The 144179-nt window shown below is 40.9% G+C and overlaps 3 protein-coding genes across 8 annotated transcripts; 2 read left to right on the forward strand and 1 right to left on the reverse strand.

The window, feature by feature from the left end:
• The first annotated feature begins 224 nt into the window (after positions 1–224).
• On the forward strand, positions 225–63412 carry LOC140188277 (uncharacterized). 3 transcript variants are annotated; one of them, XM_072244375.1, is made up of 4 exons: positions 225–306; positions 24425–25347; positions 57178–57391; positions 60305–63412. In XM_072244375.1, exons 2-4 carry the CDS (start codon positions 24441–24443, stop codon positions 60510–60512), a joined length of 1329 nt encoding a protein of 442 aa, XP_072100476.1. In that variant the 5' UTR covers positions 225–306; positions 24425–24440; the 3' UTR covers positions 60513–63412. The 3 variants fall into 3 exon arrangements, with proteins under 3 accessions (XP_072100476.1, XP_072100478.1, XP_072100477.1); XM_072244377.1 differs by lacking the exon at positions 225–306 and adding an exon at positions 2276–2299; XM_072244376.1 differs by lacking the exon at positions 225–306 and adding an exon at positions 23768–23843.
• A 7477-nt stretch (positions 63413–70889) lies between these two features.
• LOC140188097 (proprotein convertase subtilisin/kexin type 4-like) lies at positions 70890–105369 on the reverse strand. Of its 4 annotated transcripts, none has more exons than XM_072244049.1 (15): positions 104822–105369; positions 103167–103271; positions 100163–100255; positions 96166–96294; positions 95420–95496; positions 93803–93888; positions 91161–91333; positions 90187–90399; positions 82944–83044; positions 79762–79865; positions 77078–77195; positions 75245–75424; positions 74583–74707; positions 72841–72960; positions 70890–71443 (listed from the first exon to the last, which is right to left on the reverse strand). In XM_072244049.1, exons 1-15 carry the CDS (start codon positions 104984–104986, stop codon positions 70899–70901), a joined length of 2334 nt encoding a protein of 777 aa, XP_072100150.1. In that variant the 5' UTR covers positions 104987–105369; the 3' UTR covers positions 70890–70898. The 4 variants fall into 4 exon arrangements, with proteins under 4 accessions (XP_072100150.1, XP_072100153.1, XP_072100154.1 ...); XM_072244052.1 differs by lacking the exon at positions 104822–105369 and adding an exon at positions 104743–104811; XM_072244053.1 differs by lacking the exon at positions 104822–105369 and adding an exon at positions 104743–104809 and having other exon boundaries at positions 103167–103261.
• Positions 105370–107370: 2001 nt separating this feature from the next.
• Positions 107371–142840, forward strand: LOC140188098 (receptor expression-enhancing protein 6-like). The gene is made up of 5 exons (XM_072244054.1): positions 107371–107662; positions 119276–119369; positions 125679–125817; positions 126065–126233; positions 140379–142840. The coding sequence occupies exons 1-5, from the start codon at positions 107548–107550 to the stop codon at positions 140399–140401; spliced, it is 540 nt and encodes a 179-aa protein (XP_072100155.1). The 5' UTR covers positions 107371–107547; the 3' UTR covers positions 140402–142840.
• The last annotated feature ends 1339 nt before the right edge of the window (positions 142841–144179 follow it).

A 144179-nucleotide genomic window follows, 5' to 3' on the forward strand; every position in this document is an offset into this window, starting at 1 on the left:
TGAATCAGTGTACTGTCCTCACTTTCAGGTTTCTAAAGGAGTCTGAAGTTTGTGCGAGGGTTTGGTTTGTGTCAATTGGCTGCTTAATGCCTTTATGTGAGAGAAAGGGCTGGCTGCTGATTGGTGAGCTCAGGGAGAATGTGATTGGACCTCAGCCGGTGAGGGGGTTGAGTTGTAACTGCAGACTCGTCATGCCTGAGACTTTCCTCACATTTTCTTGTTACAAGCCAGTACTGTGTGTCACTGTTAACCTCCAGGAGCTGATGGAGACTCACTGAAAGCGTGTGGCAGTTTCCTTTCTATCCGGTAAGTCGGTCTCGATTTCTTTACACTAGTTCAATCTAAGCTTAGTTATTGATTCTACTTGTTAAACAGAGCATGCTGCTTTCTTGGAATAGCACACAAGTAATCATCATGATAAAAGTGTGTTAAACTACTGAGTGCATATTTCAGCAAGTATTGAACTATTCAATGCATGTTAAACTTCAATGTACAAAACACCACTAAAACATGCCATATTTAACAGCTATGCATATAACATACAATTACTCTATGTGGAGATTTTTAGGACCTTGTACAGAAAATATGAATTATTCCTCTCTGCTGGTTCTCCTATTTATGGGTCAGAAGGATGTGGATTTGGACCCCACGTACACTGAGCATTTAATGTAGTCTAACAATCCGATTGGAACTAAGAGAGTACGGCATCAATAGAGGCACAATCTATTGAGGGCAGCGCAGTCGCATAACGTTAGCAATCCCAGTTCAATTCCCACCACTGTCTGTGAAGAGTTTGTACATCCTCCCCATGACCACTTAGATTTCATCCAGGTGCCCCAGTTTCCTCCCACAGTCCAAAGCCAGGCGGGCTAGGAGGCTAATTGATCACACGGATGTAATTGGGTGTTGTGGGTTCGTCAGGCCAGAATGGCCTGTACTGTGCCATATTTCTAAATAAGAATAAATAAACTGTTCAGATGACGCTGACTGAGCTCTGCGTGCGGCTCAAGGCGATGTGAAGGAATATAAAGTTCCCGTTGTGCCTTCAGACAATGATGCTCCCTCAGCCAAGACCAACAAAAGCTGGATCTGCTGACTTAGGTCAACGCTTTCCACTGGGCTGACATATTTACCTACATTATCCAATACACAAACAAGTTGTCAGTGTCCTCCTTCTCAAAGATGGGCAAGAACTGGCTATCTGGTGTGAAATTTTCCCAGTGTTAAAGAGTAGCTTTATTTGTAATGTAGATATTGAACCATTGAAACATACAGTGAAATGTGTCACTTGCATCAGAGTGTGAAGTAATTTTCAATATTTTAAGGATACTGTACTGGTATGGTGGGTGGTGGGGTGGAGATATGTCTCTACCAAAGGAGATGGCAGATACTCCTTCCCTCCTCTGGCCTGCAGGTCACTCTCTAACAAGGTGTAGCACCCGCTTAACCCCCCAGTCAGGGTCACATGAAGGCATGGGAACAGGTGATAGATGGTTGTATGAGCAGCTGGTGCATGTCACCAAGTCCTGGTTATGCGACCACTGACACCAGCAAACAATCTCTGAAGAGTATTGATAATGGCTGGGGTCACCCATATTGTCAAGATACTGCTCAGAAGAAGGCAATGGCAAACCACTTTTGTGGAAAAAATTTGCCAAGAACAGTCATAGTCAAGGACCAGGATTGCCCTCGTCATACAACACGGCACATAATAATGTACTGTTATGAAGAGGTTTGCAAATACAGTATAACCATGCCCAGTAATATGATCCTCTATGAAAAACTCCCCACTAATAACAGTTAATGAGAGCCTTGGAAACTTTAGTGCAACTTGTATTCCACTTTGGCAATAACAACTTTACTAGCTAATGGTTACTAACTGGTTTACTAGCTAAGGAAACCAGTCGATAGCACCGAGGACACAATTGACAAACTATAAACAAGATTAGAGCTCAGAAATCACAGATTTCCATGGGTTAGGGGCATAGTCCTGCCTTCCTTCCCTCTGTGGAATATACCTTTGTTGGCAGGGCTGGTTTATTATTTCACACTCCTGACCTCCCCTGTGAGGGTGGCATTGAAATTCTTGCGTAGCAATTGTCTGTGTTCTGAAGGTCATCTAAGAATGCTTTTGGGTAGGAATGTGCAGGAGTTTAACCCAATAACAATGAAAGAACAGAATACTTCCAGATCATGATGGTGGGAAAACTTACAAGTGGCTGTGTTAATTTGCCTGTTGCCCTTTTCCTAACGGCAGAGGTCATGAATTAGGAAATGCTGTTGAAGAAATAACTGTAAGGTACAGTATATTGTAACTTCTGAAGCTCAAGGTATATCAGTCAGGGAGGGTGAATGTTTTGTGCATTGGCTGGGGTTTTGCTGCCTTATCCTAAATGTTGTTGAGCTGTTTGAGTGTTGAATTCATCCAGGCAGGTGATGCATGTTTGGTCACAAGCCTGACTTGCAATATGCCTTGTAGATGTTGGAGCTGAGTCATTTGCCACAGGATACACAGTCATTGAACTGTTGAGAAGACAGATGTAGAAGTGTCAAAGCATAGACTGACTCTTTCTCAAAAGGGTGCATGAAAGGGAAGTTTACCCCCCCCCCCCGGTTGGTTTAAACTTCTACGACTATAAGTGGTAGAGCAGCTTCCTCACAGGGTTCAATCTTGTCTGTGTCGAGTTTGCATATTTCCCCCAATGGGTGCATGGATTTCCTTCAGATGCAGATGCTCCATATTCCTCGCAGATGTCAAGGACACGTACAGAGGCAGGTTAATTGACTGTTCTAAATTGCCCCTAGTGTGTAGGTGAGTGGTAGAGTTTGGGGAGAATTATTAACAATTTGTGGAGTATGAGCTAATTATTGAAGGAGTGGGATTGCTCTGTGAACAGACCAAACTTGATGGGCCACATGGCCTCCTATGTCATAATGAAACCTGGAAACTTTAAACATTCACATACAGAAACTTATACAAGACTTTATATTTGTCAACTTTGGAAGGGAATCAAAATCAGAATCAGGTTTAACATCACCAGCATATGTCATGAAATTTGTTGTCTTTGCAGCAGCAGAACAATGCAATACATGATAATAGAAAAAAAACCGTGAATTACAGTAGGTATATATAGTAAAATATATAAATAGTATAAATATAAATATATAAAAGCATAAGTAGTTAGATTAAATAAGTAGTGCAAAAATAGAAATCAAAAAGTAGTGAGGTAGTGTTCGTGGGTTCAATGTCCATTCACAGGGATGGCCATAATTTTACATAATACTATACATTTTATTTAAATAATTATTGGCTCAAAGAGGGCACTGCGTGGTCATAGTGCCCGAGTTTCTCTCCCCTAAAACACACTCAACTTCTGACATAAGAGATGACACATAGAGTGAACTAAATTGGAGACAGAATCAAGTTTACTATCACTGGCATATGTTGTGAATTTTTTTGTTTAGCACAGTAGTACAGAACAAGATATGGAAATTACTATAAGTCACAAAAATAAGTAAATAATGCAAAAGAGGAATAATGAGGTAGTGTTCATGGACCGTTCAGAAGTCTGATGTCGGAGGGGAAGAAGCTGTTCCTGAAATGTTGAATGTGGATTTTCAGGCGCCTGTACCTCATTCCTGGTGGTAGGACTGAGAAGAGCTTGTATGATTGTGCAGTGCAGTGAATTCCCTTCTTGTCCGTGCATACGAGCTGTAGCTGGCACACTGAACAAGATTTAGCCATCTGTGCTGGACGACAGTCGCTTGTATTGATTCTGCTGGGAAAAGGTATAATGACTCTAATATTGGTGTGGTGGCATCAGCACTGGACTTCGAGACGACTGGTCCTGGGTTCGAATCCGGATGGCTCCTTGCACACTTCTCATCAGTGCTGGGCTGAGTGTTGAGCTAGCAACTCGGCCTCATAAAAAAACAGACGAATGCTAAAGAAATGGCAAGGTAGCCACCCGATATGCCACAAGGTGTGGAGAGGAACAACAGCATTGCACTAACAGTACTCTCAGAGAACCTGAAGGGGAAGTGGCGTGACTGAAGAATCGTCACTGGGCCTAATGATGGCTTTGTACTCCAGACTTCAAAACCAGAACTGTGTATTTGTATCAGACACAAAATGCTGCAGGAGCTTAGCAGTCAGCATCAGGTCTCAACCCAAAACACAGGCTGCTTATTCATTTCCACAGATGCTGCCTGAACTGCTGAGTTCCTCCAGCATTTTGTGTGTGTGTTGCTTTGGATTTCCAGCATCTGCAGAATCTCACGATTGTGTATATTTGTGTGATCAAGTTCACGTGAAGCAGCCCAAGGGTGTTTGTGCACTCAGACACAACTTTGCACCTTGGCAAAGGATGAAGTATTAGGCCAGACTACTTTAACTCTATCAGAGCGTTCGACTTTTAAAGAATGCGTCAAAGGCAGGGCAAGTGTATTGCAGAGATTAAGCTCTGGATGGTTGGAGGCAGGGCTGATCATGGGGTGACAATTTATTTTATTTAGTGATACATCAAGGAGTAGGCCCTTCCAGTCCTTCAAGACCCGTTGCCCCAGCAACCCTAGAGCCCCAATTAACCCTGACCTAATCACGGGGTGATTTACAATGACCAATTAACTTACCCAGTCTTTGGTTTGTGGGAGGAAACCGGAGCACCCAGAAGAAATCACTCATTCCACAAGATGATTTACAGAGACTCCTAACAGAACAGCTCTGCATTTGAACCCCAAACTCCGGAATGCCCCGAGCTGTAACAGTGCCGCGCTGACCTCTATGCCACCATGGTACCCAGTTATGTTCCATTTAGGCACACTTAACTATTGAAATTTAAATTCTCCAGCTGCTGTGGTGAGTTTCAAGTTCACTTCAAAAATCTAGGTCTTTGCTTACTGACTTAGTAAATTAATGACCATGTCACCATGCCCAGCAAAGGCAATGTCTTAGGCTGAAACAGGCCTTCAGCTCAACCTGTCCATGCTGTGAAAGATGCCCATGTAAGCTAGACCCTTTTTGTAATATAATTTTTATTGAGTTTTCAAAAAGAATACATGAAAAGATAAAGATAAAATCTACCCTCCCCCCCCCATATATAGTCCTACCTAAAAAGAAAGAAGAAAAGAAAAAAAAAGAGAGAGCCGCCTGGGTGTTGGAAGGTTTCCACATGCTCCATGGGATTCAAAATAAATTTGGTATAATTATTCGTTACTTTCCCCAAGGGACCAAGATCTTTATCGGAGCACTTAAATATGCCATCCTATCTTTTGTAAATAAGGGCGCCAAATATTCAAAAATGTTACATGTTTATCTCTTAAATTATAAGTAATTTTTTCGAGTGGAATAGAACTAGCCATTTCATTATTCCAACGATCCATACTTAAATACGAATCAGATTTCCAAGTAACTGCTATAGTCCTCTTAGCTACTGCTAATGCAATTTTTATAAATTCTTTCTGATATTTATTCAATTTAAGTTTGGGTTTTATCCCTTCAAAGCTAGACCGTTATAAGCATTTTGTCCATATCCATCTGAACCTTTCCTATCCATGTATAGAAACATTTTATAGAAATGGAAACAGTTGTCTGCAAAAACTAGCCAATCTGACTCTAAATCGTGTTTCACACATCAAAGTTGCTGGTGAACGCAGCAGGCCAGGCAGCATCTCTAGGAAGAGGTACAGTCGACGTTTCGGGCAGAGACCCTTCGTCAGGACTAACTGAAGGAAGAGTTAGTAAGAGATTTGAAAGTGGGAGGGGGAGGGGGAGATCCAAAATGATAGGAGAAGACAGGAGGGGGAGGGATGGAGCCAAGAGCTGGACAGGTGATTGGCAAAGGGGATATGAGAGGATCATGGGACAGGAGGCCCAGGGAGAAGGAAAAGGGGGAGGGGGGGGAAAACCCAGAGAATGGGCAAGGGGTATAGTCAGAGGGACAGAGGGAAAAAAAGGAGAGAGAGAGAAAGAATGTGTGTATATAAATAAATAACAGATGGGGTACGAAGGGGGAGGTGGGGCATTAGCAGAAGTTAGAGAAGTCAATGTTCATGCCATCAGGTTGGAGGCTACCCAGATGGAATATAAGGTGTTGTTCCTCCAACCTGAGTGTGGCTTCATCTTTACAGTAGAGGAGGCCGTGGTTAGACATATCAGAATGGGAATGGGATGTGGAATTAAAATGTGTGGCCACTAGCTCTTCCTTCAGTTAGACCTGACGAAGGGTCTCGACCCAAAACGTCAACTGTACCTCTTCCTAGAGATACTGCCTGGTCTGCTGTGTTCACCAGCAACTTTGATGTGTGTTGCTTGAATTTCCAGCATCTGCAGAATTCCTCGTGTTTACATTACTAAATCATGTTTGTTTCCCTGTTCAAGACTCACTCAGGAATAAGATTCTGAAAGGTTCAAAGAAAACATATAACCTGTTGTAAACACAAGAGTTGCTGGAAGTCCAGAGGAGCAAACACAAAATGCTGGAGGAACTCAGCAGGCCAGGCAGCATCTATGAAGAGGAATAAAGAATCGATGCATAAAGGGCTGGGATCCTTCATCAGGACTGGAAAGGAAGGGGGAAGAAGGCAGAATAAGAAGGTTGGGGGGGGCAAGTACTGCTGGCAGATGATAGATGAAATCAGATGAGTGGGAAGGTGGGTGGGATGTATTGAGAATCTGGGTGGTCATAGGTGGAAGAGGTAAGGGGCTGAAGAAGATGGAATTAGATAGGAGAGGAGAGTGTGGACCATGGGAGAAAGGATAGGCGAAGAGGCATCGGAGGGAACATATCAAGGAGGGGAAATAGGCAGCTGGGTGCTGAGAACACAGAAAACAAAATCACATTCATATCTTACTAGACTCAGAAATCCTGCAAAGATGGCATCTTCCAGTCAGGAGCTCAGCTGAAATAACACCTTGTTTCTAGTTCATTCAATGGAAGAGTTAACTTCTGCTCAGCAGCTAAAGTAGGTCAGCAACAGAAATGACTAAATTCAGCAGTGAATTCACTTCTTTGTCTTCTTCTTCCTTGGGACTGAGGTCAACTTGCTTCCGTTCTGATTTTTGTCTTTCTGAGTCGGTGGAAGAGGCCACCGCAGACACTGCAGCCTCTTCCACATATGAGGCAAGGGATAGTTATTGGCACAGGCAACCGGGCAGGTTATGAGGTGATGTATTCCTTTTTCCGCCTACACTGGGTGTCCATGCGCTCGCAGTGCATGGGCCCGTAAGTTCTCAATACCAGGCCCAACATTTCCTCTTTACTCTGAGCAGTTGTGGGCCAGATACTCCCAGCAGTCTGCTGAGATGGTTCTAGGCACATCCTTGAGTATTTTTCTCTGTCTGCCTGGCAATCTCTTCCCACAAAAGAGCTCAGAATAGATTGTCTATTTCAGGACTCTGATGACGAGCATTCCATATGAAGCTGACTAAGAGTCACTGGAGCCCTAATGGTAGAGAAGCAGAGCTGGTGACTTCATGTAAGGAATCCATCGGATAAACAACTGGCTTCTGTTTTTGCTGGGCGAGTTGGTTAACATACCAGAAAGGTGTACATTAATTGATCTGACAGATGATATTTGATGTGTTAAATAATGTGGAGTCTGGTAGATTCGCACTAAGTGTGCACAGGTTTTACGGTGCCAGATATTCACTGCTACATGGTACAAAGAACAGCAAGCTGCTGCCACACACTTAGTGAAACCCGTCTCCTTCGGTTCTGATTAAGCAGAGCAGTCGCTTTTTAACAGATCTACTAGCAAAGCTCCAATTTACATTGCAGTTTTACTCCCACGCCTAAGTTATACTTAGAAAAGGGTCTTCCCTTTTATTCTCTGTGCTCCCCTTATCCCATTTTCCCCTTAAACAATTACACTCAATGGCCACTTTATTAAGTCCACCTGCTTATTGATGCAAATATCTAATCAGCCAATCATGTGGCAGCAACACAGTGTATAAAAGCATGCAGATGTGGTCAAGAGGCTCAGTTCATTCTGAGTTCCATAGGTTCTGTCGTCATTATGAAACAGTTGAACATATACTACTACAGTGTTAAGGTTGAAAGAAATCAAATGCAGGCTTCATTACAATCTTTGAGGGTTGGTAGCTTTATAAAAAGCATGGTTAAGTTATGGGAGTAACTTTATTTTAATTCACAGTATTATCTTTTACTACTTACAATTGATAGGGCTTTTTGGGGTAATTTACCTTTCATTTGATTAAATAAGTAGTAATGGTTGTTCTTTCCCCAATTCTTTACACCATACTCCAATCTAGTTGGTGGCAGTAATGCACCTTTAAGTTGGGTTGTCAACCGCCATTGAATGTCAAAAGAAGAAGAAAAGGTTCAGACCAAACACCTGAATGGGGAAGAAATATGTTTGAAGTGACCTTGACCATAAAGTTGGTGCCAGATGGGGTGGTTTGAGTATCTCAGGAACTGCTAAGCTCCAGGGATTTTCATGCACAACAATCTCTAAAGTTTAGAGTATGGTGCAAAATACAAAAAAAAACATCCAGTGAGTATCAGTTCTGTGGGTGAAAATGTCTTATTAATGAGAGAGGTCAGGGAAGAATAGCCAGGCTCGTTCAAGCTGATAGGAAGGTGACAATAACTCAAGTAACTATACAATACAACAGTGGTGTGCAGAACACACATGTTGAACCTTGAGATGGATAAGCTACGGCAGCAGAACACTCGATGGCAAATTAATAGATGCAAGACGTACCTAATAAAGTGGCCAGTGAGTGTATAAATTTCTATTTTTTCCAGTTCTATCAAAAAGCCATCAACCTAAAACATTGATTCTGTTTCTCTGTCTGCAGATGCTGCCTGACCTTCTTGCTCTCAGCATTTTCTGTTTTTATTTTGGACTTGGCTTTAGCATTTCCGACACCCACCACCCCGACCCCCGCCGCCCCATCTTTCAGGCCAGGTTTGACCCACAGTCCTCAGCCAGCACCCACACATGTGTTTCCTTGCTGTACTTTATGTGCAGCAATCAGGAGCAAAAACACCAAATTGGAAAGTTCCCCTCTCTCTCTTTACATTTATAGAAGCCCAGTCTTTGTTCCTGCCAAGTTCAACTGACTTAAGGCAGGATCTGCAGGCTGCTTGCTCTCAGTAGTCCTCTGCCACACAAATCTCAGGGTAATTTGCCAGGACAAATAGTTTCAGCAGAAGGGAAAGTTCCTGTCATGCATGGTGAATTCATTGAGTTCATGTTTTCTAGCAGGGAGTCTTCCGTTGAAGATGGCACGGCTCCAAAAATTCAGCAGCACGCTGCAATTTCACTCTAATTTTCCCCTGTTTCCTTTGAGCAGGATTCCTTAATGAGGCCGTGGAATTGGAGAATTTGCTTGTTTTGTGCAACATGCACTCATTCTAATCGGATGAGCACACATTCTGTCCACTCCTGTTACTTTAGTGTCATCGCTTATCATGTGCAAGGTTGTCAGGTTTAGAATGATGTTCCTCATTATTGGTCTGAAGATCCAGGGCAGCACAGTAGCATAACAGTTAGCACAATCACTTTACAGCACCTATGAAGACCAATCAGGGTTCGATTCCCACCACTGTCTGAAAGCAGTTTCTACGTTTTCCCCACGACAGTGTAGTTTTGCTTTCCTCCCACTTTCCAAGGACATAACCTACACTTAGGGATAGTAAGTTATGGGCAAAGGCGTGGTGATACCTGTGAATTGCCCCCCGCACAATTCTTGGTGATCTGATTTAATGTAAGCTCCGCATTTCACTGTATGTTTCAATGTGCAGTATTAGGCAAATGTAAAAAGAAATTCTGTAAAGCAAAGATACTTTAAAAAAATGAAATAAAGTTTCTAAGTATTAAAAACATTACTTTAAAGAGCAGTAAACAGTAAAAAAAAACATCAAATCAATACTTGGTGTGACTACGCTTTGCCTTTAAAACTGGATCAGTTATCTTGGGTACACTGTTGTGCAGTTTTATAAGAAAATCATCTGGTAGGTTGTTCCAAGCATTTTGGAGAATTTGCCACAGTTCTCCTGCAGACTTGGGCTGTCTCGTTTGCTTCTGTCTCTCTAGGCAATCCCAGACAGCCTTGATGATGTTGAGATGAGGGATCAGTGGAGGCTATACCATCTTTTGCAGAACTCCTTGTTCTTTGGCAGATAGTTCTTTACGATCTTGCCTGTGTGTTTAGGGTATTTGTCCTGCAACAGAATGAAGGTGGCACTGATTAGGCACCTCCCCGATGGTATTACGTGATGGTTGAGAATCTACTTGAACCTCTCAGCATTGAGGATTCCATTAATTCTGACCAGATCACCAACTCCATTTGTGGAAATGCAGCTCCAAACCTACAGGGAACCTCAGCCATGCTTCACTATTGACTACAGGCGCTCATCCAGTTAGTGTTTTCCAGCTCTTCTACTGACAAACTACCTCCTGTTTGAGACAAACATTTCAAATCTTGACTCATTAGTCCAGAGCACTTGCTGCCATTGTTCAGCAGCCCAATCCTTGTGTTTTTGTGCATAGGTGTGTCTCTTGGCTTTATTTCCACTTTGGAGGAATTGCTTTTTGGCAGCAACTCTTCCATCAAGACTACTTCTGACAAGACTTCTTACTGTAGAGGGGTGTACTTGGGTTCCAGTGGTTTCTGTAAGCTCAGAGCTGATAGCAATGCTGGACTTCTTCCAATTTAGAAGGGACGTCGGTTTGATGTATCTTCATCTGCTGCACTGAATTTCTGCGGCCAACCACTGTGTCCCTGGTTCTCAACCTTGTCTGTTTCTTTGTGCATCTTCAGAAGAGCTTGGACTGCACATCTTGAAAGTCCTGTCTGCTGTGAGATTTCTGCTTGGGAGTGGCCTTGCTGATGCAGGATGACCACGTTGTGTCCTGTTGCTGTGCTCACTCTTGCCATGGTGAAAGACCTGATGATTTGAAGATTAAACTGCCACATCTGTCACACCCTCACCTTTTAATTTGGTTTTCCTTCACCCTATTTGATTCCTTCTTCACACATTTCTGTTTCAGTTTAGTTCATTCAACTCATTATGTCATTAGTCATTAGCATCCTGTTTGTTATCTTTGTTTAATCAGGCACTGGACTATAGACCTACACAGTAACTGAGTTTTTATTTAAATAGTCTGTTACTTAATATGTTACTTTCTTTAACAAGATAAAAAAATCTCTATAACAGGAGGAATTCTGCAGATGCTGGAAATTCAAGCAACACACATCAAAGTTGCTGGTGAACACAGCAGGCCCGGCAGCATCTCTAGGAAGAGGTTCAGTCGGTATTTCAGGCCGAGACCCTTCGTCAGGACTAACTGAAGGAAGAGCTAGTAAGAAATTTGAAAATGGGAGGGGGAGGGGGAGATCCAAAATGATAGGAGAAGACAGGAGGGGGAGGGATGGAGCCAAGAGCTGGACAGTTGATTGGCAAAAGGGATATGAGAGGATCATGGGACAGGAGGCCCAGGGAGAAGGAAAAGGGGGAGGGATGGGAGAAAAAACAGAGGATGGGCAAGGGGTATAGTTCAATTCCCACTGCTGCCTGTAAGGAGTTTGTACGTTCCTCCTGTGACTGTGTGGATTTCCTCGGGTGCTCCAGTTTCCTCCCACAGTCCAAAGACGTACCAGTTGGTAGTTTAATTGGTCATTGTATATTGTCTCATGATTAGGCTCGGGTTATATCAGGGGATTGCTGGGCAGTGCGGCTCAAAAGGCCAGAAGGGACTACTCCATTCTGTATCTCAATAAGTAAATAAATAGACATTAATAAACCAACATAGCTTCTACATACATCTGATAATTTCACAATGACTGTTACTTTCTGATCCAAGATTTACTGCATAACTTTAAATCTCATGGCACAGATAGTGGAATTTAAACTTGTGTCTCGGGATCAATAATTTGCATTATTAAATTATTTTCTAGGGAATTAACTACAGTACTATTATGCTCTCTGTCTTTTCCAGTGGGTATGTTATTGGTCTCTCCTTTTTTTGATTGTTGATATCAACCCTAACATATCACCAACTCCAAAGCTCTCCAATCTGGATGTTTCTGTGTGTCGTGGCCAGACAAATTATTCTATTAACTCTTAGTCCAAGCACTTAACAAGAGGATTTTGTTGGCTTTGAAACCTGCTGGTAATTTCCTCGTGTTGAATTTTAGCCTGCTTGTGATAATAGTGTTTGACATAGAGTAGGATAATCTTATACAGCACTCAATGTCTGCATCAGGATATTCTGGGTTAATATTAGGCTTGGACCAAGCACCGCAGAAGTGAATGGGAAGTGGGTTAGGTGCTGGAATTCTCTGTGTGGTTACGGAACATGTTCGGGTCAGACTGCTGTTGATTTGGAGTTGACTGTGCGGACTGTTGTGAATTAATCATTGAAATGCATACAGAATGGTATATGAACCAGCCCATTGACTGCAGCAAGCATTGCACATAAGAACATTGTTTCAGCCACCCTGGTATATCTAGATTGTAACTGTGAATCCCAGAATAGAAGGTAACACTGATGCATCACAAGATTCACAAGCACTCTCTGAGCAACCTCAGTCTAAATAGCTAATGCCAGCAAAGGTGTTAACCCCCCCTCCCCCTCTTCAATAAACCTTCTGAAGTGGGACTGTATGTATTTCTTTGGAGATTCTCCAGCAATCATATAGATAAATCGTTGGCATTTTTTCAATGCACACTTGCCTCTGATGTGGGTTTGAACCCCATGTTGTGCTAGTTCATGCTGACAAACTTCTGCATTGGGACAGGCGTTTCTCAGCTGATTTTCAGTGATTATGGTGTGAGTACGTTGCTGAAGGTGGACCCACGGGAAGATAGAGTCATAAAGGGAGCTTTGGCACATTGGCCTGCATAAATCAAAGTATTGAGTACATAAATCAAAACTGAGATGTTATGCTGAAGTTGCATAAGATGTTGCTGAGGCCTAAATTGGAAATTCGTACGCAGTTCAGGTCTGGTCGCCTAACTCCAAGAAATATATCAATAACATTTTAAAAAACAACATTAAAGGAGTGCAGGAAAATTTACAAGGATTTTGCTGGGTCTTTGAGGTCCTGAGTTATAGGCTGAAGAGTTTAGGACCTTATTCCTTGGAGCATAGAAGAATGAGGGGAGATTTGGTAGAGGTTATATAAATTATGAGGGGTATAGAGAAGGTAAATGAAAGTAGGCATTTTTTCCACTGAGGTTGGGTGAGACTACAACTTGAGGTCAGGGGTTAAGGGTAAAAGGTAAAATATTTAAGGGAAATCTGAAGGAGAGCTTCTTCACTCGGAGGGTGGTGAGAACGTGGAGCAAGCTGCCTACGGAAATGGTGGATGTGGATTTGATTTCAAGATTTAAGAGAAATTTGGATTAGTACATGGAGGGGAGGGATATGGTCCAGATGCTGGTCAGTGAAAGATTAACAGTTTGGCCAGACTAGATGGGCTGAAGGGCCTGTTTCTGTGCTGTAGTGTTCTATGACTCTATGAAGACGAGTTTCTTTGCATCAGTTACATTCCAATCGATGGAAAAAGGGTGACATTCCTCAGTCATTTACTTTTACTTCTTGGTCTGGCTTTTGATGCAACTGACACTTCATTCATCAGTCTCTGACTTGCCCAAGCCTCTGGTCTGGATACTACAATGGGCTTGTGTATCCAAGAGCTGGACTGGACATAAATCCAGTGTATCCCTGAACCACAAGGGAGGCTGGCTAAATTCCAGGAATTTGGTGCATTAAGTTTGCTTAACCAAGTTCCATAATTGACCTCCGTTTCATGGAACAGCAGAGATGAAGTCCTTCAGCCTTCCTGTTCTGACCGCTGGAAACTAAGATGTACCTCACTGTCTTCCCCAAAGCCAATGTCTGGGCACCGACAAGGAGAATAGTTTCCTGGATGAGTGACTGACAGCAGGTCAAGATGGAGACAGCCTGAATGGCTCTCTTTCTTCTACAGTTCATTCAAAATAAATTAAAATCATATGACTAATTATGGTCTCCTTCCTTTACTTTCTGTCTGCAAGTCACAGTGCAAGATCTGAATTCGTTATCTCAGAATCCAGCTCAGTGTAATGTTAATGGAGGTGTTAGAAGTGCAGCTATAGAGTCATAGAGTACTTTAGCACAGAAACAGGCCCATTGGCCCATCTAGTCTGTGCCTAGTCCCATCAACCCGCACCCAATTTTTTTAGAAAATTTGTAATTGTTTATAACAGGAATGCTAGTCTGATATGAAAATAAAAAGTGCTATTCAGGTTATTAAAGCATTCAATAAGATCATGCATCATTTTCTATCCTTATTCCACCTCATGCACATCTTGATTTTCTGAATACTTAACAAACTTTCACGCTGTTTCGGATATACTGGAAAAAGGGCTATCAATTGTCCTTTGGGCACTTAATTGAAGGAAAGGACTACCACTGGCTCTCAGCAGGTCAGAATTATTTTGAGTAAGTAATGTTTGATGCCCAAACTTCCTTGCAGTCCTTACTTTCTTTGGGGGTAGTGAGCTATTAGATAATTCCATCAAGTAGCATGAGATGGAGTGCATTTTGGAGTAGATGACCACACAAAGTTTAGTCCTTTGAAGATTAAAAGTCATGGCAAAAAGATTGCAACTAGATGAACTACAGAAGTACAATGAATTGAAAGATTGAGCGAGCTAGGGCTTTACTCTTTGGAGCAAAAGAGGATGACAGGTGACTGATAGAGACGGATAAGATCATAAGAGGCATAGATTGAGTGGACAGATAGAGACCATTTTCCCAGGGCAGAAATGGCTAATACAAGGGGGCATAACTTTATGGTGATGGAAGGAAAGTATCGGGGGGGGGGGATGTCAAAGGTAGGTTTTCAACAGAGAGTACTGGATATCTGGCGCACACTGCCAGGGTGATTGTAGAGGCAGATACGTTAGGGAGATTTTAGACCTTCTTAGGCACATGGATGAAAGAAGAATGGAGGGCTATATGGAAGAGGAAGGTTAGATTGATCTTGGAGTAGGTTAAAAGATTTGTGCTGTGCAGTGCGATTGATTTAGTGACTAAAGTGCATGGGTCTTGAAGTAATCTGAGAACAAAGGTCAGATTTTTAATACAACATTATTGCATCACATGGAGCTGGTGTAGATCAGTGGACACCCCAATACTGGTCAATTGGACACTGTAAGCAGATGTTCAATGACCTCAAGGTACAGAAGGAAGGATTGGAGAGGCCATTCTGGAGGGCACAGAGTATTTTTAAAGGGTAAACGTAATATTTATTGGTGTCTGAGTTAAATGCACGCTGGTGCATGATGCTCAATGTAATTGGAGCCATTTTGAACTTCTAGTCAGGTTTGAACAGGGTGAGGTTTGTATGACTGCCTATTGTAGAGTACTCATGGAAGACAAATTTAGTAATTGTGCATAATGAGCAGCAAGTTTCATATTAGCATTGTTACTCTGTTGCCTAAACAGTTTATACCACATAAGCATTGGTTCAAGTTTGGAATATTCTCTATTTATCCCAGATGGACTGTGGAAATTGTCAATATGTGCCTGCAAGGGTGGAAGAGCAGAATACACTGGCATTACACAACTGTGTGTTGGCACAAAGCCAGAGGCTACATATCAGACACATTATGTGAACAAGTCTCCTTTCATGCCTCAAAGCTGTCTACCAACAGACTGAGTCCAATCTCCACCACGTGTGTGGGCAAGGGTTCAGCAGTCAATTTCCACCAGCCTATTCTACTTTTCTGTTGCAGTTATTCTTCACAGCGTTGTTTGCACTGAATAAACAGCTAACAAAGAAAGGGTTCTGTGTAAAAGGGCAAACCATTTCATTATGTAGAGAAACCTGTTTTTCTTTCAACTTTGGAAACTGGTTCTCTGCCAGCAATATCTTAGACCATTATGGTGCACAGTCCTTACACAACAACCTTCCCACAATGAAACTTCACACACACACACACACACACACACACACACACACACACACATAACACACAAGTGTAGCACAGTGTCTAGAGTAGCTGAAGCTTTCAATGTGTATCAAATGAGTTTGCTGTTCACCTTTTCAAATACCGTCTGGATTTTCCAGTTGTTACTCTCTGAATCAACATTGTCCCTTCTTAGCTTGGAGCATTGTGTTCAGTTCTGGTTGCCACATTATAGGAATGACGTGGAAACTTCAGAGCGGGCGCAGAGGAAATTTACCAGGATGTTGCCTGGATGAGAGAGGATACGTTGAGTGGGCTTGGGTTTTTTGCTTTGGAATGAAGGAGGGTGAGAGGTAACTTGTTAGAGGTGTACAAGATGATAAGGAGCATAGTCTGACTGGATAGCCAGAGACTTTTTTGCATGGCTAATACAAAGGGTGGCTTTCGGGGTGGAGATACGTCTCTACCAAAGGAGGTGTAAGGTATTCCTTCCCTCAGCCTGCAGGTCACTCCTGGGCAAGGCGTAGCACCTGCTTAGCCCCTAGTCAGGATCACGTGAAGTCATGGGAGCAGGTGGTGGATGGTCGTACGAGTAGCTGATGCATATCACAAGTCCTCATTACGCAGCCACTGATCCATGCAGACAATCTCTGAAGAGTATTGATAATGGCTGAGGTCAGCCATCTTGTAAAGACACAGCCCAGACCACTTCTGTAGAAAGATTCACCAAGTACAATCATGGTCATAGACAATGATCGCCTGTGTCATACAACACGGCACATGATGAGGGGGCAAAGTTTTATGGTGATTGGAGAAAAGCATAGCAGGGGTGTCAGAGGGTTTCTTTTTTACACAGAGAGTGGCGGGTGGTGGCCGAGACAGATTCAGAAACTCTTAAGAGAGGCAAGTAGATTTCACCTACAATCAACGCAGTAGATCTACCAAAAGCTACTTCAGTATGAAAAGGGACAAGATATCCTGGACATCCTTAACAACAATCATCTAGCCTTGTGAGTTTCAGAATTAGAATCAGGTTTATTATCATTGACATTTGCCACAAAATTTGTAGTTTTTGTGGCAACAGTACAGCGCAATACATAAAATCACTATAAATTACATTAAGAATATATATTGAAAATACATAGTGCAAAAAGAGAGCAAATTAGCGTCGTACCGTTTGTGGGTTCATGGACCGTTCAGAACTCTGATGGCAGAGAGGAAGAAGCTTCAATATATCTAGCCTGATGCAAATTTTGTGCACAGATTTTCCACTGTAAATACTGAGGTGTTCTAGCTCCACAACTCAATTCTGTTTTCTGTATTTATTTCACCAGAACAGATTAATTGTCTGTGGAATCTTGTTGTGCATGAGTTAGCTGCATCATTTCCTACGTTCCAACAACAGCTTTGGAATGTCTTGAAATGCAGAGGAATTGTGCCATTTTCTGTAAATGCAAAACATGTATGTGACTTAGTGGGTTCTCTCCCTGGATCTTAGCGCCCAGACTGTTTTTGTGCTTTCGCAATAAAATCGGCTGTTGAGTTAAACGAGCTTCATGGACCCAATGCTCGCCGTATTACCTTTGCTGAAATCAGTCTGGCCATTCTCCTCTGACCTCCCTCACTAACGAGGCTTTTTTGCCCGCAAAACTGCTGCTTACTGGATGCTGTTTTATTTTCTTTCTATACTCTGTAAACTCTAGGGACAATTGTGCATGAAAATCCCAGGAGATCAGCAGTTTCTGAGATACTCAAGCCACACTGTTTGGCACCAGTAATAATTCTACGGCTAAAGTCACTTAGATTGCATTTCTTTCCCATTCTGATGTTTGGTCTGAACAACACATGATCTTCTTGACCATGCCTGCATGCTTTTGTGCCTTGAATTACTGCCACATTACCGGCTGATGAGATATTTGCATTAATAAGCAGATGTACTAAATAAAGTTGCCACTGAATGTACAATTTCACATCCTGACTAGCATCCCTCTGCCCATATGCTCTGCCAGGTTCCAAGGATCCCAACCTAAACAAAAAACAAAATGATATATTGCTCTCTGACAAATGCCACACCTACAGGAACCTATTCTGGGACATGGTGAATATCCTGAAATTTAATACTGGATCCTGAAAGAAAGGGAATGCTTATGGGGAAAGAGGAGAAGGTAGAATTAAAATGGGAAAGCTTCTCAAAAGAATTGGCACAAGCTCAACTGCTGAATGGACCAGCTCTTGTGTTGTAAGATACTATGATACTCGAACATGATATTACAGTGCAAATTTAGAAATGGCCCTAATCCAAGGAAGCACATTGCTAACGTCAGGCAAGAAGCATAGGGTAGAACTTCATTGTTTGTTATATGTGCTAAACTCATGATGTCAAGTATTTATACTGAATTCTTTTGTTTCTGAGATATGCTGTCCTAGGTATGAGTGCAATCAAATATCAGAAGTAGAACTCAATGCAGGAGAATGGGGTTGAGAAGAAAAATAAAGCAGGCATGACTGAGTGGCAGACCAAACTCGATGAGCCAAATAGCCTAATTCTATTCCTATTTCTTGTCATCTTGTTACCACATCATGTGGTAAGGGCACGCTGCAGGGGGAGATTCCTGCCACCGCCTGTAAGGAGTGTGTACGTTCTCCCCGTGACCGCGTGGGTTTCCTTCGGGTGCTCCGGTTTCCTCCCACAGTCCAAAGGCGCACCGGTTGGTAGGTTCATTGGCCATTGTAAATTGTTCCACGATTCGGCTGGCCTTGAACTGGGCAGTGCAGCTCAACGGGCTGAAAGCGCTTATTCCACACGCTATCTCAATAAATAAATAAATATTTCTCCCTAAATTCCTTTTTCAGTTCAAAAAAATCAATTTAGTTTCAGTATAAGGAGGTTTAAAAATTAAGGGCGCACACGATTTCTTGGGCTTTGAGAACTCATAGTGATTGTTGGGAAAGCTCTTGTTGGAACCAACACTCTTCAGTAAAGGTGTTGTGAAACAACTTTATTTTTGGGACAAACATTCGGCTGTGATGTTTAGGGTTTCAGGACTACCAGAAGACAGGGTCCGTATTTAACTCTCAGTTGATGCTGACTGTTGGCTATCTATGCAGACTGTTGAACAAGAGCAAAGCAACATCCCACAGCATGTTATGCAAAGAACTCTCTCAGTTAGTCAGCTCTGGAATAGCAGCTGGTTCCTACATTAGTGGATGTACAAAAATATAGAAGGTTATCCCTCTTCCCTCTTGGAAACTCACAGAAGTCTCTTTGTTTTCTTTGACCTCAGCAGCCGCATCACAGCCTTTCAAAATCTGATTCAGAAAGCTGAACATCCATTAGGGGAATTGTAAACATTTTGACCAGACCACTTCGAGGGGTCACAACTTCCCAACCATCCATCTTCTCTCACCAGCAGGAAAATTATGGTTTAGGGAGCAGGAAGAAAAAATAAATTAGTCAATTTCAAACAAACAGAAGATCCACTGACACTGTACTATCCCCATCGCTCACTGTGAAACTACGCTCCGGTTCAACCTATGGCCCTACATAAAGTTTGAAGTACATGTATTATATAGGTACGTATACTATGTATAACATTTAGATTCATCTCCTTACAGACAACCACAATTTATATAATGCATGATAACGATATCTTAATATTGGGCATTGTAACAGCCCTTAAATATCGTAGCATAGTAGTCATATTATTGAATGGATTATCTAGAATGAGCGGGGATCATCAATTAGTGAATGTAAGTTCAGTTAAAATATTTTTTTTTGAAAAGTTAGCATTAGTAGCCATTGGATTGTTATAAAATCCTCCTGCTTCTAATTTTTCTGAAATTGTGAATCTTACTTCGTCTGGCATGCGTGTAACTCTTGATCTGCTGACTGCACAGTGTTTAAGTTCAATTGCAATCAAGGAATTTTTAAAAATGTTTATTAAGCAAAAAATGAAATTGTTTTTGGATTTCTGATGCAGGAAAGGACTTTTTCTCTCTATAGCAGCCTCATCCCTTCACACATTGGTTTCCCCCTCTTGCCCTCCACTTTCCATCTGGTTCTTTCATTCAACTTTCGCTTCTCCTCTGATCGTTCCCATTCTCATTTCCCTCCAGCAGCTCTCTCCCATCATCACAGTCCCCCTTCTCCCAACTTTTCCCCATCTGTTTTTTCTTCTTTTTTCTCTTTTTGTCTGCCTCCATCTATCATTCATCTGTCGCACTCTTCCAACTCCACCCTTGCTCATGTCCCCTACCTGGCTTGACCTGTCCATCACCTTACACCCCTCCTTAGTCCACTGATTGCCTCAGGAGTCCTTCCGTGACGCACCCTTTCTCTCTATGGTGGCCATCTCACTTTTCCACGCTCAGTCTTGACCCAGGGTTTTGGCCTGAAATGTCAAGAATTTCTAACTTCCCACTGATGCTGCTGGACACTGTAAGGTCTTCCAGTAGATTGTGTGTTACTCTGTGCCAACTCCATCGATCTCTCCCTTCTACAGGCAATCTTTCCCACATTAAGACCATAAGATCATAAGATATAGGAACAGAAGTAGGCCATTCAGCCCATTGAGTCTGCTCCACCATTCAATCATGGGCTGATCCAATTCTTCCAGTCATCCCCACTCCTCTGCCTTCTCCCCATACCCTTTGATGCCCTGGCTAATTAAGAACCTGTCTATCTCTGCCTTAAATACACCCAATGACCTGGCCTCCACAGCCACTCGTGGCAACAAATTCTGCAGATTTACCACCCTCTGACTAAAGCAATTTCTCCGCATCTCTGTTCTAAATGGACGTCCTTCAATCCTGAAGTCGTGCCCTCTTGTCCCGGACTCCCCTACTGTGGAAATAACTTTGCCATATCTAATCTGTCCAGGCCTCATTACTGAGGCCAGCTCACATTCAAGATTCAAGATTCGAAATTCAAGATCATTTCTTGTCATTCGTTGGTGCACAACTGTAAACAAGAAAAAATGACTGTTACTCCAAATCTGATGCAGCATAAACACAAAAAAAACACTATTTATGTATTCATTGAATACAGTGCAGAATAGGCCACCCAGCAGTCCCCAGATTTAATCCTAGCCTAATCATGGGACAATTTACAATGACCAATTAACCTACCAACCAATACATCTTTGGACTGTGGGAGGGAATCCACACAGTCGCTGGGAGAACGTACAAACTCCTTGCAGGCAGTCGCCAGAATTGAACCCAGGTTGCTGCAACTGTAAAGCACTGTGCTAACCACTACGCTACCTTGCCAAAAAGAAAACACAATCAATATAAGATTAGCTTCTATACATAGACTGATTGTAGATACATAGGTAGTGCTAGGTAAAGGAGTATCCGTACATAAGGTGACTCTGATAGGAAATGATAAAGAAATGGTGGGGGATGTGAGTGGAGGTGTTGACGAGCCTGACAGCTTGAGAGAAGTAACTTTTTATTGAGCCTAGTGGTCCAAGCATGGTTACTGCGTAGCCTCTACCGTGATGGGAGTAGGATAAACAAGACATGAGCAAGGTGGGTGGGATCCTTCATGATATTTCTGGCCTTTTTCCAGCATCTTTCTTTATACAGGTCCTTGATGGCAGGTCAGCTGCTGCCGGCGATGTGTTGAGTGGTTTTAATTCCCCATTACGGAGCATCAAAAATAACTTCAGTGTTGTCGGATTGTTCCATTGCTTCAGAACTTGGCGTTACACAGCTGTTATATCTGAGGTGTGGGAGCATAGTGGTTAATTGTTGTACTGGTATCTCAAAGCACAGTCTATTAATATGGAGACAAGCACTTCAATCCCACTACAGCAGCCGCGAAGTTTAAATTCAAGCAATCAAGCAAATTTGTAACAAGAGGTCAGTATTAGTGATGGTGGTCATTAACCCACTGGACTGTCATTTTAACAAGCCATCTGGCTCACTAATGTGCATTAGAGAAGGGAAATTTATCATTCTTACCTGGACTATTGATCTGGGGAAATAAGTTCAAATCTCACCATAGCAGCTAATGTTTTAATTTCAAGTAATTAAATAAATTTGGAATTAAATGCTAAGAGTTAGTTTTTTTTAAAAGAAAACACATCTATATTCCTAATGCCCTCAAGGGGAGGAAGTCTGCCCTTCATGCGACTCCAGACGCAACATTGTGATTAGCTTTTAACTTCCCCCTGGAATAGTTCAGCAAGCCGATCTGTTTGAGGTCATTTAGGGTTTTGGCATTAATGCTAGAATTGCACATTCCACATGCGAAGAAGAAGAAGCCCACAATCTCCTGATGTTAAAATGTCTGGGCAGTGGTTCTGAATATAGCCACGTTCTCTTTCCTGCTGAGCAAAGTTTAGGTTTCAGATTGCGGCGTAACGCAGATCTCTCTGGCTGTGCGTTGTCGTGCCACTGCAAACTCACGCAGCGAGCGGGTTTCAACCAACCCCATGCACGATAAAGTGCAAGGGGGCCCCTCTGATGCAGATTGCTTCAGGAGCTGCACAAGAACTAAATGTGCAGATGTGAAAAACTAGCAGTTACTTTTGATCATGAATCTTGCTCCTAACATTTGTCTGAAGTTGACACTTTTATTACAAGCCTCTAAGCAGCATGCTTTTCCTGCTTGGTTCAAGAACACAGTGTGGGTAGTATCAGAAAGGCACACCAGGATGTAGGAACTCAGGTCTTTATTTGAACCCTTAGCTACATGCTAGACAGCAAGTGATATCCCCATTGGAAATAGAATAATTTAAAGTAATTAAAATGTAGGAAGTCAGAACAGGAGAAAGTGGTTACATTGCAGGATCATTTGCAGTCACTTGCCTTCTCTGCTGAGAATATTCCCATTTTATTCCCAACATTGCCATGATTTAATGCTGCTGCTTCTACTTAACAAAATCCAGTCAGCTGGCATATTCCAGCTGGTGTAAATCTCAATTTCTATGGATATGTTCTAAAAGTATGCGGTGTCATCAAGACCGTTACAGAAGAGAAGCCGAAATTTGAGAGCACAAATCTGTTTCCATAACATAACATGGTCAATTTTGTTTTGAGCCCCTGCAAAACAACTAGATATATCGGACATATCTCCGTTACAAGGTAACACACAAAATGCTGCAGGATCTCAGCAGGTCAGGCGGCATCTATGGAGAAAGATAGACCATGAAGTAAGACTCACTGGTCTATAATTCCCAGGGTTATCCCTATCTCCTTGCTAGAAAAAAGGAATAACATTTACCCCCCTCTAATCATCTGGTACTGCTCCTGTGGCCTGTAAATACATAAGATCATTGCCAAGGGCACAGCAATCTTTTCTCTTGCTTTGCTTAGTAACCTGGGGTATATCTTGTCTGGCTCCAGGGACTTATCTACCATGTTGCCATCAGGTAGAAAGTACAAGAGCCTCAGGACTTGCACCACCAGGTTCAAGAACAGCTACTACCCCTCAACCATCAGGCTCTTGAACAAAAGGGGATAATTACACTCACTTGCCCCATCTTTGAAATGTTCCTCCAATTTATGATTCATTTTAAGGACTCTTTATCTCATTATCTCATGTTCTCATTATTTATTACTATTTATTTATATTTGCTTTTGCACAGTGTCTTGTGTTCTGCACTCTGGTTGACCTCTCATTGATCCTGTTATAGTTGTTATTGTCTAGATTTGCTGAGGAAAAGCACCCACAGGAAAATGAATCTCAGGTTTGTATATGGTGACATATACAGTATGTACTTTGATAATAAAATTTGCCTTGAACTTTGAACTTTAATGTTTTTCAGAAGTTCTAGCACATCCTCTTTCTTAACATCAGCATGTTCAAGCCTATTTTACAGTGTCCTCACAATCACCAAGGTCCTTCTCACTGGTGAATACTGAAGCAAAGTACTCATTAGGGACTGCCGCTATCTCTTCCAACTCCAGGTACATGTCTCCTCTACTATCACTGGTTGGTCCTATCCTGACTCTGGCCATCCTCCTGTCCTTCACATGCCTGTAGAACACCATAGGGTTTTCCTTAATCATACTCATCAAGATCTTCTCATGTCCACTTCCAGCTCTCCTAAGTCCATTCTTCAGCTACCCTGTAACTCTCTATAGGCCTTTTGATCCTTGTTTCCTAAATCTTAAGTAAACTTCTTTCTTCCTCTTGACGAAGTGTTCCACGTCTCTTGTCAACTACGGTTGTGTCTCCCTACCATCTTCACCATGCCTCAAGGTGACAGACCTATTCAGATCTCTCAGTAAGTGCTCCCTAAGCCCTCAGCGAGTGTTCCCTAGTTAAATGAACCTGGAATTTTAAAATGTCAATGTGTGGTGTGACTCAGCATAATTGTCTCCTGAAATGGCCCTGATGTAAGAGATGGGAATTAAATTATGCCTGTCTCAGCAACACCCAGAAAGTGTGAAAGACAACATAATTGGTCTGTAATATAATCACATGTATGTATAATACATTGGTAACTTTTTTCACATTGTTACTCATAACTTATGTATCTTTCCAGAGGTTAGTCCCGAACGATGACTACTCCAAGGCAACCAGCCAATAGTCATGAACTAAAGGAATTTGACAGTGTAAAGGAGTCAATCACTGACATCATTAACCAGCTTCAGGATATTGATCCCAGCCGCCTCTCCTTCTCTCCATTCCTGGACCTAGACACCCAGATTACATTGGCACCCATCTCTGATAGTCCGGAATCATCTGTCGAAGAACTTCATTCACTATCTGACGAGAACATAGATCACTTAACTGAACCGGGTCCAAAAGGCAAAAGACTTCAGTTCAATGAAGCCCACCAGAAGCTCACGAAACAGCAGAGTGCACCGAGTGATGGGCGTTTGAACATGATTAAAGCAGAACTGGTGAGAAATCACACCTTCCCGTACACTGAAAATAAACACAAGCGTCCAGACAACGTGTCAGTGGACATCAGCAGAGAAACTTCGACCTTGCCTGATGAGAAAGTGTCTTCTTCAGCATCGTCATTGCCTGGTGAAGCTGGCACCAATCCCCCACAGAACTTCAACAAGGCAGGGGCAGAGAGCACGGCAGTGCTGGAGAAGGCACACAAGTTCTCCAGCCAGGCTTCGGAAGACCAGCCATTGCTGGGCCCCTCGCCAGACACGGAGACCATTGAACTGATTTCCAGTGACTCTGAGCGCAACGCCTCTGCGGAATCTTCACAAAAGGAGGCAGCGGCTGGGGGAAGTGGAGGCCGGAAGTGCTGCCCCTTTTGCCAGTGCTGCTCTGCTTCACATCTTAAAGCAATATCATCCGTCTTTGTCGCTCTGCTTTTTATACCATGGATCCTCTATGGCCTTTACCTGTTTGTGCCCTTCGACTCCCCGCCCTGTCCAGACCTAACTAGCCGAATGACATATACGCTACGCTGCAACATAATTGCAATCATTCCAGTCCTACTCGGTAAGGACTTACTTATTATTTTAACATATTAGGTAGTTTAATTCAGTCTGCCTTTGCCTGCCTTTCTCCTTCTTCTGTTTTGGGCTGTGAGGTCTCTGGTATCACAGAGTATAGATAAGGCTGGCTCTAACTCCAGAGGGGCCTGCAGCAGAGGGTCTTGGGACAGATTGAAAAAGGTGGTTTGAGCCCTCTTCCTTGGATCCTGAAGTGCAAATCCTTCATCCTGAAAACGTCTAAGATAAAAGGAATCATTTATAACCTGTCACAGCTTGGAGAGGTAGGGAGCCTTTTCGTATTGTCTGGACCTCTTGTAACTTCGCCGCCTGCGTGGTAGCTGACCACTCCACCAGTTGGGAAGGTTGCCAAAGGCTGCGGAGGGGGAAGCTGTGATGGGCAGGGCTGGAAGGGAGCAGTTGATGTCAGGGGAGCCGATGATGAGGGAGAGGAGGCTGGACATCAGGGGGAAGGGGTGGAGGTTGGAGATCAGGGAAACTAGCGGTGAGAGGACAGAGAATGGAAATCAGAGGAACTGGTGCCAAGAGGAGATATGATGGAGATCATGACAACAGAAGGCGTCAGTGATTGAGCATTCTGTTGTGTGGAGGGATGCAATCCATTTTACGTGCAAGAATTCAATTTTATTTATTTTCTGTAGATATTATTAATATTATTGTGATCATTATGTGTCTGCATATCCTCAATTTGAGGTGATTATCAAAACACTAGAAAAATGATTGCCGACCTTTGATGTGTGCCCAGGTAGGGTGAAGCACCAGTGTGGTGGGAACACTCTAGTTTCTATGGCACACAAGCAGCAATTACAAGACCCTAAGATATAGGAGCAGAAGTAAGCCATTCGGCCCATCAAGTCTGCTCCGCCATTCAATCAAGACTGATCCAATTCTTCCAGTCATCCCCACTACCCTGCCTTCTTCCTATAACCTTTAATGCCATGGCTCATCTAGAACCAATCTAATTCTGCCTTAAATGCACCCAATAACTTGGCCTCCACAGCCGCTCGTGGCGACGAATTCCACAGATTTACCACCCTCTGACTAAAGTAATTTCTGCGCATCTCTGTTCTAAATGGACGTCCTTCAATCCTGAAGTTGTGCCCTCTTGTCCTAGACTCCCCACCATGGAAAATAACTTTGCAATATCTAATCTGTTCAGGCCTTTTAACATTCAGAATGTTTCTATGAGATCCCCCCTCATTCTCTTGAACTTCAGGGAATACAGCCCAAGAGCTTCCAGACGTTCCTCATACGGTAACCCTTTCATTCCTGGAATCATTCTCGTGAATCTTCTCTGAACCCTCTCCAATGTCAGTATATCCTTTCTAAAATAAGGAGCCCAAAACTGCGCACAATACTCCCAGTGTGGTCTCATGAGTGCCTTACAGAGCCTAAACATCACATCCCTGTTCTTGTATTCTATACCTCTAGAGATGAATGCCAACATTGCATTTGCCTTGTCATCACTGACTCAACCTGGAGGTTAACCTTTGGGGCCTCCTGCACAAGGACTCCCAAGTCCCTTTGCACCTCTGCATTTTGAATTCTCTCCCTTTCCAAATAATATTCTGCCCATTTATTTCTTCCACCAAAGTGCATGACTAGACACTTTCCAACATTGTATTTCATTTGTCACTTCTTTGCCCATTCCCCTAAAATATCTGTCTCTCTGCAGGCTGTCTGTTTCCTCAACACTACCCGCTCCTCCACCTATCTTTGTATCATTGGCAAATTTAGCCACAAATCCATTAATCCCAGAGTCCAAATCATTGATATACATTGTAAAAAGCAGCAGTCCCAACACCAACCCCTATGGAACTCCACTGGTAACCGGTAGCAAGCCAGAGTAGAATCCCTTTATTCCCACTCTCTGTTTTCTGAAAATCAGCCAATGCTTCACCCATGCTACTAACTCCCTCGTGATTCTATGGCTCTTATCCTGCTAAGCAGCCTCATGTGCAGCACCTTGTCAAAGGCCTTCTGAAAATCCAAGTACACTACATCCACTGCATCTCCTTTGTCTACCCTGCTTGTAAGTAACTCAAAAAATTGCAGTCAGGCTTGCTTTTCCTTTTATCTTGGAGAGCTGGAACTCTATTCATCATTTCTCTGTCGAGTGCTCCAAGCCCTATCAACATGTGAAAATAATTCCCTGCCAGAATCCCCCACACATTTTAGGAGCACTGCTTAAGTATATTTCCAGGCCTCCCACCTCTACACATTGACCTACTCTGCTGTTGTAATGTCACGTGGATCAGCTGGGTGACAGGGATTTCACAATTTAATCCTTTGTCTATCTTCTGTCCGTTGGAGGGAGGGTGTGAGGTGGGCGGGGAAGCTAAAGAATCACTACCTGGGTATTTGCAAGCTTTCTAACATGTGGGTGTACAGCAGCCATCAAAAAGACAAAGATACAAGGCCAATTGATGCTACCTTGTTGCATCAAATATTCCCATGTGAAGGAGCGTACAGATCTCTTGGGTCAGTAAATCATACGCACAAGATTCTGCAGATGCTGGAAATACAGAAAAACACACACAAAATGCTGGAGGAATTCAGCAGGTCAGGCAGCATTTATGGAAAGGAATAAACAGTCGATGGTCTCACCACTGAAACATCAAGTGGAACCTTCGGTACTTTGTTCTTTTCTATAGATGCCGTCTGACCTGTTGAGTTCCTCCAGCAGTTTGTGTGTGTTCCTTTTGGGTTAGCAGTCACTTTACCAAAAACAAAATTGCAGCAGCATCTTTCCATGCACAAACATATGAAAAAGGAGTCAGATGATGTCCATCTACTCTCAGTCATCCTGTCAAACACACAAGAGACCTCTGCTGTTTCTAAAATGTGGCTTAACTCAGCTGTCTAGTGTGATTTAAGCCTATATTGAGAGTCTAACTGGCCATCAAACATTCACTGTCTTGTCTTATGTCGACTGTGGCTTAGTAGATAGAGTTCTTCCTGCTAGGGTTGAAGGTTGTGGGTTCAAGACCCATTCTAGAAACTTGAGTAGACATAATCCAGCCTGACATTCCAGTACAGCTCTGGTAGTATAGTGGATGCAAATATTTGCAGGGTACTATTTGAAAAGGAGCAAGTATGGTTATCCCCGTGTCTTGGTAACATCTATCACTCAATCAACATCTCTAAAATGGATTCTGATGAAATGTATAGACCCAACATGGGCTACCCACAGAAACTACTTTATAGCAGTAGCACCAACACCACCACAGAGTTTATTAAATATTCTGGTATCATAAACAAATTAATGTTAGCATTTTCTCCCAGACGAATATCTTGGCATCAAGATGCCAATTACATTTTGTGCCTATTACAAAATTTCCAAATTAAGCATTCTAATCATATCCCTGTTGTAGCAAGAAATTACCAAGATAGTGGAAATGATTCAAAAATATTCTTAAAACTTGAAGATCAGTTTCCGTGTCATTTTCACTCATCTCGATATTCACTGCCATGAACATTTTTAAATAACCGGACACTACCAATAGTTCTTTACATATTTTATAGCCACAAATTCAGATCTATCATATCCTGTTCATTCTTCTCTGCAATCTCTTCTTTCTATCTAATCATATGGAGGCTTTACAAAGATTTCAACTTCTCTGACACTGAGTTCTCAGAATGGAAACTAGTCATCGATGTCTTTTTCCCCATCTTCGATAGCTTCCATTAACTTCCCATTAACTGATAGCTTTCAGTCTTGAACTGCTGAACTTTTTCAGAATTTGATTCCCATTTCATCCATTGCAAAACAAAAACTGCTAATGGAAAAAGTCTGGATTCCTGCACAATCCCAGATGTACTTTACTAAAGGACCCATTAACAGAGATTGAAATAATTTGTAGCAGTTACTTGAAAACAAACCAAAACCGCTCAGAGTATAAGCACGGAGGTTGACGCTTTATGAAGTACTTCAAAATAACGACGTTCTAAGTCGAAGAAAGTACATTCAATCCTTTATTGAGAAACCAACAAAAACGAACAATCTTGTAATGATTTTAAAAATCTAATGAAACTAAAACTAGCAAAATATTGAAATAAGCAGTCTCAGCATATTCAAGAATATTAGAAAAATTAACATGCTTAAGTGTTAGCGTTCTTAAGCGGTCAACAAAAAATATCATTCCACCAGCTCTAAAATCAGACTAAAATGACCCAAGAGAAGGTGTGAATACAGAACTATACTCTTTGCCTCTACCATGCCGCAACCCATGTAACGAATAACACAAAATACAATACAGACAGTCAATAGATACATGGCTCCTACATAATTAAACAAAACCTTTCTCATGTTTACAATGTGGTATAATAGTCAAGCTAAAAATAGAAAATGCATTTATAATACTTGTGTTGCTCTCCCAAGTGGTTCAAAGCCAATGAGTTATGCCCTAGGTAGATGTTTTAAAAGAAGGGCTTGTTTAGTACACCATTGTTAGTAACCTCAGGAAGTCCAAAACCATTTTATAACCAATGAATTACTCTTAAAGTAAGGTCCTGTAAGGCAAAGTTTGTAATCCGCTACACATAGCAATATGATAAAAGGCAGGTAATTTACCCTAAAAATATTGTTTGAAGGGTAAACATTTACTAAGAATTTCTTAGTGAGAATATCTCATTCTACAAGCAGTGCCATGGGATCTCTTACTGTATGTCCCCTGAGAGAGTAATTTCTCTGTTTAGCTTCCTATTCTCTCAGAATTCCTTCAATACTGCCCTGTGGTGTAAATCTCTGCTTAAGACTCTGGGTTAGAGTTTGAACCACATTCACCAGACTCTGGGCAAGAGTCAACACAGCAGAAAATTTGCACCTGGAAAGATTCTCAGAACAGAAGTTGGATCACTGATTGGCTGCTCTGTTTTAATATAACGCTATTAACCTACAAACAAGATGCCAACTTGAGCTATCTTCAAACAGTGCCTTGAGGTCTCAGCCTGAGCTAATACCCCAAGGCCAACTAAGGAGTCCTCCACTGAAATCCCAGGCAACATGATGTGCTTGTGAGCAAAGCACAAAATGCTGGAGGAACTTCATCAAGACAACTAGTGGAGCTGGAAGGAAGTGATTCAATACCCCAACCCCAGTAAAGTCCTAATGAATGGTCTTGGTTGAAAACGCTGTCTGCTTATTCCCCTTCATAGACGCCATCTGACCTGCTGAGTTCCTCCAGCATTTTGTGTGTTGCTGTGGATTTACAGCATCTGCAGCAGAATCTCTTAGGTTTATGATGTACTTTGATACCAAGTCCTCACGAATCCTCCAGGCCAAGCACTGACAAGGTAAACACCTATCTGAACTTTTAAAAGAGGACATCTAATCAGGCTCCACTGTCACAGGAGCCTATTTCAAACCCCTGATCTCTCCGTGGCTGTACCATGATCCCATCACAGGCCTTCGTTCTCTACTGTCATTCCCGCAGCAAAGGATCGCCCACAGCTAGGTGTGGAGAGGCTGCCTGGAATAGGCCAGGGCAAGTAGTGGGCTCACTCAGTGCTCAGCTGTGGGCTTCAGCTATACCCCAAATACAGCCCATTATTGAAGTCTAGTATTGGTAGTGGTAACGTACGGACCACGACAGCCAAATACTGCACAGCAGAACCCATAACCACAAATGTGACAACTCCAAGGATATCTACTTCAGCAATTTTGATGGCAAGGCATTGAGAACAGCTCCTGCTCTTCAAATGGACATCCACCTCAGGAAACAGATAGAGGCCTTTCAAAAGATAGCACATCCAGTGTTCTATTACCCAATCAGCAGAGCAGCAGTATTTTGGCTTCAAGTTTCTTTTTTCCTCTCTGAACAGAGGAACATAAGAACAGAAGTGGGAGAGCATGGTAGCATAGTGGCTACCATAATACTATTACAATGCCAGTGATCCAGGTTCAATTCCACTGACTATCAGGAGTTTATACTTTCTCCCGCTGACCATGTAGGTTTCCTCTGGGTGTTCCAGTTTCCTCCCACATTCCAAAGGTGTGTGGGTTAGTAAGTTAATTGGTCACATGGGTATAGTTGGGCGGTGCAGGTTTGCTGGGCTGGAATGAGCTGTAACCGTGCTGTATCACTAATAAATTTAAAAAAAAATTAAGATAGAAGTAGCAGTAGGTCACATGACCCCCTTGGGCCTGCTCTACCATTCAGTAAGGTCACCCATGGTTAGACGTTAGTCTGAACTCCACTTTCCTGTCTATCTCCTGTTCGTCTTGATTCCCTTATAATCCAAAGATCTGACTCCCTCAAGCTTAAATATATCAAATGCCTCTAAAGCAGTCTGGGATAAAGACAGACTGGAAGAACAACATATTATGTTACACTTGGATAGCTTACATCCCATTGCTATGAACACTGAATTCTCTCTTTTAAGCTAATCCATACCCTTGGTGTTCTCCCAAACACACTCACCCCTCCACCTAGTTCTCCCTTGGTTCACCTCCAATCTCCATTCTTGTACTCCTTCCTAGTGGTCATGCCCATCGTCCATCATCCTATCACCTACCAGCCTCTATCCCAGCCTGTCCTGTTGCTATACACTAGCAACCTTCTTAGTCCTGATGCAGATGAACCTAAACCTTTCACTTGACCCACTGAGTTCTTTCAGCGTTCTGTATTTTTTTCTCTGGTCCCTATGAAATCCAGTTCTCTGAGGGAAGAAGTTCCTCCTCTTTTCTGTCTTCAATGCCTGACCCTTATTCTGAAACTCTTGCAAGGTCACAGTCAATATGTCCACCATTCCTACTGCCATCTGTCAGCCCACAGACCTATTCACAAGTAATGATAGTCTTAAGTTCTTCTTGTTCTGCATCTGTATTTTCTTCTCTTATTGACATGCTTTAATTGTTTTTTAGTGCTGTGAAGGCATATGTTCAAAAATCTTTGCCATTATTATTTTCATTCCTTTTAGGACAATTCATCATAACTGCTCTCTGTTCCACGAAGTTATGAAAGTTCTGAATTGATTTTGTAAGTTCATCCAATCTACTCTCGATCTGTTTCCTCCTCATTTTTGTTTTAATCAAACTTTAACTTTCCAACATTTCTGGCCATCCATTAATCTTTGCAAATTATATAGCTTTTCTTTCAACTTGATACCATCTCTAACTATAAAGAGCTGCAGATTGATTTTTCTTCTTGAAGGTATATAATTGCAAAATGGAATACAATGCATTCTGATTAATTGGGGCACATAGGGACCAGTACAATTGACCCAATTAAGCATCTGCCCCAATTAGCTGAAGTTTCATGAAAATAGTTAAACTAGTGTGTCACTGAGTAACGAATTTTGTACAGTGCCTATAAAAAGTATTCACCCCCCCCCCCGGAAGTTTTCATGTTTTATTGTTTTACAACATTGAATCACAGTGGATTTAATTTGGCATTTTTTGACACTGATCAACAGAAATAATTCCCTTTCATGTCAAAGTGAAAACAAATCTCTACAAAGTGATCTAAACTAGTTACAAATATAAAACACAAAATAATTGATTGCATAAGTATTTGCCCCATTTAGTATGACACACCAAATCATCACTGATGCAGCCAGTTGGTTTTAGAAGTCACATAATTAGTTAAATGGAGATCTGTTTTTGGAGTCTTCTCTACAGTCATGGTGTTTCAATTGATTTAAGTTAAATTATAACCTGTATCTGGAAAGTCCAACTGCTGGTGAGTCAGTATCCTGGCAAAAACTACATCTTGAAGACAACTCTATGAAAGGTTATTGAAAAGCAAAAGTTTGGAGATGGATATAAGAAAATTTCCAAGTCACTGAATATCCTTTGGAGTACAGTCAAGTAAATATTCAAGAAATGGGAAGAATATGGCACAACTGTAAATCTGCCTAGAGCATGCAATCCTCAAAAACTGAGTGACCGTGCAAGAAGAGGACTAGTGAGGGAGACCACCGAGAGATCTATGACAACTCTGGAGGAGAAACAAGCTTCAGTGGCTGAGACGGGAGAGACTGCATATACAACAACTGTTGCCCAGGTGCTTCACCAGTCACAGCTTTATGGGTAAGTGGCAAAAGAAAAGCCACTGTTGAAAAAAACTCACATGAAATCTTGGCTAGAGTTTGCCAGAGGCATGTGGGAGACTCTGAAGTCAGCTGGAAGAAGGTTCTATGGTCTGATGAAGGCAAACACTGTACATCATCAAAAACACACCATCACTACCATGAAGCATAGTGGTGGCTGCATCATGCTGTGGGATGCTTCACTGCAGCAGGTCCTGGAAGGCTTGTGAAGGTAGAGGGTAAAATGAATGTAGCAAAATACAGGGAAATCCTGGAGGAAAACCTGATGCAGTGAACTGTGATCTGGGAGAAGATTTGTTTTCCAGCAAGACAATGACCCCAAGCGTAAAGCCAAAACTACACAAGAATCACTTAAAAACAGCTAAGTTAATATCCTGGAGTGGCCAAGTCAGAGTCCAGCCCTCAATCCAATTGAGAATTTGTGACTGGACTTGAAAAAAGCTGTTCACATACAATCTGACAGAGTTTGAGCAGTTTTGTAAAGAAGAAATGAGAATAATTTCAGTGTCCAGACGTACAAAGCTGATATAGACCTATCCACATAGACTCAAGGCTGTAATTGCTACTAAAAGTGCATCTATTAAATGCTGACTTAAGACGGGTAAATACTTATTTTGTGTTTAATAATTATAATAAATTTAGATCACTTTGTAGAGATTTGTTTTCACTTTGACATAAAAGAGTCTATTTCTGTTGATGAGAGTCCAAAAAAAAGCCAAATTAAATCCACTGTGATTCAACGTTGTAAAACAATAAAACATAAAAACCTCCAAGGGGGATAAATATTTTTTATAGGCACTCTACCTAAATGAAAAACAGAACAAATTAAAACACTACCAATACTAGGTCAGATAGCGTCTATGGAAATGAACGAACAGTTGACATCTCAGTCCAAAATCCTTCTTCAGGACACTATTTAAAATCTATTCTCTCTAAGCACAGTGTAGTGTCTAATGGCTGCACAAGTGTACGTGACTGACTCTAGTTAGAGACAGTTCAGTAATAGTGTGCTGTCCCAATTAAGTGGCACAGTATCCCTAAAAACAAAGGGAATCCTGGCTATGTTCTTGATTACTTTTAATTCTTCAGGAGTTTTGTACCAAATATGTAGCTGCCCGATTAACCAACTGCCCAATTAAATGGAATCCATTGTGCATCTTTATTGGGAATACATAATATAACCTGACTGAGTTAAGCGGCTGACAGAACACCACAGTTAGCAAATCACAGTGGTTCCTATTGTTACACTGAAAGTGATTGTTGTCTATCCTTTGGTACTGAGCTGACTGAGATAAAAATGTTAGGTGTTGCCATGATTTGCAATTTACAATATCTCAGTGTCTTCATATTTCTCCATCAATACATTAGACAGACGTTGGCAGTGCTGGACGAGGTGGCTTGTCTGAAGTAGAGGCGGATGAGGGCAGGATTAAGGGAAATGTATAAAAAATATGACCAAGGTCAATAACTGGAGGACTTTGATTTAAGATACTTGGTAGAGGTATTGCGCAAGCCGATTTTTAGGGAGAGGGAATAGAGATCTGGAACTCATTCTCTGAAGGGCAGTGGAGGCAAAAGGTTTTAGACACAAAAATCTGCAGGTGCCGGAATCTGAAGCAAGAAACAATCTACTGGCAAAGCTCATTAAGTCCAGCAGCATCTGTGAGTAGAAAGGTATTGTCCTGATGCAGGGTTGTGACTCAAAATATTGACAATTACCTTTACTCTCCAAAGATGCTCCTCAGCCCACTGATTCCCTCCAGCAAATTGGTTAGAGCAGGGGTTCCCAACCTTTTTTATGCCATGGATCCCTACCATTAACCAAGGTGTCCATGAACCCCAGGTTGAGAATCAGTGGTTTAGAACAGGGGTCCCCAAACTTTTCTGCACTACGGACCGGATTCATGTTGACAATATTCTTGCAGACTGGCCGACGGGAGGCCGGGGGGGGAATGGTTGCCAATGGACAACAGTAGCAGTCAAATACGTTGTGTTTACCCAGAGAAAGACTACAATGACCATGAAGCCTTGTGCGGGCACCAGTGCACATGTGTGACTTGCGCATGCGTGCATGTGCCGATTTTTTTTCTACAAAATCGTTTTTGGCGATTCTGTTTGGGGGGAGGGGGAACGGGGGGAGGAGGGAGAGTTAATCATGACCAGAATATCGGTGATAAGTGGCTAATACACTCAATTTCATTTCTAAAAGGGTTTATCTAACGAATTTAATATTAAACACACAGTGCTAATTTTCCTCGCATGAATATAGTGATAAGTCAATTATCAGGGGAGGACAGGGGAGCTTGAAGTAAGTGTTGAATGAACTTCCAGTAGAAGTGGCAGAAGCAGATTCGATATTATCATTTAAAGAAAATTGGATAGGTATATGGACAGGAAAGGAATGGAGCGTTATGGGCTGAGCGCAGGTCGGTGGGACGAGGTGAGAGTAGCGTTCAGCACGGACTAGAAAGGCAGAGATGGCCTGATTCCGTGCTGTAATTGTTATATGGTTATATAAGTCAATAGCATCATAACATTTTAAGTAACATTTGGATATTAAACACACAGCGCATATTTTCCCCGTATGAACATATAAAATCATTGCAACGTACCAATATCGCTGAATCAGTGGGAGCCCTGGGCTTGTTTTCCTGCAGCAACAGGGTCCTATCGAGGGGTGATGGGAGACAGCGATACTCGAAGGGGGTTCCTTATGTCCAGTCTATTCCGCAATTTAATTTTCATTGTATTCATTGCAGAGATATGTTGGAAATAGAAGCAACGTTTTCAGTGCTTCCATAGCTATCTCAGGATATTCAGCTTTGACTTTGATCCAGAATACCGGCAGAGATGTTATGTCAAACATACTTTTCAGCCCGCCGTCATTTGAATGTACTTAATTCTTTCACTTCCATGAGAACATCTTGAGTAAATTATAAACCAGTAGGTAGGGTATTCAAAGACTAAGATAGGTTTAGTGTTTCCATTTAATATCAGAGAACGTATACAATATACAATCTGAAATTCTTACTTTCCTCAGCCATCATTGAAACTGAAGGAAACCGGCAAAGAACGAATGACAGAAAGAAACGTAAGAACCCCAACTCCCCCGCCCCCTCCCATGCACAAGCAGCAGCAAAACATCAACCCTCACCCCACTAGTTCCAGTAGAAAGCATCAGCATTCCCACCACCCACCATGCAAGCAACAGCAAAGCCCCAAAGAGAAACCATTGTCTACAGTCCATCAAAATTACTGTTCATCCCAATAGTTTGACATCCCACAGGCATTCCCTCTCTCTCTCTCTCACTAACAAGGGAAAGAGAGATAACAGGGCAGTTTAGACACTAAAGGGTCAGCTACAGTGAAACAAATATTTTCACCCTTTTCTTTTATATTCTGTTTTACGTCTCCTGGGTCTGATTATAACTCTCATTCCTTCACCTCCATACAACCAAAACATTATTGCTTTAGAGAAGCATAAATCTCAATGACCAATTAATTTCAGTGTGCTATAAATTGTAAAATGGGAAAGAAAATGCTTAAAAAATCCATTAAACTAATCAGTATTTCACACTTTGTTGAGTAGGTTTTCAATATCTTGCTCTCAATGATTGGCAGATTTTATGGTATGGATTTTTCTTCATGCCATTCTGACTGACAGCTGCCTGTGACACTTGAGTCGCATTTAACATAAAGAACAGTGTTCGTTCTTCTCCCATCCTTTGTCCTGCTCTGCTGCCTCTGCACCATCAAGTAGAATTAATAAATCCCATTGCTCATTTCAGCTTTCAGCCCCCATTCCTTCCACCACTTAAGGCCAAACGGAACAATGTCCTGGGTTCTCTGATGTCCCGTATCTTGATTCTATCAGAGATGACTGACATTGAACTTTTACAGTTAATGAGTCATTAAAACTTTTTAAGTAATTCCAATCCTAGTTCTTCAAACAACAGAGTGATAAACTGGGTTTTGTGGCCACTCTCAAGATGGAGGAGCAATACCTCATAATCCGTCTGGGTAGCTTCCGAGCTGATGGCATAACCATCAATTTCTCTAAATTCTGGTCATTTCTTCCCCCTCCCCTTCTTTCCATTCGCCATTCTGACTCCCTTCTTACTCTTTCTCGTCACCTGCCCATCAGCTTCCTCAGAGTGCCTTTCTCCAATGGTTCGCTGTTCTCTCCTATCAGATTCCTTATTCAGCCCTTTGCGTCTTCCACCTATCACCTCCCAGCTTATAATTTCATCCCCCACTTTCCCCACCCATCCACCTTACCCTTCCCCTATCACCTTCCTCCTCCTCCTTATTCTGGCTTCTACCATCTTCCTTTCCAGTCCTGATGAAGAGTCTCGGCCTGAAATATTAACTGTTTATTCCCTTCCATAGATGCTGCCTGACCTGATGATCTCCTCCAGTACTTTGTGTGTGTGTGTAACTGTCAGTTGCTTTCCATGTAGAAATCAGTGAACTTTTGAGGATGTGTGAACCAGTGGAGAAGATCCAAACATCATTGACTCTCTGGTCACAGTCCTCCATCTGACCGCTCACGGAGATCACCAATGGAGGACCTCTATAGATTTAGGTACAGCACTGAGTTCCTCATTAATTGTAGTGAAGGGGAATGGTTACAAGGCTTCATGCTGTCAAGATTTCAAAGTTTTAAATTGTTTTTAATAAACTTAAGCATAAAACAAGCCAGTACAGCACAGGAATAGAGCCTTAAGATGGTGCTGGTGATGCCCAGCGACTACTTATCAGCAGCAAAAATCAAAACGAAGAAAAATACTAAATACCTTATCAATAATACTTTATTAATAACAGTCAACGCTAACAATGGAAAGGCAAGTGGTGGTGAAGGTGAATGTGGAGGCGGGAAATGGTCGAGGAAAGTGGAGGCGCGTGGTGGCGGAGGCAGAGATGCAGGGAAGGCATGGTCGAGGCAAACGAAGGCAGTGACGGGGTCGAAGCAGAGTCGAGGCAAGGTTGTGGCACCCCCACAAGTGAGGGAAGTCCTAATGTCTGATCGATTTAAGCTCCAGGCTGAATTGGAAAAGTTGGATATGGGCTGGGTTGTGCTGGCAATGTTCAGGTCTCAGAGCAGTCCAAGAGCGAAGAACAACCCAATGTTTGGACAATTTAAGCACCGGGCCTGATTGAAAAGGGTGAGGGGACCAGAGGCGAGGCGAGGGCCAGTTCCACTCACTGCTTGCAATGTTTACTCAGCTCCGCGCTGAACAGAGGCTGTAGTTCTGAAGCTATTTTCTTACTTTTATTGTTTGCACGATATGTTTCCTTTTCTCTGTGCGTTGGTTGTTTGATGGACTTATTTCTTTTAATGGGCTCCTTTGAGGTTTCTTTGTTTTGTGAATGGCCGTAAGGAGTTTAATCTCAAGGTTGTATAGTGTATACATACTTTGATAATAAATGTACTTTGAACTTTGAACATGATGCTGAATTAAAGTAAGTCTCTTCTGCCTGCACATAACCCATATCCTCCACCCTACATATGCATGTTCCAATCTAGTAGCCTCTTAAATACTGTTTCAACCACTACCAATAGATGCCCAGGCACCTGAAACTCTCCACGAGCCCCGTTCATCTTTACGCTTTCTCACTCTCAGCTTAAATTCATGTCCTCTAATATTTCTCCCCTATATATTTTCATTTTTTCTTAAATATTAAAAATAATTTATTTTTAAAAAATATTTTGACATAATTTTGGGCATTCTTAACATTCAGAGTCTGGACAGTTTTGACTGGGTACTCAGCTTGGACACCAGTTGAAAGATTTTCAGCAATAAACACTGGACTGGATCTGGTCTGACTCGTCCACCCATGTGATACCACTTATAGACAGCAGCCCCAGCCATGCGGGAGGACCTCACAGGTGAAATCAGAGGTAGCTTTGTACAGCAAATTCCAAACAGGGTATTTTAAGGAATGCAATAACTTAATTCAGATATCAACTGTGAGCAGGGGCAGCTTACCACTGACCTCAGAATTCAAGTTAATATTTTCCCTTAGTCTAGATCTGAAAAAGACACTCAACTTTAAACCTGGGAAAGGAAATTTTACAAGTCTACCCAGCTCAACTCAGCAAAGAAATTTAACTGATCATTCTGAGCTATGCTTGTACTCAAAAGCAAATTGAAGATTGTGCATTCAAAGGGAGCAGGTTGCAATCTAAGCTGCTTCTTTTGCAAGCAAATGAATTAATGACTTTCAATAATGCTTCCCTTAAAGGTGGAATCCAGGGTAACAAAAAAGGATAGGTGACTGGTTGAATATTAATAAATTATAATTTGAATGCTAGTTTAATTGATTTGGTACAACACTGTGTGCCAAAAGGCCTGTTCCCGTGCTGTGCTGTGTTGTTTTATGTTCCGATATGCCTGTGTTTCAGATGTGGTAATCTTTCCCCCAGCTATAAAATGGCAGTGTTATTTAATAACAGTTATATCCCAAATTTTATGGGACATTTGAAAAGTTTGCCTCCTCAGTTGTGCTGTGATCACCCTTGACATGATCCTGATTTGTAACCCTCATCATTATGGGCTGTGTCATATGACATGGATGATCATGGTCCTTTAACCGTGAATGTTCTTGGCAAATTTTTCGACAGAAGTGGTTTGCCATTGCCGCCTTCTGGGCAGTGCCTTTACAAGATGGTTGACCCAAGCTGTTATCAATGCTGTTCAGAGATTGCCTGCCTGGCGTCAGTGGTCACATAACCAGGACTTGTGATATGCACCAGCTGCTCATACGACCATCCACCACCCGGTCCCATGGCTCAACGTGACCCTGATCGGGGGGCTAAGCAGGTACTACACCTTGCCCAAGGGTGAACTGCAGGCTCGTGTAGGGAAGGTGCATCTTACACCTCCTTAGGTAGAGACGTACCTCCACCCTGCCACCCAGATTAGTAATAAATTACTGACATGATGATGCCAGCTCCCACTTTACCTCCCCAGATACATATTAAAATTATACTGAAATTAAGTGCTTTCATCTCAGCAATGTCAACAATGAGTGGGAGACATGGGATGATCAAAATTAAGTTCACTAAATTCATTAAAACGTCAGGACAAATAAAGTCTCAGTCCAGCTGGTATCTTGTATGCCAATTATGAGTAATAACCAAACTAAATTTAAGAGGTCTTAAGATGCTCTTTTATTTAGTTGTATTGAATATAAACACTTATTTAAAATATTCAGGAACTGCTGAGCAGATGTTATAACATCTCTTTTATTCAATTTGAGTCCAAAAACTCAAATAGAGCAAAAATATTTTGTCAGAATCTTTTTGAGGAACTCCAGACATCTGTGCTCTTGTTCCTATTTACCTGCTGCCAGAAAATTAGGAACGTCAGGAAAGGGCACAATACCTGCCTGTGGGAAGTGGGAAAAGGGAAGCGGGTCCATCAAACGTCCCCTATGCTAGGATTGTGAAGGCATTGTGATTCACTGCTCTGTCCTTCTTCCTCACGTCCTAAGCCCCAGCACACACAAAACAGGGAAATGTTGCACTTACAAACACAATAAACTCTGCACTTGATTGGCCACGTCAGCACTCATTTTCGGAATCTAAGGTACCTGATTCAGCTAGCTTGTAACCAGTAGCAGGATCCGGGGTTTGGAAAGCCACAGGAATAGCTTGCCATGGGAAGCGGAGTCACTTCTTGTTCAGATACGTCCCGAGCTGACCATATGGAACCTGAATGGTGGTGGTGGTGGTGGTATCAGTGAGGCTTTGGTGTAGATTCCCAAAATTACACTTATTAGAGTTGGTTCATTCAGTGTTGCCATTTCCTAGACCTATTACAAGCAAGCCTAACAGAGGGTCTTTGTCCACTTTTGGCTCTTGTCAATAGTTCATCACCCAGCATGATTTTATTTACTTTGGAAAGAAACATGAGAGGACAGAGTTATGGCTTTAACTTGATTCTCAGGAGGGAGTTGTTTGGTGCAGAGCCCGGTTGCTCGGCCCAAGTCCCACTGGGCTGACTATATGTGTGGGTGCAGGTCTGATAAAATGATTGGATTCAAGTTGGGTCAGGCTCTGCTGTGGCAGACTGGCTCGGTCTAAGCTAGGAAAGCTCTTCTAAGTGTGAAAGTTACTTTCACGAAGTTAGAGTATCAGATAAAGTACAGTACATTTTATTTATGAATTCACACTCAATCAGGCTGACAAGCAACACACACAAAATGCTGGAGGAACTCTACAGGCCTCTATGGAAAAGAGTAAACGGTCGACGTTTCAGGCTGGGACCCTTCATGAGTCGACAAAAAAAATAAAATTGCTTGGAGTTTAGATTTGTCATGTTTTAGCACAGCTTTTAATTTTATACGCTAGCAGATTTGTAGTCAAGAGCAGAAGCTACCTGTACTGTTGCTCGATCTCATTGTCCATCTGAAGAATGTCTCAAAGTACAGAGGGAAACAGAGCTATTGCACAGCTGGGTAGCCACTTCCTCTCAAGTCTCAGGCAGGCTACTCTATACAATGTGTTGTTTGTATTTCAATCCACATCAATAACTCAGACTTGTTCTGGACAAAGGCAGCAGTACATGTTCACTTGTTCTGAGGAATGCAGACAGATGGACTGCAGGGCAGTTGTTTCTTCTCTCTCCTTTGACTGTGGGTCACTGGGGAGTGACACTCACAAAAGGGAGGAAAATAAGGACAGTTGTCAGTGCCAAACCCTCACAGAAACAGAGGAACGGACATCCCCCTTGAACACTCTCCACCATTCGATGACATCATAGTATCTGGTCATGATCTTGGTCATAGCTGGGTTAGATCATTATGAAGGGGCAAAGGTGCTGCCAAGAGACTTCAGTCTCCTTATTCAGGCAGCTGATCTACATTCCAAGCTCTACTGTAACGTCTGCACAGAATCCACATTCTGCTAGACATCAAATGCTACCAGTAATGCTCAATGCTGTAGGATTTGGACATGTGAGGTGGTGTCATCACATCATTCAACTGTTGCTTTTAGCCCAACTATTGCAATCAGAATAGTAAGGGTATCGAAGGTTATAGGGAGAAGGCAGGAAAATGGAGTTGAGAGGGAAAATAAATCATAGAAACATAGAAAACCTACAGCACAAAACATACAGCCCCTTCGATCTACAAAGCTGTGCCAAACATGTCCTTACCTTAGAAATTACTTAGGGTCACCTATAGCCCTCAACTTTTCTAAGCTCCATGTACCTCTCCAGGAGTCTCTTAAAAGACCCTATCGTATCCGCCTCCACCACCATCGCCGGCAGCCCATTCCACACACTCACCACTCTTTGCATAAAAATCTTACCCCTGACATCTCCTCTGTACCTGCTTCCAAGCACCTTAAAACTATGCCCTCTCGTGCTAGCCATTTCAGCCCTGGGAAAAAGCCTCTGACTATCCACACGATCAATGCCTCAGATCAGCCATAATTGATTTGTGCAGCAGACTCAATGGGTTGAATATTTTTGGTAGTTTCTCCCTCTTTTTATCTTTTTCCATTCCCCATTCTGGCTCCCCTCTTACTTCTTCTCTTCACCTTACCTGCCCATCACCTACTTCTGGTGCCCCTTCCTTACTGTTCTTCCATGGTCTACTCTCCTCTCCCATCAGATTCCTATTTCTTCAGCCCATTACCTCTTCCACCTATCACCTCCCAACTTGTTACTTCATACCCCCTCCCACACCTACCCACCTTCTCCCTCACCTGGTTTCACCTATCACCTGCCAGCTTGTTATCCTTTCCTTCCCCACCTTTTTATTCCGGCATCTTCATCAGGACTGAAAAGTAAGGGTGTCAGGTCTTGGACTGAAACATCAACTGTTTATTCTTCTCCATAGATGCTTCCTGACCTCCTGAGTTCCTCCAGCACTTTATGTGTATTCCTCAAGATTGGGGTGGCACGGTAGCACAGTGGTTAGCACAACGCTTTACGGTACCAGCAACCCAGGTTCAATTCCCACCACTGCCTGTAAGGAGTTTATGCATTCTCCCCGTGATCGCATGGGATTCGTCCGTGTGCTCTGGTTTCCTCCCACATTCCAAAGACGTAGTGGTTGGTAGGTTACTTGGTTGTTGGAAATTGTCACATGATTAGGCTAGGATTAAATCAGGGGATCCCTGGCTGGCGCAGCATGAAGAGTCAGTCGGGCCTTCTCTGCGCTGTATTCCAATAAATAAATATTTCCAGCATCTTGGATGTGGACTTGGCCTATAAACTTTTTTTTCAGTCTTATAGCTTTTATGTCCTGTGTTTTTCGTCCGATCTTTCTCGTATTTTTGTGTGTGGGGGGGGGGGCGGGTAGATTTGGAGGCCGATGTTCCTGTTCCATTTTTGTTTGTATTTTGTGCAGGAGGAGGGATTTGGGGTTGATTATCATGCTGCCATTCTTTTTCTTTCTTGGTTTCATGGCTATCCGGAGAAGAAGAATTTCAGAGTTGTGCACTTTAATAATAAATCAATCTTTGAATCTTTGATTTATAGAATCTCTTGTATTTCTAATTCTGCTCCTATGTATATCATATGCTCTTATGGATGACACCTACAAGTTTCTTCATAATAGATTGGAAAAACTGGATAGACACGTAAATTCACCCACCAGTAGCCCCAATGTTAATTAGACCTCTCCTTTACTGCTCAACTCCAGAGAAATAAAGAAGCACATTTACTGGAATGTTGATAGTGGCCCCTTATTTCTCTCCTTACAGATAGCAGCTGAACACTTCTCATTATTTTCTGTTTTCTTTACTGATTTTAAAGCCATCACAGTTTTAAAAAGAAACATTTGGCAGTAAGTGGAATGTGTGAAATTCTTCATCGTTAATAAGTTCTGCACAGGTTGTGTGGTCTGAGTAGCCACCATTATGATGTTTGGACAAGGGAATCTGCTGACTTTGGCTCGTTAATTAGGGGAGTTTTTGAGATGATTAGCATTGGGATGCAGGGAGGTGCTTTGACCAGCTCACTGCAACTAAAAACGTTGTGAGTAACTGAATTAAACATTGAGTAAGCTGGCCGGTGACAGGCAAGACAAGGTGAGGGGGAAGGTAAGGGGCTGGGGGCACCACCTTTCCCCTTACCTGGTCTCACTTATCCCCTGCTAGATTACTCCCCATCCTCTCTCCCCACCATCTTATTCTAGCTTCTGCCCTCCTTTCCAGTCCTGATGAAGGATCTCGGCCCAAAATTTCGGCGGTTTCGTCCTCCCCCCTAGAAGCTGCCTGACTTGCTGAGTTCCTCCACCACTTTGTGTTTGTTGCCCAAGATCCCCACCATCTGTAGAATCTCTTGGGCTTGTGAGTAAATGAAGACTGTACTGAGCATTCAGACACTTTCAAGCAAACAAGTTCATCCCATCATCAGTGACCATGTACCCTGACCATTTGAACAAAGTACAAAACTTTAAAACAATTTTGGGCAGCCAGCAATGTTCCCTCTAATTCGTAATGACCAGTGTGCGCAAAAATCTTGTGCTGTGCAATTTTTTGCCCAGTGACAACAACATGTGCGCATTGAATATTTAAGCGGGAGTAAACCTGAAGGACAATAAACTACTAAGTCCAGGTTTTTGTTCATTGTTTAGAAGAAATAAAATAATACACATCAACGAGTCACTGCTGATGTCACACAAATATGCAAATAGTTGACTATTTATTGCACAAGTTCCAGTGGTGCCACCAGCAAACTGAATGAGCTCAAACTTGTAGATAAGTACATGCGTCACTGTTAGCGATCAGAAGTTTGGTTACCCAGAATATGTATTTGGTGGTTTCATCCTGCCTTCTCAACTTTTATATAGTGAAACACAATGTTTTATTTTGATAAATATTCATCAAAAGGAATATATCTAACTTGTCAACGAGGTAAAGGGTGACAACATTTTGTGCGCAGTTTAAATTCCTAGGTGCGCTGGTAGCAAAAGATGTGGGCACGTGCACACACATGCTCAACTCAGAGGGAACGTTGGCAGCGAGAGCCTGCAAGAGGAAAGAAATGTTAACATCTTGCAGTCTAGTGGACTTCCCTATCCTGAAAGAAGTTTGTCCACAATCTAGAGAATTTATCTCATTGATTCATATAAAATTCTTAGTGGGTTTGATGCTGAAGTGCCATTTCATTTGAGTGGAGAATCTTGAACAAGGACATACTCAGGTCTACCATTTAGAACTGAGTTGGCAGGAAATTTCTTCATTCATTTTATTAGAAATTGAAGATCTCAGCTCCAGAGAGCCGCACAGACTAAGTTGCTGAGCGTACTCAAAATTAACTTGGTAGGATTTTGGATATTAGGGGCCCAAGGCCCTAGGGAATAAGGCACAAGACTAAACTGGAGATAAGCAATCAGCTGTGTCGTCACTGAAAGACAGAGCAGGATTGAGGGTTTGAAAGGCCAACTCTTCCCCCTTCCTTCACAGACACACTCTAATCCTGCACTGGTCATTTTCCATCTTTTATTGCTGCTGTTTCACATATTTATATAACTGCTTGCTTTTTTATAACAGCGCCTGTAACTTTATACTGTCTTACAGCACTGCGCAAAAGTCCTTGGCACATATATATAACTAGGGTGTCTAAGTCTTTTGCACAGTACTGTAGTTGTCAACGTGGAGCAGAGAGCGAGGTTGTAAATCTGGATGTTGGGAATGGTGAGGTGGAGTGCACGGGAGGAGTGTGGGACAAATGGCAGAGAAGGAGTGCCAGGTGCGGGGAGGTGGCACGGGTGCAGACACCCCCCAGCCCTGAAGCAACAGGCAAGGTCATTTGATTCCAAAGAATCAGTTTATTGATCATTACAGAATGTTTCTCTGGTGCTTCCTGCTCTCTCCCCTCTCCCTTTCCCTTCTCCCAACCATGATTCCCCTCTCCCTGCCCCCTTCCCACAGTCAGTCCACAGTAGAGACCCGTATCAGAATCAGGCTTATTTATCATCACTCCCATATGCCACGAAATTTGATTATTTTTGTGGCAGCAGTACAGTGCAAACATCTCAGGTACCTTAGTTATATGTATGTGCCTTAGACTTTTGCACAGTACTGTAAATAAACATGCACCTCACACTTTATGTCAACCTGTCAACCTTCAGGCCATGTCACTCAGAGGCTTGAGCTAATATTATTTTGTGATTGTATGTGCTGGATTGTAAATACATGTACTGTGTGTGACTCTATGTACTGTATTTTTTTCCTTGGCTCCAGAGGAACGATGTTTCGTTTAGCTGTATATATGTGTATGATTGAATGACAATAAACTTGAACAAAATGGTGCAAATAATGGAAATCTAAAGTCAAAGGGGTAGAATTATGCAGAAGTGATTCAGCAGGTCAAGCAGCACCTGTGGAGAGCGAAGCAAAATTTTCTGATTTTGTTTTTATGTCTACGTCTTACTTTTTAATCCTACTTTTACTTTCAGATGCCAACCAATCCACGTTCTGGTCAGAGCATTTTTAGTTTTTTTTCATACTTTAAATTACAATCTGAATTGGGAAGACAATGCTGGAGCAGGGTGAATGTGAATTAATCCAGTGGTCCCCAACCACCGGGCCGCGGACCTATACCGGGCCGCAAAGCATGCGCTACCGGGCTGCAAGGAAACGATATGATTTGGCGATAGGAGTCATCTGCACCTTTGCTCATTCCCTGTCACACCCACTGTTGAGCCATTACGCACGCGAGGTCATTACCCGCGCGTCATCCATTTCAGCGCAGGAAGAAGATCAACTCCTCAAGCTTGCAAATGACGGCGGGCTGAAAAGTATGTTTGACATAACATCTCTGCCGGCATTCCGGATCAAAGTCAAGGCTGAGTATCCTGAGATAGCCACGGAAGCACTGAAAACGTTGCTTCCATTTCTAACGTACCGCTGCAATGAATGCAACGAAAACTAAATTGCGGAATAGACTGGACATTAGGAACCCCGTTCGAGTATTGCTGTCTCTCGTCACCCCTCGATGGGACCGTCTTGTTGCAGGAAAGCAATCCCAGGGCTCCCACTGTTTCAGCGATATTGGTGTGTTGCAATGATTTTATATGTTCATACGGGGAAAATATGTGCTGTGTGTTTAATATCCAAACAATACTTAAAATGTTATGATGCTATTGACTTATATAACTATATAACAATTACAGCACGGAAACAGGCCACCTCTGCCCTTCTAGTCCGTGCTGAACACTACTCTCACCTAGTCCCACCGACCTGCACTCAGCCCATAACCCTCCATTCCTTTCCTGTCCATATACCTACGAAATTTTTCTTTAAATGATAATATTGAACCTGCCTCGACCACTTCTACTGGAAGTTCGTTCAACATTTACTGCAAGCTCCCCTGTCCTCCCCTGATATTTGACTTATCACTATATTCATGCGAGGAAAATATGCGCTGTGTGTTTAATATTAAATTCGTTAGATAAACCCTTTTAGAAACAAAATTGAGTGTATTAGCTAATTATCATCTGTATTCCGGTCGTGATTAACACCCCCCCCCCCACCGAAAAGAATTACCAAAAACGATTTGTGGAAAAAAATCGTACACGCATGCGCAAGGTACGCATGTGCACTGGTGCCCGTGCAAGGCTTCATGGTCATTGTAGTCTTTCTCGTGGTCAACCCAGCGTATTTGACTGTTACTCTTGTCCGTTGGCAACACTGCCCCCCCCCACCCCCGGTCAGCCGGTCCGCAAGAATATTGTCAATATGAAACCGGTCCGCAGTGCGAAAAAGGTTGGGGACCCTGAATTAATCTATCCAGTGGCTCCCTTTCCACAACACCTCCATTGCCCTGCTCGCCACCGCAATTCCCTGTCCATCCTGCCCCACATTAACCCAACAATCCCCACCCTCAATGGGCTGCTTCTTTGCCCTCTAATCGGTAAATGGTTTTTTATTGTCACGAGTTTGGTGAAAAGATTTTATGTGCCATCCAGCTAAATCATTCCATACATCAAAGTAGTGTCAAAAGTAAAATAAAACAGCTGGCATGAACATCGATTTCTCGAACTTCCAGTAATACCCCCCTTTCAATATTTCCCATCCCCTTTTCCCTCTCTCACCTTATCCCCTTGTCCATCCATCGCCTCCCTCTGGTATTCCTCCCTCCTTTTCTTTCTTTCATTACCTTCTGTCTCCTTCACCAATCAACTTCCCAGCTCTTTACTTCATCCTTCCCCTCCAAGTTTCACCTATCACCTGGCATTTCTCTCTTCCCTCCCCCCACCTATTACATCTACTCCTCAAATTTTTCTCCAGTCCTGCCGAAGGGTCTCAGCCCGAAATGTCGACTGTACTCTTTTCCATAGATCCTGCCTGGCAAACTAAGGAACGAGCTGTTCATCCATCATGGAACACTGGACATATACATATGATGGCAAGTCCTAGAATAAAGGGATACAACAAAGAATTTCACAGAGGCTTCCTGGGATTCACTTTAAACTGAAAGGGAACAAGCCTTATCGAATGTTCGTGCTATTATTTAGCAAGAAGGATTCCAGTTGTAAGGAGAACCACAGGGAACAGTTTAACAAAAGAGGCTGGGCTCTGAAACACTGCCTGAAGCTGTCTTTAAACAGGAAGTAATAAGGCAGGGGTATGGTCTGACTATGCTATTAAAGACAGAATAGAATACATTTAATAAGAGGCTACACTTGTTTCTGACACTAAATGGAAGGCCAGCAAATACAGTATTTCCTCTTCCCTGTGGGAGACTAGTTCTCTGGTGTAATCAGTTAATTGTTTAGGAATTTCAAGGAGAGAGTCAAAGCCATTATTTTTGTTCCATGACATCACAGATCCTTGCACAAACTATTCAAATGCTCTAAGAATGTGGTTTTTAAAATATCCTAAACCTTATTGTTCCTTTTATCCAGTATTGTGCTAAAGTCTAGACACTCCAGCTACACACACACACACACACACACACACACACACACACACACACACACACACACACACACACAGTATATGCCTAAGCCTTTTGCACAGTACGGCATATTTTCTAGGTAAGAACTTGTCATAGAGCACTACAGCACAGAAACAAGCCCTTCAGCCCATCTAATCCAAGCCAAACTGTTATTCTGCCTAGTCCCATCAATCTGCACCTGGACCGTAGATCTCCATACCCCTGCCATCCATGTTCTTATCTAAACTTTGCTTAAATTTTGCAATCAAACTTGCATCCATCATCTCAGCTGACAACTCGTTCCACACATGCACCACCCCCAAAGAGAAGAAGTTCCCACTTGGGTTCTGTTATGCTTTGTTACTTCAAAATATTAAACTAACTTAAAGGAACACACAGGAATTAGAAATGTGATCCTAACTTCGAGTTTACTTTAAGCGAGGCGCACACGTGCCACGTGGTAGCGTGATGACGTATGCAATTCATATAACATGTAATGAAATATTCAAACAAACAAGAATGCTTAATCAACCAATATATATGTAAGATTACTGAAATATTAAATACACCACAGGTTCACTTTAAATATATCACCTCTTACCCAAATACCTATGGCCTTTAGTTCTATTCTCACCCAACGTCAGTGGAAAAAATCCTGCTTGCATTTCCCCTGCCCCTCGTAATATTGTATGCCTCTATCAAATCTGCCTTCATTCTCGTATACTGTGGGGGGATAAAGTCCTAACTTATTCAACCTTTCCCTATAATTCAGGTCCTCGAGGCCCGATAACATCCTTAAAAATTTTCTCTGTCCTCCGAGAGTCATCATGATCACTTTTTGTTTGAGGTTCTTATTTCCTTCATCTGACAGAGACTAACAGATGATTTTCAGATTCAGAGAAAGAATTCACACAACTTTACCATTGCGTTTTTCCTCCTTATCCTTGCAGCAGTCTTACAGACCCATACGACAAGGAAGGACTGTACTCAGAGGAGAAATTAAGAAAGATTTTCCTAAATATTCATCGGAGTTTAGAAGAAAATGAGGTGATCTAATTGAAACTAATACTATTGGAAGGAGGATTTACAGTTCTGGTCACAGAATTATAGGAAAGATGTCAACAAAATAGAGAGAGTACAGAGAAGATTTACTAGAATGTTATCTGGGTTTCATATCCTAAGTTACAGAGAAAGGTTGAACAAGTTGAGTCTTTATTCTTTGGAATGTAGGAGGTTGAGGGGGGACTTGATAGAGGTATTTAAAATTATGAGGAGGATAGATAGAGTTGACATGGATAGGCTTTTTCCATTGAGAGTAGGGGAGATTCAAACAAGAGGACATGAGTTGAGAGCTAAAGGGCAAAAGTTTAGGGGTAACATGAAGGGGAACTTCTTTACTCAGAGAGTGGTAGCTGTGTGGAACGAGCTTCCAGCAGAAGTTGTTGAGGCAGATTCAATGTTGTCCTTTAAAGTTAAATTGGATAGACATATGGACAGGAAAGGAATGGAGGGTTATGGGCTGAGTGCAGGTCGGTGGGACTAGGTGAGAGTAAGCATTCGGCACAGACTAGAAGGGCCGAAATGGCCTATTTATATGCTGTAATTGCTGTATGGTTATATGATTGATAGTGTTGCTTGCAAGAGGCTGGAACTTGAGGTATTGCACCAGAATATAGGGTTCACTGTTCATGGTTGGCATTTCTTCTCTCAGTCGCCCGCAAATATGTGAAGTGCTCTCCTGCAAGGGGTGATGCCAAGTTTGAGTAATTGCAAGATTGAGATTGATAAATTTTGAAAACAGTAATGAAATAGGAAGACATATAGATTACATGAGAAAGTGAATGTGCATTAAAGGATTGGCCATGGTCTCGTTGATTGGCAGAATAGGCTTGAAGGACTTTATGTGCTGCTCTTGCTTCATGTCAGAATCAGAACCAGAATCAGGTTTAACATCATCGACAGGTGTCATGAAACTTGTTAAATTAGCAGCAGCAGTGCAATGCAATACATGATAAATATAGGGAAAAAAGAATCACAATAATTATATATGTACTGTATATTAAATAGTTAAATTAAAAACAGTAGTGCAAAAACAAAAATAATTTTTAAAAATGTGAGTAACACACATCAAAGTTGCTGGTGAATGCAGCAGGCCAGGCAGCATCTCTAGGAAGAGGTACAGTCGACGTTTCAGGCCGAGACCCTTCGTCAGGACTAACTGAAGGAAGAGTGAGTAAGAGATTTGAAAGTTGGAGGGAGAGGGGGAGATCCAAAATGATAGGAGAAGACAGGAGGGGGAGGGATGGAGCCAAGAGCTGGACAGGTGATTGGCAAAGGGGATACGGGACGATCATGTGTTGCTTGAATTTCCAGCATCTGCAGAATTCCTGTTGTTTGCGTTTTTAAAAATTTGAGTTAGTGTTCAAGGGTTCGATGTCCATTTAGAAATCAAATGGCAGAGGGGAAGAAGAAGAAGCTATTCCTGAATTTGGTATGGGTATTGGTTTATCATTGTTACATGTACCAAGAGACAATAAAAAGCTTTGGTCTGCATGTCATCAGACAGATACGTGGGCCTTCCATATGTCGGCACATTGAGCTAGTAAAAGGAAATCAAAATGTGGACTAGAGTGTTGCAGTTGCAAAGAAAGAGCAATGCAAGTAGATACTTTGAAGATACATCTCTGAGATGTGAAAGCTCCATTCGATAAGTAAAAATCAAGTAATGAACAAGCAGGGATTGCAACAACATCCTGAATTTGAACAGCACCTACAATTTACTAAATATCACAAGGGGCCTCATGGGAGAATATTCAAATATATTTTGACAGATATTAGGGTGCTTGGTCGAGGGAGGAGCTATTAGAGGTGGTCTGAGAGGTAGGAAGGCAAGAAGGGAATGCCAGAGACAAGAGGTTTGGCAGCTGAAATCAGGACAACTATTGATGGGGAAAGGAGAAAGAAGCCACGACCAATATACCACCACCAGCACTATGGGAAATCTTTAAGAGGGAGAATGACTTGTCACAGTAACTGCCGCTGAAAGAAAATTCCAAAAACACATTGCAGACTGAAAGTGTATTTTAATCGTTCCATCAGTAACCCTTTAGGAAGCCATGGGGTTTAAATTACAATCTGCAATAACGTTTAAAGTACTTGTATCAAGTTGCTCTGTCTACAGATTTAAAGGAAGCACTCAGTCATTTTTTAGGTTAAAATACCCCAGATTCTGCATCTCATCTGACAACGCTGAAGACACTCACTTAGAAACAAGCATAAGATTTATGTGGCTCCAGTGTTAATTTTGGTATTTCTGTTTGGAAAGAGAAACCAACTACAATTACTGCAATTCATAATCATTTTGCCAATGGTAATCAATAGGACATTCTAAAAGGTGGTGTATGTTCTTTCATTGAATTTACCCTTTGTGCAAGATGATCCAAATTTTAGCCTTGTGACTAAATAATTACTTTTGAAGAGCAACATTGTTGAAAGGCAATTGCTATTAATGACAATTGTTAATAAAGGAAACAATCTGATTCATTGAGGTTTTACATTACTTCTCATAAATGAACAAAAGCCTTTACATATATTCTTGTCTTTATTAGAATCATTGAAAATATAGCACTGGTAAGGTCATTGGACCCATTGTGCATTTGCTCTCTCAGCTTTTTGATCAGTGTTATGTCCACTAATCCATTCCCTCAAAAGGTAATTCTTTATAATGTTTACTTTCATGATGAGGATTGCTTACAACATCAATGATGGATTAGGAAACTCTACTTGCATTACATGGGCCATGTTCATTACAGTGCAATGGCAATTAGGAAAAACTGTTTAAATCATTACCTTTAAGGCAACCAAAGCCTGATCTGCTCTCATGTAACTTTATATAACATAAGGTTTCTTAGGAATGCAGCTACCATTTTACAGCAAAACTACCTGTATTATTTCTTCCAGGTTGAGTCTGTATTTCTGTGTATAGTGTCACAGTAGCGTAGCAGCTTTTCAGCACCAATGACCAGGGTTCAATTCCCGTTGCTGTTTGTAAGGAGTTTGTACGTTCTCCATGTTACTGTGTGGGTTTCCTCTGGGTGCTCCGGTTTCCTCCCACATTCTAAGTATGGATTAGCACATTGTGGGCATGCTATGTTGGCACCACAAACATGGCCACTCTTGTGGGCTGTCCCCAGCACATCCTTGGACTGTGTTGGTCATTGACACAAATAGTGCATTTCAATGTGCATGTGGCAAATAAAGCTGATCGCATCTTTAATCTTAATGAGTCATAGAACACAACAGTGCAGAAACAGGCCCTTCGGCCCTTCTAGTCACTCCCAACCCATTAATTTGCCTAGTACCACTGACCTGCACCCAGACCAGAGTCCTCCATTCCCCTCCCATCACATCCTATCCAAATTTCTGTTAAATGTTGAAATCGACCCCACATCCAAAGTTTGCACTGGCTGCTAGTTTCACACCCTCACCACTCTCTGAGTGACGAAGCTCCCGTTCATCTTCCCCTTAAACATTTTACCTTCCACCCTTAACCCATGACCTCGAGTTGTAGTCTCACTGAATCTCAGTGGTAAAAGCCTGTTTACATTTACACTATCTATACCCCTCATAATTTTGTATACCTCTGTCAAATCTCCCTGCAGTTCTAACCCATTCATCCTTTCCCTATAACTCGGTCCTCAAGTACCAGCAACGTCCTTGTAAATTTTCTCTGCACTCTTTCAATCTTATTTACATCTTTCCTGCAGGTAGGTGGCCAAAACTTGACACAATGCTCCAAATTAGGAACAATCCCACTGGCTCAATGTAGGAATTTATTTGTTGAATATAAAAGTATGTATTTTAATTAAAGATTAATTTCAATAGTTACAAAAGAACATGGAAATGGAACCTGTTCCCATGAACAGAATAAAGTTTTAAGTGACTGAGTTAGAACTCAATCTTTCCAAAGAAATTGCACGTTTCCAAAGCATTACCTAGAGTTTACAACTAAAATATAGCAGAAAAGCACTTTATTCATTCCACCCAGACTGTGACAATGTTTATTAATTCATTTGAGCCCCCCATCTTACTTTATCTCTAAAACCTTCTCTTTCTTTTCCATGTGTTCAACTCCCTTCATTTTAATGTTATCCCTATGTATCCTGTTCCACTTTGCTCCCACTTTCAACGAATGATCACTCATTTTTCCATTTAAGTACTTGAGCAGAAATTGTAGATAGTAATATAAATATTTTATACATACATATAATGATTGCTACTTTAAAGCATGTATTAATCTGCATATGTCTAACTAATTCTTCCAATAAATCACTGTGTAATGCCATTTCAGCCTACTACATTCCTCTCTTCATAGAATTTAAATTCTGTTTTACTCCTACTCCGTGATCTTTTATTTTGCATTTTGCCTTTTACTGCCTTTCATTCTGTACATATCTTTTACCCTTGCATGGAAATCCCTGTAGATCTATCTCCATCTCTTTGTCCCTCCTTCCTGAAAAGATTTCATTCCTATTGCCTCCAAGCACTTTTTTTTCCATATTTCCTACTTTATGGGAACACCTCGCAACAGTTAATTTAACATTTAAAGTTAATTGTTTAGACAACAGGACATTTTCTCCATTTCCTGATTTCCTAGCTCCAATGTATGATCAGGTAACTTATCTTTCATTAATTCCTATGAAGAATTTTCTACCATTGCACATACCTTCACAAATCTTGAGAATGGACTGTCTTTCCGAAGTAATCCCTTTCATACCCACTGCATCAGGTGGCACGCTAGCATAGTGCTTAGCTTAATCGCTTTACAGTACTGGTGATCACTGATTGTGGTTTGATTCCCGCCACTGCCTGTAAGGAGTTTGTACATTCTCACCGTGACCGCATGGATTTCCTCCAAGTGCTCCGTTTTCCTCCCACATTCCAAAGGCGTACGGATTAGTAAGGGTTGGTTAGTTGTGGGCATGCTATGTTGGTACAGGAAGCTGGACAACACTTGTGGGTAGCCCCCAGCACAATCCTTGCTGAAGTAATTTGACACGAAATGACAAGTTTCACTGTGTGGTTCAAAGTACATGTGACAAATAAAACTTCCTCTTCTTATCGTGTCCATGGACAGTCTAAACATGGCCGAGCCAGAACTGGACACATCTTTGCGCCTTGTTGTTGAATTTGGCAAGACCTGCAACAGTACAGGGTTCTTCTAGCAATGGTATTGCAAATAAAGCTAATCTTTAGCCAGTTTCAGACAAAATATACAATGACTTTGACTCCCTCAGTAACAGAGAACCATCTGTACATCTCCCACGGGACTTTGAGAAGACTTGAACTTCTAAATGTTTTCTCTGTTAAAACAGAAATAAATCAGAACTATTCCACAGAGACAGTAGTAGATAACCTTGGCCCTCAATGGATATTTAAGATGCCTTTCAAGAGTTCAATGTAATCCATCTGGTCCCAGGATCTTTGTTGTGCTTAATTAACTAATGTTTTAACTTCATATAAAGATTTTAGGTTGCTATATATGTCTTGGCAGTGAGGCTGGGACTGGCCAAATGAGTCACCTTTGAAATAATTATAAAATAAGATAATAATTACAAAATGACATTGCATCAGTGGACCTCCTTATCATCTAACTCAGGCAAGGTTTATAATAAAAATAGATTTTCCCAATCATGTTGCAAGTTAACTTAAGAATAACTGCTTATCTTGATACTATTTTTTCCTTCATTTCTAGGACTGAATATTTCTGTGTTTCTGTGTGCAGAATAAAAAGCACACAGCCTCTACTATTTGGGACAAAGGTAGCAGTAGCAGTGGAACACAAATTCCTCTGCAAGGCGCACACATTCTGATTCTGATACAATTCACTCTTTTAGGATTACATTTTAGGCATATCCTTCCCAGCACAATTTTGGGAGTGCTTTCACTTTATGCAGTGTAATGAGTTCAGAAACAATTATTACCCTTTAACCATCAGGCTCCTGAACCAGTGTGGATAAGTTCACTTACCTTAACTCTAACCTGATTCAGCAACCTATGGACTAACTTTCAAGGACTCTACAGCTTATGATTTCAGAATTGAATTATTAATTGCTTTATTTATTTAATTTTTTATTGATTGATTGCACAATTTGTTTCCTTTATGCATTGGTTGTTTGTCAGTCTTTGTGTGTATTTTTTCATTGACTCTATTGTATTCCTTTGTTTTAGACCATAAGATATAGAAGCAGAATTTGGCCACTTAGCCCCATTGAATCTGCTGCACCATTTCAGCATGGCTCTCCAGTTCCCTCTCAGCCCCAATCTCCTGCCTTCATACCCTGCCTCATCTAGAATCTATCAATGTCTGCCTTAAATACAACCAATGACTTGGCCTCCACAGCCACCTGTGGCAACCAGTTCCATAGATTCACCACTCCCTGGCTAAAGAAATTCCTGTTAATTTACTCCAAGAAAATTAATCTCCAGGCAGTATATGGTGACACACTTACTTTGATAATAAATTTACTTTGAACTTTGTAATAAATGTCTGATCGCCACTTTCTCAATGAAACTAGCTGCCTTGCTAATAATATCCACATTAACTGAGTCAATCAAGTTTTTTCTTGGAACATGTGATCAGATTAGCTTAACCCCTTCACATTGGCACAGCATGTTGAAAAATTATCGCTCTGCCTCATCTGAATAAATTTAATCTTCAACCAATGGACACAATCAAATCGATTATTAAATGACTTCTTACATTTTATAACACGTGGTACCTTGAGTTGAAAATGTCAACTACTTTCAGGCATGCTTCTGCTGCTCCTTATCTGATTTTGATCTCATTTGATCTTTTCCAGGTGTTGTGATAGGTTCTCTGTCCCGGCTTTGCTCTACAGCCATCGATCCCTTGGACACTAATGTCCGAGCTGTTCTTATTCATCAGAGATACGTTGGCAATTCCATTGAACAGTTTGTAATCTACTTTCTCAACATGGCTGTTATGGCAACCTATCTTCATCAGGAGCACCTGAAGATCATTCCCATACTATCTGGGCTCTTTGCAGTAGCAAGGTGATGACCAATGTGAAGTAGGCACTGCTGGTGTCGTTGTGAGTTTCTCTAAGGCTAGTGGTGGCCAAGTTCTCCCGGTGGACTACCCGGTGTGAGTGAGAACACATTCCAGGATTTACTCAAGGGTTTATCTTTGCTTTGAGTCAAGTTCAACTACAGCAGCAAGACAAGTACCATCAGGTTCAAGGAATTGTGCAAATAATTTTAACCAGGTTTTAGAATCAGAATCAGGTTTAATATCACTGGCATATGTCGTGAAATTTGTTAACTTAGCAGAAGCAGTACAATGCAAATATCATAATATAGAAAAAAATTCATATCAATTACAGTATATATATATTAAAAGTTAAAAATAGTGCAAAAACAGAAATAATATATATTTAAAAAGTGAAGTAGTGTCCATGGCTTCAATGTCCATTTAGGAATCAGATGATAGAGGGGAAGAGCTGCTCCTGAACCACTGAGAGTGTGCCTTCAGGCTTCTGTACCTCCTTTCTGAGGGTAACAGTGTGAAGAGCGCGTGTCCTGTTTGATGGGGGTCCTTAGTAATGGGCGTTGCCTTTTTAAGGCATTGCTCCTTGAGGCTGTCTTGGACACTATAGAAGCTAGTACCCAAGATGGAGCTAATTTTACAACTTTCAGTAGCTTCTTTTGATCTTATGCAGTAGCCTCCCCCCACCCCCTGTCCTAATCACCATCCAGTAGGTTCTGCTGTGATGCCTTACACAATAATATTACATGAAACTTGGAATTGTGACGATGACTGATTATTTTCCCTCTCAACCTAGTTCTCAGCCTTTTCCTTGTAACCTGCGACGCCTTTATTAATCAAGAACCCAATGAATCAGCCTCCACAGCCGTCTGTGACAATGAATTCCACAGATTCACCACCCTCTGTCTAAAGACATTCCTTTCTCATTGAGATATACAAGCTTGTGACAGCTTTAATATTAGTTAAATAGAGGGGATCCATTCCAATCAGTAAAGAAGAAACTCTTCTATCAGCAGGGATGGTGCAGGGAATGATTTCGAAGTCTGAGTAAAAGATACAAATGGGGATATGAGATTTGTAATGACCTCAGACTCGTTGCCTATAAGTAAAATGGAAACAGAATTGATGCATCGTTTTAATGTATAGATGCTTGTAAGAGTTTGGAGAAGAGAGTGGGGCTGTGGAGCTAAGGGGTACGCTGGCCACTGATATGGATTCAATGGACTGAATGGATTTCTTCTGCTTCATTACAATTCTCTAGATCTATAAATAGTAGTATGGCCTTCCTCCTGTTGATCCACTCATAAAGAAGAGCCACTTTCAATTAATTAGGGATAGTGATTACAACGTCTAATTACAACTGAGCTGGTGGCACTTCCACTCACCAGCAACCCTCATTCTGTAGGTGTCATGAGTTTGGGAGGTGCTATCGAAGAAGCCTCACTTGAGTTGCTGCAGTACATATTGCAGATGGCAAACATTTCAACCATGGTGCTCTGCTCATGGAAAATTTTATCAAGGGGGGGCTAAAAGTTTGAGTTTGCATTCGGGTTCAGAAGAATGAGGGGTGAACGTATTGAGACATATTAGAACTTGGGGGGCCACAACGGTGTAGATGTTGGTATGCTTTAACAGTGGGGGAGTCTCAGATGAGGGAATATAACCACAAGGGGCTGGCCATTGAAGTACGGATATAGAATAATTTCACTCACACAGGGGGTGGATCTCTGGAATTAGGGCTGTGAAGGCTAGATCGTCAGGATTTAAGGTGGAGGTAGATAAATGTTTGTAAGATTTAATGCAATGGAAAAATAGCACAGAAGAGTAGTTGAGGCCAGCATTGATTAGCATGGATGTATTGAATGAAAGGCAGGCCATATGACCTACTCCTGCTCCTCATTTTTTTTGTGTTCTTGAATGCTCAGAACCATGGTTGGGGTGCTGATCAATTAGGCTGCTTTCCCTGGGTGGGTCTATACCAATCCAGACATGTGTTATGTATTCCATAACACTTACAATCTGCGTCATATTAGGTGGTGGAAATATTCTGGGCTGTAAGTTGATGGGAATTTGACAAGTTCTGGGTAATGTATATATTCCCATTATCATTTTCTTTAATATATTATATTACACAATTACTAGTTTACCAAGTGTTGGAAAAACTTTCTGTTTGTCACTTGGTTTTGAATATTTCTGTTTTTTCCCTCTTAATCTACCACCAGATTAAAGCAGGTTATATTCTTATAGACCCAAGAAAATCTGCAGATGCTGGAAAGCCAAAGCAACACACACAAAATGCTGGAGGAACTTAGCAGGCCAGGCAGCATCTATGGAAAAGAGCAAACAGTTGGTGTTTCTGGCTGAGACCCTTCATCGGGGGTTCTGGGTCTCGGCCCGAAACGTTGACGGTTGAGCCCTGATGAAAGGGTCTCGGCCCAAAACATCAACTCTTTTCCATAGATGCCGCCTGACCTGCTGAGTTCCTCCAGCATTTTGTGTGTGTTGCCTTATATTCGTACAGTCTTATTCCAGTCAGACTAAATTGTATTAAAGAGAGTAACAATTTTCAGAATATTCCAGGAGCAGGAATCAGCTACATAGGCCTGCCCATTATTCTTAAAAAAGTGCAGATTGACATGCATTTGCCCAGAGTACACTCATGTCCATACATACAGTACACAGACATAAGCAAATGACATATTCAAAAGGAAAATATCATAGATACTGGAAGTCTGTAATAAAAACTCAAATGCTTGAAACACTCAGTTGGTCTTGCAAGGTCTTGGGAGCAAAAGAGATAACAAGTTGGGTCAATGTCCTTGCAAGAAAACTGTACGCATGCACTGACAAACAGACCTTGTCAAGTAATTTGTCAAAATTCCTGATTGTATGTAGTTTATAACTGATGCAATTTCTTGCAGGCTGCTATACTGGATTACGGCTGGATTGAGCAGTGCCTATCGTGGATTTGGATTTGGGCTGACATTTTTCCCAACCTTAGCGATGCTGGCCTACAATTGCTACTGTTTGTATGAACTGGGATTCGATCACTACTTCATCCCACTTGAGAGAGGAGGGCCCACACGAGCTCCTGCACCAAGATTGAGGTGGTGGGGCTTCGGGGGCTGAACACGCACACCACATCATGGCGGATTAGATTAGTATATTATATGAATACAAGCCTACAGAGAGTGCTGAGAAATGATAGCACTATTAGTTTTTGTTGATTGCTCGTCGGAGTTTAAATTATGAGTATCGGATAGGTTGCAGTTTTGAGACTATCTTAACAAAAATTTAACTTACAGAAGTTTGGACTCTCAATATGTACTTTTAGTTGAGAACAGACGATTAATCTTTGTCCATACAAGTTTTGTGCCTGTCTAGACATAACATTAATGCCCTCTTTTGTATAATACATTTCGCTCGTTCAGTTTTCTTGAACATCTTTCACATCCGACAGCTGGAGCCACTTAACTGTTTAAAGATATTTCTGACTGACAAACAAACTAAGGGTTATATTCAGGGTTGCTGTCCAGATTATATTACTCCTATTGCCTTCAAGAGACAGTTCCACAAATCTTGACAGTTAGCCACACAATTCTTTTGCATCAATCCAGAATTATCAGGTTTCTCTTCAAGTTAGGGATTTGTGAACTTCTCGGTCTCTGCTCTGACAGCCTTGCTTCAGAGACTGTTTAGGAAGCTCCACAAATATATCCTCTGCAGTATTTCAGAATCAGGATCAGGTTTAATACCAGCGGCATATGTCCTGAAATTTGCTGTTGTACAGAAGCAGTACATTGCAATACACATAACAAAAAATAACTAAATTACAATAACAAGTATGTATTAAAATTAAATAAACAGTGCAAACAGAGGGTTAAAAATACTGAGAAAGCATTCATAAGTTCATTATCCATTCAGAAATCTGATGGCAGAGGGGTAGAAGTTGTTCCTGAAATGTTGAGTGTGTGTCTTCAGGCTCCCCTAATGCCTCTTTGATGGTACCAGTGAGAAGAGGATCATCACCCATGTCCTGGGTGATGAGGGTCCTTAATGATGGATGCCGGCTTTTTGAGGCATCACCTTTTGAAGGTGTCTTTGAGTTTACAATTTTCGGCAGCTTTTTCTGTTCCTGTGCAGTGACCCCTCCATACCAGATGGTGATGCACCCAATTAGAATGCTCTTCATGGTCTATCTGTAAAAACTTGCAAATATATTTGGCGACATACCAGATCTCCTCAAACTCCTAATGAAATATAGGATTTGTGAAATGGCAGTCTAAAACGTTGAGATTTAGCATTCAAGACATTGCTTATGCTTATAATGTTTTAGGTCAGGGACACTGCAATAAAAGGGAAGGCTGGAATTAAACAGAGATTACCATCAGAGATTTTCAGTATTTACTTGTGCATATATACTCAGGAAGCCCTTAACTGGATTATGATAACTCAGGGCTCTAATCGCTGTAAAATACAATGCATTGAGTGTACCACCATAAAGATTCAAGTATTAGCTGACAGGAATATAATGATTTCAATAACCTCCGGTTTAGCATGCTGGAAAGAACCACCGTGAACTGGAACCTATGCAGAATTTATGACAAGATGTTGTCTTCTAACTAAAAACATCATAACCTACTATTAAGATTTTCCAACAGCAGCAAATAATTGCCCATCATACTTGAATTAATAAAGGGAAGGTTTTTATTCTGATGAATACTGGAATACTTAGTGTAGAAAAGCACTCAATGTTCTGAACTTGGTCACATTTCTACCCTGTAGACTGATAGTGTTATAAATTTGGGGGTTTCCAAACTTTTTTATGCCATGTAACAATATCATTAAGCTAGTGGTCTGTGGGCCCCAGGTTGGGAACCCCTCCACTAACCGATTATCAGTCAGGTTACTCCTATTAAGTGTTAATCTCATGCGGTTAAACTCTGAACCTGATTAGCACAAAAACTAAAATAAAGAATAATTGATATAAATTTGGAAGATGCAAGTCCATCGCTTCTGAAGTTTTCAGCTGCTTGGCAAGGGACCCATTACCAAGGAATATTTTGACAATATGCTATTACTTCAGGGGTTTGTTTAAGTTTTTTTGTGCTGGGTGGATGCACAATTATAATGTAAACCAGGCACACGGACATCATAGCACTATTTAGCATTCATACTGGTTATAATGAGGAAAATTTCATACTGGAATTCAGAAAGAGTTTGTCATCAATATTTCCTATGTACTGTAGTACGAAGCTACCTTTTTTCCCCAGAGGATAAGCTCACTTATAGCACAAGTACTTCCAGGCAAAGTCAAACAGAGACAACCTTCTCAGAATTTGACCTTCCTGTTGCAACCCACAACCACCACATTTCATTCATTCCAAGTCCACAGACATCTACCTTCACCTTGAAACTTACACATGGAGACAAAAATAACAGCATAGGACCTCACACAATATGAAAGGGAAATGAAAAATATGAGACAGCGATTAGCGAATGCCAAACCTGAATTTTCAAAGACTGAAGGTGCTGCTGAAGGAAAGGCAGGGGAGAAATGAATGTCAAGACTTTACAAAACAATGGGTATCAAAGCAATAAATTTCAATTTTAAAGTGAGGAAGAAGGCTGTTTGCCAAAATTATTGATTTTGCATAAAATGTGCATAAAGCCAGTAGCATAATACATGTGGCTTACATTTCTTTGGAGGATTTTTGTATGTATAGAAGTGAATTGTTTGTGATTTATTATAGTTCTAGTTTTAACTTAAGAAACTTAAAATCTATACTTATAAGTATAGAATTAGCCATTTTTATATGAAGGATTTAGTTACCTTTGCCTACATGGGACTTTGATTCAGCCATAAATTGTGTAGGGAAATTAGTAATGTATCTTAAATCCAAAGCCTCCAAGACTGTAAATATCTAATAAAGTAGTTGCATTTAATCTTGTCTAAAATTACACTATGTATTTTAAATGCCATTGTGCTACATATCCGAAAAACCATTAATGTTCATTAAATCTCCCAAAGGTCCCTTGAAAAAGTAATTTGTCTCCACTCTGTTGTGTTTCTCTTTCTTGCCTCTGGCCTGGTGCTGGGATGTTTCTGAAGCCTAGACTTGTCAGAATTAGAGGAAGATAGAGAGAATACACACAGGTTCTTTGGAGAACTTAATACGAAGAGTTGCACACTACCATTTCTTCTTTGGTGCTGGGTTTGAATCTACACCAGACCAGACACAGTGCTGGAAGAATGCATTTCCTACCATTTCATGAGCTGAATTTGCACTCCCTGAATTCTGACTGTAGAATTTCAGCAGACAGAGCAAACATAAAGCAAAGACTCATTAGTTAGCATATCTTAATAATCACTGATGTCAGAAAGTTAGCATTCATTTCCAGAGGGCTAGAACATAAAAACAAGGATGTAATGTTGTGGCTTTATAAGGCATTGATCAGATCGCATTTGGAGTATAGTGTGTTGTGAGCAGATTTGGGCCCCATACCCAAGGAAGAATGTGCTGGCGTCGTACAGGGTCAAGAAGAGATTCATGAGAATTATCCCAGCAATGAAAGGGTTAATGTACGAGGAGCATTTGATGGCTCAGAATCTATATTCGCAGGAGTTTAGAAGAATGAGGGAGGGTCACATTGAAACCTATTGAATATTGAAAGGGCTGGATTGAGTGGATGTGGAAAGGATGTTTCCTATAATGGGGGATTCCAGGACCAGAGGGCACAATATCTGCATCGAGAGATATCCCTTTAGAAAAGTGATGAGCTGGAATTTCTTTAGCCAGAGGGGTTAATCTGTGGAATTCATTTTCATAGATGGCTGTGGAGGATCAGTCATTGGGTATATTTAAAGTGGAGGTTGATAGGTTCTTTACAGGTAATGTCATCAAAGGTTACAGCGAGAAGGCAGGAGGATGGGGTTGAGGGGGGAAATAAATCATCTTCCAAAACTTAAGTTAATAAGATCAGCAATTAGCTATCAGATAAGTGAGAGACTGGTAAATTCAGATGCTTTCCTGAAGTTGGAGCGTTGTGATATATTGGTTGGTTGGTTGCCTCTGGATCAGAAGGTTACATGTTCAATTCATGTTCTACAGCCTTGGAGAAAATTTAATCTGATATTCCACTGGACTGTTGAGAGAAAATTGCAGATCATCATCATGAAGAGGTGCTGCCCTGTGGATAAGAAATAAAATCAATAAAATTTACATCCTCGAGTTATGTAAAAGATTTTATACGGTAACAATGAAAGAAGGATTTTTTTTCCCCCTCAGCAAATATCACAAAACAGATTGACAGCAGTGAGCAGACAACGGGCCTAGCTGTAAAAGAGACGGCTGCCACATTTTCCACAACTATGAAGTGACATTCTTAAAAAAAACTCCTTCACTAGCTGCAAAACATTTTAGTATATGCTGGAGCTGCAAGATGCTAAGAAACACATGCCCTTCTATTCTGTAAGATTTGAGATATTTAATAATGAACATATTACTTGAGTATGTACCAATGAAATTGCACATCCAAATTTTGATGTGTACTTCCTGTATTATTTCACCACAGTATTGTTCACCAAAAGTCTATTGGTAAGACATTTTCACAGAAATGTCCTTGCTCCAAGGTTGTTACTCCAGTTGCTAGCTGCAGAAACTATGTTTAGACACAAGCAGTCCAGATTATGCCAGTCTGCAACGTGAATGTGTATCATGTGGCAAGGTATAACTTGTTATACGTATAACAATAAAGGAGGACATTTAACACATCAGATGCAGAGCCTGCAGAAGTCACAGGTAAGACCATAAGACATAGGAGCAGAATTAGGCCATCTGACCCATCAAGTCTGCTCTGCCATTCAATCATGGTGATCCTTTTTTTTTTTCCCCCCTCCTCAATCCCAGTCCTTGGCCTTCTCCCCGTATCTTTTGATGCCATGTCCAAATCAAGAACCTATCAATCTCTGCCTTAAGTACACCCAACGACCTGGCCTCCACGGCTGCATGTGGCAACAAATTTCTCCACATCTCTGTTTTAAAAGGGCACCTCTCTACCTTGAGGCTGTGCCCTCTTGTCCTAGACTCTCCCACCATGGGAAACATCCTTCCCACATCTACTCTGCCTAGGCCTTTCAATATTCAAAAGGTTTCAGAGATTCCACCCACCCATCCTTCTGAATTCCAGCGAGTACAGACCCAGAGCCAACAAACGTTCCTCATATAATAGCCCTTTCATTCCTGGAATCATCCTTGTGAACCTCCTCTGGACCCTCTCCAATGCCAGTATATCTTTTCTGTTCACAATAATCAAGGTGAGACCTCACCAGTGCCTTAATAAAGCCTCAGCTAAACAGCCCAAACTTGCCTTTGTTAAAAAATATTAAATTTGAAGGCAACCTTACAAACAGAATTCAAAGCTATTGCCATCTGCAATGCTGTTCCTCCAGAATTAACGGCTACAGTCTGTAGCCTCCAAAGTTAAAGGGATACTTTTTATACTGTCTCAGGTTGTATTAATCTTACTAATTTATCATACTCAAACAGGCCCTGACTCAATAGAAATAAATGCAAACAACAGGAATTCTGCAGATGCTGGAAATTCAAGCAACACACATCAAAGTTGCTGGTGAATGCAGCAGGCCAGGCGGCATCTCTAGGAAGAGGTGCAGTCGACGTTTCAGGCCGAGACCCTTCGTCAGGACTAACTGAAGGAAGAGTGAGTAAGGGATTTGAAAGTTGGAGGGGCTTTCAAATCCCTTACTCACTCTTCCTTCAGTTAGTCCTGACGAAGGGTCTCGGCCTAAAACGTCGACTGCACCTCTTCCTAGAAATAAATGCATCTGGTTTTGTATTTAAATACCTAAAGAAATGGAAAGAATATCCTCAGATATTCACAAGAACTGCTTGAGAGTTGCTCTCTGACTGCTGATTGGTCCTCATGCTGCCAAAGTTCACACCAGATTGACTATCAGCATATCTATGAAATTGGCAATGTCCCACTTACAGCACAAAGCCCAGTCAAATTTTACCATTTAGCACATCCTTGTCAGGAGTATGACTTAAAATTGTCCAGATGGGCTTCAATTTAATGATGAAATAACCACTTCGATCAAAGGTAAATCTGGAAAAAAAAATTTGCCATCTACCTCCTAAACATAAATCTGTCATTTCTGTCTTTTCTCTCCTCTTTCTGCATTTGCTTTTAGCTGTAAATGCAACTTTATTGCTTAATACAATGCAGATAAAAGTAGCTATAGTGATGTTAGAAGGCTCAAGAATTATTGCTATTAATTAATCTGTAATTTCCCATTTAATCCATAACTACCAATGACTGAACTGGCTTCAAAAAGTGCCACGACTTTTGCAAAGCAAGCATATTGATAAAACATAGGAAATTCAGCAGCTGCTGGAAATCCAAAGGTTGATTGCAAATAATGATGAATCAATGAGCAAGAACACTACGGATCAACTATAGTAATTCGATCACAAAGTTTTGAGTTTGAAATAAAATGAACAAGTGGGTTGCTAGCAGAGATACAGTAAGACTGAGTAGTAGTAGTCTCTGTTTAATATGAACCATCTATTGTCCTTGTAAAGTCAGTGAGGTATGCAAATATGTTTTGGCTCCTCAGGTTATAAATAACCTTGCAGTTTTTTTGTGGCTGACACTAACAACTTCTCGGGACTATTATGGCTTGCTTTTGAATGGAACAGCTGATGCATTGTTCCTAAGTGAAAGTTCGCTACAAAATATACACATTCAATAACCAAAGTACTGTCCAAGTTAATTCTGATCCAATATTAATTATTTGTGCTACCAGCAGAACAAGATGTCCATTAATCTTGTCAGTCTGTTGCAATTAACTCTTACGGGGCTGTGAGATAGAATTTATAACTTGGAACCTTTTATTCCATTCACCAATATTGCAGAGTGCCTTTGAAAATCTTCTCAATTATTTGTTACCAAAGCAGAAATGCTGCAGAGATAAAAGTCCATTTTTCCCCCATGGATTTTAATTAAGAGTGCATAATTGCAATATTTTGTCCCCTTTTTATGATAGGGTAAAGTACAGGGAAGTAGCTACTCAAAATTATGATCCTTCGAAAGTATTTCACCTGATGAATAAGGTTTCAAATTATTCATTGCATTGAAAAATGCAATATTTTAATATGGTATCTGCTAAAATGGAATTAGTGTCTCACAGAAGCACTGTTGGGGGTGGGAAAGATTCTGCTGGGGGGGGCAAACAAAAAAAAAGCTGGAAAAATGGATAATCAACATTTCAGCTCAAGACCCTTCATCTGATTTTTGCTGCTCATTTTACATTCCAGATTCCAGCATCTGCAGCTCATTTCTCTAGTTCAGTCCTGACCATGCTACCTATTTACTGATCGAGGTTTTTCATTTGTTCAGATAGCAATGTGTCTTTAAAATTATGATAAGGTATTAAGATAATCAATTCCAATACTATTTAACAATTTCAATTCAGCTTTTTTTTTAAAAAAAAGCATCAAATAAAACAGTCGTCAGGTATGGGTTCCTAAGTGGACCCGAACGACACTGGGCTCAAAACTAATCCCTGTAGCCCACTAATGGTCACAGGTCTCCAATCTAGATACTAACTCTTCAGTACCATCTCTCCACACCACCCCCCCCTTCCCCCCAACACTGTCACCTTCCACCAAGTCAATTTTGTATCCAATTGGCTAGCTTAACCTAGATCCCATGTGATCCAACATTCCAGACTAGCCTGCCATGCAGAACCTTGTCAGAGGCCTTACTACAGGTCCACTGACATGATCCACTGCCCTTTCAAACTTCTTGATTACCTCCTCAATCATATTTGAGGCACGATTTTCCATTCACAAAGCTATGTTGATATTCCTCATTGGTCCTTGCCTTTCCAAATGCTGGCAGATCTTGCTCCTTAGAATCCTACCCACTGATGTTAGTCTCACCAGTTCAGTGATCTTTTTCCCCCTGACAGTCCTTAAATAAGGGCACAACATGAACCCTTCCAGTACTTCACCCATGGCTGATTATAATGCAAATATTTCTGCCAGGAGTCTGCAATTTTTTTTCCCATAGCTGCCCATAACGTACTCTGATTTTGTGATTTTTAGCAAGAGAGTAAACAAAACACTAACAATGAGTGCAGTTAAAGGTAGGAATAAGCATAATGTAGAAGCTGCAAAATGTAGAGAACAGAACAGGAACAGGTGTTTCCACCCATGATGTCATACCAAACTAATTAAGCTACTGTCACCCAATACCCACTGTCTGTATGTGGTCCATATATCGACCTCTGCATGTTCATAAAACATATTTAAGGACCTATTTATCAAAACTGTTTCCACCACCAGCCGTGGGGAGCAGATTCCAGGCTTCCACCACTCTCTGTGTTAAAAAAAATCAACTTGTGCTGCATATTCCCTCTCTCACTTTAAATGCACGCACTCTAGTATTTATACATTTCAGCACTGGGGCAAAGATACTGGCTGTCTTTAAACATCTATCAGATCTCCCCTCAGCCTCTAACACTACAGAAAAAATAACCTTATTTTGTCCAACCTCATCAAATCTGGAAAGCATTCTGGCAAACCTCTGAGCTGTCTCCATGGCCCCCACATCCTTCTTAGAATAGGGTGACCAGAACTGAGTACGATATTCCTAACATGATATAACGAGAGTTTTATGGAGCTGGAACACAACTTCCTGACTCCTAAACTCAATGCCTCGACTAATAAAAGTAAACATGCCATATGCTTTCTTTACCAAACTTACCAACTTATGTAGCTACTTTTTAAGGAGCTATGGTTTTGTATTCCAAGATCTTTCTGTACATCAATGTGTTACGGGTGCTGTCGTCAACTGTGTACTTTCCTTTTACATTTGATCTCTCAAAATACAACAAAACACACTTGCACATATTAAACTCCAACTGTCATATCTACAATTTATATATTGAGAGGGTCGAGAGGGTGAACAACTTTAAGTTCCTCGGCATCCACATCACCGAGGACCTGACGTGGTTTGTACACATCAGCTGTACACAACAGCACCTCTTTCACCTCAGACAGTTGAGGAAGTTTGGTATGGGCCCCCAAGTTCTAAGAGCTTTCTACAGGGGCACAATTGAGAGCATCCTGACTGGCTGCATCACTGCCTGGTATGGGAACTGTACCTCCCTTAATCGCAGGATTCTGCAGAGAGTGGTGCGGACAAGCCCAGTGCATCTGTATTTGCGAATTTCCCATGATTTAGGCCATTTACAAAGACAAGTGTGAAAAAAAGGCTCCGAAGGATCTTTGGGAACCCAAGTCACCCCAACCACAATCTATTCCAGCTGCTACCATCCAGGAAACAGCACCACAGCATAAAAGCCAGGACCAACAGGCTCCGGGACAGCTTCTTCCACCAGACTATCAGATTGATTAACTCACGCTGATTTGAGTGTATTTCTATGTTACATTGACTGTTCTATTTATTATAAATTACTGTGATTGCACATTTAGACGGTGACGTAACAAAGATTTTTACTCCTCATGAATGTGAAGGATGTAAAAAAATAAAGTCAATTCATATTGTATCCTTTGGTAACTTCTACATTATCTACAAAGCCACCAATCGTGTCTTATCAGGAAATTTGTTAATCGACTCATCCGTGTTTTCATCCAAGTAATTACTATATATTAGAAACAGCAGAGGTTCCAGTAGAGATCTCCATAGAACACTGACATAAATCTCCAGCCTATAATTTGTAGGATCACCCCCATTTCCCTCCTTAAGGGAAACATTAGGCACTTGCCAGTCCATGACCTCACCTGTGGTGAAGGCTTTGCCTCTTGCCCCTCTCCATAACCTGGGGCATATTAAATTATACGGAATACTCAATCAGCAAAACTGTGCAAGCAGACAGAAACCGAGTCCATATGATCTGCAAAAGAACTGGCCAGTTCCAATAAAGCAAGATATCGACAACTGTAATATTTCATAAGAGTCTGGAAGACTGCTATTTCTCAAATTTATGGGTTAGAGTTGGGTTACAGTATCCTTTCTTAACTCTGCAGAAGGCCACAAAATGGGTAAAAGTAGAAGTGGATGGGAAATTAAAGTGGGAGGGAGTAGGTAACTAAAGTTTGTTCCTGCAGACTAAACAGATGTGTATTACAAAGCAGTCAGTTTGGTTTCTCCAATGCAGAGAAGCTTTCTAAATAATGCATTATAGTAGTACCACTGGCTTAAACAACTCAGAAGAATCCTTTGCCGCAAGGGAAAACTGCACATTAGCTAATAATTTTGCTTTTCTTCCTAGTCACTAGTTTGAAATTAAACATACTGCTGATGGAGGTGTCCAGACACAGTGTATGTATTTCTGCATTTGCATTAGAAGCTACACTTTGACCAAGCTAATTTTTGAACTGTGTATTTTACCCTGTGTGAATGGTCAGCTGTCTAATTCTGCAATTTAATGAAATAAAAACCACCAAATCAGCATGTTTATATTTTTTAATGAGTCTGATGACCCAACTGTGTAAGAAAGTAAGTAGATTCTGTCTCACTACTTCCAGTTCCCTCATCCGCAGTGTCACAATATACTTGCAGTTGCGTTGTTTCTGTGGCCCCGGTTGGTGATGTTGCTTCAAGAAATGCTTGCCCAATACGCAAATGGCATATCAACCATGACAGTGTCATTACACAACACATCACTGCAATGGGTGTACCAATGAGAACTGCAACAATCACAGTCATTTTGTAAATTCCATACTTTTGTTCTTTCCTTTCCTTCATATTAGAACGTCTTGGATAACTTGGAGGTGAACAAGAATGCTGAAGTTCATCATAATTAGAAAATGAAGGGCACGTTACACAGTCATTTAGAGAACTGCCATTGCAAGAGTAACAAGATGAATTGCAAGGGTCGCAGGCCAACACTGTAAAACTTTTGTGAACGCCATTCACTGTTTTATTTAAAGTCCTTGAAGCACTGTAATAGTGTGGTGGACAATACTTGAGGCAAAGGTGTCCAAAAATGGCAAAAGCACCATGGCATTCTGTGAAAAAAAGTAATAGAAAGTTAAATCTTCTGCATTTTCAGGAGCCTGTAAATTTTCTTTAGCAATAGATTTACTCATAAAAATATGGCTTTGCCAAGTATTAATTAAAAGCATCCACTGCTATTTTGTGAACTAGTAGGTCTTAAATCTAATAATTATGTTTTATGTTAAGAATATTCAAATAGTTTTATTCTTAATCTTGTAAGAACAGACAATGTTCTCAAGATAAATCATTTTATTTAACTGCCATCCTCATACTTGCAGATACCTTATTTCTATACTTCTAAAAGAATACTGGTTTGTGAAGCCAAAGGATGTTGTTTCATTTACATGAACATTAGACCTATTCATCACTGCAGACCTTCTGTATTTAAACCTGACTATAACCTTGTATCTGTGCATCAAACAGGACTACTTGGATTTTTTTAAAAAACAGACAAAATCTTATCTATTCTCTCTCTAGCCACAGTTCTCATGGGGAGAATGTGTGTGTCATTTAAAAAGTAAAGATAACTTAGCTCAACTTCATCTAGGATCTAGATGAAGCAATAGCTTCCTCTTATGTAACACTTCAACGTAATGTAATTCAAGTGCTTCTGTTAACGTTATTCATTGGGTTGGGATCACTCCATTTAATCCCCAGATAGCAAAGGACTTTTGCTGGGAACACTCACCCAGGAGGGAAGTGGCTGAATAAAATGGAAACAGGGTCATGATCAAGCTCTTGCTTTCCTGTCCATCTAGGTAATCAAAGGACACAAGTAGTCTGAGACTGTATTGAAAGGCCAGTAAACAGATAAGGTACTAAATCTAGGTTAAGCTTATGTTCAGAACCAAAGCAACTTCAGTAATGAGAAGAGACCATTTAATCACAAAGGGGTAGTGTGCCATTTATTTTTACAAATTTTGCATGTCAAGGAATTATACATTTGAGATTTACTACATTTTATGTTCCTTAATGGCTTACAGAAGCGATTACCTTACAGAGTTTCATTTAACCTCATTTTACTAAGGGTCATTTGACATTTTGGATAAAATAATGTGGGTTGCAAAAATGCCAGTAATCAATTCATGAGGGGATTCATTATTACAACTCTGGGGCATGCTATCAAATAACAAATTTGGACAGCAGAGCTTAATTTCCTCTTCACAAAAGGACAAATACAAGAAGTGTAAGTGTTCATCAGTGACTGCCTTTAAACAAGCTTGCAATTTAAAAATAGTCCTAACAAAGTGAAAGAGAATCAGTTGTACACAAATTGGTTGAAGAGCATCCCTAATGTGTTCGCTACTAAAAGTTAGCATAATTTTTAACCAATAATGTGCAGTGGATCTAATATCAACTGTCACATTTCTTGATCATTGCCAGGTTACTTGTAAAACATTTGGATTACCTTGACAGAGTCCATTTTCATTCCATTTCACGCACTCACTTATTACTGTGTCTTTCATTTGTCTTGCCATCATGTCTTCATCAGTACCATACAAAATCATCTTAAAATAAGACAGAAATCCTGCGGAAGATAAATTTTAAATAATCTATACTCAGCAATTATACCTTACAGTTGTGACTCACAATGCAATGTTATGCCTCCATTTAAATGAAAGATTTATAGACTAGTTTTGTCACATATACATCGAAACATCAAAAGAGTGAAATGGATTGTTTGCATCAACAACACAGCCCGAGATGTGCTGGGTGCAGCCCTATAAGTGTCACCAACACAGCATGCCCACAACTTACTAACCCTAACTCATTAGGTATGAATTTTAAAGAGTTGGGCACATTGAAATAATTGCATTACAATTTCAATCTGGGTAATAAAAATAAGGAGAAATACATGAAATACTGAAACGGCTTTGTCTGCCTCAGATAACTCTAATAACAGGACAGGTATGACAACAGCCACCCTACATGATAACATTAGTTTCAAATAATTCAAGATCCCCCTTTCAGTTACCTAACAATCTATTAATTTTCAAAATATTTTAGAATTATAGAAGGATACAGTACTGAAATAGGACCTTTTGCCCCTCACTGACCATCAGCCACCCACTTACACTAACCTTGTACTAATCTTTTTAATTTTCTCCACAATTTCTTCAATTATCCCTAGATTCTATCAAATGTTTACATGCTAGGGGCAATTGCAGTGGGTAATTAATCTACAGATCTCATCTTTGAGATGTGGAAGGAAAGCAGAATACCCAGTGGAAAGCCCACATGGTCACAGTGAGAATATGCAAACACCAGACAGCAAAGGTGAGAAGTGAACCCAAGTCTTCGAGTCTTTGGTGCTGCAAGGCAGTTACTCCACTAGGTGTTCCATTAGGTCAATAAGTCAAACGGCCAGTCAAAGTAATACCATTGCAAATCTAAGTATTTAGTAACATTTTTCATCTTCATACAGGAACCTTACAAAATTTAATACGTATTTAAATGTCAAAATGGCTAACTTACCTCATTTTCCACAGGATAGTGTATACTTAAGATAGAAAAGTTATGACTTTGCCTCCCAAGTTTCAGAGAACCAGTAACAAAGCGCACCCAGTTAGTCTGACTGTAGTATTATGCTCAACTTTTAAATCCAACATTAGTAGGATAAAGACCAACTGCATTGTCAAGAGCATATCTATGTTGTTGCACTGGTGTTGAATTGAGAATGGTGTTGCAATATTTTTCATTGCAGCCATTAAATAAAGTTCCCAAATCCCAACAGTACTGAAAAAAAGACTGCAGTGAAGTCTGTTTGGGGCAATGATATCAGAAACAGATCAGCGGTCCAATTTTCTCACTGCATTTCTGGAACAAAGCAACTGCACCACAAAGGACTCCAGGTACAGACCCAATCTGCACCACCGCACCCCCCCGCAATCAAGCAAAACAAACATTTACATAATACAAACTTCGACTTTCATTTTCAAAATGTAGTCTTACTACGCTTTTGAAATTGACTTTCTGCTTTAACCTGCACTCCCACCCCATCAAAGCTGTGATTGCTGCTAATTCAACACGAAGAATGAAAGTCAATGCACTTAGTAAATTCAAAATATGTTTCCAATCATATTGCAATATGCATGAAATATGATACTGTATATTTCAAAGAATTCAGTACAATACCAAGTTAACTATTACCAGTGTTTCTGGAATTTCCTTTGTTTTCAATCTCAAGAGTCCAAACTCCTTTAGGATTTTCATCCCAGCAGTGTGTAGTCATGAAGGACCAGTCTCTATACCCATTGGATGATGTATCATATGGTCTTAAGAGCAAAAATAAAGACTTCATTCATAAAACCAATTCAGTATGTGCCCACCTCACTTGTGGAATTCAGAGTAATACAGATCATTGCCAAAAGGTTAACCCAATTTTCTGTAACAGGTACTTAGTAAAATACAGTTATCCTTATTCTGCTGATATTTTAAACACTAATATGGCAGTTGATCTTTGGGAAAATATTTTGTCTATTTGTTTCTCTCTGTTTGCCACTTAATAAGCACATTAACAGATAACAGAAACATCTCTTCCATTACTGAACCCAAGATCATAAGGCATTTGCAGTCTGATTCCAAACGACACATTCTATTCAAGGTTAGGACCTTGCTGTGAATCCATCCTTCCCCAATGCTTAATACAGAACAAAAGTTGAAGCACAAATTTATGCAAAAAACACTTCACGAAAGGTCCAAAGGTTAACAGACAATTGCAAGTTCTCCAGAGAACTTAGTGACAAGATTATGCAATTCATTCTGGATCATCCGTTCCAATATCAAATCAACACCCACATAGACTGACATACCTTACATCAACCAGTCTGGAACATGTCCCACTAGGACTAATAAGAGAAATCCTCAGATCACCTCTCCTAGAGTAGCTCAGTGACATTTGAGCTTCCACATGCTCAAGAGATCGAATATAATTTTTAGTTCCAAAGCATGCACTGATATACTTCTTGATAACAAGCTTGCCAGAAATAACCCTGGATGGATTAAAAATGGATTATTACCATGTTACATTCTCATAAATTTTCATTTCATGGAACATACACATTTTAGTGTTTTGTCATTTATAGAGAAACAGTATAATGAGCAAATTAATTTTGTTGGACAATTACATACTAGAAATGGGAAACACATAGGGGAGAAGCATGTTATGCCCCACAAAGATTCAGAAGGGAGACACATGCATACTCACTACTACTTAAGCTACCATTCCCATTAAGAGATGGAAGCAACTTTTTAACAACATTTCTCAAATCATGGTAAGGAGATCAGGAAAACCTTCCCATTTCTACAAATATTGGATTTACTGTTAATGTACTTATGAATCTGAAGTACTTTTAGCTTAATTATACAAAGCTGAACGGGTAAATTCCAAATGGAAATCTCATGGTTATTGAGAAGGAGATACAGTAATCTGAATATTTATAAACTAAAACTAATCTTCTTTTAAAAATAACATAACAAACAATTATTCAGAACAACTTACTCATTAGCCCTTGTAAGCAGATCAACCCTTTACCCCACTATAAAATGCCACATTTGTGAGCCTGTGGAAAATTTTTTAAAATGATTTTAGAGAATTGATCTTAAGCAGGGATTCAAGTGTAATCCTGAGACACCATCACGAGGTTAGAGCTATTCCAAGATGCAAGCACTTCATTTTTCTTAATTTGAGTTGTGTATACATTATATAAAATAACAGATGGCTGAGGATGTGTTACATGCGGCAACAGAAATAATTAGAGCATTAGACTCAAGTATTACTAAAAGAGGCCACGGTAAAGCTACAAGTGGTTCATATAGCCAGGTAGATACTACTGCAGCATCATACCACTCAACCTAAAGCATAATTATTCATAATTTTTTTTCACTAATGAATCAATTTCTTTAGTCAAATTTAAGAATGTAGCTTTAGTTGGTGCAAAAAGAGAGACAAAATCAAAAAGGCAAAATGTTTCTAATAATTCAATATTGTGATCTATAAATCAAAACCTTTGAGACTGTATTACAGTTTTAAACACACTCCCAGCCAGCTACCTTTTCATATAATATATACAAAGGCTTCAACATTTTCCCCCACATTAAGTATATTTAACTTGTCATTTGTCCAATGGTTGCTTGCAAGATGATGACCTGGAATGACAGTTGAGTATCTACACAATATTAAATGCAGTACAAGAGGAAATCACTGAATGGAATGCTTCAAAAAGTTTAAAATAGAAAAACATCACATAAATGCAAGCTTTTCCCCCCTAGTGCCAGTATTATTCAAACCTTGTTTATAACGATTTAACAATTTTGGATGATCACTGGGTTTTGTGTTACTTGTCCATTATCAGTAAGGATTTTAGACTTGGGTATGTATTACTTTCAAGGACCATTAAGCACTTCTGAAAATAATTTGTTCACTCTTACAACATAGTATGTTCCTTTGTGTGAAGCCTGATGCTTTCCTATCAAGGTACAAATGTACTTAGGTATGTGTCATTTTATTCGTTTAAATTACTATTTGGCAATTTCTGGTTAATTTATGAATATCTAAGAATGAAGTAAAGCTTTGTAAGACATTCCGAGCCATCTGTAATTCTATACTATATAACAACAATTCCAATCTCATTTATCATGCTTACTGTGGGGATTTAATAATCTCTATGGAACATTCCCTCTGTGGATGAACAGTCAACCATTTTGTTGCTAAATCCACCAGAAGTCCAGCATCTAGTAGTCCATATCCATAATGGTGGCTCACTGAAAATAATTATCATAATTCAAATCATCAGACATCATTCAGTAATAAGATCATGTGATTACTTTCACTTACATTTTAAAATGTGATAAAAATGTTTTCCTCAATACAGTTAATAAACCAACATATTGTACTATATTAGAATAATATTTTTCAATAGATCACACTGACATAGTCAAAGGAAAACTCATGAGTCAAATTTTCTAAGATAAATATAATGTTTTGCAATCATTTTAGATCACTAAAGCAGAATCAACTCAAAGCTCAAGTTATCTTGAAACACAGGTTTTTTGGTCAATCTTAACATCCAAAAGCTATCTTATTCTTGACCTTGATGAGATCTTGGAATTTCAGATTGGCTAATGCCAGAATACAAGACAATTCTTCAAGTAACAAGATGCTCATGAATCCAAACTGTCTAATCATTATCATTTTTATTATATCTTTTTAAAGTTTTTGCTTTGAATGCATGTCCAGAGAATAGCAGTCCAACCAAGCAACTTGCCACCCGAGTCAATTTCCATTACTTCTAATCAAGCTAATACAAAAAATGATTGCCTATTTCTTTAAGATGGTTGGCAAGTTTGGAATTTTAGGCAACTGGACACTTAAGTGTTGCAAATGATATTGCTCTATCAGAACAGTTGAAAGGAACTTCATGGTTTTAGACCATAAGGTAGAGGAGCAGAATTAGGCCATTTGTCCTATCAAGTCAGCTCGGCCACTCCATCATGGCTAATCAATTTCCCTCTCAGCCCCAATCTCCTGCCTTCTCCCTGTATCCCCTTCATGCATTGACAAATCAAAAATCTATCAACCACTGCCTTAAATATACCCAATGACTTGGTCTCACAGCCGACTGTGGCAGTTAATTCCACATTCACCACTCTCTGGCTAAAGAAATTCCTCCTCAACCTCCTTTGAACCCTCTCCAATCTCAGGACATCCTTTCTTAGATAAGGGGCCCAAAGCTGCTCACATCCTTGCCTTTGTATTTCAGTCCTCTCGAAGTGAGTGCATTTGCATTTTTCAACACCGACTCAACCTGTAAATTAACCTTTAGGGAATCCTGCACAAGGACTCCCAAGTCCCTTTGCACCAGATTTTTAAATTCTCTCCTTTTAAAAAATAGTCTACACTATTACTTCTTCTACCAAAGTGCATGACCATACACTTTCCAACACTGTATTCCATCTACTACTTCTTTGCCCATTCTCCTGAACTGTTTAAGTCCTTCTGTGGCCTCTCTGCCCTCCACTTATCTTCATGTCATTCACAAACTTGGCTACAAAGCCATCAATTCCATCATACAAATTATTAGCATATAATGCAAAATGAAATGGTCCCTACACAGGCCCCTGTGGAACACCATTAGTCACAAGCAGTCAAGCAGGAAGGCTTTTATTCCCACTCTTTGCTTCCTGCCAAGCTGCTAATGCTCTATCCATGCTAGTATCTTTCCTGTAATATCATGGGGTCTTTTCTTGTTAACAGCCTTGTGTGTGGCACCTTCTTAAAAGCTTTCTGAAAATTGAAGTACACACCAAATCTCCTTTGTCTATCCTGCTTGTTGTTTCTTCAAAGAATTCCAATAGATTTGCCAGGCAAGATTTGCTCTTAACGAAGCCATGCTGACTTCAGCCCATTTTATCATGTGCTTCCAAGTACTCCAAAACTACATCCTTAACAATCAACTCCAACATCTTCCCAACCACTGAGGTCAGACTAACTGGCCTATAATTTAACCACAAACAAAAGAAAATCTGCAGGTGCTGGAAATCCAAGCCACGCATACAAAAATGCTGAAGGAACTCAGCAGGCCAGGCATCATCTATGGAAAAAGGTATAGTCAACGTTTCGGATCAAGACCCTTCAGTCAACTTTTCTCCCCCATAGATGCTGCCCGGCCTGAGTTCCTCCAGCATTTTGTGTGTGTTGCTTGGCCTATAATTTCTGCTTTCCTTCTACCGCCTTCTTTTTGCAATTTTCCAATCCTCTGGAACCATGAGAAATCCAAAAAAGTCTAGCCCTTTTATCATCAAAGCAATTTGTTTTATAATATTGCATCTTAAAGAAGCTTCCTTGAAGGTGAGAATCAACTTGAGCATTTTTTGCAAAAATATAATTATAAACAGGCTTCATTCTGCTTTTCAGAAACACTCCTTTGTTTTGTTTCATTCCATTTAAGGATACTATAGGAGCTATACATTCTGTGCTGTGTGTTTATTATGTGTATTATGGTAACTAGTCACATCAGTGGGGGCATGGTAAAAGCAAACGGGATAAATCGCATATTCAAGATAATTTCGCAGCAGTTTGTAACTTCGGACTGTGGAGGTCATACCTTTGCTGACCACTGAGATAACACTCAATGTTTAATTGTATGTTTTCTAATTGCTTTTAAAGGAACGGAATAGGGAATTTGACTCTGGAGCAATCACTGAAGCTGTGGATGTGTCATGCAAGTATAACAACTCCGTAGGGTCGCAGGCTGGCAGCAATTATATTATTTTCATTTTGGATCAACTTTGCCGCTACAGATACATAGCACAAGCTAATCTTTCTTACCTTTGCGCCCCACTCCATTTCTGGCCCAATCTTCTGCTTTTAAGTGAAGAGGTTTAGATGCCCTCACAACGAGATGCTGCATATCGCGCCAAGTCAATGCAGGACTACAAGTTAAAAAGAAGCAGGAACTTTATGCAAAGTTAGAACACCAAAATGTTAACAACTACTTTCATTTATTCAGGGCTTTTAAAAATTGAAAAATGAATTAAGTACTTTACACTCCAATTTTAACAAAGAAGCTCAGAATAGAAACATTAACTGTTTCTTTTCCCACTGATGCCACTTGACCTATTGAGTGTTTGCAGCTTTTTCCATTAACTGCAGCTTTTAGGATTTTTATGTGTTGTCATAAGGAAGATAGAGCACTAAATCTAGCATTACCTGCAAGAGCAAGTCTCATTTGAGTTGATGCTGATGTGAAAAAGGATTTTTTAAAAATCTTAATTTGGGTTGAAGGCAAGAATATATTTTATGGAAGTCAGCACTGGCATTGCAAAAATGGGAAGTGACGGAAAAAAATAAATCTTAAAGGACAATTCCAGCAGAGGGTCAAGATAGATTAGAATTGGAAGGATGCTAGCACTACCATTGAAAAATCGTGGCTAGGGGTTTGAAATGGCTTAAGCAAAGAGGCTCAACTCTAGATTGCGATTGGAAACTGAGAACACAAGTGGAAATGGATATGTGGCATGAATTAGATTCAGAACCAGATTATCACCAGCACGTGACATAAAATTTGTTAACTTAGCAGCAGCAGTTTAATGCAATACATAATATAGAAGAAAAGCAATAATAATAATAATAATAATAAGTAAATCAGTTACAGTATATGCATGTTAAATAGATTAAAAATCGTGCAAAAAACAGAAATAATATATATTTAAAAAGTGAGATAGTGTTCATGGGTTCAATGTCCATTTAGGAATTAGATAGCAGAGGGGCAGAAGCTGTTCCTGAATCGCTGAGTATGTGCCTTCAGGCTTCAGTACCTCCAATCTGATGGCAGCTGTGAGAAAAGGGCATGCCCTGGGTGCTAGAGGTCCTTAATAATGGATGCTGCCTTTCTGAGACACTGCTCCTTGAAGATGTCATGGGTACTTTGTAGGCTAGTACCCAAGATGGAACTGACTAAACTTATAACCCTCCGCAGCTTCTTTCAGCCTGTGCTATAGCCTCACCAACCCCCGACGCCCCCCCCCCATCCAATACCAGACAGACGTGATGCAGCCTGTCAGAATGCTCTCCAAGGTACATCTATAGAAGTTTTTGAGTATTTTTGTTGAAATACCAAATCTCTTCAAACTCCTAATGAAGTATAGTCGCTGCCTTGCCTTCTTCATAGCTGCATCGATATGTTGGGACCAGGTTAGGTAGTCAGAGATCTTGACACCCAGGAACTTGAAACTGCTCATTCTCTGATCCCTCTATGAGAATTGTTATGTGTTCCTTCGTCTTACCCTTCCTGAAGTCCACAATCAGCTCTTTCATCTTACTGACATTGAGAGCAAGCTTGTTGCTGCAACACCACTCCACTAGTTGGCGCATCTCACTCCTGTACGCCCTCTCATCACCACCTGAGATTCTACCAACAATGGTTGTATCATCAGCAAATTTACAGATGGTACTTGAGCTATGGGTATAGAGAGAGTAGAGCAGTGGGCTAAGCACACACCCTTGAGGTGCACCAGTGTTAATCACCAGTGAGGAGGAGATATTATCACCAATTCGCACAGATTGTGGTCTTCTGGTTAGGAAGTCCAGGATCCAATTGCAGAGGGAGGTACAGAGGCCCAGGTTCTACAACTTCTCATTCAGGATTATGGGAACGATGGTGTTAAATGCTGAGCTATAGTCGATGAACAGCATCCTGACATAGGTCTAAGGGCACCTGGACAATTAAAGTTCATGATATCAGTCCTCACTGTTCAGTTGCAGGATATTGCAATTTGTTTAAAACCAGAATCAACAAAAATCAACATCATACATGAAGACACTGGCCAGGTAAGTCCAGTTACAATCAAAAGGTATTTCAGAGGAGTCAGGAAAGCCATGCTTAGACAAGAATTTCTCCTCATATAAACAGGATCAATAAAAAGCTGCATCATGGGGGGGGGGGGGGAATTGGAAATGGAAATTTTCAGGAAGCATAGAGGTCAGAGGTAAACAATGTTTATCAGTGCAAAAGGAATTAAGGAAACAGTAAGCAGATAGGAGCCCAAAATTGTATGTGATAGATTTTGTTATATGCCAAAACTTAGATTCAATATATAACCTTAATTCTAATAACAGTTGTATCTAGCGTGGGAGCAGGGAATAACAGAAACAAACAAAACAGGCAATGAAAAATTTTTACTGTGAAGCTTAGAAAATCAACACAATACTGTTCTGCTGATAAACTGACCAACCATTTAGAATAGTCTATGGCAGGGTTTCCCAACCCAAGGTCCGTACTCTCTATACTTCTCACTGTCTCAGTAAAGCAGCCAACATCACTAAAGACCCAACCAACCCTGGGTATTCTCTCTTCTTACCTCTTCCACTGAGCAGAAGATTCAGGAGCCTGAAAGCACATACCACCAAGGCTTAAGGGCCACTTCTTTTCCACCATTATCTGACTCTTGGACACACAAGATGGATTCTTGACCTCACAATCTACCTGGTTATTGTTTACTTTATTGTTCACCTGCAATGCACCCTTTCAGTAGTTTTTACACTTTAATTCTGTAATGTTATTGTTTTACCTTATTCTAGCTTAATGCATTGTGCAAAGATTCATCCATAAACAATATACAAGATAAGCTTTTCTAGACAGTGAAGTCCAGTCCCCGGCTGCAGGCGTCATAAACCAAAAGCAATACCATTTGCCTGCCACAGATGCTCAAATAAGGAATATTATTCTAAATCATTTCTAGCTAACCAGATTGATACACACAACCAATGCTTCTAAAAATGTACATTTTTCAACAAATTATTTTGTTCTTACAATTGTGTGCAGGAAATGGCATTAAATAATCTTGAATTTTGAAATCGCAAATTAGTATATTGCTAAATTGTACAAACAAGTAAATTCTAATGAAGTAATTACCACCTCGATTGAAACAAAATTGCTTAAATCTATTCACACAAGATATCAGGTCTCTTAACTAAATCTGTCAATGTACTTATTCAAACAAAAACACTACTTCGCCTCCAGAGCAAGAGCTATGATCCCAGCAGCAAGTGGCGCCGACGCTGATGTCCCCGTGTGCTTTTCAGTGCATCGTAACCGCAGATCTGTTGTAACCTGTAGCCATTGAGAATTTGGCGAGGGAAGAGAGAAAAAAGGAGAACGTGTGTAAATGGGAAAAGATATTACAGATGTAGCTGCCTCACCGGCGTCGTATGCAAACCTGGCTCGTTAGCCGGCTCTGCTAACAGCCATGTGACTCAGCAGTGAGAAAGCCATCTTTCACAAACAATATATGTCTAGAGGCAGTATGATTGGAGTTCGATCAAACAGGAATGTTGTGATGTTCCAATTAAAGAAACCTCAATTTGAGCAAACTTGTGTAAATACTACCCATACACAATTATCAGTCGGCAAGAAATAACAGATCGTACAGCACATAAAATTATAAAGTATATTACTAATATCAGCTTTATTAAACTGTTATTAAAAGATCGAAAAGAAAAGAAGTAAAAGCCATTACAGTTAACCAGTCTAAATAGGCACATGGCATTGGAGCTTGTATTTTCCAAAAGCTGCGTATGACCACCACTCATGGTGCTGAATTATCATCACCGATCACCAGTAGAACTTCCCACCTTGGACTCCACCTCATGAAGCACTTCCAGCTTCTCGTTGGATCAAATTCTACAGCTACCTCTCCCAATCTTCTCTTCTCCGCATCCCCCGCCAAAAAGACCACGAACCCCACCAGAGTCCAACACAAGTCTCTCTCTGCCTAGCTCTCTCTAGAACCTTCTCCCAATTCCACCATCCTGATTGGCTGACACAACATTCCCAATGTGAACATCATAGCCCCTTATCTTTAGCTAAAACCAAAACATTCTACCAGCAAGACACACTGCTTTTACAGAAAACTACTAAATGAAATAACTCACAGAATTAGCAGTAGAAATATTAACAGGGCATTACACAGGCAACAATTCTAAAGGCTGATTTATACTTCTGCGTAGTAGCCTACGCCGTAGCCTACGCAAGTGTGAGCATTTATACTTGTGCGTTGGTGTGTCTGTGTTGCTCTGCAATTCATCGCCAAAAGGCTAGTTGGCGGTGGGGTTTCTATGCCACTGTGTTGAGTTTCTTCGTGTTGAAACTCAATACGAAGAAACTCAAACTTCAAACAATGGCAACTGAAAATGAAGGAGGGTGAATTTTCTGTGCTTGTCCGGCCACTGAGAGAAATAGACGAGGAAATGCATTTCAAATATTTCCGGATGTCAGCAGGTAGATTTGACGATTTGGTTCATCATCTCCAACCATTTATTTCCCATCAGTGTACGCACAGTATACTCAGAGACTGGCAATCACCATTCGAGTTTTAGCTTCAGGTGGAAGTCAACAGGCTGTAGCAGCTAGCTACAAACTGGCATCAAGCACAGGGTCCTCCACAATTTCGGAGGTCTGTAAAGCTTTATGGAAAGCATTGCAGCCTGAGTTCTCTCCCTGCCCTTCAGTCGCCCAATGGGAAGCTATTGCAGTGTAGGAGGAAGTGCGATGCTACCAAGTGGACCAATCACAGTTGTTGCCGTCTGCGTCACCGCGAGGCGTAGTTACATTTTTGGGGAGGTGCACGTCAGGCTACGGCATAGATTTGACGCAGAAGTATAAATTGGCCTTTAGTATATTAGCCTTTTGCTGGAAGTTTCCTAAAGGTGGAGGTCAGATACCAACGCATTCTATTGGCTAGCGCATTTAGTACATCTCGTTTGAATGTTTGCAGATTCTGAAGAAAGGACTTTGATTACCAGTGAACTACAAATGGTGCTACTACTGCTCAGTCTCTAAGTAACAATTTAACACTGCTCTGTCTCACTGAAAGACCATGGGAATGAGGTCTATAAGACACCAGACCCACAAGACTGCAAGAGTTAAGCAATGAGCAAGCACAATTTGGCCAAAATTACTTCAAAAATCATCTTGCAATATTGGGAATATTTAAATCAGGAAGTGCTTATGGAGATAAAGATGACTGACCTGTTTATTACCAACATCTGCAATATTTTGCTTTTGATTATAAATACTTTTCTATCAATTTTACAGGTTCCTCCATAGGGAAAAAATAAGCAGAACTAAAGTTTGTGGCAAGCACATGGTCCATGATGACAGACGAGAAAGTTCGTTTGAATCAACACTGCCACTTTAATTGCAACAAGCACAATAACAGACAGAGCGTCATGGCTCATGAAAACTAATTCTGTCACATACAAAAAGGGGAGCTGATTATTACACATGCCGTTTACAGTTAAGGTGGCACACAATCACACCAGCCAGCCAGGCCCAAAGCAACACGGCTGCCTTCCACCGCTCAGGCACCCACACCCGGTGTACCACATCGGAGATGCGGTCAAGCCCCTGTCCTGGCCCCTTCCACTGGTTTCCAAGCTTGGTGGATAGTCCCTTCTTCTGGGAGGGGCTGAAGACCCACATTCTGTCATCAACAGTAAAGTCCAGTCCCCGGCTGCAAGCATCATAAGCTCCTTTTTGGTGACCAGTAGCTGCACTTTGGTTCTGCAGAGCTGCATCGTGAACAGCCCACAGGCGCCCCCTGAGGTGCTGCAGGTACTTCAACCCAGCCTCCCCAGGAATCTCTGGCATGGGAGGAGGGCTAAACACCAGATCCATCGGCATGGGCAGCTCCTGCCCGAATATGAGCACAGTTGGCAATACACCTGGTGTTCTTCTGAACTGCTGTCCGGTATGCCCACAATACTACAGGTGATCCCAATTACATGGTGCTGGCTGATGAGGATGGCAAGCTGCGCAGCCAGGGTGCGGTTAAGACAATCCACTGGCCCATCACTTTGCAGCTTGGGGCGGGGGAGTCTACATTCCCACCCGCCTGTAGACCTCAAACATATGAACCACAAGGTTGCACCCCAGTCACTGTGGAGTTCCTCAGGGGAAGCAAAACGGCAGAAGAACTCCTCTGCGAGTCTCTCAGTGGAGGTGGTAGCGCTCTGGTCCAGGACCACGTAGGCTCTGGCTACTTAGTGAAGTAATCCATGGGCACGAGAACGTAGTGATTTCCAGCATCGGTGGAGGGGGGGGGTCCCTGGATGTCCACTCCTACATACTCCGTTAGGGCCTCCACCAGGTACTGCTGCATTAGTGCCCTAGACTGGCGGCTCGGCCTCTTCTGGGATGTGCAAGCATTACAGCGGTGCAGGAACAGCTCCACGTCCTGCTTGCACCCAGACCAATAGAAGTGTTCGCACAGCTTGCCCAACATCTATGTAACCCTGAAATGTCCAGCCGCCACCAGCCCGTGCACTGCCTGCAACACCATGGCGCAGAGCCCCCGGGGATCATCAGGTGCAGGAGACGTCTGTTGCCACCACCAGAACGGCAACCTGTCGCACACCTCCGATGTGCCCCACTGACAGTAGAGCACTTTGGTCTCTGGATCCAGGGTCGAGACCTCTTGCCCACACTGGCCTCTGGCTCATGTTCACCCATCCCCTCACCGAGGCCAACACGGAATCACTCTCCTGCTCACTGCGCTGGTGGTCAGTGGTGGGGAGGTCTACCTCGATGCCAGTTGCCACCGCTGCTTGCCCTTGGCCATGCCTCACAGGGTTGGTGAGAGAGGGAGTCAATATTGCTGTGGTGCCTTCTGGTGCAGTGGCCTCCAGCCACTCCTTGGGACCATGAAAGCTCAACAGCCAGGTCAGTGGACACTTGGTCCACCGGCTGAAGAGGTAGGGGCAGAAGCAGCACAGAGCCTGGACCACAACCAAGAGCTCCTGGCAGGTGACACAACAGTTACACTCAGGGTGCGGCTGAAGCACACCACAACATGCTCTCCTTGGTCCCCCTCCTGCAACAGCACTGCACCAAGCCCCCATTGCTGGCATCTGTGTCAACAATGAAAGGACATGCTAGATCGGGATATGCCAGCACCAGGGCCTGGGTGAACATAGCTCGAAGCTGGTCGAAGGCGGCAGCATAGGTGTCAGTCCAGGTGAAGGGCCTCCCCTTCTCAGTAAGCTAGTGAGGGGAACTCGCAATGGTGGCAAAGTCCTTAATAAACTGGCAGTAGTACGATGCCAACCTCAGGAAGTCATCAAGCTCAGAGACATCATGGGAGGTAGGTCATTCTCTGACCACCACCACCTTCTCAGAGTTTGTTGCCACTCCTTCTGCACCCACCACGTGCCCCAGGAACTTCATCTGGCAGCGCAGCAGGTGGCAATTTGCAGCACTGAGGCCCAGGTTTACCTGGCAGACAGCGGCAAAGACCTCTTCCAGATTCCACAGAGCATCATCAAAAACCACGGCATGCACCAAGTAGAGATCGTTGAAATAGATGACATAGCGACTCCACAGAATGTGAGCCGGCACCCTCTCCATCAGTCGCTCTCATATGGCCAGGGCATTATAGAGGCCAAGCGGCATTATTCCAGAAGTGCTACAGCACCTGACCAATGGTGAAGGTAGTCTTGGGCTAGGCCTCCGTGGCAGTTCGACCTGCCAGTAGCCACTGCAAAGATCAAGAGAGCTGAACTAGGTCAAACCTGCAGTACAGTCCATCAATCTGGGACAAAGAGTAGGAGTCCTGCTAGGTCACAGCTCTGAGACAGCGGTGGACAACGCAGAACCACCATGACCCATCTTTCTTCCTGACCAACACCACTGGGGCTGACCACAGGCTGTCGGAGGGCTCGATGATGCCAGCTACATCTATCTCTTTGATTCACTGCTCTGTTGCCTGGCATTTGGGAAGAGCCAGGTGATGGGGTCACAAGCAGAAGGGCTAATTGTCCCCAATGTTAATGTGGTGTTGAATCAGCCCGTGCATCTGCAGTTCTCGTTCCTGGCTGCAAAGAGGCCAAGGTGCTGGTCCTGAAGGTCTTCTAGCCACCGCTGCTGGTCCTGATCCAAGCCCTCACTGCTCCACTGCCATAGCTCCCACACTGCTTGGACTCTGGAGGGCACCGTTGTAGTGCTGCCGATGTCATCGCGCTGCGCTGATGCGATTGCCGATGACTGGTGCGGATCACAGGTTTCAGCCTGGCGCTGTGTTGCGTTCGGCTCATGCAGAGTGTGCTGAACAGCAGCAGGCCGCTGTGAGAACAGTGGTCGTTGCTGTGCCTGCCTGGTCTGCTATGTGGAGCTGCCTGCCAGAGAGCCACAGCTTCAGCACCAAGCTAGAACGCTGCCCCCGGCATATCCACAGGAGCCCCCCAGAGGGACAGCAGATCCAGGCCAATGATGCAAGAGTCCCAGATGTCAGCCAGCCACTCCTCGTGCTCCGCTGTTTTCCCCCACTGCAATGCACAGCCATCACCGCACAGTTGCCAGTGACCATAACCAGCTGGACTGCCGTCATTGTCAACCCAGGCAGGGATGGCTTGTCTGTGTTGGGGAGGACACCCAGACAGATGACGGTGATGGTTGACCCCATGTCTACTATCGTACAGTATCCAATGCCCACCACCACGTGTTCTACATATCGGCCTTGCTCTCTCCCTGGGGAGGTGAAAACAGAGGCATTCTCCATTGTTGTTTCAGGTCTCGGGCAGTGCTGGAACACCTAGGGGGGCTAAAATTACTTCTGCCCTCTCCACTTCTGCCAGCGATGATGGTGATGTTAAGCAAACATGCTGCTGAAGGTACAAAGGCAAAGAGAGCAAGCGCTTCCTGGGCTGCAGGAGGGAACTGGGGGTAGTCATGTCAAGTACAGTGGTGAAGATCTGCCAGGAATGCTGCCAGGCTTTCTCTCACACGGCGCCACCTGCTGTCCAGTTCTTCCCTCATTACTTCCTTCAATGGCCTCTGCTCAAAAAGCCACTCCAGTGCCGCTACGAGAGCCATGTAGTCATGCTGCTCAGCCGGCGTTAGGTCGAGGAAGGCCCACAGGGCATTCCACTCCAGTGCCAGGGCAAGGTGCACCTCCATCTCAGTGGGATTCCACCCACTGTGCCAGGCAGCAAGTTTGTCTTATGCCAGGTAAGGCCCCAGACAGCCGGAACCATTGTATCTGGGGAGCTTCAGGTGGACCTTGTGGCCTTAATTGTGGGGTCCATTGGTGGTCCTCTTTCTCTGGCAGTGCTGGTGGTGCCCGCCGTGTTCCCCCTCTTCCCATGGCTGCGATGTTTTGGGCTCCCCAGCATGGGCCACGGGGAGGTAGGTTATGCATTCCGCTGTGTACCCTATGTTGGGAAGCCTGGGTATGATCGCACCATCAGGATGCTCCGGGAAGACACCATGCTCAATTCCCAGGTTCTCTCTTCGGGTCAGCATCCCGTTCCAGGAGCCCGGCCCAGGGGTGCAGGGAAAGCATACCACGCAACTTATTTTCCAGGTCTTAATACACTTCTTCCAACGTCGTAGTTCTTCAATTTTGCCATCAATTTCTAATCTCATTCCTTACACCAACATGGCAAGCACTCAGTCCATGATGACTGACAAGAAAAGCTCATTTTTACTGCAACACGCACAATAACAGACAAGAGTGCCATGGCTCATGAGAACTAATTCAATCATATTATTACACACCCCGGTTACAGTCAAGGTGGCACACATGCATACAAGTGGAAAACTGCATAACTGGTGCTAGAATAAAAGAACTTGAACAGCCCACCATAATTCTACAGAACACGTACACCAAGAATGCATCTCTAAACAAGAACAACAAGTAGCACTGGCCACTAAGAATGCTGGGGAGAGCTGTCAACCACACCCTCGAAGCACCACAGTATATTGAATTCTAGTTATAACTTAACCCCATCCAAGAGGGAAGAATTATCATTGAGTTTGTTGAATGGAGGTGAGAATGCACAGTAAAAACACATTTCTTCAAATACAGAAAACAGTTAGTCTCATTCTTCATAATGTATAATACGAGTGCGTTTCAACATCAGATCCAAGAAAAACTCCATGAAAAACCAGGTGTAAAGAATACAATCTTCACAAGTTACCAAAAGCTAAATTTAAAATGGAAAATTTAAGTTCATGGTATGGGTGAGTACAAGACTACAAAAAAGTTGAAAAAAAAACTGGAGAAAAAGAAATCACAGCAACTTCAGCATCCTAAACCAATATCCTTCCCCCATCTCAGTACTCACCCTCCATCTACAAAACACACGACCTGACTTCCACACACACCCCCACTCCCCAGAACCAAAATATCAGTTACCATCTAGTGATCCACATCAGCAAACTTAAGAACAAGTTGGTAAATTATTTTATTTTCTTACTATTTGCTTCTCTCTTCTGGTTCCGCTGCTGTAAGTGGTAGTTAGCGTTGAAGAACAGGGCTCGCTGTACCAAGGGATATTCCCTAGTTGAGTCGTGCTGCCCACAGATAATGTGTAGATGCTGTTTGTATAGCCATCACAGTTACAGTTATCATATTGGAAACCTCCATTTCCAGAAGCCCAGACAAAGATGGAACCAAGACCACCTCGTCCCTAATATTAAATAAACAAATAGCCATAAATATTCAGCTAATCAGTCATGCAAGGTCAAAATTACTTTTTTAATGCAAAGTTAAATAATTAATACGCATAACATACTCTTGCAGTACAGTGACAAAACTATTGTACCACTAAAACATTATTGCCGGCTCACATAAGCACATTTCCAAATAAACTGTGGCCATTTTATTAAGTAAACCTAATGCAAATATCTAATCAGCCAATCGTGCAGCAGCAAATCAATGATAAAACATGCTAACGAGATCAAGAGATTCAGTTGTTTAAACCAATCATCAGAACAGGGGAGAAATGTGATCTAAGTGACCTTGACTGTGGAAAGATTATTAGTGCCATACAGGTGGTCTGAGTATCTCAGAAATTGGTCTCCTGTGATTTTCAAGCACAATGGTTTCTAGAGTTTACAGATACTGGTGCGAAAAACAAAAGAAAAATCCATGAGTGGCAGCACTGTGGGCGAAAACACCTTTTTAAATGGGGGAGGTCAGAGGGGAATGGCCAGACAGCTTCAAGCTGACAGGAAGGCAACAGTAACCTAAATAATCACTTGTTACAACATAAATGTGCAGAAGAACATCTCTGAACACACATATCAAACCTTAAAGTGGATGGGCTACAGCAGCAGAAGACCACACTGGGTTCCACTCCTGTACCTAATAAATTGACCACAGAGTGTATATCAAAACTAGTGTTGATTAAATAAATTAATGTTTTTCTTGAAAAAACATATAACATACATTTGTAATGCCCTTAAGGAATGCCCGACTTGCTAATACTGCTGGCCCTTCCACAGTCTGCCCATCATCCTCTGGGCCCCAGCTGGCACTGTAAATATGAATATGCTGAGGGCTGAGGCTAAGAGAGCGGGCTTCCACTACATCTGTGATCTCTCCATCAAGCATTCTCACTCCTGCAGGGAGAAAACAAAAAAATATAAAATGCACAAATATAAATTTGGAGAAACTAAAAGGATGTGGCACAGTGATCACATAATATGGAAATCCACACTGTCTAAAGCCAATTTAGTCTTTCCTAAATAAAAGATCAATCTATGTTTCGTGGTTATCAGATACAGTGGGATGGCAATATTGATACAAATCAAAAAGATACAAAGGGCAAGAAGAATATTAACAGAATACTACCTCTAAACTACAAAAGAAATAAGGACCACAATCAAAATATTTCCATTGTTAAAAATACAATTAACAAAAGGTTTGTGAATTTCACAATTTGCTGAACCTTTTACAAGTCTCTCCTCCTTTTTACTAAGTTAATGTGGGCTGAAAGGACCATAGAATACTGTAACAAGAGAAAATCTGCAGATGCTGGAAATCCGAGCGACACACACAAAATGCTGGAGGAACTCAGCAGGCCAGGCTGCATCTATGGAAAAAAGTACAGTCGACGTTTCAGGCCAAGACCCTTCAGCAGGACTGGAGGAAAAAAGATGTGGAGTAGATTGAAGAGGTGAAGGGAGGGGACAGAGAAAAACAAGGTGATAGGTAAAAGCAGGACGGGGAGGGATGAAGTAAAAAGCTGGTGAAAAAGATGCAGGGCTGGAGAAGGGGAAACCTACTAGGAGAAGACAGAAGGCCATAGAAGAAAGAAGGAGAGGGGGCCAAGCACCAGAGAGAGGCAATGGGCAGGGAAGAAGTTGAGAGAAGGAAAAGGAAATGGGGAATGGTAAATGGGGGGGGGGGGAGGAGAGGGGGTCACTACTGGAAGTTTGAGAAATCCATGTTCATCCCATCAGTTTGGAGACTACCCAGACGGAATATAAGGTACTGTTCCTCTAACCTGAATTGCAACAGTAGAGGAGGCCATGGATTGACATATTGGAATGGGAAGTGCAATTAAAAAGAGTGGCCACTAGAAGGTCCTGCTTCTTCTGGTGGACAAAGCATAGGTGCTTGGCGAGGCATCTCCCAATTTACTCAGGTCTCATTGATATACAGGAGGCCACACCGGATATGACCCCAACAGACTTGCAAGTGAATTGTCACCTCACCTGGAAACACTGTTTAGGGCCCTGAATGGTGGCAAGAGAAGTGCTGTAGAGGCAGGTGTAGCACTAGCTCTGCTTGCAAGGATAAGTGCCAGGAGATTAGTGAGGAAGGGTGAACGGACAAGGGAGTCGCATAAGGAGCGATCCCTGCAGGAAGCAGAAATTGGTGGGGGGAGAAAATGTGCTTGGTGGTGGGACTCACTGGAGATGGTAGAAGTTCTGGAGAATTATGTGCTGGACGTGGAGCTGGTGGAGTAGTAGGTGAGGACAAGGGGAACCCTATCCCTGGTAAGGCGGTGGGAGGATGGGGTAAGAGCAGAAATGAGGAAAATGGAAGAGATACAGTAGAGGGTGGTAGTTGAGGGTGCAGTAGTTGATGATGGAGGAAGGAAAGCCCCATTCTTTGAATAAGGAAGTCAGCTTCATTCTGGAATGAAAAGCCTCATCTTGAGAGTAGTGGGATCTCCCAGTGGCCATCCATTTTAATTCCACTTCCCATTCTGATTCCAATATGTCAATCAATGGCCTCCTCTACTGTCGCGATGAGGTCACACTCAGTTTGGAGGAACAACACCTTATATTCAGTCTGGGTAGCCTCCAACTTGATGGCATGAACATCAATTTATCAAACTTCTAGTAATGCCCCTCCTCCCCAATTCACCATCCCTTTTTCCCTCTCTCACCTTATCTCCTTACCTGCTCATCGCCTCCCTCTGGCGCACCTCCTCCCTTTTCTTTTTTTCATGGCCTTCTGTCTTCGCTTATTAGATTCCTCTTTCTCCAGCCCTGTACCTCTTTCACTAATCAACTTCGCGGCTCTTTACTTCACCCCTCCCAGCTTCATCTAATACCTCGTGTTTCTCTCTCCCCTCCCCCCACCTTTTAATCTACTCGTTTTTTTTCTCCAGTCCTACCAAAGGGTCTCGGCCCAAAAGGTTGACAGTACTTTTTTCCATAGATGCTGCCTGGCCTGCTGTGTTCCTCCAGCATTGTGTGTGTGTTCCATTGAATACTGTGTTGTTTTAGGATGTGAACATTACAGCAATTATTACCCATATGCCCCTGAGGGAAGCAGCTTCAGTTGTACATGTGACAGAGTGGTCAAGGACGGGTACCTCTATCAATGGATAAACAGGTTATTAAATAAAATTTCATGGCTACCATTACCAAATTCCAGATTCATTTAATCACTAATTTTAAAATTCCCTTATTGTCAAGACAGGATTCACGGGATCCTATGACTCAGGATTAATGGCCCAAAGCTCTCAATGGTAATCAGGAACTTTGTAAGTACACTATCATATCGCCAGGTATTCCACAAGAACACCTGAGCCAGCATAAAATGCCACGTTTTTAAATGAAAGGAAATATTACCACCAATTTTGGCATTGAATGCTACACCAACTCCACAGAGGTTATTTGCTACTGCAGCCACTTCTCCAGCACATCGAGTCCCATGACTGTTAAAGAAAATAGGATAATTACTTGTGATAGCAACATAAACCTAAACTCATAAATCTAACCTGCATAATCACTCTCAATCTGTGGCCTGTCTGCAGCTGAAATCAGCAAACTCCTGTAGTTCATATGATATTGAATCTTTTTTTTAAATAAAGTGGAAAACATGTAGGTGCAGTTCATAACTGAAGAAAGATGGTTCACAACATCAAACAAGTTGAGAATGATTGCCACGGAGCCCAGAAGTTACCCGTGGCAGCAATGTTAGGAAAATGTTCCTTGGTTCACGACTTCTCATAAAGTGCCTCATATTTTGTAAATTGAGATTGCACTTAGCTTGAAGAAAGGATGCTATCCAAAAGACATAACACAGCAATATTCTTTCCATACAACAGCAAAGTTTCTGCATTGATTATATATGTTTTAGAAAATCACTATTAATTGATCTGACTTTATGCCCAAAACATATTTTCCTCAGCCCAAAAATAAGAACTATCTTTGATTAGGGATACAACCATATTACCAGGTCCAACTTGTGAACATTACTTGTTATATATCCATAAAACAGTAATTAGGTATTGCTAACATGGATAGATGAAGCTATTGAATATTTTATACACCTCAAGGAAAGTGGACATTTTTTTGTATAATTGTGATAAATTTGTCAGCTAGTGCCATCTGCTGGATGTTGTCTGCAAAACAATTTATGATTTACAAATTATAAATTGAAACAGTACTCCACTGTGTATAGTCAATATGACATCATTGTTTCTCAGTATAGTCACTAAAATAATATTCTCAGGTATCTTCTATGATAAGCACTTCAAGTTAACACTGCCACTTTTGTTTCCTCCTACTATGCTAACTTATTCAATGGCTTTTCATTAAAAGATTTGTCACAAATAACAGCTACACCTTACGGATATTGTCTAGACCAGGGTTTCCAACCTTTTTTATGGCATGGACCAATACTGTTAAGCAAAGGGTCTATGGACCCCAAATTGGGAACCACTGTTCTAGATTAACATGCTACAGGACTTATACTACAGAGGCAGAAATGCCACCTTTTAAAGATTGATCTTTAAATTATGACAAAATTCTCATTATCAGTTCAAGTGAACATGATACATTATAACATACAATTTAAAAGCATGTTCTTTCTGCAGTTTGGCCAATTTGCTATTTAGGGCAAAGGGTATGAGATTTAGAGAGGATCCAAGGGGACCTTTCTCCACTCAGACTGAAGTGACTCTGGAATTCACTGTCGAGAATGTTGTGAAAGCACTTTAATTCATCCAGGCAAAGGCAACTTCAGGCCGAGTACTAAAAGATGTGATGAATGTCCAGTGTGATCTGACAGAACCAAATAGTGCTTTCATACTGCATGATTATGGCTGTACATTGAAAATCAATTTAATTTGTTTATTTGATGAACACCCAATCAATTAATAATATACCCAGAGCAGCTACTGGATTATATGTGAACTTACTACCATTTCAGTTAAATAAGCAAACAAATGCAAAGAACCTCACCGATTTTCATCATTATAGTTGTATCTTGGTTGAGGATCTGGGTCATTGTCATTTATATCAAAGCTTGCATTAGGATCCTGCAATCAAACCAAAGAGAATGGCAGAAAGCAACGTCAATTTTGCTTTTACTAATAAGTAAAATCCCAACTTCAAAAATATTAGAAATGGCAGGGTCACATTTCTGGAATAAAAACTGTCAAAAACTACCAAAATAGTTTCTTCCACTAAAGATATAAACTCCCTGCTAGACTACTTCACAGCCACTAGGTGCCTTATGAATTGTCACAATTTCCTCAAAGTAGTTGCCTCCACAGCCATCACAACCAAGTGTAACTAGAACCATAAACAAAGCATATACACTATGTGCAGGGATCTTTGGACAGCAAATGATCCAATTCATTTTCTCCCATTTTATTACACAGTCTTGAAAGCAACTTAAAGTGATTCCATCTGGGTATCTGAATAAATAAGCTTAGCATTGCTTAAGCACTGAAAATCAGGTAAAATTCAAAGCTATCACTAAACTGTTCACACATATGTTTCAAGACACACATAAAAGTTGCTGGTGAACACAGCAGGCCAGGCAGCATCTCTAGGAAGAGGTGTTTCAAGACGATGTTTTTCCCCCAATAGCACTGCAATTATTGTCACATACCATGAAAACAGGTGATTACTATCATTCCCCCCTTTAACAGAGGTCCAATTAATTAAAGATGGATTTGGTAAAAGTTTTTATTTGATCTTACATAATTTGCAGCCAAATCTGGGTGGTCCTTCTCTATTCCATCATCCAGAATGGTGATAACAACACCCTTGCCTGTATAGCCCTGCTTCCAGGCCGACAGAACATTTAGGTCATTAGGTATTTCATTGTTCTAAATAAGACATAAATAACTGATTACTGTAAAGCAAGATCTACGGATAATACAAACTAAGCAAAAACCAATTGTATTTGAATGTAAAGTTATTTGAATACGTATAAGATATATACAATGTTGAACCATCATAAAATTAATGGCCACTATAACATAGGCTCCATTTTCAATGTTAAGCACCTGTCACCACATAAAATGCATCAGGGATTAGAGATCAGGGGGTATGGAGAGAAGGTAGGTACAGGGTTCTGAGTTGGATGATCAGCCATGATCATACTGAATGGCAGTGCAGGCTCGAAGGGCCGAATTGCCTACCCCTGCACCTATTTTCTATGTTTCTATGCATCAATAAATACATACATTGATTAATATGGCACTTTCTTCATAAGCCTTGATCATTATCACATTCCAAACTGACAGCGCTGACACACCTAAAAGCTCCAAGGACACTTCAGAAAGGGTTTGTGTAGAAATTATATTTTCACACCTAAAATAGTGCTTTATTCTTATATCGCAAATGCTACAGACAGCAGAATCAAACGGGGTTGTATATTTTGATAGATTCATCAAATGAGACTACAGTCATTGAGGATTAAAAGCCAACACAGTACTTCTGCACAATATAGCCACCACCTTATACCCTCACTCTCGTCAATTAATTTTCAATAACAAGTCATTAAAATTTGCTAAACAGATGCTCAGCTTACAAGAATATACATTATTCATTTGTTTGAGAATGATCTTTTATCTAAAAACATGAAGATAGGGAACCATTATATCCCAACTTTGTGAACAAGCATATTGCTGGAACTATTATTTTTTTTAATCGCACCAATTTCCAAAAACCACATGTCATTTGATTTGCCCGACCTATTAATCAACTAAGCACTATGTCAAATAGCAACCACAGTCTTAAATCGCAAGAAATACATTTTCAGGTTGAGTGCAGATGTTCAACCTTGAAGCACACTTCACTCATTGTCTGCAAGGAAGGTGACAAACTATTTTTCTTCCTATGGCTTATGAAAGCAAACAGAGGTCCTGTTGTGAACTACAGTTAGTTAGGAGTTGCACCACAAGGCAAGTTTCCATTGATCGTTTTAATGATTAATGTCTTTGGTATAGTGTCACATGATATTTTAAAGCAAAAATTTCAGGGAAGAAAATAAATACAAGCCTGTCTTTGAGGTGTGGGCAGAGAAATTGATGCATAGGAAATGTTCAGTAACTCTGTTCATCTCTTATCGCCCCTGTGGAACACAAAGTGCTCCAAAACCAGGCACAGTTGTAATCAAATGTATATCAAGTGGGGTTAAAGGAACAAGTACATGCAAAAAAATCTTCTGCTCCTGTCACATATCAAGCTAAAGATGTACTGCACATTATTTAGCTTAGACATCTATCAAATTTTATGCTTAAGCAAATCAGAACAATAATTGGGCCAATGGACAATTTCTTAGCCTTTAGATTAGTTTTCATCAGAGACCGTAAAGAACAATCATCAGAGTGGATATACTGGCAGAAAATAGAAAACTCGGATAGAAATTAGTTCTTCCTACCAAGCAATAATGGAAATTTGTTTCTATTGACAACAATGGAATAGAACTTCAAAAGCAAGTTCAGTATGTATTAACGTCTGTGTGTTCAGCATACATCAAGAGAGTAGAAAATCAACTTTTTCCTTCGGGAGTCAATAGAACAAGATTCAGATATCCAATTACCATTAAATACAGAGGAAATATTCCTATAAATTCCTTGTGAAGCCAAGTTTAATCAAGCTTAAATCATAATACAAAATGCCACTACATGCATTTGCTACTCAGAAATCTTTCAAGTAACAGTTGTTGCAAATTGAAGAAATATCCCCATACCAAAATTGTCTTCAAAGTATTGCAATGATCAATGTTTGTATTAGAATTTTTGAAATTGTATTTCTCAACTTGCTTCTTCTACTCTCTCACCCTTCCTGTAAAGCTAAAATACAAAGAACAATTCAGAATTTTCCTTATGTGAGAAATTGAACTGGAAAGCACATCATGTATGCTTAATACATAAAAACATACAGTGCAACTTTCAATGCTGCAGGGTAAACTTGCATGGAACAAGGAAAAAAGACATTTGAAGCTGTTGGCCTATAATCAAAGAAAATCACAAGTCCAATTTTGAGAACTGCTCCAAAATCTGGGATCACAGACATATCATTTATCCACATACTGAAGTTGCATTTGGACACAATAACCCTTTGTACACCTAGCAATTTTAAATACAAAACCTAAATAAATAAAAACTAAAGCTCCCTCTCAACCTGAGAAACAAGGAACAGTGTTTGACTGCAACCAAGGTGAGAAGGATCCTAGCCAATGTAAACCCAAGCAAAGCTGCAGGGACCCACTGTACAGAGGTCTTAATGGAGATCTGTAACATCTCTTTGCAACAGTCCACTGTCCCCAAAGGCTTCAAGACATCCATAATTCCAGTGCCCAAGAAAGGCTCGGTAACTAGTCTAAATGGTTACACCCAATGGCACTGACCTCAACAATCATGAAGTCCTTTGAGTGGCTGGTAACGAATCATATAAAAATGCCACTTTCCAGCTACAATGGACCTTTTCCAGTTCTATTGCTCAATCCGACCCACTGATGATGCCAAAGCCTCAGCACTCCACTCCGCTCAATCCCACCTAGAAAATGATGCCTTGTATGCCAGAATGTTGTTCATCAACTAAAGCCCTATGTTTAATACGGTCATCCCTCCGAGGCTGGTGGATAAACTATTGTTATTGGGACTCAACACCACTCTCTGTAACTGGATCTTGGGCTTCTTGACAAAAAGACCCCAGTCAGTCCAGGTTGGTAGCAATATCTCGAGCTCCATCACACTGAGCACTGGTACCCCATGGGGCTGTGTGATTAGCCTGCTGCAGTTCATGCTGCTGCCAAATCCAGCTCAAACCGCATCATCACTGATGATATGACACTGGTTGACCTCATTGGCAACATCGATGATTTGGAATACAGACAAGAAGTAAAGAGACTTGTCAAATGGTGTGAGAACAACAACCCGAGCGTCATCGTGGACAAGAGAGAAGAGATGATTGTGGTCTTCAGGAAGGCACAGGTCAACCACTCTCCATTGCACATCAACAGCTTTGTCTTGGAGAGTGAAAAGCACAAAGTTTCTTGGTGTTTACATAACAAATTATCTAACCTGGACCCACAAAACTTCTTCATTAGTTAAGAGGGCATAGCAGCGTCTACACTTTCTGAGGACACTGAGGCATGCAAGGCCACTGCCCCCATTCAAGCAACTTTCTACAGGAACATCAACGAGGGGATCCTGTCTGGCTGCATCATTGTGTGGTTCAGAAGCTGCAAGGCACTGGATTTCAAAAACCTACAGAGGATAGTAAAAACTACAAGATTACTGTTGTTTCCCTTCATCTCAATTTGTGACATTTACCAGGAGCATCTTATATAAAGGGCCCAAGGCACTGAGGATCCCTACCACCCATTCCACAATCTCTTTGACTCACCACCATCAGGGAGGTGGTATAGAAGCACCAAGACTAAGACTACCAGACTGGGTAAGATCTTCTTCCCCCAAGTCTGTGAAACTAATCAATACCCTACCAAGGTCTCATCATTAGGATAGCAAGCCGTTTACAGTGCTGTTTACCTGTGGTGCACACTTCACATGTGGTCCAAAGGAACATTGTTTCATTTGGTTATATATATGTACAGTCAGGTCACAATAAACTTAAATTCTTTTATATTTATATTAATCTCAATGCATCTTGACTGGGGCAGCAATTCAGAGCACTTAAAATGTGCTTAATTTCTACACCTCCACCAAATGTACCCAAACTTACCAGGTACCACTGCTTACGATACAAAGGATCTGATGGAACAAAAAATGAGCGCTTCTGGCGTCTTTTCACCACTTGCTGTTGCAGCCACTTTACCTAAGCAGACAGTAGTAAAGGTTCTCCTGTCAGAGACTGAAGTTCTTCATACACAAAATATTTGAAAAGCAGAATTATAGCTATTAATGCTCAACTAATACGTCCTTTTCCAATAAAATAAAAATGCACATAATAAATAATGGAAGCCAGGCTATAAATTATACTTACATTGGCTAGCATAAAGACAAAAAAATGTCAAGCTTTAGCAAAGTGTGCAAATACAATGTTTCACAATACTGTACTGGATTTAAAAACACACCAGAACCCTAGGAGTACAAGTCTATACTGTAGCTCCCTGAAAGTGGTGACATAGTAGATAAGATGGTGAAGGCAGTCCCTTCAAACGACAAGGACAATGAGTACAGGACTCAGAACATCATGTTACAGCTGTACAAAACATTTTTGATAAATTGCATCATAAATGTTGTGTGCAATTTCGGTCCTGTGCTACAAGAAGGATGTGATTAAGCTGGATAGAGTGCGGAAAAGATTCATGAGGGCATAATTAAGACTGGAAGGCTTGAGCTGTAAAGGAGAGACTGAATAAGGTTGGAATGTTTTCTCTGAAGCAAAAGAGGTTAAAGGGTAACCTTGGAGGTTCATAAAATCATTAAGGACAATGATAAGACAGATTGGTAGTGTTTTCCCAGGGAGGGGTGCAACACCAGAGGGCACAGGTTTAACATGAGAAAGGAAAGAAGGTGGACCCAAGGGAACAGACTTGCTGCACAAGAGGATAGCGGGTATGTGGAGTGAGCTGCCCGAGGAAGTGGTGGTGGTGATAGTATTAAATGTGGGTACAATGACAACATTTGAATGAAATTTGGATAGGAAAGCTTGAGAGGTATGAGCAAAATCCAGGAAGATGGTATAGCTCAGGAAGTCACCTTGGTTAGCATAGGTGAGTTATGACAAAGGGCCTGTTCTTCACCATAAACTCTTACTGAAAAGTTTTCATACTTTTTCAAGAAGATTGCTTGTCTAACATGGGGCCCCAGCTGAGCTAAAGGTTTCCTTTTGTTTAAACACTGCAAAGACTGAAACAAACATCTCCTCACTGTAAGCAAACAACTCTAACCGTAGTCACTAACCCAGGATAAAATAGACTGCTCATCCTTTGTGCCACTTCTGTAATAGAGCCTGTTTTCATTTACTGTTGCTAAAGCTGTCAAATGCCTTGTTGTCATCCCTCAAATATGAAAATGCTCTTAGCTAACTTTCTATCCCTCAAAATCAAGCTAGTCCAAAAGTACAATTTACCAAAAATGATCTTCCTACTTCGAAGCTGTTGCCTCCGACTAAAAATTGTTATCCTCAGTACCCAATATTTAAAAAGACACTTTTCCCTTTGCTTTTCACAAACCTTCTCCACAGTACAACTTTCATATGGTTCTGTTTCTTAATTTCTAGTTGTATTCCTAAACTCCGGAACCTGGGCCTTAGCACTCAGATCTGCAGCTGGATCTTCAACTTCCTCACAGACAGGACCCAAGCCGTAAAAATAGGGGACAAGCTCTCCTCTACAATCACTCTGAGCACCGGTGCCCCACAAGGCTGTGTACTCAGCCCCCTGCTGTACTCACTGTACACCCATGATTGTGTAGCCAAGTTTCCATCGAACTCAATATATAAGTTTGCTGATGACACAACAATGTAGGCCGTATCTTGGGTAATGATGAGTTTGAGTACAGGGAGGAAATTAAGAACCTGGTGCCATGGTGCGAAGACAATAACCTATCCCTCAATGTCAGCAAGACAAAGGAATTGGTTGTTGACTTCAGAAGGAGTAGCAGAATGCACGACCCAATTTACATCAGTAGTGCACAAGTGGAACAGGTCAAAAGCTTTAAGTTCCTCAGGGTCAATATCACAAATGACCTGACTTGGTCCAACCAAGCAGAATCCACTGCCAAGAAAGCCCACCAGCACCTTTACTTCCTGAGAAAACTAAAGAAGTTTGGCCTGTCCCCTAAAACCCTCACTAATTTTTATAGATGCACCGTAGAAAGCATTCTTCTAGGGTGCATCACAACCTGGTATGGGAGTTGTCCTGTCCAAGACCAGAATAAGCTGCAGAAGATCGTGAACACGGCGCAGCACATCACAGAAACCAATCTTCCACCCTTGGACTCACTTTACACCGCACGCTGTCAGAGCAGTGCTGCCAGGATAATCAAGGACACGACCCACCCAGCCAACACACTTTTCCTCTCTCTGGGAGAAGGCTCAGGAGCTTGAAGACTCGTACAGCCAGATTTGGGAACAGCTTCTTTCCAACTGTGATAAGACTGCTGAACGGATCCTGACCCGGATCTGGGCCATACCCTCCAAATATCTGGACCTGCCTCTCGGTTTTTTTGCACTACCTTACTTTCCATTTTCTATTTATGATTTATAATTTAAATTTTTAATATTTACTCTCGATTTGTACTCCAGGGAGCAGGAAGCACAGAATCAAATATCGTTGTGATGATTGTACGTCCTAGTATCAATAGTTTGGTGACAATAAAGAATAAAGTATTCATCCCACACATTAGCAGACTTAGGCCCATAGCTCTGGAATTCTCTTCAGACTTCTGATTCAGATAAAAACTCAAATATCATATTTTTACATCTCTAAAAAGCATCTAGTTTGGATTCATGTCAACTTTTACTATGCTATGAAATGTTTTGAGACTGGACACCACAGGGAGTGCAAGTTCAACATTTACACGTTACTATTCTAACCCCTGAATCCTAAAGCAACATCAACATAAGAGTGATATACATAAAGTAACAAAACTAGAAAAAAATATTGCAATCTATTATTTTTCAGTGATACAAGCCTAAAACAGGGTATTTACATATTTACATATGTACATGTTTTACATATTAAAACCTATTTACATATATACACTGCAAGACAGTTTACCTTGGGCTCCATTTCTAGCCGCTTACGTCGCATTTGGTGTGGATTGAGTGATCGCTTCATCACAGCTTTGTGTTTAAAGTAGTAATAATCTTCATCTTCAAAAATCTTTAGAATCAGAGAAAGAACAACTTTGAAATGATACTTCTGACATTTACTTCCCGATCTTCCTATCACTGGTTGGGTTGAATGTTATAATTCCTGTTATTCCTATCAAATTATCCAAGACTCTTTGGAAACAGACCTACGTAATAAGACGCAAGAGCAGAATTATGCCATTCAGCCCATCAAGTCTGCTCCACCATTTCACCTTGGCTGATTTATTATTCCTCTTAACCCCATTCTCCTTCCTTCACCCAGTAACTTTTAAAGTCCTTACTAGTCAAGAACCTATCAAAGTCCTCTTTAAATATACCAGATGACTTGGCCTTTACAGCCAACTGTAGCAATAAACTTCACACTCCGGGGAAAGAAATCCCTTATCTCTGTTCTAAAGGGATGTCCTTCTATTCTGAGGCTTTGCCCTCTGGTCCCAGACTCCCCCACTACACATCATATTCACTGCTCACATTTCCACTTAATTTTATGCCACCAACGTTTCACATTACATCCAGAAATAGCATATTTTACTTTTAGCCTTCCAGCTAGCAAGGGCCTTATTTTGACCAAACTGACATGAAGAGCAACAGCGTCCCCAGGGAAAATTTAGCACAGCGTTTATTTTATCTTTGCCATTTGAAATTGCTCCTAACAACATCTCTTGTCGCAAATACCCTGAAAAAAAACTTAAAAGACTTAATTATTTTGCTGCATTTACTAGCTTTGATTTATCACCGTTGTAAAACAGAACTGCAGCAGTATTCGTTTCAGCAGTACGGTAACGGCTTTCAGATGTTAGCAGGCTAACATGGGTCAACTTCCTACCAGGCAACAATGATCGTGCATCAAAAAAAGTGTCCAAAATAACTAAACCATTTTGAAAAATATTTTTTAAAAATCTGTATGAATAATTTCCAAGTCTCTTTTCCCTAGAAAGGTTACAGTGATGTTTCGAAATTCAAATTATAGTTTAACAACGACGGAACTACTACTGGACGTAATCCAGCTTCTGAATGATAACAGCTGCAAGCAAAACAGTGGCTGGGAGCCTGTGGACTGTCTTCTGAAAGAAACATTTACAGGGGCCGATACGCTCGTAACTTTGCGAATGACAGGGATGCGAAGTTGGATGTGCGACACTATTTCTGAACAAGGGGAAATTATTTTTAGAGACCTGCTCAACATGTGTCCCTGAATCAAGATCATCAACACAGCCTTTCACACTGTTGCCGGGAGCTTTGAGTGAATTTCTTTGCTTTTAAAGTACTTTGGGGTGCAAACCTTTCTAGAGAAGTGTTTGGGGGGGGGGAAGATTCGGGGAAAAAAAAACACAAGTTGCTAGAGGAACTCAGCGAATCGGGCAGCAATCTGTGGAGGGAAATGGACAGTCACCATTCCGGGTCGAGACCCTTCATCTTGGAAACCTGGCTCTGCTGCAAACAGGCGAACCCAAACGCAAGGCGTCAAAATAAAAGGATACAGTTGCTGGGTTGGTGGAAGCGCAGGATGAGCCACTCCACCACCGGTACACTGACTATTCGGTTTAGAGAGCCATTTACCCGTCCCAGGTTAATGAAGCCGTGCCTAGAGGCAATGTTCTGGGCGTGCTCCGCTCCACCAGAGATGCGCACCGCCCAGGTGTTGGTGTAGAGCTCCCGGCCGCCGGCGCCGCCGAGGAAGTGGCTGAGGAAGGCGAGCAGCAACAGGCGGCCGACTCGGGTCATACCGGTGGGGAAGGGGTTGAAGGGGGGACGAGACTGCGAATTCCCCGCCCGCTGTGACCACTACTGCGAACTACGTCACTTTATCTTCTGCCATGTCCGGCACAAGGGAGGGAGGGGTGGAGGGACACTAACCGCCCGCCACTCATTAATACTCTGGGACATGCTCTCCCGCTCCAGGGCGAGAAGGCGGCGCGATAAAGTTTCAGGAGCAACTCCGCCCCCGGGGGCTGCGCGCCCCGCGGTTTCTCTTCGGGAAGAGCCGATGGTTCACCTGCCCTTCAGCCCAACCCCACCCGGGCCGGCTGCAACGGCCACCGAGCGAGGGCCAGCTGGGCGGTTGACGGCCGGTGACCTCACCAGCCACGGTCGGCGATGGTGACGTCTTCCAGGCAACGTCACAGCCAGGTGAATTTCAGGAAGGCAGTTGACAGTCAGTGACGTCACGGCCAGGTACACTCGAGCGAGAGTTGACATTGAGTTACGGAGTTGCAGCCAAGGGCTCCATACTAATTCCGTTTACTATCAATTGGTCCCTAGCCTTCTACATTTAAATATCTGATACGGGACTGTCAGAGGTGCGGCAACAGCGCCACAGCACTTCAATAACTTTGGTCTAACATCTTTAACACAAGAAATCTAATAATTTTACAATTGCCCTGGTTCTGACAAAGAGCCTACACCTGAAACGTTAACACTCTTTCTACAGCTGGTCAGTGTACATAGAATCTTTTGTAGCTTTTTTTCCCCCAGACTTCCAACATTTTCTGATATTTGTGGGTGAGAGGAAGGCGGTTTCAGAGTCAGAATCTGGTTTAATAACATCGTGAAATTTGTTAACAGCGGCAGCAGTACAATGCAATACGTGATCATTTTGGAAAAAAAATAAGTAAAACGATTAAAGTTTATATGTGTATGTTACATAGTTACAGTGAAAATGGTGCAAAAACTGAAATAATTTAAAAAGTGAGGTAGTGTTCATGGGTTCAATGCCCATTTAGGAGTCGGATGACAGACGGAAAAAAGCAGTTCCTGAATCGCTGAGTGTGTGCCTTCGGGCTTCTGTACCTCCTTCCTGAAGGTAACAATGAGAAAAGGGCATGTCGTGGGTATGTTCTACTTCTAACTCTATCTACTCTGCTTTCATCTGTCAAAATTGTTGTTCATTTTCTTCCATTCTCTGCATATCGATCCAAGGCCCCTTAAACATCGTACCTGCCTCCACCCTGGCAACAACCACTATGTGTGAAAACAAGTTTCACACACAAAATGCTGGAGGAGCTCAGCAGACCAGGCAGCATCTATGGAAAAGAGTAAACAGTCGACGTTTCGGGCCGAGACCCTCCATCAGGACTTGAGAAAGAAAAACATGAGTAGTCAGAGTAAGAAGGCGGGGGAGGGCAGGAAGTACAAGGTAGTAGGTGATAGCTGAAACCAGGAGAGGGCAAGGGGTGAAGTAAAGTGCTTGGAGGTCAAATGGTGAAAGAGATAAAGGGCTGGAGAAGGCGAATCTGATACGAGGACAGAAGGCCTTGAAAGAAAGGGAAAGGGGGGGTAACACCAGAGGGAGGTGATGGGCCGGTAAGGTGATAAACTAAGGGAAGGAAATGGGAATGGGGGGGATGGTCAAGGTGGGGGGGGGGCATTATCGAAAGTTCGAGAACTCGATGTTCATGCCATTCAGGTTGGGGGCTACCCAGATGGAATGCAAGGTGTTGCTCTTCCAACCTGAGTGTGGCCTCATCGCGGCAGTAGAGGAGGCCATGGGCTGACATGTCAGAATGAGAACGAGAAGTGGAACTAAAATGGGTGGTGGCCACTGAGAGATGTCGCTTTTTCAGCCGGCCGTAGGCAGGTGGTGCTTGGCGAAGCTATTTCCCCCTCTCATTTAAATACGTGTCAAACGTTTTTAACATGCAGGTTAAACATTTTGACCCTAGGAATAAAGGTACCGGCTATCTGCTCTATTCATACCTCTCACAATTTTACATAAACTCCCTGTTCTCTCGCTATTTTCTATTCTGGTTAAATTGAATTTCTGGGGACGCGGAGAAGCACTATAAATTAACCTACCTACCAATCAAGTGCCGTCATTAACTTTCCAGGGCCTCTGTAAAGTCATCTCACTAGACAAAAATATTCCGACCTGTCCAAGTGTTTCATTCCCCCCTCCCCTGCGGCAGCAACACTACATCCATTTTAATAAACAAGATATCAGACCGCTCACGGTAGCACACATGGGGGTAAATAAAAATAGGAAATGTACTTCCCATCGAGGGAGCAGTCTGTCTCGATTTCTCGGTCGCGATGGGGATAAATTTGCACACAAACAGGGGATGAGGTACGAATAGTCGCTCCAATTGGGTGTTTACAACGTCAATCAGAGGATAGAGGCGGAAGCGGATTGAACAATAGTTAAACGGATTGGAAATGAAACTAGAGTCAGCAATTATAGGATTACGAGTTTTCCCAACAGCAGGGCGGGCTGGAATTTTGTACGGAGTTGATTTCTGCTTAGAGCATAGGGTGTGCTGAAAATAAACCAAACCAATTTTTTTAAAAAAATGCCATCCTTACGTGAGCGTTTGGAAAAATTTCTGGACGAGAAGAACTTCTTCACAAACATTCTAGAGAAAATTGAGAAGAAGACGGGTTTGCGCAAATACCATCTGGCCACAGGTGGGTAACAGATGCTGGCTAATAGCCTTTGTTTCACTTCGATGCAAGAGTGTTTATAATTATGCGACTTGAGAAAAAATATTTTGTACAAAGTTATCTTCTGTTACAATGTTATAAACAATTTTGTAGACTCTGGGAGACGTGACGGTGTTATAAGAATTGATTCAGCTCGGTTCCTTTCAAACAATTTGTGTGTTGGGTCTACACGAGAGTGGTAGTTGAGTTTGAGTACTTTGCGTGGAGACCATAAACAAGATAATTTGATTCGCCTACTGATAAAGCATTTTATAATTTTCATTCAAATCACCTGGTCTTGTGGTTTCAAATGCAGTTTCAAACTAGATTGAATACTGTAGTGTTAATGGTTTAAATCTTAATTACAAAACATCATCACCTAATAATGTAAATCGGTATAAGGTGCGCGAGTACTTTTTAATGAAAGTAAAAAAAAAACGACCAATAGTGAAAGAATTGTCCCTCTTCTAAGGTTGTTAACTAGTTTGTAACAATAACTGTTTAATAAGTAGTCTCCAAATGTTATTAATTTAGGGAAAGAACAAGTTGACTCAAATTGTTCAGGATGAAACTTGAAAACTGACCTATTAGGTTGCTATTTGAAAGGGGTTCTGCTATGTTAAAACAGGCAAAAGACAGCAAAAATTCATTATTCTGGCGTGGCGCTCCGTATGGAGTACCTTGATGTGAATGATGGTTATTAGGAGGTATATGAGGAGGGGGAGTGAAAAAGTATAGTGGAAATATTGCAAAGGTTCAATAAGTAAGAATCTTTCATAATCACTATGTGTTGTGTAGTATGACATTGATGGTCATAGTCTTATGACCATGATTATATTTGGCAAGTTTTTCTACAGAAATGGTTCACCATTGCCTCCTCCTGGGCAGTGTCTTTACAAGACTGGTAACCCTGGCCGTAATCAATACTTTTCAGAAATGGCCTGATCAGTGGTCACATAACCAAGACTTGTGATATGCACCAGCTGTTCATATGACCATCTGCTCCCATGACCATCTGCTCCAATGACTTCACGTGACCCTGACTGGTGTGGGGGGAGGGTGCTAAGCAGATGCTTACCTTGTCCAAGTGTGACCTGTAGGCTAGCGGATGGAAGGAGCGCCTTACCCCTCCTTTAGTAGAGACTTATCTCTACCCCGCCCACCCATAAGAATCTTTAGAGTGACTTGATAGTTGAGATAGGGTCCTTAAAGTGGATACAAGAAATGTTTCCCTTGGTGCAAACCAAAACTGAGAGGCATAATGGAAGTTACAAAATCCATTTAGGAATTGAGGCAAAAACTACCAAAGAGAAATTAGACTGCCTAATTTGCCAACATGTATGCTGAAGAAGAGAAATGTGCGGATTTGTTTGAGAGAAAGCTAGAAGTAGAACAGCAAAATTTATTAATACCTATTGATAAGTGAAAATGGGGAAGGTTCTGTTTTGCATCCTGATGCGTTTGAGGTCCAAACGTCCTTTGGAAGTCAAGAAAGAGGCATAAAACTTGTTGCTGAGCGATTTTATTAAGTGTTACAAGAGCGAACAGTGAACAAAGAAAGAGGAGTTTGCAAAATAAAGAAAAGACAAAGGAGAGAGCAACCGAGGTGGTTTCATACTCAGACTGGAGATGATAAAAACTCATGGTAATAATTTATCCTATGAAGTAGCCAGATTCACGTAGCATGACACCTGCTACTGAAAGCTAGGAGGAAAAAATGCAGGAACAATTGTGCCATAATTACTGGAAAATTCACAATGTTAATTTTACACCCCAATTCAGTAGTTACAATGGAGTATGAAAACTGACATGGGTCATTTAGGCCAGTGAAACTATTTTGTACATTTGTTTCTTTGAGTCTATTATCACATTTGATTGTACCCTTTCTAGAAACTCAGTGGGATTTTAAAAATAAGATTGTTACAGTGCTGTTATAAAAGTCTTCACTTCAACAACGTTCAAAATCCTTGTCTATTTTTCACTAGCTTTCTCAATCTAACTACACCATAAATCCACCAATTTCTGACACCTTGACTAGAAAGTGCTCTGTTATGCCAAACTTTTTAAAAACTCTCTCAAATCCAGAGTAATCATCCTTGTAACTCAGGCTGATGCTTTAGTCCATGAATTTTCATTTGGTGCAGTGCAAGTATTTGCATATTTTTAGTCTTTAACAAGTGCAGCAATTCTGCTCTCAGAAGTTTGCAGATCTTCTGATGTTGCTTCCATGTGCAATTCCAGGTTAGGCTTGTTATTTTATGTTGATTTGAAGGTGGAAGAACAATTGTTTATTTTCTGTGTGCTCCATACTTAAATTTGGAGATGTAACCAGCTGAATTGGAAAATGGGTAACACTCTTGTAATTCTGTGAAGAAAAATCTTGCCTTAATTTGTAAGAACCAGCTGTGATGTGTTATCTATTTTGCATCAATGAAGAGGTTTGTATTTTAATGAGATCAATTAATAAATTGATGATCTACCACATGAAAAACACCCAATCTTTATTTTGATGGTGTTTCAACCATTGAGATTTATTTAACAACTCTTTTCCTGTTTTAATGTAAATTGTAAATTGGAACTTTCTTTTCACACCCAGAGATCAACTTCAAAGCTGGAACTTTATTGATTTATTGGTTGCTTTGTCTATCTCTGAACTTTAAGTTGCTGAAAGTGAAACAAGTTCTCGGCAACTGATGCGTTTGTAAAAATTAAGCAAAATAGTCATAAATAATAAATTGTACTATTGTTATAAAACACACAATGCTGGAATAACTCAGCAGGTCAAGCAACATCAATGGGGAGGGATAAACAGTCGACATTTTGGGCCGAGGCAGTTCATTAAGGCTCATTACCCTCTATAGATGCTGCATGATCTGCTGAGTTCCTCCAGCATTTTATGTGTTACTCTAGATTTCCATCATCTACTCAACCTGTGTTTAATAACATTTGCTGTTTCTAGTTAGCCTTCTAGAACGAAATGATTTGTGCTAAGTTCAAATAGATGTTTCACTTCTGGTAGCAATGGACCGTTTGGAATATTGCAAAACACGAGGAGCATTGTGTTCTGATAATAGTGAACTGCTATCAGATTGGTAGTCTGCTTATCTTTTTATTTCACAATGACTATTTTATTAGTAACAATAGTAACACAGCTAGATACTCTAGATACTGAATACTACCTCCGTTCCAGCAATCTGGGTTCAATCCTGACCTCTCTGTGATCATATGAGTTTCTTCTCATCCTCCAGAAATATGCAGGTTGGAAGATTAACTACTGTAAGTTACCCCAAGTATGTGGTTGAATGGGTGGGGGAGGGGAGTACATGGTTGATCGGAATATGGTGAGAGCAAAAATGGCACTAGTGTTAATGGGGGGATTGGAAGGACCTTTTGCCAAGCTGTATATCTCTAATATATTCAACAGTGCCTGGGGCAGTTTTTTTTTATTTCTTGAGATACAGCGCAGATTAGGCCCTTGTGTCCCTTCGAGCTGTGCCACCCAGCAACCCTGATTTAACCCTGACCTAATTGCAAGACAATTTACAGTAACCAGTTAACCTACCAACCAGAGTGTCTTTGGACTGTGGGAGGAAACCGGAGCACCTGGAGGAAACCCACGTGGTCATGAGGAGAACATATAATCTCCTTGTAGATACTGGTGGGAATTGAACTTGGGCTACTGGTGCTGTAAAGAGTTGTGCTAACCACTACACCACTGTATTTTACAGCCAATACAGCATAACAAGGGACTGCAAAATCCCCAATTCACTCAAAGGAAGAGCTACCTGCTATTAGTGTCTCAGCAAAAAAAGGCCCTTTTTACACTAGCTCTCGTGTGCTGGACAGGCCAATCCGCCTATATGACCAGCACTAGGCTCTTCAGAGGAGGAAAAGATGAAAACCTTTCAAATCTGCCTATCATCCAGTATGATTCTGGCTGAACTTTCCTGGTCTTAACCCCTTCTCTGTGCCAGATCCCCAAAAAACCCTCATTTCCTCAATGTTACAAGCAATAATCTATCCCCACCTTAAATGCATCTAATTGTCTGGTCTCTGCCACCCTCTGAGGCAGAAACATCTGAGACATCTCTATGCATCTCAGTGCAAGGTAGCCAGCCCCTTATTTTGTAAATATATGATTGTTCATAGTTCTGCCACACACGCACACAGAGGAATGGATGTGTTCAAAACCTCCCTGAGTATCTTCAATCCCAAAGATGAATATGCTCAAGTGAATTTTGCTAGTGATATAAAATGTGAAGGCTCTATGCAGAAACTGCCAAGAGCCCCGTCACCCAGGACATGGTCTCTTCTCACTTCCATCAGAGGAGGTACAGGAGACTGAGGGCATACACTCAATGTTTTGGGAATAACTTCTTCCCTTATCATTTTCCTGAACAGGCAATGAACCAACCTATGAACACTGCCTCAGAATTTTTGCTCTATTTTTGTAATTTAGTTTTTTTGTGTACAGCTGCCACAAAGCAACAAATTCCACAACGTGTCAGTGATATTAAACCTGATTCTGATTCAAGAGTCATGTCTGGTTTATCTACGTGTTCTCTCTGTGCATGATCAAGTAATGACATGAACTGTAATCCCATGAGTAGAATATGTAAATATGTTCAAATTTGTACTTTTAGTGCTTTGCAACATTTGCATGTTACTAGGGAATATCTCCGTTCAAGGTCTCGAGCACAATGTTCCCAGCTAATATCACATTGAACTTGAAACACAAATATGGAAAAGTTGGTGTTTTGCAAAAGCGGTTGCTCTTTTCTTTGACTAAATTGTTCACTTGATAACCACAATGAATGTAGTTGGATCACTACATGCACTTTGGCCCAACTGCCTCAGAGCTGATCCAATTAAGCTGTAAAAGTTTTATTTTCATTTGGGATCATGGAAGTAATTGATACAATTTGCAACTTCTATCTTCAACAAACTGCCTCTGCAACCAGAATTAAGGAAGTGTTTGAGGTTAAAGAACCTTATTTCACTTGGTTGCATTCCTTTTTAAAAAAAAAAAATTGAGTCAAGGATGATCCTGTGACCTGTAGTATTTGCTTTGCTATCAACTATAACTCTACAGCACCTGTTTGCTGTTTCAGCCATACATCCTCGCATAATGTTTAAAAATGACATGTATATTGTTTGCATTTTAAACTGTGTTTGCTGGGGCAAAAGATCTCTGTAACACAACTGAATACATTCAGCATTCATGCTAAAATAATTATTGTAGGGTATTGTTAATACTGTATTGTCAGTCATATACCTACAATATTCTGTTTTTTAGGAATTCAGGATAATACCTGTGTAGGAATTCCAAATTTGTGTGGTTTTAGCTTTTTAAGGAAATATGGGAACAGATTTTAACTCGTCAATTTTTTTTTAATGGAAAGCAAAGGACAGTTAAATCCAGAGCTCCTGAAGGTAATTGTTTTAAGCATGTTAACTTGAAGCTTGACTTGTCCTGCATCTCTGTATTTAATGGTATTATATTCCTACTTTGCCTTGTGTGGATTAAACTAAGGACTAGCATGGTTTAATGACATTTTAAGGTGAGAGGTAAAACATTTACAGGGAATCTGAGAGGAAGGCTTTTCACAGTGGATAGTTGGATATATGCAACAAGCTGCCAAAGAAATTAGCAGAGCTGGGTACAATTATATTTAAGAGATACTTGGACCTGCTCATTGATAAGGAAAGTTTGGAAGGATATGGGTCAAAAACGGGCAAATAGAACAAGCTTACAAAGTCTTCTGTTGGAGTAGACAAGCTGACAGAAAGACGAGGGCTTTGAATAGCTCAGACCCAGTGACGTAATTCCTAACTACTGCCAATTATTGATGTGTCTCTTTTTAAAGTAAATACCCCAGAAGTTTATGAAACCTAACACTTTGGTCTAATAATGAGTTATAAATCCTGTTTCTTTTACTGTTGATAGCATAATCTTCAGTTATTGCAAGCAAACATTCCCATTCTAAAATGGGGGATGTACAGCATGATGCATATCTTTATCAATTATTTAAAAATATGGAGAAAGAAAATTATTCTCTGAGCTGTTCAGAGGACTCTAATTTTAGACTTTTTGTGAGTTTCTTATAACTGTTAAGTTATTTTGTAGATATTTACACACTGCTTGTGGTCTGCATGTCTATGAAGTGGAATTGTATTGCTGTGTTTAACAGGATGTTTCTGCGGATGACTTAGTTCAGGGTTTGTCATTGCCTTTGAATTTATCATGTATGCATTCCTTGTGCTTTAGCCTTGCTCTCCCTCAACCTCCCGCCCTGCTCAGCAGGATATTTACATGTATTTAACTCAGCCTCTTCCACAATGATAATTTCTAATTTTCTCACTATGATAGGCTTCAGCCCTACCCTCAAGAATTCACTCCTAAAGCAGTTCCATATGTTTAGCTCCATATGCTTCTGCCATTTTTTGTTCCTTTTTTTTTTGAAGTTGCTTTTGATTTCTGAACAAAATTACCATTGAATAGAAATGGAACAGATTTTCTGAAGGCAAGCAGGTTTCCTGAACTCACTGGTGCCATTGTGTAGACTGCATCTAGTTCTTGCAGCATGCTTTCAGGTTTTCTCTCCCAAGGCAGGTGCTGAACCCCAGCTGATTGCGACCGTTTGCTGTTGGCCTTTTCCATCTGTAGGTGGCTGGCCCAGTCCTGAATGTCAACACCTCAGCTCCTGTTTGTTAGCCATGGTGATGTCCTGCTGTTCAGCTGAGTAGCATGTCCATCTCCGAGCAATGCTGAGGTCCCCCACACATTCCATCTAAACAATAGAGTTCAAAGTTCAATTGGGTCAGCTTATAGGTGCTTAAAGGGAAATTCTGTTTCAACTGGGAGCTTCGTTTTTCTGTTGTACCTTAAGCTGGTTGGGCTGCTAGGCATGCATTGGGAAAGCTGTAGGCCTTGCTAGGCTGTTCTTCCTTTTTGGAGAGGAGAAAGTAAACACCGGCCATTAGCAAGCTACCATTTTCCTTGTGAAGTAAATGTGGCTCTTCATATTCTTAGATTGCCTTTAGTACGAGGGTAGGTAGAGCAATGACAAGACTGGTTCCCAACCTGGAGTCCAGGGACCCCTTGCTTAATGATATTGGCCCATGGCATAAAGGGGCTGGGAATCCCTGATTTAAGAGCTGCTGGTACCAGTGGCCCAGAATCCATTATGAATTCCTTCGAAGGGTCTGCATCCTATTAAGATCAACCAGATTTCCTGGTTTATTTGCATGCTTTCCAGTAAGAAAAGCCTGTAAATAATGGTTGTCATCATAGGAATGACTATAAGCCTTTAGAAAATCCACCTATCAAGAAGTGTAATGTTAAAGTTATGGAGTTTGAGCTATACGGCATGGAGAGTGGGTCCTTCAGCCGATCTTAACCAGGTCAGCCAAGTTGCCTAATTGAGGTAGGGTTTTTTTTTGCCTGTATTTGGTCCATATCCATCTGAACCAGGAGCTCCCAAGCTTTTCTAGGCCATGGACCCCTAGCATTCACTGAGGGACCTATGGTTAGGAAGCCCTGATGTAAACCTTGCCTCCCCATTTACCATCAAAACATCTCTGATATTTCCTAATTGGACTTGCATCTACCACTGCCTGTGACAGCTGATTCAATATCTGGCCCACCCACCCTCTGTGGGGGGGGGGGTGCGGGGGGAAGGTTGCCCCTCACGTCCCTTTTGACCTGTCCTCTAGTTTTGGATACTCCTACCCTCGCAATTTTATAAACCCCTGTAAGGTCACCCCTCAGCCTCCTGTGATCAAGGGGAAAAAGTCCTAGCCTGTCTGGCCTCTCCTTGTAACTCGAGCCCTCCAGCTCTGGTTACATCCACAAAACTTTTCTGCATCCTTTCCTGTTTAATGTCCTGTGGTTTGGCAGCCAGCGCAGTGTGTAATACTCCAAATGGGGCTTAGCCAACACCTTGCACAGCTGTTGTGTCAGAGCATCTGTACACCTAACCGTTTTGTTTCCATGACACTTCAGTCCTCTTTAATGTAATGTCACCTAGACTAGTATTAACCTAAAACACAAGGGGTAGAAATGTCCTCCCTCCCCCCCCCCCCCCCCAAAGAAAATGCCTCCCATTTTTTCCCTCCTTTGCCTTGTGGTTTCAGAAAATGAGAACAGTACCCTGCAAGTTCCTCCTTTTGAAATGTGGAGTAATTCACTCGTGCCATGCAATGCTGGGCTCTTTGAATCTGGAAAGTATCAATCACTGCGTTTTTTTTTCCTTGAAATTGTAAGCTCATAAATCTCATTGGACCACCTTCCCATAATGTCACTTTACACTGATGCAGTTACTCGTGGCCAGTGTCACCAGCTTCTCTTGTGACCCACGTTATTCCTTTTCTACTGACATAATTTCCTACCACCTTTTAGAGTCATCGACTCAGAGCTCTGCAGTGCAGAAACAGGCCCTTTGGCCCATCTAGTCCATGCTGAACTGTTATTCCACCTCGTCCCATTGATCCACACCTGAACCTTAGTCCTCCATATCCCTCCCATCCATGTATTTATCCAAATTTCTTATAAATATTGCAATGAAACCCACGTTCACCAATTCTGCTGGCAGCTTGTTTCACATTCACACCACCCTTTTATAAAACCATAAGACATGGGAGCAGAATTAGGCCATTTGGCCTATCAAGTCTGCTCTGCCATCCCATCATAGCTGATTTTTATAATCCTCCTCAACCCAACTCTCCTGCCTTCTCCTCAAAACATTTGACACCTTGACTAATCAAGAACCTGTCAACCTCTGCTTTAAATATACTTGACTATTTGATCTCCACAGCCACCTGTGGCAACGAATTCCACAAATTCACTACCCTCTGGCTAAAGAAATCACTCATCATCTCATGGACATCCCTTTAGTCTCTCTAGTCTGAGGCTGTGCCCTCTGGTCCTAAGTTCACCACCTCTTTCTTTCCCCCCCCCCCCCCCCCATAGAACACATCCTCCCCACATCCACTCTATCCAGACCTTTCAATATTTTCCTCCTCATTCTTCTAAACTCCAGCGAGTACAGTTCCAGAGACATTAAATGTTCCCCAAAGGTTAACCCTTTAATTCTTGAAATCATTCTTGTGAATTTCCTCTGGACCCTGTTTAATGCCAACACATAATGTCTTAGATAAGGGGCTTAAAACTGCTCACAATACTCCAAGTGCAGTCTGACCAATACCTTAAAGCCTCAGTATTACATCCTCTCTCTTGTACTCTAGTCCTCTCAAAATAGATGCTAACATTTGCATTGCCTTCATTACCACTGACTCGACCTGCAAGTTAACCTTTTGGGAGTCCTGGCCAAGTCTCTTTACACCTCTGATTTTTTTTTAAATTTTCTCCCTATTTAGAAAATAGTCGATGCCTTTTATTTCTTCTACTAAAGTGCATGACGAGGCACTCCCCTACACAACATTCCATTTGCCACTTCTTTGCCCATTCTCACAATCTGTCTAAGTTCTTCTGCAGACTCCCTGCTTTCTCACACTACTTGCCCCTCTACCTTCGTATCATCTGCAAACTTGGCACAAAGCCATCAATTCCTTCATCCATGCCATTCTGACTGATAACATGAAAAGTATCAGTCCCAATACCGACCCTGTGGAACACCACTAGTCAGTGGCAGTCAACCAGAAAGGGCTCTATTAATTCCCTCTTTGCCTCCTGTCAGTCACCTAACCTTCTATTCATGCTAATATCTTTCCTGTAATACCATAAGATCATGTTTGTCAACAGTTGACACTATATGACCATGGTTTTTAATGCATCTTCTCAAGGTTGATGTCTTGCTTCAGTATTATGTTGCTCCTAAGTCAAATTTAAATGTCTCAGTTGCTCTTGCACCAACATCTTGGCTTAAATGCATCTGATGAGCATTTATTCCATAGAATTGGCATGAAGTCCATTGTTTCGAGCTGTCATCCTGAATCTGACCTTGTCTCTATCCCTGCACGGCTTGTGCACTATTTGTAAAGATGGTTTGCCAGTCCACATTTCCCACATCTGTATCCATAGATGGAGCACTTTTTTAACTACTTTTACAATCTTCCAACGCCTACCTTTTTAAGCAATCATGGCTTTACTTTCTCACCTGTCTCTTGCACTTTACTGCATGCACTGCCTGACAGATGTGAGGCTGTGAGCACAAGTGATGACAGCCCAGACTGTCATGAAAACCAGCCTCCTTCATTGATGTTGTATACACACCCCAATGCCTCAGGAAAGCAGCCAACATAATTAAGGACTCATCCTATCCCTGTAATTCCCTCTTCTCCCCTCCCCTCTGAGTAGAAGACAAAAAAGCTCGCATGTATGACCGGGCTCAAGGATGTCTTGCATCCCTCTGTTATAAGGCTCTCAAATGATGATTAAAAATGACCTCTTGATCTCTCAACCAACCTCATCGTGGCCCTTGCACCTTGTCTGCCTAAACTGCACTTTCTCTGTCACTATAACACTATTTTGTTTTCTATTTTTCACCTTTTTTAATTCTACCTCAATGGTTTTTTTAAATGAAATTACATAATCTGGTAAACAAATAGTGGGATTACTTACCAGAATTTTATTTTGCTTAAACATCTCGGAGCTCCTAAAGTGAAAGGAGTTCCAAATGATTCTAATGTCTCTTTTCGTCAGCAGTAAATGTGATTCAGGTTTGATTTGCACGTGATGGACAAATCAGACTTTAGAACTGCACATTTGCTGTGTAACCTTAGATGTGGACAACTACAACAGAGGTTTCCTTGTCAAGAGAAAGAAACCGGAACAGTCTTAATCATTAGGATCTTAAATACACATGAGAACTGACAATGGATTTTTTTTAAAATGCTGTGGTTAATCTTTTATTTAAACGAAACTTCAGATGGCATCCACATTAGATAGGATAGTTAAGAAGGCATCCAGTGTATTGGCCTTCGTTGACTAAGTTCAAGAGACAGGAGGTAATGTTACAGCTCTGTAAAACTCTGGTTAGACCACACACGGAAAATTATGTTCAGTTCTGGTCACCTCATTATAGGAAGGATGCAGAAGCTTTGAAGAAAGTCCTGAGGAGATCTACTAGGATGCTGCCTGGATTAGAGTACACAGCTTGTGAGGAAAGTTGAGCCAGCTAGAGTTTTGAGGGGGGATGAGAGGTGGCTTGATAGGTGTCCATAAGATTGTGAGGCATAGCAGACAGTTGGCGTCTTTTTCCTAGGGCTGTAATGGCTAATACCAGAGGACATTCTTTCAAGATGAGTGGAAGAAATTTTAGGGGAGAGGTCTGAGGTAAGTTTTTTGTGCAGAGGGGTAGTGCCTGGAATGCATTGCTGGGGTGCGGGAGGGGAGGTGGTGTTTATTGTCAGATACCTTGGGAGGCTCTTCTATAAGCACATGGATGGAAGAACAATGGAAGATTGTGAGATATGAAGCAGGGAAGTGCTAGATGACTGTGGAGTAGGTTAAATGACTGGCACAGCATTGCGGGCTGAAGCCCCTGTTCTAAATTGTCACTTTTTGTATGAGAGAAACTTAGTTGAAGGCTGCTTTTGGTAGTAATTTCACTGTTTCTATTTATGTCTCTTTTCCAGGTTCAGTATCGATCCTTGGCCTTTATCTTGTGTTTGGATATGGAGCATCTCTCTTATGTAATTTGATTGGTTTTGTGTATCCAGCTTATTTTTCGTGAGTATGAACTTAGAGGAAAATATCTGTCCCATGACATTTTGTATAACATACTGCATGCTTTGACTTCATACAAATCTATATCTTTTTATTAACTCGGGTTTGTAGTTCTTGATTCCATTCTTTCCTTCAATACAAGAATTTAAGTTGAAAGCTTCCTTTAGCAGCATTACATTATTAGTCTGCACAATAGTACCTCTTAGCTCAATTGTCAAACATTTGATAAGTTGCAAACAGAATTGTTGACTCTAATTCTGAATGCAGACAACTTGCTTGTTGGTCGCAGACAAAATTTGCAAAAATATTCAAGCTACTAACACATCAAAATCTGAGCCAGACCTTAAGCTGAATTAAACTGAAATGTCAAAAATTAATTTCTAAAACTGGGAATTGAATGTAACCTGTTCACAAGTGAACAAAATCCTTAAATTTGACTCGTACTTCAATTATCACAGAAATTGAGCATTTTTTTAAAAATACAGTATTGTAATATCCATGTCTAGTTTATATATTTAACATCGTCTCAATGACACTTCATCTCCTTAGGAGAAAGTGCATGCTGACTGCATTTTGTAACCCTAACACTGTTGTACCTTGTCTCCCTGAGTAACTAAAGCAGGTACAATGGATTCCAGTTAATTGGGACACGTCATTTTGGCCCAATTAGGCGACTGCCCCAAATAACTGAAGTATCATAGAAATAGTTAACAATTTTTTTTAAAAACAAAGGACAAACTGCCATTTAACTGAATAACTAATCTGAGAAAAGGCATTCTTGCCATAGAGGGAGTACAAAGAAGGTTCACCAGATTGATTCCTGGGATAACAGGACTTTCATATGATTAAAGAGTGGATCGACTAGGCTTATACTCTCTGGAATTTAGAAGATTGAGGGGGGGATCTGATTGAAATGTATAAAATTCTAAAGGGATTGGACAGGCTAGATGCAGGAAGATTGTTCCTGATGTTGGGGAAGTCCAGAATGAGGGGTCACAGTTTGAGGATAAAGGGGAAGCCTTTTAGGACCGAGATTAGGAAAAATTTCTTCACACAGAGAGTGGTGACTCTGTGGAATTCTCTGCCACAGGAAACAGTTGAGGCCAGTTCATTGGCTATATTTAAGAGGGAGTTAGATATGGCCCTTGTGGCTAAAGGGATCAGGGAGTATGGAGATAAGGCAGGTACAGGGTTCTGAGTTGGATGATCAGCCATGATCGTACTGAATGGCGGTGCAGGCTCGAAGGGCCGAATGGCCTACTCCTGCACCTATTTTCTATGTTTCTATGATTGTCAATATCTTCTAGATTCTTTGCAGTTCTTAACTTGTTGAAGTTGTGAAATCATTTTATTTATACTCCTAATTATTTCTGGCATCTCCAAGCCTGAATGCCTGAAACCACAGTGAGCAAAACAGTTCAGAATTGTCCTGCTGCTTATTTCTCATTAACGATTAGTGACAAAAATCACTGCTTTTTGAACACAAACACATGCAACTGACACTATTTAAAAGCTGTTCACTCTAGGCATGGTGTAGTGTCTAACGGCCACACAAGTGCACGTGGCTGATGCTAGTTGGAAGCTTCGGCAATAGTCTCCTGTCACAATTAAGCGGCATTGTGTCCCAAGTACACAAATGGAATTCCGGCTAACTTCTCCATTAGTTTTTGTTCTTCAAAAGCTGTTCCAAATAGGTGAATGCCCTGATTAATCAATGGCTCAATTAATAAGGATCCACTGTATTGGTTCTCCACTGTATAGGTTGTGGTGCCGAATGGGATAGGCTATGTCATGGAAAAATACAGCACAGAAACAAGCCATTCAGCCCATCTAGTCAATACTGAACCATTTAAACTACCTGCTCCAGGACTATAACCCTTCATACCCCTACCATCCATGTACCTATCTAATCTTCTCTTAGTTGAAATTGAGCTTGCATGCACTGATAGCTTATTAAGCACTCACTACCCTCTGAGTGAAGAAGTTTCTCCTCTTGTTGCCCTAAACTTTTCACCTTTCACCCTTAACCCATGACCTCTAGCTCTAGTCCCACCCAAACTTTGTGGACAAAGTCCTGCTTGCATTTATTCTGTCTATTACCCCTTATAATTTTGTATAACTTCAGTCACACCACACTATCATACTTCCCACCATACATCCCTATACCCTGTTCAATCCTTCATTAACAGCTCAGGTCCTCCAGCTCCAACAACATCCTGTCTTGTAAATTTCACTTTACACAAACAACTTTACATCATCCATTCATTGGCGTAAATACCAACCCACAGAACTCCATCAATTACTCCACTTCCCTGCACTCTTACTTCATTATAAACCATGTCACCTGCTCATCTTCGATTTATTAAAGCCAAAGGGTCAAAGCTTTCTTCAAACTCAAAATAACCTTCCACACCACTATACTGCCGTATTCATACCTCACCTACCACCCACTCTTCACTCTAAGACCTAACCAACCAGGTCACATCCTACCAAAGAACCTCAACACTGTCCACTATTCAACCATTTCATCTGCCATTTCTCAGCCAGTTTCCGCTGGTCTGATCCCACTGCAAGCCTCTCACCACTCCCCCCCCCAAACACACCCCCTATCTTGATCCATCCGCAAATTGCTGACCCAGTTAACCACGTGATCCAGATCACCTGATGTGAAACAAACACTAATGTATCCAGCACCGATCCCTGTGGCACTCCACTAGTCCACAGGCTTCCAGTCAAGAGTCGACCATCTACTACCACTCTCTGCTTCTCCCATAAAGCCAATATCTAATCCAATTTACTACCTCGTTTGAATGCAGAGTGACTGCCACCTTGAATCTTGACCAATCTCCCATGTGGACCTTGTCAAATGCCTTGCTAAAGTCCTTGTAGACAACATCCACTTGCCTTCAACATCCCCCCCCCCCTCCCACCACAAACCAACAACACCTAAGATTGATTAGACACAACCTACTATGCACAAACCCACCCCAACTATCCCTCCTCAGTCCTTGTCTATCCAAATATTCATATCCATCCTGTAAACCTTACAATACCTTCCACAATAACATGTCTCACTATTTTCTCACTGCATCCCGCCCCTACTAACCCACCCCCAAAAAACCCTGGTCACAGAGTTCTCTTGTGCCTTCATGTATCTTGTAGAGCCGGGCATAATCCTCTGTTTCAGTGATTGATTTGATTAGTGAATGGGGTCTTGGCACACCCAAAGTTTGAATTGGATACACTAGAAAACTATGTCCTGGAACACTGTGCTTATGACAGATACACACTCAAAATGTATTTTTAACAATTATTCATATTATGTGATATGCCTTTCGAATGTTGTCAGCTGCAAGTCATTTATGGCCATCAAAAAGGGTTTTTTTTTAAGCTACAAGTTCCATCCTGCTTTACTTAATATATAACAATGTAGTGTAGAAGCTGCACATGCCAAAATACTGTTGATGTATCTTGCTTTACTGAGTAGGTCAGCTTTAGTTTGACCACTTGGTATTATGTAAAATACATCACATAAATTGCTAGAATACGAGGAAATCTAAAACTTTAAAAAATTGCTTAACTTTGGTAGTTTTCTGTTCGTAATGTAATATGCTGCAACATTGTTTCTCAGTGTCTCTCAATTGTTATCTCAGTTTTACTTGTTATAATCTATCTTAATTTATTGCTGATGGGGAAGCAAGCTGATTATTATTGCCTTTTCCACTAGAAGCCATAGGTTAATTGGTAGAACTAGTAATTACAGCACATGAAGTGGCTGCTTGATTCGTTAAGTCTATGCAAACGGTCTAGACTAATCTTGTTGGTCTCAATTCCCCATGAACAGTTTCAACTGAATGCCACCAACTGTGACCAAATAATGGCATAGAAAAACTGGAGAGCATTTGTTCTTCCATCATAGTCAGAGTGAGGCCCTTTCAGCCCATCTAGTCCATGCAAAACTGGTATTCTACCTAATCCCATCAACCTAAACTTGGATTATAGCCCTCCATACCACTCCCATCCATACACTTATCCAAATTTCTGCTAAATGCTGAAATCAAACTGCTGGCAGCTTTTTTTTGCACACTTTGACTTTTTTTTGCACTTCTTCTGAGTGACGAAGTTTCCCCTCATGTTCCCTTTAAATATTTCACCTTCCACCCTTAACCTACAACCTCTTGTTCTTATCTCACACAATCTCAGTGGAAAGAGCATGCTAGCATTTAATCTATCTATACCCTTCATAATTTGCATACCTCTATTGAATTTCCTCCCGTATGCTCCAGGGAATAAAGTCCTAAGCTATTGAATTTTTCCCTATAACTCAGGTCTTTATGTTCTGGAAACATCTTTGGAAATTTTCTCTGTACTCTTTCAATCTTACTGAAATATTGGAGCCACCTGGTATGATGGCTCCAATGCACAGGAAGGAAAAAAGTTGTAGACTTGGTTACTCTTTCAAAGGGCACATGCTGTATCTCCCCACCATTGAGGATATCTTCAAAAGATGGTGTCTCAAGAAAGTCACTGGGGACCCTCGCTATGCAGAACATGTCTCTTCTCAGTATTGCCATCATGGAGGAGGTATAGAAGTTTGAAAACACACACTCAATGTTTTAGGAACAGTTTCTTCCCTACACCATCAGATTTCAGAATGGTCCAGGAAAACTTGCACTATTTTTTCTTTTGCACTTTCTTTAAAATATAGTGTTTTTTTGTATTGCGCTTAACTCTGCTGCAAGACAACAAATTTCATGACTTTGTTTTGTAATCACTTTAGATGTTGAATTTTACCTTGATGTGGTTGATGTGCATAACCTCCACCTGATAATGCAGGTGATTCTAGTTTCTGACATTTTAATCATCTGGCCTAATATGATTTTTGCAAATAGAAAAGTTGCATGGCGAGGCAAACTCTTAAGGTCACAAACTTTTTCTTCTTTCTAGCGGCAACTCTTCAGCAGAGAGCATGTCATTCAGTTAGTATAATAACTTGATCTTCCGTCAGATTGAGTAGACCTAACTAAATTTCATCTATGTTTCAAATTTTAACGCGTCCGTGGCTCCCATTTTTCATGTCAGGAACAGTCTGTTTTATTGGGCATTAATGACAATGGTACATCTTGAGGCTGTCACTACATGTAACTTGTAAAGAGGAGGGTCATGTTTCTGGTGAGTCAACACTGTACTATTTAAATATCAAGGGTAAATTTTATTGAATATCAGCCTTTGGCTATTTATTCAATGAAATTAATAAATTAAGTTTTGAATACCTGTACGTAGGCCAAGCTAAATTATTTTATTGCCGGTTTTAATGATGTGTCATGAATTATCTCGGAAGGTTATGGTAACATTGTGAGGTGAAACATAATTGAAAATTGAATGGATGCTCAAAATCATTGAAATTGGATAGACTAACAGATACTTCAGTTTATTTACCTTTTATAAACAATTTAGATATTGGATGTTCTAAAGAGAATTTAAAAGAATAATGCAAAATATGGAATAATGTACAGAAACTGCACTGCAGTTTCACCAGCACCAGACTACCTGCCATCAAGGATGTATTAATGGAAAGATGCCAGAAACAGGTCAGCAGCATCATGTGAGATCCCACCCACCATGCTTATGGACTGTTTGTCCCACTCCCATCAGGGAGGAGGCTACATAGCATCCACACCAGGACCACCAGACTCTGTTTCTTTCCCCAAACAGTAAGGCTGATCAACACCTCCACCCACTAACTAACCCACCCACCACACCCCCAGCACCACTACTTTATCATTTCCTGTCAGAGTCACCTTACGTACAGATACTCCTGTGCCTAGTGTCACTTAATGGACATACAATCAATCTATGTACATTAGCTATCATGTGTATTTATTTTGTGTGTTTATTATTTCATTGTTTTTTCTGTGCTGCATTGGATATGGAGTAACAATTATTTCATTCTCCTTTATACTTGTATACTGGAAATGATGAACAATCTTGAATCCATTTTGCATCTAAAGCTTGGAATTTATGATTTATTCTTCGCCATTGGCAGATGCTTTGATCATTGATACAATGCCTACTATTTTGAAAAACAAAATACACTTAGATTTTTAAATAACTTGATGGTATTAGTATAGTGATTTTAGCATAATCATTGTTTAATCTTAAACTGGAGGGGAGGAGAAGATGGTGGCGCATGTCTGTGATATCACTCTGGAGAAATATTGTATCATTTCTTAATGCATGCATTACTAAATGACAATAAAAGAGGACTGCATGTCCTCATAATCTAATCTAATCTAAATATACCTTTTTCAGAATCAAGGCTATTGAAAGTGCAGATAAAGAAGATGACACTAAGTGGTTGACGTATTGGGTTGTATATGGAATATTCAGTGTTGCAGAATTCTTCTCGGATATCTTCCTCTATTGGTTTCCTTTTTATTATGTAGGCAAGGTCTGTATATACATTTTGTAATCTTACCTTTGATTTTAATCTTCCAAGTGTTGTCAAATCTATTGCATTCTTTACTATTAAGCTAAGCATAAGGAACATCAGGAATTCATGTTTTAGCATGCTATTATTTTTGATATTCAAGATTTGTATTTTTCATAAAATATGCTCTGATTTGATGGATTTTCTGGTTCTATTACTTAGACAACTTTTGGTTAGTAACTAATGCTGGAGAATTTTTTGCCTGCAGTGTCTTTTCCTGCTGTGGTGCATGGCACCAGTCATGTGGAACGGTTCTCAGATCATCTATAAGCGAATTGTCCGCCCTCTGTTCCTGAAGCATCATGCCCAAGTGGATAGTGCTGTTAATGACCTCAGTAGCAAGGCTTTGGATGCAGCAGAATGCGTGACCAGAGAAGGTCAGTGAAGCATGACCATAAAGTGAAGATCTTTCAAATATTATGTGTAATCATGCTTGTGTATATCTAGGTAAGTTGTGTATAAGGTGACTTGGATTTAGGATGAGGCAGAGAACTTCTGTTACAAAATCCATTTTAAAAAAATATTTGTTTATCTTTAACTCCTGTGAACAATAGTTTTTGCCATTCTTAATCTCTTGAAAACATCCTTTCAAAATTTAACGGCTCATTTCCAAATAATCCTTGATTATTTTCTGATTGAAATTGGCAGATAAAATTACTTATTCCTTCACGCCCCATCTTTATCTTGGCTTGTCCTGATCGGTGACTCTTGAAAGGCAAAGTAAGTAGGATAGCCAATGAAGTTACTAAAAAGTTATACAATTCATGTCTTGGCTGATATAGAGGGGGGAAAAAAATCCAATAAGCAATTCCAATGTTTTAAATGCATGCCCTCTCCAGGTTACAGATGCATTATGTTTTTACAGACATCCATATGTTTTATGCCCATAAGTTGGAAAATATACAACTTGACAGTAATTATAGCTCAAATTATAATGGTGTTGATGCGGGTCAACTATCATGAATGTTTGTCTTCCCCTGCCTTGTTACAATGGTACAGTATCAAGATATCTCACACTCAATGGGTGGTGTTGATGCCTCGGTAGTATCGGTAGATTTTGCATTGCTTAAGGGACCATTGTTACACAATTGTTAATAGAAGTGATTGCTTGTCAGTGTCCAAAGCAGCTCTATTGAGTTGCCTCCTTCAATGAATCTGGCAACCTATGTTCTTAAGACATGATGGTGTCTGAGTACTGCAGGTAGATTATAAAACAGGTAACTTTTGCCAAGACTGGTTCGCTTTTGATGAGAAAGAACAAGCTCTGAAAGTAGAGAGTGGGAGAAAAATAGTTCTGTGGACTTTTGAATTACAGCTCTATTTTTTAAGACTTTTTCATATGTGCCAGTGTCCACATGTTGAGCGTCCATTACCAAGGGAGTACCTTTGTTCATAATTAGGTGCCTGCACTTGGCATTAATCTTTCCACTGGTCCCAGTATCCTGTGCCAGTAAATGCTTGTTCAAAGCACCAACGGAATTTGGATGCAGTTACACATATGCCAATAGCTGGTGTTCTATGTATCTTTTTTTTATTTGTGTGGCTTGGTATCAGTGGGCTATTAAATTATTTAGAACAATTGAATAAATCTTGATCCTATCTTTCCAAGGACATGTCTAAGTCTCTTCCTAATTTTCTCCTTTCAAGAATCTGGGATGGAAGGAATACTGGCATGTTATCCTGGCTTCTTCTCTCTTCTTTCCAGTCTCAGCCCGAAAGGTTGACAGGTTATTTCTCTCCACAGATGCTGCCTGACCTCTTGAGTTTTTCCAGCATTTTGTGTGTGTGTGTGTTGCTTGAGAATTGGCCAATATATTGCAAATTTGAACCTCACCCTTGACTCTTTCAATGTTTATTAAAAATTAAATCAGTAAGCTGGAATCATTTTTGAAAATTTTAACACATTGAGATTTGTTTTGGCACAGTATTGTCAGTATATTTAAAAAATCTGTCAGTGTGGATTCAGTAACAAGTTTATCACAGACACAATGCCAGTTGCAAATTAATTTAATTTATAATTTAAATTTTTAATATTTACTATTTTTAACTATTTTTAATATTTTTATTTAATATTTGTAATCCAGGGTTGTGTGAAGCGCAGAATCAAATGTCGCTGTGATGATTGTACGTTCTAGTACCAACTGTTTGGCAACAATAAAGTATAAATTGTATACAAGGCTTTGTATGCTCTGGAAGAAAATTGATGATGTGACTTTTGGAATCAAATCTGTACATCTTGCATGGATGTGCTTATTCTGATTGCATCCTTTAAGAAACAGTTGACACTCAAAGTTAGCTTTTCCAAAAAAAAACCTGCAACATAGCAGGTGAGGACATATTCATTCCTACCTAAAATAGATTACAAAATAATGTCTTCATTATTTTGGAGATATTTGGCAATGCACAGTTTGGCGTGTTCCCTTTTGTACTACCTGGAATTGCAAATTATACTGCTGTTGACTGGAATTAATTAACACACAATAGGACAAACTAGATAAAGAATGCAAATTGGGAATTGCCAGTCAAAGTAGAATAAACTATTGTATTCGAAGATACTGAATTAAAACTGAATCATTGGTTCTTTACCTATTAATTAATACTCCTAAACGAGTAGATAAACAGTTTGTTTTCCATATTAGTCTGAAGTGGGATTCCTGTTGGTTTGGTCTATTTTGTTGGTTGGTTTGGCATGCATCTTATCGCTTTGCTGCAACAACTTGCTACATACAAGGTCTTGAGTTAATGTCCATTTCAAAATGTACAATAACATTTTGCATTTAGATGTACTGAAGTACATTATATCAGTTTATGTAGTCAAATAATGGACACTGACTCAAAGTAGGTATTAGGTGCAGCTCAAAGCTTTGTTCAAAGAGATGTGGAAATGTTCTGGAGTTCCAGACCCTAGGGTATAGATGGACTGGAGTATATCTGTCAACATTTGTATATCTGCATTATGAAGTCTACTGTTTTAACAATATTTGAACCAAGTATAGATTTTTAAAATTCCATCTTGCAAGTAATGGCCAGAAACACACTTGTGCCTGTGCAGATAACACACACCAGTGCATTCTGATTAGAAGTGGCGAGAGATTACGAACTGGGGTATTTCAAAATCAGCCCCGTGATACAACACTAAGAAATAATTTGGCTGTCCTGCTTTGTCAATAGGACGACATGCTTATCGTCCTATTTTAGAACTTCATCAGTCTCTGTACCACACAACATCACTACTTGGGGTTACAGAAATGATTTGCCAATTCAAGTGAACTGTTGTATGTTCATTGGTGCCATATGTTGTCTTGTACAGAGACTGGCAGATTGGTCATCATGGCTCAAGGTTTCAAAAAGTTGGGCATTAAAGATAATACAGTAGAGTAGTGGTTAGCTCAACGCTTCACAGTACAGGTGATGCAGGTTCAATTCCAGCCACTGCCTGTAAGGAGCTTGTACGTTCACCCCGTGACTGCGTGGGTTTCCTCCCACAGTCCAAAGACATACCAGTTGGTGGGTTAATTGGTCACTGTAAATTGTTCCATGATTAGGCGAGGGTTAAATTGGGGTTGCTGGGTGGCGCAGCTCGAAGGGCAGAAAGGCCAGTTCCATGCTGTAAATAAATGGCTAGTGCTGAGCAGTTTAAGGAATTTGCATCATTGACAAATTATTCCGCATGTGCTTCAGCAAACTCCTTCAGGCAGCAGGTCAAAACTCCACATGTAATATGAATAAAATTTACCCTATCATGTGAACAGACTTTCATGCTATCAGACATCCCACCTCTCCCGGAAGTTCTGGGAGTCTCCCGCATATTAATAGCAGCTCCCTGACGCCCGCAAATTATATACAATATCCCAGAAATGAGAGGGAGAGCGGGAGCGAGAGTGAGCATCCTGATTGGTCTCTCTTTGTGCTAAACAGACATACCAATTTTCTCTGTGGGTGGACTTTACAGTCGACCTCTGTCTCTCCAGTTTTGTCCTGCACCGCCATAGCAGAGTGTTCCAAAAAAAGAAAATATAAAACTCACTTCACCCCAGACTACACTAAAGTGTACCCCTGCCTAATAGGGGTAAAAAAAATAATGACAGTGTTGCTCGCTGCACTGTTTGCAACAGTGACTTTTCTATTGCCCTTGGTGGGTTAAAATGTAAAAGACATGTTGAGGTGAGTTTAACAGGTGTCATTCGTTCATTAGCATAGCTAACATTATTTAAACTAGCTGGCTAGCTGCTAAGGAGCTACTCTATTGATGTCCTACGTGATGAGGACAAACTCCCTGTAGACGTGCTTAAAGATGCGGGGAGCGGGGGTGCTACCTCTCTGAAATGGTGGTGCTATCTCCCTGGAATGAGTTTTTGCAGGGTAGGATGTCTGTGCTATGTGAGATGCAGAGATCTAAAAACCCCTTTATATTCAAGATGCACAATCCATTAGGTTTAAGCAGCACAAAATACTAGAAGAACTCAAGTCAGGCAGCGACTATGGCAGGGAATAAACAGTTGACATTTTGGGCCACAACCCTTCATCAGGACCCTGTATCTGCAGACTCTCTTGTGTTTGTGGTGAGATTTTAGATATGTTTCAGTTTATATTAATGTTTTCTCATTTTTGTCTTGCTTTAGTTTTGCAGACTCTATGTAACAGCAAGAGCCTCGTAAGACCAGATGCACAACCTAAACAGTTAGCTGAAACGTCTGTATGTAATGAAGCAGGCCTGCTTTTTGCTAGATCAGAATCTATGGTTTATCATGATCTGTTTTTAGTAGAACTATTACACCAGAATTGGACTTTAACTTTCGCAATAAATATTGGGGTATACATTTTAATTCTTTCCCTATTCATTTTAAGGTGGCTTTAAGTGAATGAGATTCAAGATTCACAAAGCTTGAATCTTCATTTTAAGGTGACCTTAATGAGCAATTGAATTTTGTCCTTTTAAGACTTCATATATTAGTGTTTCTTCCCTTAATACAGAGGTGACTATTTATAACTATAATAACAACATAGGGATAATGTTTCTATTACAGCTCATAACTATTACACCTGGTGAAACTTGTTCATTCTTCCACTAATAAAGTGTCATGATAAACCAGTCTGTCCCTCTAGACCAAACAAGCCCTAATAGTAATTTAAATTGAATTTTCATAGCTCCTGCCCTTTAGTGTAATCACAAATGTAAACGTTTTTAAAGTGTGCTATTTCATTTAGCGCTGTATGCCATCAGTCTAGAAAGCTTTCTTTGTAATTTGTGCTCTATTTTTGTATTCCCCTTGGATAGGTAAATGTATTTCAAAGATTTTGTTTGAGAATATTGTGCAGTTTTAGAATATTGCCCTGTTCTCTATCCTTAATATATAACATGTTGATCAACTGAGTCCCACAAAGTTAGATCTCAGCAAACGAAGGAACCCAACACCACGTTGTGTACAGCTTTCTGTTAGGATCATGAAACTCCCAGATGCATAAGGTAATGTGTGTTGTGGGTCATTAGCATTTGCCTGTGGAAAGAACACTGCTCTAGTTTGAGTATCTTTTACATTTCTTGGCTTGCATTAGATGTGCCCTTTCATGTTGACTTGGGGAGTGAGTGATTTTGGCTCCTAGTTGAAAGGTAACTTCAGAGCAGTCACACTTGCCAGCAAAATTTACAAGGTTACTTGATTACCATTTTGCACTATGTGGTGTGGTGTTCTGTTTCATTTCTTTAAAACTGAGCAAGTCTGTCTTTTAAACATAATGTCACTTCAACATGCAAATATTTTTTTTAAAAAAAATAATCGAAGTTTAATTTTGAATGTTTTCTTTCAAGCTAACTTCAAAAGAAAAATTAGGTGGCGTGTAGAAGGTGTTTGGTATTGCCTGTTTTCATTACTATTGATTTTACCTGCACAGAATTACTTGAGGCTGAAGTTCAGCAATATAAAGTTACTATACAGAACAATGAGTTAAATTGTACCACAGAGGCAAAATTCAAAAGGGTGTAGAATGTGGACTGAAGGTACTTTATTTAAATGCCAGTTGCATTTGGAATAAGGTAGGCGAACTTGTGGCGCAATTGGAGATTGGTCAGTATGACATTGTAGGCATCTGAGTCATGGCTGAAAGAAGGCCATATTTGGGAGCTTAACATCAAAGGATATACTTTGTATAGAAAGGGCAGGCAAGCATAGGTGGTAGTGTGGCTCTAGTAAGAGTTGGAATTGCACCTTTAGAAAGAGGAAACATGGGGTCAGAGAATGTTGAATCTCTGTGGATGGAGTTAAAAAATTGCAAGGGTACAAAAGCCATTATGGGAATTATATATAGGCCTCCAAATAGGAGCCAAGATGTGCAGTTGAGACTGCAAAGGAAGCTGGAAGAGGCGTGTAATAAGGGTAATGACACAATTGTAATGGGGGATTTCAATATGTAAGGGGATTGGGAAAATCGGGTTGGTGTCTGACTGCAAGAGGGGAATTTGTTGAATACCTATGAGATGGCTTTTTAGAGCAGTTTGTGCTTGAGCCTTCTCGGGGAAAGGCTATGTTAGATTGGGTGTTGTGTGATAACCCAGATCTTATTAGGGAGCTTAAAGTAATGGAACACTTGGGAGGTAGTGATCATGATATGACTGAATTCACACTGTAATCTGAGAGGGAGAAACACAAGTCACATGTATCTGTATCACAATGGGTGGGGGGGAGAAAAGGGAATTAGAGGCATGAGAAAGGAGCTTGCCAAGGTGGATTGGAGGAGGATACTGGTGAGGATGTTGGCAGAACAGAGGTGGCTGAAGTGAACTATTCCCAGGAAAAAAAGCACAAGATGGGTATGTCCCACAGAGGAAGAAGTTCTCACATTGCAGGGTAAAGCTACAGTGGCTGATAAGGGAAGTTAAGGACTGGATAAAAGCCAAGGAAAGGAAATGTAAAGTAGCAAAAGCGAATGGGAAGTTGGATGGTTGGGAAGCCTTTAAAATCCAACAAAAGGCAACTAAAAAGCTATAAGAAGGGAAAAGATGAAATATGAGGGCAGACTAGCCAGTAATATAAAGCAGGCTACCAAAAGTTTTTTCAGTTATATAAAGAATAAAAGGGAGGTGAGAGTTAATATTGAACCGCTGAAAAATGATGCTGGTGAGGTAGAAATGGGGGGGGGGGGGTACAGGGAAATGGCAGATGATTTTAATGGGTACTTTGCATCTGTCTTCACTGTGGAAGACACTAGCAATGTGCTGGAGGTCCACGTGTGTTGGGGAGCAGGAGTGAGTGCCATTGCTATTACAAAGGGAAAAAGTGTCAGGCAAACTCAGAGGTCTTAAGGTGGATGTCATCTGGGCCAGATGGACTACATCTGAGTACTGAGAGGGGTTGCTGAAGAGATAACGGATGCATTGCTCATGATCTTTCAAGAATCACTTGATTCTGGCATGGTCCTGGAGGACTAGAATATTGCAAATGTCACTCCACTCTTTTAAAAAAAGGAGGAAGGCAAAAGAAAGGAAATTATAGGCCATTTAGCTTAACCTCAGTGGTTGGGAAAGTGCTGGAGTTTATTATTAAGGATGAGGTTTCAAGGTACTTGGAGACTGATGATAAAATAAGTCAAAGTCAGCATGGTTTCTGTAAAAGGAAATCTTGCCTGACAAACCTGTTGGAGTTCTTCAAGGAAGTTACAAGTAGGGTGGACAAAGGAGAGGCAGTGGATTTCATTTACTTGGATTTTTGGAAGACGCTTGATAGGTGCCACACATGAGGCTGCTTAACAAGATGAAATCCAATGGTGTTACAGGCAAGATACTGGCATGGATAGAGGAATGGCTGATGTGCAGGAGACAGTGAGTAGGAATAAAAGGGGTCTTTTCTGGTTGGCGGCTGGTGACTAGTGGCGTTCCTTGGGTCAGTATTGGGACCGCTACTTTTCACATTGTTTGTCAGTGACTTAGATAACAGAATTGATAGCTTTGTGGCAAAGTTTGCAGATGGTACGAAGATGGGAGGGGGAGGTAATGCTGAGGAAGCAATAAGATTGCAGCAGGACTTAGACAAATTGGAAGAATGGGCAAAAAAGTGACAAATGGAATAGTGTTGGGAAATGTATGATAATGTGTTTTGGTAAAAGGAACGATGGTGTGGGCTATTATCTAAATGAGGAGAGGTCTCAAACATCAGAGGGGCTTGGGAATCTTTGTGCAAGACTCCCAGAAGGTTAATTTACAGGTTGAGGCTGTGGTAAAGAAGGCAAATGCAACGTTGGCATTTATTTCAAGGGTAATAGAATATAAAATCAAGGAGACAGTGCTCAGCATTTATTAGACACTAGTCAGGCCACACTTGGAGTATTGTCAACAGTTTCAGAGCCCGTATATCAAAGGATGTGTTGCAGTGGAGAGAGTCCAGAGGAGGTTCACAAGGATGATTCGGGGAATGAAGGGGTTAACACATGAGCGTTCGGTGGTTTTGAGCCTTACTGGAATTTAGAAGAATGCATGGATATCTCTCTGAAACCTACTGAATGTTGAAAGGACTAGATAGGGTGGATGTGGAGAGGATGTTTCCTATGGTGGGGATATCCAGAACTAAAGGGCACAGCCTCAGAATTGAGGGGGCACCCTTTAGAACAGATGTTAGGAGGAATTTTTTTTTTTTTTTTTTTTTTAGCCGAAGAGTAGTAAATCTGTGGAACGCTCTGCCACAGACTGCGATGGAGGCCAAGTCCATGAGGATATTTAAAGCGGAAGTTGATCGTTTACTGATCAGTCAGGGCATGAAAGGATATGGTGAGAAAGCAGGTGTATGGGGTTGAGTGGGATCCGGGATTACCCTTGATGGAATGGCGGAGCAGATGGAATGGCCTAATTCTGCTCTTATGTCTTATGGTCTTGAGGTCTTGTACTAAATGAGTTGTGTATATGAAATACTGAGTTTCAGTGGACCCCAGTGCAGAGTGGATGGGGTTGGTGGAGGTGGAAAAGAAAGGAAAATTGCTTGAGTTTTCCTGCTTTGCACTTCCAGGGATCAAGATTTGATCCTGACAATGGAACTTTTCTGTATGAAGTTTGTAGATTGTCCTTGTATGTTCATGGGGTTTCTTTCACGTCATTTTGATTTCTCTCCCCCTTTTTCTCCCCCCCCCCCCCCCACCACCTTCCCTTGCATATCCCAAAGTTTCCTGATTGGTAGCTCATGTGACTGTTATAAATTTGCTGCTCGTTTAGGTGGGCAACAGGAGAATAAAGAAGCAATGGTACATCATAACCTTGTGCTGGCTATTGTAGCAAATGTCGCACTTCACTATGTTTCAATGTACAAGTGATGCATGGTAAATCTAAATCTGATAGGTGTGAGAGGGCAGGTCACGGAAATAACTTGAGAGCTGCCTTAGAGTTAATTGCATGGTATCTGTGCTGAGGGAAGCTTTAAATGGCAGCGATGTGAAGCGGGCAATTGGAGATCATAAGATTGTACTTCTATCACATTGTTGGATTTTGCTATTTTTTCTTTTTTTTAAAAAAAAATGAACACTGCATTTGCTGCATGATTTAAAGTTAAGTAGATTAACATCTCAGTAACTGTGTAAATTGTTAATGACCAGAAATGGCCTGTTAGTTTCAGATCTGTAATAATAAATGAAACTGTGATCTGGAGTTCGCATAAAAGTAGCTACTGTCCAAAAGAAACAGACTGAAGCCTTGGACCTGAGGAGATGGGTATAATGATATTCTATTAAGCTATTTTTGGCTACATTTGCCCTTTTCAAGTGTTTACAGCTGAAATCCTTCCCGTTTCCCGAGTGTACCAGTCCTTCAGTTGAAACTTCTATAACTTTTTAATCTCCTGACCTCTAGGAAAAGTTGCAAAGTTTTTGAATTTTCCACCGTACTCATTATTTCTGTTTTTTGAAGGAAATTGGTCATCTGAGTAGATATTACTCAGTTTCATATGATTAATCACCAACAGTTTCATTTTTTTCCTGTCTTAACTGTTCCTCTCTACTATACAAGAAGGACAAATCAGCCATGTGGCCAATGAATCTGCTATTTTATTCAATAAGATCATTGATTCAACCTTTAGCTTAAGCTTGATTTTCTTACTGACTTCCTATAATTGTCAACCTGCTTGTAATACAAATTTATTTCTGTCTTCAATATATCCAGTGGCTCAATGTTGCATCACATTCTGGGGTAGAGAGTTCCAATGCATTCATGACACTTTATTAAATTTCTCCTCACTTCTTTCTTGAAGAGTCAATTCTTCACTGAGCTCGGAGCAAAGCATTCTGTGAGGATTTCAGCCCATTCAGTATATATATTTTCTAATAAAATCCCCTCTCATTCTTGTGCATTCCACAGATTAATCTTCCCTCTTCAGATAGGCCCTCATCCCAGGAATCGACCCAATGACCCATCTCTTGAATGGTATTCAGTGAAGGTATATCCCTCATTAAACAATGCCAGAACTCTGCACAATATTTGGTGTGGTCTTTCTTACTGTAGCAGTCATGAACTATAATAGAAGCACTATCTTTATAATGTTGCTGTAGTTATAGATGGTTATCTCTGTTTTGGGGGAAGAAGCTGTCTAGTTTTTGCACTAATTTAAAAAGTGTATAGTAGTTTATAACATTTTGTGTATTATGCTGTACTACTGCTGCAAAACAAATTTCATGACATATGGTTCAGCCGCCCAGCTGAACACAAGTAGGAGCTGGAGTAAGCATGCAGACCCTCAAACCTGTCCTGCCATCCAGCATGATTGTGACTGATCAATGATGGTCTCAACTCTTCTTTTCTGTCAGTTCCCCATAACCATCAATTCCTTGATTTTTCAAATATTTATCTATCTCTACCTTTCTGTGACCATGATTTGTTCTTTTCTACAGAAGTAGTTTGCCATTGCCTTCTGGGCAGTGGCTTTACAAGATGGATGGCCCAGCCATTATCAATACTCTTCAGAGATTGTCTGCCTGGCATTAGTGGTCACATAACCAGACTTGTGGTGTGAACCAGCTGCTCGGACAACCAGCCACCACCTGCTCCCATGGCTTCATGCAACCCAGATCAGGGGGCTAAGCAGGTGCTACACCTTGCCCAAAAGTGACCTGCAGGCCAGCAGAGAGAAGAAACACCTTGCACCTCCTTTGGTGGAGACATATCTCTACTCCACAACCCAAAGACCATGATTGCCCACGTCATACAACACCGCACATAACAAACTTATCTAATGAACTGGCTCCTTCTCCGGACTATTTCAGAGATTCACTACCCTGCACACCTGTTTGAAATGACAAGCACTGGTTCCTTGTTTGTGATCTCTTGAAGCGAATCCAGTAGATAAGTAAATTGTAGGGAGCATGCAAAGTGGCCAAGCAGCTGATTGATGTGACGGTTTAGATATCCAGTTGTAGAACACTTGAACATTCATGTACTGTGTGTTTTGAAACCAGGTACCCAGCATGATAATTGCCTTTTCCGAAAAAGGCTAAAATGAAATCTGGTTAACTAGCTTGATTACTCGAAAGTTGTTCTTGGGCCTTAGTGGAAGGGATGTGCATGCGTTCTGTTCTGTAATGTCACTTTTTTTTTTCTTCCTGCTGCCTAATATGTTAAGACTCAGCTGTCTGTAGACTGATGGCAGGAAGGGTATTGATATGAAGGTAAGTTGCATTTGGCTTTTTTTAAAAAAAAAACCCTGCACGCATTTCCTGCTGTTCAGTATCAGCCAAGCATTTAATTGTTAACTTTTAGATTTTTTGACTTGCTTTCAAATTGTTTTCCCCATCTATCCAACATGTTTTTTTTGGTAAACTTCATATGTTAATAACATGTTTGACTTCCAAAGCTCTACAAATTAGCCATCTCATTTGTTTCTGGCCAGTCTTGCCCTCATGGGTCATAAGTTTATTGGTAAATAATTAACCCTTATGAATTGCACTTGTGGCCAGATGCCCAAGCACATTGTGGAAATTGGAAGCAAGCGTTTGTGCAATTTTACATGTCCAATTCTCCTTAAGCTTTTACATTTATTCATCAATTCATTTCACAATTCTGCCTGCTCTTGCTGCTTCTGCATGCACTCCAATTGTGCTTGCCATCCTAAGTCATCCAACATTAGGATGAGATTTTTCCTCACAGGTGGATTGTCATTATTCTGGTCTTGTTACTTGTCCATGCGCAATGCTGGAGGAACTCAGCAGGTCAGGCAGAATCTGTGGAGGAAATTGAACGGCCGATGTTTCAGGCCAAGACCCAAGTCCTGATTAAGAGTCCTGGCCCAAAGTGCCGGTGGTTCATTTTCCTCCACAGATGCTGCCTGATCTGCTTCCTTCGCCATTTTGTGTGTTGATTGAGACTTCCTGCATCTATGGTCTCTCTTGCCTGTCTTTTTTAAATTTATTCAGGTGTTTAACAATTTAATAACATATTTCTTGTTGAGATTTGACCTGTATTATTCTCTAATGTCTCTATAAACCAGTGAAAAACAATTAAATGTCGGAAAAACTTCAATCTTTGATTTCAATAGCGGAGTGAGCAATTATGCAGGTTTTGAAAATAATTATGTCATGCTGGCTTAAAAATTGCAACCAATTGAGTTACTCCCACAACCCATAGGTGTGAAGGGCTCTAGCAGACACATCTTAAATGTTTTGACAGTTTGCACATCCATAACTTTAGGCACTGAGTGCCAGATTTTCATTCCTCGAGGGTAAGTAACTCTTTTTCCCTCTGAATTGTCTATATTCCTCCTACCAACTTGCTTGAAGCTGTTGACCTGTCTGCAAAGAAAAATAATTTCCTTATTGTCCATCATTTCCAGCCTCTGGTGTGGTTAAACACTGAACAGAAATGTGTTGGTGTGAGATTTGTTTCCTTGCCCACAGTGAAATATGCTAATTTATGGCACGTTGAGTTCGCTGTATAATAAAATGCATATAAACATATAAATTAGAAGTAATAATAGCCTACTCAGCCTCTTGAGCATAATCCACTATTTACTAAAATTGTGATTAGTATTTGTGACCTCAACCTTGCGTCCCCATCTACAGAGTCATGCCTCGCCCTTTTGCTTACTAAGAATCTATATCTATCTGTTTTTTTAAAAAAAAATTCAAGTTGTCCTTTTGAAGTAGAGAGTGCCAAAGATTTTCAGCAGTCCAGAATTTTTTTTTAAACAATTGTCTTCTGTCTGTCTTCAATAGACTGGCCCTTATGTTTAAACTGTAACCCCTAATTGTAGATTCTCCCAGAGGAAGAAACATCCACATCTGCTCTGTCAAAACCCTCCAGATTCGTGTGTTTTAATTATGTCCCTCTCATTCTTCTAAACTCCAGTGGATATAAGCCTAATCACTCATCTTTCTTCAAAAGAGAATCTACCAATCAATGATATGTGAGGGAGATAACAATTATTGTTAGTTGGATTATGGATTTTGTAGAGATCATATATGTAGTACCCATGTTATATTCTCATTATCTATGCATCTAATTGCCTTTTGATGGGATGCCATAAAATATGCATCAGTTTGCTTAGGATGACGTCCAACAAGATTGGCACAATTACAAGTGCTGCTTGAGACAGAGCATGGAGATTGAATTTTGCAGTAGTAGGTATATTCGATTTTAAAAAGTATATGAACTGATGGGCTTTGGAGCTTTACTTCTATAGCGGAATGTGGTCAGGAAAAGAAAGCTATGTTACTGTTTCAAAGCCCTGCTTGGGTTCCGCACCAGCAGATTCAGGAACTGTTATTGTTCTTCAACTATCAAGCTCCTGATCCAGTGTGGGAAAACTTCACTCCCCTCAACACTGAACAAATTTTACAACCTATGGGCTCACTTTCAAGTACTCTATAGCTCATGCTTTTAGTATTATTTATCTATTTACCATTTTTCATATTTACTCAGTTTGTCTCTAATTGTTAGTCTTTGTAGTTTTTCATTTATTCTGTTGTATTTATTCCACTGAACGCTTACAAGGAAGTGAATCTCAGGGTGACATATACATTGATCACTTTGGGCGGATGAACCCTCTCGTAGGGTCAACGGCCATCTAGCAAACACGTGCCGTGAAGCGTGGAAAGGGCATCCCTTGCATCGAAGCTTGGTCTGGCCATTCACTGCAGCAGAACTTGCCCCAGTCACCTTGAACCCCACCATGCCACTGGATCTGGGAGGGGATATCGAGAGGGTGGGTCTGGACCTGTGCAACCCCCTACTCATCTAAAATCCACTCATGCACATGCTGTTCCTTTCTGAGGAGTGGGGTAGTTACCCCACTAACTGACTGAAAGGAACCATCATCATCCTATGGGATGGATAGCCAGAGAGACTTTGGGTGGAGTGGGACAAGTTAACCATTTTTTTTAATGGAACAAGTTGACCATTGTTAAAGATGTACCTGCTGATTTATAAAAACTACTGATAACATTGCAGCCATCTCTGCCCCCCTCCCCCCCCCCAAGTTGTTCCTACCTCTACATGCAAATACAGCAGCCATATTACATTTCAAGATATTTCTGATTTTATTAATTCTTTCGTATTACAGCACTTGACAAAAGGCGAAAATAACTGAGGACCATAAAATAAACTGACTGCCTGCAAGATGAAGCTAATCCCACAAGAAAAGAGAAGACTTAAATCTGTAAATCTGGCATGGAAGCGACAGTGTCTGAAAGGAAAAGATTATAGTTAGATTTTCTAAGTATGATTTGACATTTGAATCTAATATAACCTACTTTTTTCTTTCAGAAGCAGACACTCTCATTTTCAAGTATTTTACTTTTCAAATTCAATAAATTTTCTACTTGGTTTATACAATGTTCTTGTAGCAAAAGACTAAAGTTTTTTTTTGAAGCAACAGAGAAGAATGGCCCCTCCTCTTATGGTCTAAACTGGATTTATACATTGCATTATAATATACAGTTAAAAATTACCACATTGATTTGTTTAACCCCAGAGGTGTAGTAGATTTGTCAAATGTTAATATTCCACAAGCTCAATTTTAGCACCAATTGTCAGGAAAAAGACCTTTTGATTAATGTTGGTATAATTTCATTTTTGCATGGTACCCTGAAAATGTTGAGTTGTACCTTACAATAACACTTTCACAGGCGATAGGTAATAGATATCCTTTTTAATTGGATATGAAGTGAACAGGATGAAATGGCTTCGTTTCATTTTTGCTAGCTAAGTAGATATGTTGAAAGTGATTTATTCATCCTGTGGTCCCACCTAATAACTAAGATTAAAATATTGAATGTAATTTCCCATCCGGTTCTACATGCCAAGACATTGGATGGCTAACGGTGAACCAATCTGTACATAGTAACTCCATTTAATTATGAGGAATTCTCAGTGATATTCTTCAGCTGACTTGTATGTGATTGTATTTACTCATGCCGATAATTTAAAACCCTGTCATATCCTGCATTGTAGGCTGACTCAATGAAATTGTTCCTACTTTTTAAAATTTGCCTATGGATCCAAAAATGGATATTTCTGGAAAAAACTTTGTTTCGGGATTTTATAGACTGGATAGTTATGAACTTAGTACATTTATTCTGGCCTTTTATTAACATTTAGGTTTGAGTGTGAGTGGCAGATGAACATTATTATTTGTTTCCCTCCCCATTACTAAATGTGAAAATGTATCGAGCCAACTTTAGACCATGTAACCTCGTCTCTATTGCTATTTAAAACCCTGCTGTTTCATGAGGCGAGGTTTTGTTCAGTACTGGTGCGAGGATGGGTTTGGTTGGTGATGTAGGTCATTTTTTAGGATCAGCTCAAAAAGTTCAGTTACCCAAACTGTTGTAGCTGAAAGAAGCATTACCTCCACAATAATGTGATTTAGAAGGAGTATTGGTATCTGCACAATTCCTTCATAATGTTTTACATGGAGTGTGAGGTATAAGAAAATACTTTGTCATAATATCGTATGTTTTAAAAAAAAACCTAGTTATTTATTTCAAGTGATTTCCAGCAACTACAGATTCTCTCTTGTCATTTAATTCAAGGGAATTTGTAGATTGAATTGTACTGAGTGGGTGTCTCTTCAGGGCATTTGCTTAACTTGCAGGCAATCTTAATGAGACTGCTGAGCCTTCGAGAGGTGTTATTGGGAAATGTAGATTTTTAATGTAATGTTCTCACCAGCTGGTATTCCACTGGGATGAGAAATGGAGGCAAAATGATATTGTGACTGGGGAGTGTGTGCAAGTTGTGTATCATTACAGTGCACTGATATCACAGTGGGACTGGAAACTGCTGTAGCCTTCCTGTAATTTTTTTGAAAAAGCATTTGAATTGGTGATTTTTCTCGTCATAAGTACATGTATATCTTTAGAATAAATAAAGCATTTTTTGATAAACAATGGGAGGGGAGAGTTGGTCAACACAACTTTATATTTTAGGGCAGTCAAATTTAAGTTCCAGATACTGAATCAACAGAGAAAACTGTGAGCCTCGGGTAGCAAAAATGTACAAGTATAAATGTAAAGTGCAATTCACTTAAGTGTTTTCCACACTGTTAATGATTATAGATTCCAAAGAAATCTGTAGACCCTAATTTCTGCAAGAGCTTGAAGGCAATGCTTTGTTGCTCTATCGATCAATAGGGTTGAAGTTTTAATTATTCATGTGCACTGGAGTAATACCTCTATTTGTTAAAGTAAGATCAATAAAAAAAAGCATTGTATTTGAGTAATTTATTTTTTAAACTCTGGAATATATTCATTTACTTTGATCTGATGGTGCTAGATTGGGGGAGGTACACTGGAGATGTTGATGTATCTGTAATCCATGCTGAGCAGAAAAGATACACCAGCAAGTTTTCAGAAAAAGACGTTGTTTCTTTATATAGCTGAAACCCTGATCCATAATCCTAAATTAGAAAGAAAAGATGGGTTAAAAGTAATGCTAAATTTAAAGTTTTAATCCCTTGATTATAAGAGAATGGGAATTTTGGAAGATGGTTTGCTTTAGATTGCTTGTATCACACTTGAGAATTATCCCAACTAATTTTTTTTCTCCAAAAATACTTTATTCAGAAGTGTTACAAAATAAAGTTATAATGCTCATCTGATTTTTGTGTACTGAGTTCCCAGTTTCTGATACCCCAACATGCCCACACATGCTAGGCTCTCGTTTCTGACCACATAAATCCTTCTGTGATGTCACTTGATTCCTGCCGCAGCCTAGTAACACATCCTTCACCACCAAGAGATGGTGTAACAGTTGGAGCTGAACAGAGGATTCGAAAAGAAAAACGATGCCTCTGAGTGTGTCTCGATTTGTCTGCACTTTGATGGCTTTGGTTGCCTTATGTTCACTACTTGGATTTGGGCCATCCTTGTTCCCTTTGTTTAACGTGATTGTTTTCCTCTATCCAGCCTACTTTTCGTAAGTATAGGACGTACTTTCTTCAATGGAAAGTTACATTTTAATAAGAAATGAAGATAGTACCTAGCTTCCTCTCACTCTGTCCATCCCTTCCCCCCACTAGCCAAGTCTGGAGTTTTTGAGATGAGTGTTTTTCCAACCCCACCCCCCACCACCACCAAATTAAGTCATCAATAAATTGTTGCTTCAAATTCAGTTGCAGTTTTCCTTCCACATTGAGCCCTACAATGGATGAATTGTCGACAGCACATCCAAAGGTCATGTGGACTAACATTTCAATCCTGTGAGAGGATGCCAATGATTAATTTATTCAGATATGTTGTCAACCTTTGCACTTTCTTGATAGCTTTGGTTACTTATAAATATCTAAAGATTACTGATTAGCTGCTCTATAATTGCATTGTTTTGACGATAATGAATTTGTAAATTAACTCATCAGAAGCAAATCTGCTACGTTAAGAGGGGAAGAAGTACAATGGCAAGATTTCATTAATCCCTATAGGATTTAGTTTTGTTTTCTCTCAGGGGATGTAATAAGATCTAAGCTTGTGCTTTTAAGTTATTTTACTAGATGAGGAAAGAAGGAAACTGCCTGTATGGGGGTGGGGGGTAGGAATTAAACCATCAATTTGAATAGAATGTGAATAGTTATGAGATTATCCACTGGTAGGAAAAATAGATATTGTTGAAATGCAGACAGATTAGGAGAACTGTGTAACAATACAAAATGTAATTGGAGACAATGGAATGGTAGCCTTTGCTGCAAGGATGAGGGAACAAAAACTTACTATAATTTTTCTTTACAAGAAAGAATACATAACTTGCATTTAATTTAGTTAACTTTCTTGAAGACCATAAGACATAGGAGCGTGGGTCATTCGGACCATCGAGTCTGCTCCATCATTCTATAATGGCTGATTTATTCTTCCTGTCAATCCCATTCTCC

This window comes from Mobula birostris, chromosome 26 (genome assembly GCF_030028105.1).
Source record: "Mobula birostris isolate sMobBir1 chromosome 26, sMobBir1.hap1, whole genome shotgun sequence".
NCBI classification, from domain to species: Eukaryota; Metazoa; Chordata; class Chondrichthyes; order Myliobatiformes; family Myliobatidae; genus Mobula; species Mobula birostris.

Excerpts from the sequence above, each read along its gene's own strand:
- LOC140188098 (XM_072244054.1), top strand. The coding sequence starts at position 107,548 with ATGCCATCCTTACGTGAGCGTTTGGAAAAATTTCTGGACGAGAAGAAC. Across the intron at positions 107,663-119,275 it reads CAAATACCATCTGGCCACAG|GTTCAGTATCGATCCTTGGC; the intron begins GTGGGTAACAGA and ends TCTCTTTTCCAG. Across the intron at positions 119,370-125,678 it reads GTGTATCCAGCTTATTTTTC|AATCAAGGCTATTGAAAGTG; the intron begins GTGAGTATGAAC and ends TACCTTTTTCAG.
- LOC140188277 (XM_072244375.1), top strand. The coding sequence starts at position 24,441 with ATGACTACTCCAAGGCAACCAGCCAATAGTCATGAACTAAAGGAATTT. Across the intron at positions 25,348-57,177 it reads AATCATTCCAGTCCTACTCG|GTGTTGTGATAGGTTCTCTG; the intron begins GTAAGGACTTAC and ends GATCTTTTCCAG. Across the intron at positions 57,392-60,304 it reads GGGCTCTTTGCAGTAGCAAG|GCTGCTATACTGGATTACGG; the intron begins GTGATGACCAAT and ends AATTTCTTGCAG.
- LOC140188097 (XM_072244049.1), bottom strand. The coding sequence starts at position 104,986 with ATGACCCGAGTCGGCCGCCTGTTGCTGCTCGCCTTCCTCAGCCACTTC. Across the intron at positions 75,425-77,077 it reads GAGATTATTAAATCCCCACA|GGTTATTTCTGGCAAGCTTG; the intron begins GTAAGCATGATA and ends TAATCCATCCAG. Across the intron at positions 71,444-72,840 it reads TGAAAATGGACTCTGTCAAG|AATGCCATGGTGCTTTTGCC; the intron begins GTAATCCAAATG and ends TTTTTTTCACAG.